The sequence below is a fragment of the Microcaecilia unicolor genome, chromosome 11 (assembly GCF_901765095.1).
Source record: "Microcaecilia unicolor chromosome 11, aMicUni1.1, whole genome shotgun sequence".
Lineage (NCBI taxonomy): Eukaryota > Metazoa > Chordata > Amphibia > Gymnophiona > Siphonopidae > Microcaecilia > Microcaecilia unicolor.
Window position 1 is genome coordinate 119,778,840 of NC_044041.1, and position 144,179 is coordinate 119,923,018.

The following is a 144,179-nucleotide window of genomic DNA, read 5'->3' on the forward strand; positions in this document are numbered from 1 at the left end:
GGGGGAAAATGTTAAAACATTGATGATAAAAGTTACTGATGGATGCATACAAGCATGATATATTATTTACAATGTCAAATGTTCGATTCAATGGCAAAGTTTACAATGTTGAGTCATCAATAAAAACGGTTAAAAATTAAAAAAAAAAACTTATTGGAAAAACCATTCAGCCCTGAGGCTTTCTTGTTAGGGAGATCATGTATAGTCCAGGGACCTTATCCAACTCAATAGGGCACAATAGAACCTCTGCCTGCACTTCAGTAAGATGAGGGAGAGTGGGCTATGTCAGCCATGGCAGGGCTATCTGAGCTATAAAATTCGGTATAATAGCGCAATAAAATGTTCCAGATAGCTGATGTGGTAGCCTAAGGCTTCCCTCAGCCTCGGAATTATCTTTAAATCAGATTTGTGGCTTTCTGAAGTCTCCTCGACGTTTTCTTATCCTGAAGTCATGATTACTAAGACGAACACACCCAATCCCCTTTTACATACTTCTGTTCTATTTTCCTCCCTCTCTCTTGGACAAAAGTTGGGGCATTTTTTTGCAGACTCTCCGAGGCCTCCATATGTTATTTGAATCTATTAACCCTTGGTGATTTTAACATACATGTACATAACCCAGCTAGTAATAGGGCCAGGCACTTTCTAGATCTTTTATCAAACTTATCATTGTGTCAATGGATTGACTTTCCAACTCACAATGTTTGCCATATAATAGATTTCATTCTTACACCACACAATTCCTCCACTTGTCCTATTTCTCTCCATTCTGTTCTTGTCTCTTGGTCTGACTATTCACTCATTAATTTCAAACTTGTCATAGTCACCCATCCTGCCCCGCAACCTACTGACACTGGACAAGATCAGATCATAAGATTGACATTGGTTACCTCTCTTCTACATCATTCCCCCTGATCTGACCACTCAATCACTCAATGAACAAACAGTAAATTGGCACGATATACTAGAAACTGGTCTCAATATGATTGCCTCCAAAATCTACCATTCATGCTCATCTTCAAAGTGCAAACCGTGGTACCATGCCCTCTCTTCAATTGCTTAAGCATCAGTTGCACAGAGCTGAACAACAATGGAAAAAAAATCAAATCACCTTTGTCTCTTTGTCAATGTAGGGAACTTCACCGCACCTATAATGCTCAATTGAAAAACACTAGAAAGAAATATATCTCTGATTGACTTAAGTCTTGCAATCCCAGTAAGGAACTCTACACCTTAAATCACAGAGCCTTAAATCCCATTGATACTAATTCAGAGAATCGATTACCCTCCACAGAATCTCTGGCTAACTTTTTTATTGACAAAATTAACAATTTAACTTGCTCTTTCCTTCCTCAACCAGCTATCGTGTTTGATACTGGAGTTTTCCCTTCATCCACACTCACTACCACATGTTCTACCTTCCAGTTATAGACAGGGCTTTCCTTGAGCAAAGTTTTATCCACTATGAAACCTACCTACTACTCACTTGATCCTATTCCCACTAGTTGGCTCAAGGGTCCTGAATTAGACACTCCCTACTTTACTATCTATAATCAATTTAAGTCTCTCATCTGGCCAGTTTCCCGACCTTTGGAAACCAACTGTTGTCTGTCATCTCTTTAAAAACACAGCCTTGACACCTAGGTCCCTTCTAATTACCATCCAGTCTCTAATCTCCCCTTTGCATCAAAAGCCTTGGAAAAAATTGTCTTCAAACAATTGACCAGTTTTTCTGGTAAAGTCTTATATCTCCATCCCCATCAATTGGGTTTCTGACAACACTTTAGTACTGAGACTGTCATAACAGGACTCCTCAGTGATATTTGTTCCTATCTTGACCAACATAAGATCATCCTAGCTGTATCCCTAGACCTCTCTGCAGCATATGTCCTAGAAGATCACATACTGCGCCTCTCATTTTTTCTGCAATGGGTATATCTGAGTCTGTTCTGTCTTGGTTTGCTTCATTTTTAACAAATCAGTCCTTTAAGGTCGTTGCTAAGACTTCCACCTCAACCAATAATCCTCTTCATTGTGGTGTTCTCCAGGGGTCTATACTCTCTCTGCTGCTATTCAATTTGTTTCTTAGCCCCCTGGCCATTCTTATTCAGTCTCTTGGCATATCAGCTTACTTTTATGCAGATGGTATTCTCATGATTTTTCCTGTTTACCCTACTCCTTATCCATCTATCACTCCCCTCCAGGCTTGCCTTGAAGTGGCCAGTTGGCTGTCATCCCACCGATTAGTATTCAACACTGACAAAACTATTGCTTGTTGGTTTTCGGGCAGTCATACCCCACCTACTACACCTATCACACTCTTTGGTTCAAGCATTACTCCAGTCTCCAGTTTCCGTTATCTTGGAATTATTTGGGACTCAACACTCTCATTTATCCCCCAAGTTTCCTAGTTGGCCAAAAGCGCATTTTTCCTTTTCTGTCAATTGCGCACTGTCCGCCACGTTTTCGACACTAATCACTTTCATGCTTTCATCAACTTGCTGTTTACTTCCCGTCTAGATTACTGCAATGTCTTATATGCTGGCCTACCCCAATCTTCAATGAAAAAACTTCAATCTCTCCAGAACATTGCTATTAAATTATTTTGCCGTGCCCGCCACTCAGTACATGTGACTTCACTACTCAAACAGTTCCATTGGTTACCGGTTGAAAAACTCATAATCTTTAAAATAGCTCTTCTCACATTTAAAGCATTCGGAACTGGCCTCCCAGATTATCTTGCACATTTGACTATACCTTATTCTCCAGCGAGGCTTCTTCAGTCTATCAATGATCACTGTCTTATCCTTCCCAGCCCCAAAAATGCTCATTACTAATCCACTAGAAATTCTGCTTTTTTCTTTCTTTCTCCCTTTATCTGAAATTCACTTCCTATTCATCTCCGCAGTGACCCCTCTTTAAAATCTTTTAAGGTAAACTTTAAAAACCTTTCAGTTTCAACAGACTTTCGATGGTGCAGGGCGAGGGCTCAGCCAGCAGAATGATTTCTGACTGTTTTACTCTCCAGACCATTCTTTCCCCTCCTCCTGGAGTGCGGCAGTGCTGGTGTTGGCGGCTGCAAATGGGCAGCTAACAGCCGCGAAGATGAGACTGCTTGGGATTCTTCAGCTGGTGGGGCCTGGGAATCCCCACCAGCCAAGGTATTTATTTTTAATGCTGCAGGGGCAGAGGCAGACGCGTGCGAGAGGGAGTAGCACGCAGAGAGGAAATGTGGGTCATGCCTACCCAGTTCACTCCCTGACCCACCCAATAACTGAGGTCTGGCTATGCTACTGCTTTCACAACAATAAAGATTAGTCCCTCCAAAATGACAAAACATCTACAGGAAAACTTTAAAAGAATTAGCATCTAAGGCAAGAACCCTAGGCCTAAAAGCTAAGAACTCTTTCCACTTCTGCGTATCTCTAGAAAAATCAAGAAAAATCTGAATTTTAGAACCCCAAAACAGTGCATTTGTATGACAAAAATATAAACAAAGAACATTTCTATCAAGCTTTGGAAATCAAGCTTTGGAAAAAGTTACCACCAAAATAGTTCATTCAGTCACCACCTCTATAGAGCTCTCGAGAAACTCAATAATTACTTGGAGAGGACTTTGGCGAGGTTGGTTTGATTTTTTTTTTTTTTTAAATATGCACTGCATGTAGCCAGAACTAATCTTGGGCTTCTGTGATCCTTGGGGAACATAAGAGTAGCCATACTGGGTCAGACTAATGGTCCATCTAGCCCAGTATCCTGCTTCCAGCAGTGGCCAATCCAAGTCACAAATACGTACTACTACTACTTACTACTACTTAACATTTCTAAAGCGCTACTAGGGTTACGCAGCGCTGTACAGTTTAACATAGAAGGATGGTCCCTGCTCAAGGAGCTTACAATCTAAAGGACAAATGTACAGTCAGTCAAATTGGGGCAGTCTAGATTTCTTGAATAGGTATAAAGGTTAGGTGCCGAAAGCAACATTGAAGAGGTGGGCTTTGAGCAAAGATTTGAAGATGGGTAGGGAGGGGGCTTAGCGTACAGGCTCAGGAAGTTTATTCCAAGCATAGGGTGAGGCAAGGCAGAAAGGGCGGAGCCCGGAGTTGGCGGTGGTGGAGAAGGGTACTGAGAGGAGGGATTTGTCCTGTGAGCGGAGGTTTCGGATGGGAATGTAAGGGGAGATGAGGGTAGAGAGGTAATGAGGGGCTGCAGACTGAGTTCATTTGTAGGTAAGAAGGAGAAGTTTGAACTGTATGTGGTATCTGATCGGGAGCCAGTGAAGTAACCTGAGGAGAGGGGTGATATGAGCATATCGGTCCAGGCGGAATATAAGATGTGCAGCAGAGTTCTGAACGGATTGAAGGGGGGATAGATGGTTAAGTGGGAGGCCAGAAAGGAGTAGGTTGCAGTAGTCAAGGCGAGAGGTAATGAGAGAGTGGATGAGAGTTCGGGTGGTGTGCTCAGAGAGGAAAGGGCGAATTTTGCTGATGTTAAAGAGAAAGAAGCGACAGGTCTTGGCTATCTGCTGGATATGCGCAGAGAAGGAGAGGGAGGAGTCGAAGATGACTCCGAGGTTACGGGCAGATGAGACGGGGAGGATGAGGGTGTTATCGACTGAGATAGAGAGTGGAGGAAGAGGAGATGTGGTTTTGGTGGAAAGACGATAAGCTCGGTCTTGGCCATGTTCAGTTTCAGGTGGCCTGAGTTGGTTGGTTGGTTGAGGGAGAGGGTTGAAGGGTGAAGAGGAGGAGGTGGCTTGGTAGTGAACTCAAGGTTGATCTTTTGCACCTTGTCGCGGAAGTAGTCAGCCAGTGATTGAGGAGAGAGTGAGGGTGGGAGCGGAGGGCACTTTGAGGAGGGAGTTAAGGGTGGCGAAGAGACGATGAGGGTTGGAGCTGAGAGAATTAGTCAATTGGGTGTAATAGTCCTGTTTGGCAAGGAATAGGGAGGACTGGAAGGAGGATAGCATGAATTTGAAATGAAGGAAATCTGAATGGGTGCGAGATTTCCTCCAGAGGCGTTCAGCAGTTCGGGCACAGGAGCGAAGGTAACGGATGCAAGGGGTCAACCAGGGCTGGGGATTAGTACGCCTTGTGGGATGGGAGATGGATGGTGCGAGGGTGTCCAGAGCATTCCATGCTACCAATCTCATGGCAAGCAGTGGCTTTCTCATGTCTGTCTCAATAGCAGACTTTGGCCTATTCCTCCAGGAACTTGTCCGAACCTTTTTAAAACCCAGATACGATAACTGCTGTTACCACATCCTCCGGCAAAGAGTTCCAGAGCTTAACTATTGAGGGGTTCTTTTACAAAGGCACACTAGAGTTTTTAGCACGCACGCTAATGATTACCACATGCTAAATGCTAGAGACACCCATAGGAATATACGGGCATCTCTAGCATTTAGTGCACGCTTATTTTTAGCGCACGCTAAATGCGCCTTTATAAGAAGACCTCTGAGTGAAAAAAATATTTCCTCCTTTTTGTTTTAAAAGTACTTCCATGTAACTTCATTGAGTGTCCCCTAATCTTTGTATTTTTGGAGAGTAAAAAATTGATTCACTTTTATCCGTTCTACACCACTCATGATTTGTAGACCTCAATCATATCTCCCCTCAGCCATCTCTTTTCCAAGCTGATGAGCCCTAACCTCCTTAGCTTTTCCTCATATGAGAGGAGTTCCATCCCATTTTTCATTTTGGTTGCTTTTCTTTGAACTTTTTCTAATTCTGCTATATCTTTTTTGAGATATGGCGACCAGAACTGAACACAATACTCAAGGTGAGGTCGCACCATGTAGTGATACAGAGGCATTAAATTATTCTTGGTCTTATTTACCATCCTTCTCCTAATAATTCCTAGCATCCTGTTTGGTTTTTTGGCCGCTGCGCACACTAGGCAGAAGATTTCAGCATCTTGTCTACAACAACACCTAGATCTTTTTCTTGGGTGCTGACCTCCAAAGTGAACCCTGGCATCAGGTAACTATGATTTGGATTGTTCTTCCCAATGTGCATCACCATGCATTTGTCTACATTAAACAGAAACTCAGGGTAGGGTTAAATGGCCATTTCTTTCAATGGAGGGTGAATAGTGGAGTGCACACAGGGATCTGTACTGAGACCTGTGCTATTTAACATATTAAGCGAGGTGATTAAATTTGCAGATAAATTTGCCCAGTCTTCCAGTTTGTAAGGAGGTTGGAGGGTCTAAGCAGGTCAGGAGGCGGTATGGGGTCAGACTACATTCCCCACAAGGCCCTGGGAGAAGGAATTGGTGGGGTAGGGCCCAAAACCCGGTAGGAACACCACGGGGTAGGGAGGGGGGAAAGGACTGGAAAGAGCAGCTGCTATGGCAGACGAGGGCCAGAAGGGGGAGCCGTGATGACAAAGCTCAATTCCCTTGGGTCAGAAATCAGTACAAGACTCCTTCCACCTGGGAGGGGGAGGAGGTCTCTAACCAACAGCCTAGCAGAGAAGCAGAGTTAATGGAGTGCTTGGAGGAAGGAGAGTCTGGAGGGCCCAGCACACCAGGTTTGGAGGAACCGGTTGACATGGACTGTAATTGTAGTCTGGGGCAGAGTTGCAGGGATTGAAGGCAGTGGGTGGTCACAGGAGTCAAGTAGCTGTGTTGTGTTGTGGGAGGTGTACTGCTATTCTGCAACCACCCAAGCGGAAAGACTTTTAAAACTGAAACCCAGGCGGTTGAACTGGGACAACCTGGATTTAAAGGGAAAGTTTTTTTTCTTGTTCCTTTGTTTTGAAACTAAATGGGATCTTAACCCCCTTGAACTGAGATTTGTGGCGGAGGGGAAATAAACTGCTTGGAACTAAAAGCTGTGTTGTCTGGAAGGACTTTGTTTGTGGACTGCTGAAGGGAGCCTACCACCCCCTGAAGGTTTGCTACTGGGATTACAGTTATTACAAGTTTTCTAAGGTCTTTCTGCAATTTCTCACAGTCTGCATGTGTTTTGACAGCTTTGACTAGTTTTGTGTCATCTGCAAATTTAATCACCTCGCTTAATATGTTAAATAGCACAGGTCTCAGTACAGATCCCTGTGTGCACTCCACTATTCACCCTCCATTGAAAGAAATGGCCATTTAACCCTACCCTGAGTTTCTGTTCAATAACCAATTCCTAATCCATAACAGAGCATTACCTCCTATTCCATGACTCTTTAATTTTCTTAGGAGTCTCTCATGAGGAACTTTGTCATAAGCTTTCTGAAAATCAAGATATACTACATCAACCGGCTCATCTTTATCGACATGTTTATTCACCAGTGATGGGTAGTAACAAAGTACTTGTATTTTGCTACAGTACTTAAGTACAATTGGCAGTACTGTAACTAGTTACATTTTTTTGCAATACATTTTACTTGTAATGAGTTACTTGTAAGGTGTACTTTTATCTTGTTGGGCAGACTGGATGGACCGTACAGGTCTTTATCTGCCATCATTTACTATGTTACCACGTTACCAGGGCCGTGCCTAGGGTCTCTGGCGCCCCCCTGCAGACTATCAGTTGGCGCCCCTACCCCCCCGTGAAAATGATCAGGCCCCCCCCCCCCCCCCCCCCGGTGAAAATGATCGCTCACCACTTGCCACACTGACAGGAATTGTCAGCAATATTCTTAGAAACAAATTGCTATACATTGCAAAATAAGATAGCAGATGTAAATTCTGAAAGTGGACATATTCCAAACGCTATTTAGACAAAAATTAAACTGAACCCCCAAGATGCCAGACTCTGCATACAATGCAACACCAAAGAAACAGAAAATGTCCCCTAGTACTGTGCAAAATATAAAGACTGCAGATGTAAATTTGAAAAAAACTAACAAGAACCAATCACCACTTTACAAATTAACAAATAGAAATAAAACAAATATAGAAAATAAAATAATACCATTTTATTGGACTAATACATTTAGCTTTCAGAGGCCAAAACATCCTTCCTCAGGTCAATACAGTATAGTGCTGTTACAGTATCCTATCCTGACCTGAGGAAGGGGGTTTTGTTCTCCGAAAGTTAGTCAAAATGTATTAAAATTAGTCCAATAAAAAGATTACCTATTATAAACATTTATTAACACAGCTACAATACTACTATATCCTAAAGCAAAAAAATAAAAGTAAATATTTTATTTACAGTTCGTTGTCTCTGGTTTCTGCTTTCCTCATCTTCTTTTCACTGTCTTCCTTCCTTCCATCCAGCATCTGCCTTTGTTCTCTCTCTGCCATCCAGTGTCTGCCCTCTCTGCTGTCCCCTTCATCCAATGTCTGCCCTCTCTCCCTGCTCCTTCCATCTACATCTGCCCTCTATCTCTGCCCCTTCCATCCACCATCTGCCCCTGTCTGCCCTCTCTCTCTCCCCCTTCCATTCACTATCTGCCCTTTCTATCGCTTCCATCCACTGTCTGCCCTTTCTCTCTGTCCGCTCAATCCACCATTTGCCCTCCCTCTCCCATCCATCTAGGGTCTGCCCTCCCTCTCACTCCCCCTTCCATCTAGGATCTGTCCCCTCTCTCTGCCCCTTTTTTTCAGCCCCCAGTTCCAGCCCCACTATCCCACCAGTCCCCAGTTTCAGCCCTAGCCCTTTTCTCCCACCAGTCTTGAGCTTTGGCCCCCAGCCACTTCTCCCTGTCCCCTTTTCAGCCCCCAGTTTCAAACCCAGCCCTTTTCTCTCACTAGTCCCGAGCTTCAGCCCCAGCCACTTCTCCCTGTCTTCTTTCAGCCCCCAGTCCCCACAGTTTCAGCTCTTGTCCCTTTTCAGCCCCCAGTCCCAGTACTAGCCCCCTTATCCCACCTACCCTCCTTTTCAGCCCCCAGTTCCAGCTCCCTTCATCCACATGCCTTGCATTAGGGCCTCCCCTTTCAGCCCCAGACCCCATCTGGGCTCCCTTCCCCATCCCCTTCTCCCATCTGGGCACCCCAACCCCTTCTCCCATCTGGGCACCCCAACCCCTTCTCCCATCTGGCCACCCCATCCCCTTCTGCCATCTGGGCTCCCCTCCCCATCCCCTTCTGTCATCTGGGCACCCCACCCCATCCCCTTCTGCCATCTGGGCTCCCCTCCCCATCCCCTTCTGTCATCTGGGCACCCCACCCCATCCCCTTCTGCCATCTGGGCTCCCCTCCCCATCTGCCATCTGGGCTCCCCTCCCCATCCCCTTCTGTCATCTGGGCACCCCATCCCATCCCCTTCTCCCATCTGGGCACCCCTCCCCATCCCCTTCTCCCATCTGGGCACCCCATCCCCTTCTCCCATCTGGGCTCCCCACCCCATCCCCTTCTGTCATCTGGGCACCCTACCCCATCCCCTTCTGCCATCTGGGCACCCCACCCCATCCCCTTCTGTCATCTGGGCCCCCCTCCCCAACCCCTTCTGCCATCTGGGCTCCCCTGATCCGACCCGACTACCAGCTCCGTCGAGATGACAGCGGGTGTGGGGGGGGGGGGGGTGCTCCGCTCCCGCTGCTCCCACCCTACCTTCTTTTAAAAAATAAATCAGTAAAGCGGCGTGGCAGGCAGCGCAGCTTCGCGTCTGCCCTGCTTGTAAAACAAGTAGATCTCCTCGTCGGGCCTTCGCTCACTGGGTCCCGCCCTCCTCTGCGGTAACTTCCTATTTCCTCGAGGGCGGGACCCAGTGAGCGAAGGCCCGACGAGGAGATCTACTTGTTTTACAAGCAGGGCAGACGCGAAGCTGCGCTGCCTGCCACGCCGCTTTACTGATTTCTTTTTTTTAAAGAAGGTAGGGTGGGAGCAGCGGGAGCGGAGCACCCCCCACCCGCTGACACCCGGGGCGGACCGCCCCCACCGTGCTCTTGGTTCCCTCAGTGTCCGCCTTCTTCTGACGTCAGAAGAAGGCGGGACACTGAGGGAACCAATGAGTGCAAGGGAAGGGAGACGTCGGCAGCGCTTTCACCGACGCTGCTGCGACTGAGGTAAAAGATTTAAAGTCCTCGGCGGCGCGGGGCGAGGGTAAGCACCGTGGTGGCGCCCTCCAGAGGTGGGCGCCCCCCTGCAGCGCTTACCCCGCTTACCGCATCGGCACGGCCCTGCACGTTACTTACTTTCTAAATTTGTACTTTTTTACTATTTTTAAAGCATTTTCCATACCTCTGCTTCTCCCCCTCTACAGGCAATATCAGACCCAGCTTGAAGCTGATTGGGCCTGAACGTCCGGTCCCAGAAACAGGTGAGCCTGCTGAGCCCTGGGATTGGAAGTCCTGGCCCAATCAAATGCAAGCCAGTGTCTGACATCACTGCCCCCCCCCCCCCCCCCCCCCCCCCCCCCCCCCCCCCCACCCCACCGAGTATGATTGGCCAAGGCAGTGTACCATCAGCCTCTCACTAGAGATTGATCCCTGTGAGCTCTGTCGGATCCCATCCACCCAAGCCTCAAACAGTTCTGATTTTATATATAATTTTATTAAATTATAAAAAGAAACCATATTTTGTACAACTAACGTTTTATAAATCACAAACAATACAGAACAAGGATCAACAAAATCCCTGTCTCCCCTCATAAATATCCCCTCCACTATCAGGAAGACTGAACACGCTAAATTACTATAGAATGCTACATAGAATATTCATGCTAACAGAATACCTCAGTCACACATACACAGAACACAAGTACCAAATACATAATAGCTGACCGAAAGCTATAAACATATATTAACCTAAAACCACAAGAAGCCACACCATAGGAATAGAAAGATATGCATTTCCTCCTGTACCGTGCAAAATATACAGATCACACATGCCAGAGATTGGTGTTATGGAAGTGCAACTAGGATAGCTGTCCCCTGGCCCGAGAAAGCCCTAGGGTCCCACCTTACCCCCTCTCCAGATCCCCTTCTCTTTGTTTAGGATATTAGCATAAAGCTGCTATTGATCTCCAATTTAAATAATTACATCCACAAAAATAATACTACACAGGGGAATAAAAAAGGAGATGAAGAGAAAAAAAAAAGAGAAGGGAGGACAAAATAAGGCCATTCAGCAATTCACAAGAGAGAGAGAAAAGCCCTGAAGTATTTTCTATTTGTTAAGTTTCAAGTGTTCCTATGGCAATGTCTCTGCTCCCATTACTCAGCTCCTGGATTTAACATGAGAGCCCGTCCCTTTTGTTAGCTAACATACCCTTGCCACAAAAATATTTCCTTGAAGCAGTGTAATTGCCGCTGTTCATTATTACTTTAGATACTGCATTCATCAGGAAACATCCCACACAAAATTATTTTATTTATCCACGTACGTCAAAAACAAAGGTTGGGGTCATTTTTTTCCCCGAAAGTTAAAGAACTGCCCGTCTTTTCTGTAGAGAGCCTAGAAACGTGAGCGAGGCAGCCAAGTGTAAATTAAGTGACTGCAGGGACAGAAGGTCAGAAAGCCGCCTACATTGCCCAATAACAATTGCACAGACCTTTAGCTCCTTCAAAACAGTCCAAAAAATAAAACAGAAGTAAACAACCCAAGACTCTACTGTAGCCTAGTTAAGCTTGTTAAGGCATCCTCTCGGCTCTGTCTCCTGGAATATAATTACTAATACTATGCAACTGGGTAAAACAGCAACTGTGAATCACTGCAGCATTTCTGTTGGTGATCTGGTACCTTAACTTTTTGTTGGTTGCTTGTGTGTATGTGGTATTTTATTTGTCTGGTCCCAGAGCATAGTATTTGTTCAACAAGATGTCCTTCCTTGCCTCCCTGTTTATTTATGTATTTATTTATTTTATTTGTTACATTTATATCCCACATTTCACCACCTATTTGTAGGCTCAATGTGGCTTACATAGTACCGGAGAGGCATTACAGACTCCGGTGTAAACAAATACAAAGTGATGTTGTGGTAAGATAAAGTTCATGTGGCACAGCCACACTAGGAAATCGTACAATGGAAGAGTTGTGTTATGTCCATTACGTTCTTTAGTTTTGTTGTGTTGCAGAGATCAGGCATTTATGTTGGATCGGTATAATAGGGGAGGCAGGAGATTTGTTTGTATTACCAAGTTGCTAATAGCAACTCTACCTTATGCAGCACTGCCTGAGCCAACAGCGATCTCCACACACCTGCTCCAGGGCCTTCTCTCTGCTGGAACCCTCCGCCTTCTAATGCAACTTCCTGTTTTCACTAAACAAGTAGTTGCATCGAAAGGCAGGACCTGACAGAGAGAAGGTCCTGGTGTAAGCCTGTGGGGATCGTTGTCGGATCAGGCAGCGCTGCATAAGATAGAGCCACTGCGGGAAGGAGGGAAGAAAGCAGGCATGGAGACGCCAGACCTGCGGAAGCGGTAACCACAACTTTTTTTTTTTTTTACCACAGGAGCAAAGCTTTTTGCTGTTCCCGTGGGGCAGTAAAAAGTTTTGCTCCCATACTGGTAGTAAACAGACCAACTTTTTTCTTTTACCGCAGATTACTGCGGTTTACCACAGCTCCCTGTCCCCATGTCATTCTCTACCTCTTACCTACCAAGAGTCCTCCAAGATAGTCCCCGCTCCTGCCTCTGCCTCCTCCTTCTCCGAATTTAACAACAGACTAGTGCGGCTGCACTGATTGTTGTGAGGAGGACTTGGAGGAAACGGTACTTATGCACCGAAGTTGTCTCATGTGCATGTTGTGTTCAGTGAAGTCCTGCTACTGCAGCCTGACAAAGTTGCCCATAACCCCTCCATTAGTGCTGCTCATATCTCTAGCTGCCAGGGCTGCAGGACCTGGTGCAGTTCCTTGGCAGAGATGAGCTGGCAGTGCTCTGCAAGTCTGCAATCAAGTCTGTAGAGAAATCCTCCCCTGAACTAAGCCCTTTCTCCCCAGGCTGATGTAGGCTCATACTGACACACAAGGCTGCCGAGATTGGGGGGGGGGGGGGGGGAAATTGCCCTGGACCCAGCCTCCAAGGGGTGCCTGTCACCAGGATCTCTCTCTCTCTCTCCTGCTCCTGGTGGGATCCGGATGATTGCATCCCGATAGGAGCAGAAGAGAGAAACCTCCGGCACCGGGGCCTCTGGTTTGGCTGGTGGGGGTCCCCAGGCCCCGCCAGCAGAAGAAGTCTTCCTCCAGTGCTGTTCTTCACTCTGCCGCATTGCCTGCCAAGCGTCTGCTTTTCCCCTCAGGTTGCACATGCTCGGTTCCTGGGGGGAGGGCAGTAGTGCCGATTCTGGGGGTGGGGGAGTGGCGGCCCTGCCCCAAGCCTGGCTCAGTCTCTCGGTGGCCTTGCTGACAACCACATGGGGCAGCAGCATCAGAGGTCACCTGAGTACTGGCTTATGCGTGTAGGGACTTCCACAAGCAGCTCAGCGAATTTTCCAGAGACTTCCATGAGTAGCCAGGATGGTAGTACTACAACTCACCCACTGCCTGCGACAGTAGCATTAGTCACTGCTACTAACTAGTAGTCACTCTAGCGTACCTAGGGTGGGGCGGTGGGGGCAGTGCGCTCAGGTGCCGGCAGCGAGGAGGTGTGTGGAGCAGGCACGAGCTGTCGGCTCTGCCGGTCCCCTGCCCCAAAACAGGACGTTGACAAGGCAAAGCCGACAGCGCATGCCTGCTCCGCATACCCCCTTACTTGGAAGAGAGGTGTATGCGCTGTCCCGGGGTGTGTGTGCTCCACCCCACCTCGGGTGCCTTATAAGTTAGGTACATCGCTGAGTAGTCACCTAGCTCTCAGTCTCTGAGTCTTTACTGTGTCTGCTCTGCACTCTGCAGCAGTACTGGGTCAGGTGTATTATTTTTTGCTACAGTAAGCTAAGCAATCAGCCAAGAGAAAGCTGACCGAATATTTGCAGATACCATTCTCTGGCTTGTCTGACCTTTTTAGGGTTGCAGAGGAGGTGGGGGAGGGGGAAGCAATGGGCATTGGTGGCTTGTCACCTTGTTCTCTGGAATAGGGTTTCCCTTTCCCATTCTCATTTCCAACCTTTGTTGCTAGTTTCTCACACGGAAGCCTATCATGGAAGTGATTAAAAGACAAAACGTTTATAAATGTAAAATTAATCTACATTTTAAAATGCTATGCATATAGCTGCTAAAACTTTTATAGTGGCAATCATTTGAAAATGTAAAACACAAAACTCTTTCCCTCCTCCACCCTCTCACAAATAAATTGAACAAGATTTAAAAAAAAAAATTTTAATTTCAATTTGTAATTTCATTTAAGTTTCTGTTCCATTGTACCCATACAGATCTAGATAGATTACAAGTTGATAGATACGTGAGTCACAGTACAGTATTGCTTGTAAACATACTAGATTCTGTGGTCCAATTTAAGAATACTTTTTACTTTGTAATAAAAAAAAGTAGTTTAAAGAGCTGTACTTTGTAACTTGAGTTTTTTTTTTTTTTGGGATAAGATTTTTTTTAATTTTACTTCACTACTTTTAAAGCCAGTACTTTTGCTTTTTACTTAAGTACTTTTAAAAAGTAACAACTCCACCTCTGTTATTCATGCCTTCAAAGAAATAAAACAAATTGGTGAGGCAAGACTTCCATTGGCTGAAACCATGCTGACTCTGTCCCATTAAAGCATGTTTTATCTATTTGTTCGGTAATTGTATTCTCTATAAAGTTTCCACTATTTTACCTTGCACAGACATCAGGCTTACCGGTCTGTAATTTCCCAGATCACCCCTGCAGCCTTTTGTAAAAATTGGCATTACATTGACCATCCTCCTATCACAAGGCAGTATTTGTATGTTTCTGCAGTTTTTGCACAGTCCTTTCTTATGCAGATGGATGAGGGCCAGAAACTTGAGGAAAACAGTTCCAAGAATTGCTTTAACTCCTGAGGCTGGTGTCCACTTAAATACAGGACTGCATTGAGTCTATTGCAAGTTTTTTTTTTAACTGCATGTAAATAAACAGGTACCCTTGTGTTAGAACTGAGTTGGTCTAACCCATTTTTTTATTGGGGTTTTTTTTTTTGTCTCTGTAGAAAGCTACACATGCCTGGAATTGTATTTTAAAGGTGATGATTTGAAGAAACTGAAACAAATCTTGTTGAAGCTGGATGATGTAATAAGCCAAACTGACATTCCAAAGACTAGCAAATCACCTGGACCAGATAGTATATACCCCAGAGTATAGAAAAAAACTAAAAAATGAAATTGCAGATCTACTATTAGTAATCTGTAACCTGCCATTAAAATCATCTATGGTGTCCTGGGGCATAGGACACGGGTCACATTTGAACGCATGATGTTTAATGTAGAGGGACAAGAGGGAGGGGGAAACAAGGAAGCCCAGCTGCTGACAAATAAAGCCTGTATAGTGGGGAAAAAATGTATACTCAATGGATGGGTATCAGACATACCTCCCTCTTATTGGGGCTGGAGGAATATGCTACACCAGCTTATGCTTTGGGAGGCTAGAGGGGCGAGATTGTCACCAAAATGACAGAGGAAATTCTTGGGAATATGGCAACCTTACCTTAACAGCATATCCAGTAGAGCTCGCAGCCAAGTTCTGAATCGATTACCGGGGAATACAATGAGGGAAGGGGATGGTTAGACACTGTTGGTCCTTTTTTTTTTTTTTGATCTGTGTTCATCAATACCTAAGTTGTTCAAATGGGTTACATGTAGCTGGTATCCAAATAATAAACGGTGGATCTTAGGGGTGGGGATTGGGTTGGGGGAAGAAGAAATGTAAAATATTGATGAAGTGAATGTTACTATGCTCTTTTGTGAATGTTCTGGTTCCACTGCTCAGTACATGGAGCTTGTTGGTTGTTTATCTTGTCGTATCATCAATAAAAAATTGTTGAAACTAAAAATCATCTATGGTATCTAAAGACTGAAGATGTCCAATGAAAAAAGGATTCCAGGGGTGATCCAGGAAACTACAGACTTGGCAATCCTGATGTGTAGATTTGCTAGTTCTTTAAGGGGCCCTTTTACAAAGTGGTGGTAAGCCCAATGCGGGTTTGCCGTACGCTAATCTGGAGCTACTACCGGCCCAACTCGGGTGCCAGTGATAGTTCCAGCCTTGACGCATGTCATTTCCTGTGCTATGGAAAATCGGCCTGTATTTTTAGTGTGGCGCTAACCTGGCGGTAATTGGGTAGCACTGCAGACTGCCAGGTTAGCTCGGGAGCCCTTACCGCCACTTCAGATAGTGGCAGTAAGTGTTCCCCATCACATGGCCACACAGTAAGAGCAATCTTACTGCATGCGTGGCCATGGCTATTTTCAGTGGGGTTTTTTAACCCGCTGTGGTAAAAAGAGCCATAGTGTATAGCAAAAATGGCCCCCATGCCTAGTGAAGGGCCCTTTTACCACAGCTTAGTAAAAGGACCCCTAAATTTTATTTGTTACTGGCTCTTTAAACTCAGAATTTTTAATATAATTTTCCAGCATTTTTATTTGTCAGATTCTGTTGTGATGGCCTCTTTTAAGTGTATTATTTATATCTGATATTCTGATTTGGACATCTTTGTTATATTTTTAAGTTCTTTATTTATGTCATTCATAATCCACTGCCCTAAGTTTCAAATTTCAAGAAATGCAATCAGAGACCAAGAAAATGTGGCAGAAAGCCACAGGCTCCATTAAAAGCAATTTCCAAGCACGCCTTGATAGGTTGTCGATTATATATTGAGCTGCATTTTAGAAAAGATGTTAAAAGCAGAACTGAGACGTCCAGGTCAGGATGTCTCAAGCTCCACTAGTATTTTAGAACAGAATCTGCTGACATAGAGTCTGTTCTAAAATATATAGAGAAATGGCAGTTTATGTGTGGCATGAACATCCATTTTAGACAAATAAACTTCTAAAATATCAACAGGTAAAGATGAGCACATAAATTATATTTGCTGGCACCATAAGGTTTATGTTTATCATATATCTGTCTAATATTACATTTATGTGCCTGATATTCAGCCGGCACTGGGTAGCATGTTCACTACCCGCTGCCAGAGTTGAACCCGGATATTCAATGCCGGGCCGTTTCCGATCTGTTATGACATAGATGTTCATTCCCCTTCTGATATTGGGAATAACTGTTCAGTTTGTAGTCCTCTTAATCAAAAAACCAGGAAGAGAACCAAAAATGTAAACAACAAAATAAAATGCGAGTTCTCAAAAATTGAACAATCAATGAAAACTTTATATGTATGCATATATAAAGGAGGAAAATGCCTCAAGAAGCCACCAGGCTTAAAGAAGCTCACGACTTAAAAGCCTCAAGAGCTGTCTTGCTTCATTATAGGCAAAAAAAACCTCCTTAAAACGAACATGTTGATTTCTTAAATGTCATCGTACTGTAACATAATATCAATCTCTTAATACTACAAAAACATTACTTAGCTGCACTCGTGTCTCTTTCTCCAAAAAGGTGGAAACAAAGACCAGGACCAACGATGGCCAGTGTTTCGATTGCTGTGTCAGGGTCAACAGGTCGAAGTAATAGTACACCGTTCGAGCATGGCTGCCTCCCATTTCAGGAATTCCAGCAAGTGAAACCCACCAGGGACTACAATTCCACTCATATATTCCTATGAGAAGTTAGTCCTGAAGGATATTGCATCGTTAGAAAACAAGAAAATGAAGATGTTTTTCAATACCACCAAGTCACAGAATGAAGCTTGCACAAGAAGATCATTCCACTGTCATCAAACAAGCAGATAAAGATGAGCTGTGGTGGTTATGAATATTACACACTACAAAGAAGAAATTTTCAGACTTGAAGATAACACTTTCTATTCCAAATTAAGAAGAGATCCCATTAAGGAGATCAAAGCAAAGACTGGTTCCCTTATCAAGATAGCTGAAGAAGGTGGATTTCTGACCAACCTTGAGAATGAATTTTTGCAAGTGAACAATCTTGTGACACCTACAATATTCATACTCCCTAAAATACATAAATCCTTGACCAATCCTCCAGGCAGAACACTTGTCCATCTTTGTTGATAAATTTTCAAGACCCAAGATTCCACAGATTGCCTCCTATATCAGAGACTCCAGAGACATTGTGAACACACTTAAAGAAATACAGGTGGTTGGTGATATACTATTGGTAACACTTGAAATAGAATCACTACTTACAAACATACCACAGGATGAAGCCATTGCCATAATCACAGAATGTACTGACCAAAGAGTGCTTCTGTCAATGCATTCCAGTAGAAATCATAGTTGAACTGGCAGCCATAGCTTTGAAAAGGAATTTCTTTTGTTTTGACGGTACCTTTTACCAACAAAAGGCACCACAATGGGAGCAACCATGGCCCCATCAGTGGCAAACCTTTATGTGGCAGCTTTTGAAGAAAAAATTTTCAAACAACCACAATGAAGTAAGCACATTTTATTATGGCAACGCTACATTGATGACATCATCATGATCTGGAAAGGAACAGAAGAGGAACTCCAAACTTTTTAAGCAACATTGAATAATTTTAATAGTAATTTTAAATTTTAGATGTCTTTTAACAAAAAATGCATTCAATTCATTCCTTGATATTAATATTATATATGAATACTATGCCATACTTTGTATTGTTACTTGAATATTTTTACTGCTGTAATTGTCTATTGCTCATGTTTGATTTATTCTAACTGTACACTGCCTTGAGTGAATTCCTTGAAAAAGGTGGTAAATAAATCCTAATAAATAAATAAATGGAACATTCCATAGTGACCTATACAGGAAACCAACAGATTATAAATGAGTACTTGGATTTTAACAGCTGTCATAATCATACTTATAAGATGAATCTTCCACACAGCCAGTTCCTGAGATGTAAACAGCTATGTTCTAAGGACTCCTTTAAAGAACAGGCTAATGAGATGACAAGAAGATTTCAGTTGAAAGGATATGCTATTGAAGCCATTGCAAAAGGATATAATAGAGCTGCAGCCGCTGACAGAGACTCACTACCGCAACCTAGAAAAAGAGAACCAAACAGCAGAGCGGTATTTGCATTACCATTCACATATCTCTCGAGAAGCATCATTAACATTCTACGGAAACATTAGCATATCATCCAAGGGATAGATCATTTTCAAAATAGAAACATTATGATTGCTCACAAAAAAAGGAAAGAAAACTTGAAAGACAGCTTAGTTCATTCAACAATCCCACAGCACACAAATTTAGGAAGCCAGAGACCTTTGGGACGGGTGTGGATCATGCTCAGTGTGCAATGTACACATTACTATTATGACTTTTGTTCATCCAGAGACTGGTGAGATTTTTGAGTTAAGAAGTTTTACCAACTGTAAAAGTTCAGGTGTCATCTACATTGCATAATGTCCATGTGGATTACTTTATATAGGGAAATCTATAAGACACTTGAATAAATGGATTGCTGAACATAAAAGAGCAATGAATAGGAAAGTGCTGGAGAAACCACTAGCGGAGCATTGTTTAGAAAACAGGGGGTGATTTGGACAAGCTTTTATTACAGATGGAATAAAGATTTACATATAAGTTTAATACAGTTAACACCACATGGTTTGAACCAAGAGCTTGATTTTGCTGTTTTTCTGTGATATTTGATGGCTTCTTCATGCAGTCTCTGTCTGGCACTGCTCACACTGTATCATAGTTTTTCCTGTTTATGGCTGTTTGGACTGACTCTCTGTTGGTTTCATCATTAATTTTTTATCACATACTATGCATTTTAGACTTACTGCTGTTTCTAATATGTTTGTAGAAGATGGCTTACCCAGATTTTTAATTGCAATTTTTTAATGTTTTAATTTTGATCTTATGGGCTGGTAGGATCCATATTTAGCTGTTTTATTTCATTTTTAGTTGTTTTCTGACCTTTGTAGAAGCTTTTAAGATGCTCTTCATGTGTTTTAAGGACTCTCTGATACTCAGATTTCTTCCATGGTCGGAATGCATTGATGACATCTTTGAAATGCATTGATATCATTGGAATGCATTATTAACCTATCCATGCATTCCACCACATTTTTTAAATATTTTTTTCTGTTTTAAGATTTTTTTGCAGTGATTTTAGTTGTTATGGATCCTAGAACATCTCAGGATGTTCATTTTACATTTTGAATTTTAATGATTTTGCACAGATGTATATACTGCTTTAAGGACATTCAAGCTGTTTTTAGTTGTTCTGCATTTCAGACACACGTTTTTACTGGTTTTGAACCAAATATTCCTTACACTAATTATATATACATGACCTCAGCATACATATAAGTTAGGATGACACGGTAAGTTGTTTTCATTGCATTCACAGCGTTTTCATGAGAGACTGATCCCAGAATCTGTTAGTATATTGAGCATTTTTAATGGATTTACATTCTTGTTAGCCTGGTGAGGCTGTTTTTATCATCTGTGGTGTTTCTGCTACCTTTTTTTTTAGTGCTTGCTATGTTTTAACAGTTACACCAGCCAGGCTGATTTTGGAATTTTACATCAGCTGGGCAAGCCTCTCCTCTCTGGTTGTTTTTACTGTTTTACCCTTGAACATTGTTTTAGCACCCAGACACTAGGTTTTAGTATGGTGCTATTGTTAAAGGAAAGGTTCTTTTGAAAGTTCCTCTTGTGCATAAAGTTTATGTATTTATTATTTTATATAAGGATTTTCTTTACTAGATACTGAATGATTTTATTTTCATTTACAGTGACCTACTGCCCCGGACACAGCCATTTGTACTGGCCTAAACATGGTCATGTCAGGCATTTTATATTGAAATTCTGGGGGCTTTTAATCTATTAATAGAGACTGTGTTTCTTACAAGGTCTGCCTTGTTGTTTTATCTTCCATATTGGATTTGGCGGACTGCCTCCCTTGCTGTTTTTTTGACTAAAAATCCAGTGGGCAAATTTTTAGCCACATAGAGAATGCACACTTTTCAGATAGCTAATTAACACAGGTGAAAGGTTCTTTACCTGTGAAAACTGATCTGTATATATTTGATGGCACATGCAAAAATTGTTAGGCCACTCAAATCATTTCTATAGCATTACTAGACCTGTACAGCGCTGTACACATTATATGCAGGTACTTTCTCTGTCCCTAGAGGGCTCACAATCTAAGTTTTTGTATCTGGGACAATGAAGGGTTAAGTGATTTGCCCAAGGTCACAAGAAGCTGCAGTGGGAATCCAACCCAGGTTGCCAGGATCAAAGCTCAGGCCATCACAATTTCTAAATCTGAAGTTAAAGGGATAGACAAGATAGGTCTTACAATGTTTATATGCTGTCACATTCGATGTCTCTATAGATTAGGGATCTGGGTGCAAGTAGGGTGAAGTTGAATGCCTTACAATATGGGCGTCATTAAGAGGGTAAAGTATTTGATATAAGATGGATCCACTATGATGTAACACCCTTTCTTAAATCTTTTGAAACATTAAAAACCCACATCCCATCTTCCCTCAAGTTCTCAACTGTGAAACCATCTTCAGCAGGGCAGCCTCCTGTGACTGTCCATCAAAGCCTACTGTTTCCTTTAATAGCATGACCTTCAGAGAGAGGTCAGATTACTGTCATCAGTCCAGTGCTGCTGAAATCTGCTCTTCAGCATGTTTACCACAAGGCTCCCTGTCAAGCAAGGCATGTGGCACCCCCCTCCCTGCACCTGTGACATTGTAGTGCATGCTGGGAAGTGTAGTCCTCATCCATCTTCCCAAAGTCTTTCGGTATGGCAAATGCTCACTCCCTGCTCCAGGAACAAATCAGAGCAGAAATTTCATGTGACATTTCAAAGCTCCAAAACCCAAATCCCTGTAAAGCGAGATCACAGAAAAAGCTTTATTAAGTATATCTAATTTTCCCTGTCCACTAAATTCCTCCTTCTAAAGCAGTGGCCTTCCCTTCCAGTCCTTGAAGGCCCCAACAGGCAGGTTTTCAGGATATGCCTAATGAATATGCATGAAAGATTTGCATACAAAGGAAGCAGCAAGCATATATGTAAATCTCTCAGGCACATTCATTAGGGATATCCTGAAAGCTGACCCATTGGTGTCCCTTGAAGACAGTGTAGAGCAACATTCTAAAGGATCCCAAAACAAGAAATATTCCGCTTATTACACCTGTATGACTTTGGCCATTTCTAAGAGGCTGTCTTATTTGTTTCTTCTGTCCATGGAACTGATGCAATGTATTGACCCTGTTGATGCATAAAGCTGTGTGTTAGAGCCACAGGTATCACAGCTTCTAAAACAAGCTTTCCACAAAACAATTACCACTGGAACGCAGTAATCAATGAGCATTAAATGATTGGCACATTAAAATCACCGCAGTAATCCATAGCTTACTGTAAAAATGTACCCGTTCCTGTCAGCGCATGAGTGGTGACTGGCTCACACACTGACAGGAAGGGGGACATGTTAAAAAAAAAAACAAACACTGGGTCTACATCCCATCCAATACCAATCCCTGGTAGTCTAGCAGCCTCCTCCTCTCCCCCTAATCCAACCTCCCTTCCCTCAATATAAAAACAAATTCTGTGGTGTCTAGTGGCACCCCCCCCCCCCCCCCCGCCCTCGAAATGACCCAGCCTCCTACAGACTTCCTGTTCCTTTATGCTTCTCTCCATACCTGAAGCCTGTCTTCTTTATTTCTCGCTCTCCTCCTCTCATTTCTTCGTAGCTGTACTCTATCCCCCACCTCCCCCTTCCTAACTCTCTGTGGATGAGCTCTCGGCTTTTTCCTCAGAATGTGTAACCCTCTATTACTCTCTCCTTCTCCAGGGTGATTTTAATCTCCCCCTTCTGATATGTTTTCCTGGTTTTTTTTCTTCCACATCAAGTTTAGGCCTTATGCAGCATGCCTCGTGCCCAATCCATATCTTAGGAAACATTCTTGACTTTATCTTTACCTCTCCCCAACTCACAGTTTCCCCTCCACACCTTCCGCTTACCATGGTCTGATCATCTTTTGCTTTGCTTCATTCTTCCCGCTGTTCATCCTCTCGTTCCTTCTCATCCCATTCCCCTCCCCTCCCCTCCTACAAGCTCAATGACAGCTCGGACACCAAGATCTACCAAGCTGTCCATCACCTTGCCCCACAATCACCTACCTCTTACTCAACACGTCCTCGAGCTTAACAACTGTTTATCCAACATTTTGGAACTACATGTCCCTCGCACCTCTTCATCCTCTGGCCATCCTGACTCCACCCCTGGTTTTCCTCAGCCCTCCATGTTTCTGTGTTCTGCTGAATGCTAATGGTGGAAAACAGTCCTGGGCTCTGATCACATGCTGTTTCGTACATACTATAAAGAATAGCATAAAGAACTTCATCTTGCAAAGAGCTCATTCTTTTCAAATAAGATTGTTCGCTCCCTCAACTGTCCCCAAGACAAGACCTTTTTCAGGACCTTGACTCTATTGCTCCCTCTTCTACCATTTCCCCTGATTATGTTCCCTCCATCTCATCCTCTCCTCCCTCCTCCTATCTACCCCTTTTTCCCGCCTTTCCTACTTTCCCTCCCATCTCTTCATCCATCCTTTCTTCTTCTGTCCCACCTTCCCCTGTTACAATTCCACCCCTTTCTCCCATCTCCCTGTCTTTCCTCCTCCTGGTCCACTTTTAACCTCCCCTTGGTCACTCTCTCTCTCTTTTGTCATTTTCTCTCTCATCCCCACTTCCTCATCTTCTGATCAGTTATCCACTTTCCTTGTTAAGCGTCTTGCAGAGCACGTTATTTCTCATCGTCTTCCTCTCCTTTCATCTAGTCTTACAGAAGGAGTTGTTTCCTTTCCTTAGAAACATGCCTTAGTCTGTCCTCTGTTGAAGTAGCCTTGCCTTGACCCCTCCCTCCCTTCCAGTTTTTTCTCTATTTTCAATCTCCTTTTTTTCCTCTAAGATCCTTAAAAAAACTTGTCCTCACTCAACTTATCAAACATATTGAAATGAACAGGCCAATGTTTTGCATCCTTATCAATCTGGCTTTTGTCACAGTCATTGCACCGAAACTCTCCTGCTCGCTCTTCATGATTATTTCCCTAGACAATCATTCCGCCATTGTTTTTATTTCTCTTGATCTCTCTTCACCCTTTGATCTCATTGACCACTCCCTTCTTCTTCCACACCTTCAATCCCTTCATATTTCAGGTTTCAAGCTATCTTTCCAATCATACCTACCAACTTACTTTCAATTGAACTTCGACTTCTCCCCTTCTCCTAAATTCAGATGTCCCACAGGGTTCTATCCTTGGCCCAATTCTCTTCACCATTTTACTTTCACTGCTTCTCACCATCATTCAAAACTACTCTTGTACCCATTTCTGCTACGCTCATAATTTCCAAATCTTGTGTCACTTCTCTGACTCCACTGCTCTTACCTCTCACATGTCTCCTCTTGACCTCAGTCTAATCTTCTTTTTCTAAACTGCAAAATATGAAGCTATTCACTATTCTTATTCTTCTAACATCTCTCTCCTGCCACTCTCTACTGATGGCCATTCCCTGCAATTTTTTTAGTGCCAGGAAAGCGTGCACAGATGCCTGAACTACCACAGGGGCACCTGAGCGCAGCCCACGGTAGTGCATTTTGGTGCATTGGAAACATGTGGTAGTGCTTATTGCCACTTAGTAAAAGGACTCCTTAGTGCCACAGTGGTTTACAATTACAATTTTATTAATAATAATAATAAAGATTTTATCATAAATTGACAAATAAAATGACGAATAAGAAAAGAAAGTACAATCACATAATATCAAACATAAAATTACGGGGAAGAAACTACAGATTAGTAGAAGTAACAATCAAACGGAAGCATCAATATATTTTTTTTAGAACTGATGTTAATCAAATCAATAAACCCACCAGCTACAGAACATTAGGAATTAGTCCCCACATTCTCTACTTTCTCCTTCACAGGTTTATTCAGTACAAAAGGATTCTAATTGTATAGGATCAAAGATACAGTTACAATTTCAACACACAATATTATTATAGACATTCAATTCCACTAAAATAAAATCTCCAACACATCAGTTAAAATACTGTTGGAATAACCAAGTTCTAAAACATTTTCGGAAAGGTAAGAAGAAACTTTGTGAAGTTGATCAGGTAAAGAGTTCCAAAGATGGGGTCCAGCACAGTACTGGGCAGACTTCTATAGTCAGTGTCCCAAAAATGGCAAAGACAGATCAGAATGGGCTGGAGTGGGCTGTGACAGTAGTGCCTTTAGTTGGGAAGACTGGTGCCAAGCAGACTTCTACTCCTCCTCCTACCGCAGTCTCACTGCTTCTCATCCTTTGAAGCTCACTCCATCCGGCTATTCTACCCATTGCCACTCAGAATGGCAGTCATTTACTGCCCCCCCTTATAAATCCCTCTCTTCCTTCCTCACCGACTTCGATGCCTGGCTTTCCATCTTTCTTGAACCCTCATCTCCGTCCCTCATTCTCGGAGACTTTAACATACACGTTGATGACCAGTCCGACCCTCACGCTTCTCAGTTCCTCCCTCTAACAGACTCCTTCAACCTCCAGCTTTGCTCCACCACCCCTACTCACCGAGACGACCATTGTCTTGACCTCGTCCTCTCCTCTTCCGGCTCTCCCTTCAATTTCCATGTTTCAGCTCTTCCTCTCTCCGATCATCATTACCTTCACACTTCTTCACCCCCCCCCCTCAGCCCCGTCCAACTTTAACCACTACCTCCAGAAATCTCCAGGCTATTAACCCTCCCACCCTATCCTCTAGTATTTCTAATCTCCTCCCCTCCATCATGTCCTCCGAGTCTGTAGACAAGGCTGTCTCCGCTTACAATGCCACTCTCTCCTCTGCTCTGGACACCCTCGCACCATTCATCTCCTGTCCCACAAAGCGTACTAATCCCCAGCCCTGGCTGACCCCTTGCATCCGTTACCTTCGCTCCTGCACCCGATCTGCTGAACGCCTCTGGAGGAAATTACGCACCCTTTCAGACTTCCTTCACTACAAATTCATGCTATCCTCCTTCCACTCCTTCCTATTCCTTGCCAAACAGGACTATTACACCCAATTGACCAATTCTCTCAGCTCCAACCCCCGTCGTCTCTTCTCCACCTTTAACTCCCTCCTCAAAGTGCCCTCCGCTCCCCCCCCCTCACTCTCTCCTCAATCACTGGCTGATTACTTTCGCGACAAGGTGCAAAAGATCAACCTTGAGTTCACTACCAAGCCATCTCTTCTTCACCCTTCAACCCTCTCCCTCAACCAACCAACCCAGGCCTTTTTCTCCTCCTTTCCTGTCATCACCGAGGAGAAAACTGCTCGCCTTCTTTCCTCCTCGAAATGCACCACCTGCTCTTCTGATCCCATCCCCACCAACTTACTTAACATCATCTCTCATACTGTCACCCCCTCCATCTGTCATATCCTCAACCTCTCTCTCTCCACTGCAACTGTTCCTGACACCTTCAAGCACGCCGTAGTCACACCTCTCCTCAAAAAAACATCACTTGACCCTACCTGTCCCTCCAACTACTGCCCCATCTCCCTCCTACCCTTCTTCTCAAAAATACTTGAGCGTGCCGTTCACAGCCGCTGCCTTGATTTTCTCTCCTCTCATGCCATCCTCGATCCACTTCAATCCGGTTTTCGCCCTCTTCACTCGACAGAAACAGCACTCTAAAGTCTGTAATGACCTGTTCCTTGCCAAATCCAGAGGCCACTACTCCATCCTCATCCTCCTTAATCTATCCGCCGCTTTTGACACTGTCAATCATGACTTACTTCTTGCCACACTGTCCTCATTTGGGTTCCAGGGCTCTGTCCTCTCCTGGTTCTCTTCCTATCTCTCCCACCGCACCTTCAGAGTTCACTCTCATGGATCTTCCTCCACCCCCATCCCCCTAGCTGTTGGTGTTCCCCAGGGATCTGTCCTTGGACCCCTTCTCTTCTCAATCTACACCTCTTCCCTGGGCTCCCTGATCTCATCTCATGGTTTCCAGTATCATCTCTATGCTGATGACACCCAGCTGTATCTCTCCACACCAGACATCACCGCAGAGACCCAGGCAAAGGTATCAGCCTGCTTATCCGACATTGCTGCCTGGATGTCCAACCGCCACCTGAAACTGAACATGTCCAAGACTGAGCTCATCGTCTTTCCACCAAAACCCACTTCTCCTCTTCCTCCACTTTCTATCTCAGTTGATAACACCCTCATCCTCCCCATCTCATCTGCCCGCAACCTCGGAGTCATCTTTGACTCCTCCCTCTCCTTCTCTGCGCATATCCAGCAGATAGCCAAGACCTGCCGCTTCTTCCTCTTTGAAACCACTTAAGATCTCCAAACTACAAATTGGGCGCAATTTAGGGGAAGCCTAAGTGGACTCCAACAGTGAGAGACACGGATTGGAACTCAAGATAAGTTTTTCATTAGTTTTTCATTTAAGAGCACGTATATATTTTTGAGCACTTTTTGAGTGTGTTCGCAACAGCACCATAAAATAGTTAATCAAGGGATGACCCAATGAAGAGATGCTATGCCACTAGGCAAGAATTTATGATGTTGCCTTTAAGTGGTATCTTCTGAGGGTTCCCAAACCCATATATATATATATGCATTTCAACTTAATATAGGGTGTTTGGGTTTTGTAATAGCCAAAGTTATAAACATCCCATAGGTAGGCTGTTTGCAGACATACAGTTCTCATCTTTGGATTTGTGAAGTGTGCTTCTTCCTCTTTAACATCAGCAAAATTCGCCCTTTCCTCTCTGAACACACCACCCGAACTCTCATCCACGCTCTCATTACCTCTCGCCTTGACTACTACAACTTACTCCTCACCGGCCTCCCACTTAGCTATCTATCCCCCCTTCAATCTGTTCAGAACTCTGCTGCACGTCTCATATTCCGCCAGAACCGATATACTCATATCACCCCTCTCCTCAGGTCACTTCACTGGGTTCCAATCAGATACCGCATTCAATTCAAGCTTCTACTTCTTACCTACAAATGCACTCAGTCTGCGGCCCTTCACTACCTTTCTACCCTCATCTCCCCTTACGTTCCCGCCCGTAACCTCCGTTCACAGGACAAATCCCTCCTCTCTGTACCCTTCTCCACCACCGTCAACTCCAGGCTTCGCTCATTCTGCCTCGCCTCACCCTATCCTTGGAACAACCTTCCTGAGCCCTTACGCCAAGCCCCCTCCCTGCCCATCTTCAAGTCTTTGCTTAAAACCCACCTCTTCAATGCTGCATTCGGCACCTAACTCTTACCGTTCAGTAAATCCAGACTGCCCCAATTTGACTGCCCCTATCGGACTGACCGTTCACTTGTGTCTTAGATTGTAAGCTCTTGGAGCAGGGACCGTCCCTCTATGTTAAATTGTACAGCGCTGCGTAACCCTAGTAGCGCTTTAGAAATGTTAAGTAGTAGTAGTAGTAAAATGGCAAAGACAGCAGGATCAAGTATACGTATTTTATTCCACTGGATAGCCCCTGGAGGTCTTTATCTGCCATCATTTACTATGTGCTACAAAGATTCCATTAAGATACTAGGGAGTCAGGAGTGTTGAGGGGCGTGTCAAGATGGCAGCACGCTTCTGATCGTGGCTGAGAGCTCTACTATTTGGTTGCTCTGTGCTTCTTTTTCCTACCTCGATATGTCGCACACCAAATGTAAGGGGTCGGTAATGGCTACTTTCTCAATGGCCAGAACCTCCTTGCCACAGCAGCAATCCACTGAGAGGTTTGCTGCCAGAACCCGTGTTCAAATTACCAGGAGGAGCCCTGAAATTGCTCTGGGAGGAGGAGACCCAGGAGACTTCACTCTGGTGGATCCTCTTCTACTTCTATCCCTCCGCCTGTCGGCGTATCTCAGGGTTCTGTTCTTGGTCCCCTCCTCTTTTCTATCTACACTTCTTCACTTGGTTCATTAATCTCATCCCATGGCTTTTCCTATCATCTCTATGGTGATGACTCCCAAATCTACCTTTCTACCCCTGATATCTCACCTTGCATCCAAACCAAAGTTTCAGCGTGCTTGTCTGACATTGCTGTCTGGATGTCGTTTCTTTCTTTACAACATCCGTAAAATCCGCCCCTTTCTTTCTGAGCACTCTACCAAAACCCTCCTCTACACCCTTGTCACCTCTCGTTTAAACTACTGCAATCTGCTTCTTGCTGGCCTCCCACTTAGTCACCTCTCTCCTCTCCAATCGGTTCAAAACTCTGCTGCCCGTCTCGTCTTCCGCCAGGGTCGCTTTACTCATACTACCCCTCTCCTCAAGTCGCTTCACTGGCTCCCTATCCATTTTCGCATCCTGTTCAAACTTCTTCTACTAACCTTATAAATGTACTCACTCTGTTGCTCCCCAGTATCTCTCCACACACGTCCTTCCCAACACCCCTTCCCGTGCACTCTGCTCCATGGATAAATCCTTCTTATCTGTTCCCTTCTCCACTACTGCCAACTCCAGACTTCGCGCCTTCTGTCTCGCTGCACCCTATGCCTGGAATAAACTTCCTGAGCCCCTACGTCTTGCTCCATCCTTTGCCACCTTTAAATCTAGACTGAAAGCCCACCTATTTAACATTGCTTTTGACTCGTAACCACTTGTAACCACTCGCCTCCACCTACCCTCCTCTCCTCCTCTCCTCCTTCCTGTACACATTAATTGATTTGCTTACTTTTTTTTTTTTGTCTATTAGATTGTAATCTCTTTGAGCAGGGACTGTCTTTCTTCTATGTTTGTGCAGCGCTGCGTATGCCTTGTAGCGCTATAGAAATGCTAAATAGTAGTAGTAGTAGTAGAGACTTGGGGCTGGATGTCACTCTTTCTCTCCCGGTTCTCAACCCGCTGCCTCTCCCGGTAGGACTCACATTCCAGCAGAGGTCTCCAGAAGTGGAAGGCGCTGAGGGCAGGCTTTTGGTTCAAGGAGCAGAGATGGTGGATCCCAATGGAGGATGAGTTCCAGTTGAGTGTTTTTTTTAGGGTGGGAGGGGGTTGGTGACCACTGGGGGAGTAAGGGGAGGTCATCCCCAATTCCCTCCGGTGGTCATCTGGTCAATTTGGGCACCTTTTTGAGGCTTGGTCGTGAAAAAAAAATGGACCAAGTAAAGTCGACCAAATGCTTGTCAGGGACGACCTTCTTTTTTCCATTATCGGCCGAGGACGCCCATCTCTTAAGCATGCCCCAGTCCTAATTTCGCTATGCCTCCGACATGCCCCTGTGAACTTTGGTTGTCCCCGTGATGGACTGCAGTTGAGGGCGCCCAAAATCGGCTTTTGATTATGCCGATTTGGGCAACCCTGAGAGAAGGACGCCCATCTCCCGATTTGTGTCGGAAGACGGGCGCCCTTCTCTTTCGAAAATGCCCCTGTAGGTGTCACTTTCGACTCACTCCTCACATTCAAACCCCAGATAGATTCTGTTATTTGTTCTTCTTTTTTTGCCCTTCATCATCTTCGTTCAGGACAGGAAAGAACACCACACTCATCCTAAAAGCAGTCAAACTCAAAGATCATCATAAGGAAAAAATAGAGGGGACATACAGTCGAGAAAGGTAATAGGGTAGCAGTGATCTTATATTTATTTAGATTTTGCTCACACCTTTTTCAGTAGTAGCTCAAGGTGAGTTACATTCAGGTACCCTGGATATTTTTCTGTCCCAGGAGGGCTCACAATCTAAGTTTGTACCTGAGGCAATGGAGGGTTAAGTGACTTGCCCAAGATCACAAGGAGCAGCAGTGGGATTTGAACTGGCCACCTCTGGATTGCAAGACCGGTGCTCTAACCACTAGGCCACTCCTCCACTCCAGTATATGGGATCTTATGCACAATTAAAAGCTTGATGAAAAAGCCAGGTTTTTATGGTGGACTTGAAATTTTAGAAAAATAATTTGGCAAAGACATTCAAGGGGAGAGAGTTCCAAAAGAAAGGAGCCGCGAAGTAGAAGGCGTGTTGTCTGGTAAATTCAAGCTGAATAGATTTGGGACTGGGAAGGACCAGCCGACGATCATTTATGGAGCAAACACAGGTAGGAGAATACAGGATAGTATTAGTTTTAGGTAATGGGGGAGACCAATCCTGAAGGCCTTGAAAAAAAGTGTCAATAGTTTGAATATTATTTGCTGCTCAATAAGGAACCAGTTATGATTATAGAGTAATGGGGAAACATAATCACATTTCTGAGCAAGACATAATAATCTAATGCTGTATTTTGTTTGGAGTTTTTTTAAATTAGCAGGAGAGCAACCTAGATATATGATATTGCAGTTGACTAAGAGGGAGAGAATAAAAGAATGAAATGCATCATAGTCAAAATATTGTCGCACTGAATGCAATTGCTGGAGAATGAAGAAGGTAAAATTATGTATCATACCTGATAATTTTCTTTCCATTAATCATAGCTGATCAATCCATAGACTGGTGGGGTTGTGTCCATCTACCAGCAGGTGGAGATAGAGAGCAATCCTTTTGCCTCCCTATATGTGGTCATGTGCTGCCGGAAACTCCTCAGTATGTCGATATCAAAGCTCCATCCGCAGGACTCAGCACTTAGAGAATTACACCCACAAAGGGACACTCTGCCCAGCTCACCACCGCCGAAACGGGGGAGGGGAATCAACCCAGCTCATCCCCACACAAGTGGGGGAGGGGAATCCGTCCAGCTCAGTGGGGGAGGGACACCACACCTGCCGATGCGGGGGGATCTGGCTTATCCTGCGACCGCAACCGCAGGAGGAGCTGGCTGACCCTAACACCGCAGAAGTGGGAGGGATATAAGGCTACCCTACTGCCGCACGAAGCGGGAGGGAGCGCCGGCAGAATTTAGGTCGCAATCCAGCCCCGTAAAATGGAGGGGAGAGGAATGCAGCAGCTCACTGTAACACAAAATCGTCTCAACTCCAGAAGAATTCAATCGAAAAAACTTGAACACGAAGATCCTCCTGAACAGGAACTGAAGACTAAACTTGAACCTGAAATGCAACCAGAATATAAACAGTACAGATATCTGGGAGGGGCTATGGATTGATCAGCTATGATTAATGGAAAGAAAATTATCAGGTATGATACATAATTTTACCTTCCATATCATCATGCTGATCAATCCATAGACTGGTGGGATGTACCGAAGCAGTACTCACCCAGGGCGGGACATAGAAATCCCTGACCGCAACACTGAAGCTCCAAACCGGGCCTCCCCCCGAGCAGCCACAGTCAAGCGGTAATGACGGGAGAAGGTATGAGCTGATGCCCAAGTTGCCGCCTTACAAATCTCTTCCAAGGAGACGGACCCGGCCTCTGCCATCGAGGCCGCCTGTGCTCTAGTGTTGTGAGCCTTCAGCTGGATAGGCGGCATCTTCCCCGCGGCCACATAAGCCGCTGCAATGGTTTCCTTGACCCATCGTGCCACTGTAGGCTTGGATGCCTGCAGACCCTTACGAGGACCTGCGAACAGCACAAACAGATGATCCGACTTCCGGAAATCATTGGTCACTTCCAAGTATCTGATGATGACTCGTCTCACATCTAGATATTTGAGAGCAGAGTACTCCTCTGGGTAGTTCTCCCTGCGAAAGGAGGGTAGGCAGAGCTGCTGATTCACATGGAAACGAGAAACAATCTTGGGCAGGAAGGAAGGCACTGTGCGAAAAGACACTCCTGCCTCAGTGAACTGCAGGAAGGGTTCCCGACATGATAGCACCTGGAGCTCGGAAACTTGTCTGGCTGAAGAGAGAGCCACCAACGTCAGGTCTTTCAGAGATGCCCTCGACAAGGGTTCAAAAGGCGGCTTCTGCAAGGCTCTTAGCACTAGATTGAGATTCCACGCAGGCACCACCGAGTGCAGAGGAGGGTGTAGGTGATTAACTCCCTTGAGAAAGCGCACCACATCTGGCTGCGAGGCCAAGGAAGCACCCTTCAGGCGACCCCTAAAGCAAGCCAGAGCCGCTACCTGGACTTTAAGGGAACTGAGCGACAGGCCCTTCTCCAGACCTTCTTGCAGGAACGCCAACACTGAAGAAATTGGAGCACTGAAGGGAGAAAGGGAGCCTGCCTCACACCACGATGCAAAGGTATGCCAAACCCTGGCGTAAGCAGTAGAAGTAGAGCACTTCCTCGCTCTTAGCATAGTGGCGATGACCTTGTCTGAGAAGCCCTTCTTTCTCAGACGCTGCCGCTCAATAGCCAGGCCGTAAGACCAAAGAGGGAGGGATCCTCCATCACCAGGGGACCCTGATGCAACAGGCCCCGCACCACTGGCAGCCGCAGAGGGCCGTCCACCGAGAGCCTGATCAAGTCCGCATACCAGGGACGTCTGGGCCAGTCCGGTCCCACCAGGATTATCCGACCCGGATGCTTTGCCACCCGGTCTAGCACCCTGCCCAACATGGGCCAGGGCGGGAACACATAGAGAAGTTCCCGTGTCAGCCACCGTTGGAGAAGAGCATCTACTCCCAGAGATCGAGGGTCCCGTCCTCTGCTGAAAAAGCGCGGCACTTGGCAATTGGCCGATGACGCTATCAGATCTATGCTCGGCTGGCCCCAGCGCTTCGTGATGTCCAAGAACGCCTGAGCCAATAGCTGCCACTCTCCGGGATCCAAGGTATGACGACTGAGAAAGTCCGCCTTAACATTCATGACTCCCGCAATATGGGCCGCCAACAGCTGTTCCAGGTTCGCTTCCGCCCACTGGCATAGTTTCATGGCCTCCTTGGCTAGAGGGGCGCTCTTGGTACCTCCCTGGCGATTGACATAGGCCACAGCTGTGGCATTGTCCGACAGGACCCGTAATGGCTTCACCGCCAGTACCAGGAGAAACTCCAAAAGCGCCAACCGAATGGCTCTGAGTTCCAGAAGATTGATAGACCACTTTGCCTCTGCAGGAGACCAGAGGCCCTGCCCTGTCCTTCCCAAGCAGTGGGCTCCCAAGCCCATCAAAGAGGCGTCCGTCATGACGACAACCCACTCTGGGGTCAAAAGAGGCATTCCTGTGGACAGCTTGTCTGGCCTCAGCCACCAGCTCAGCGCCTTGCGCACCGCTGGATCCAAGGGAAGGCGCACAGCGTAATCCTCCGACACTGGAGTCCATCGCTGCAGCAGAGAGTGCTGTAGTGGTCTCATATGGGCCCTGGCCCAGGGCACTACTTCCATCGTGGCCATCATAGAGCCCAACAGCTGCACATACAGTAGTCCCAAGCCCGAAGAGGAGAGGCTACTAGGAACTGGTCCACCTGAGCCTGAAGCTTGACAATCCGATTGTCTGGCAGGAACACTCTGCCCACTTGGGTGTCGAAACGAACTCCCAGATACTCCAGGGACTGAGTCGGGCGCAGCTGGCTTTTCTCCCAGTTGATGATCCACCCCAGGGAGCTCAAAAGAGCAATCACCCGGTCTAAAGCTCTGCCGCACTCTGCATAAGAGGGGGCTCGGATCAACCAGTCGTCCAGATAAGGATGGACTTGTACTCCTTCCTTTCGTAGGAAGGCCGCGATGACCACCATTACTTTGGAGAAGGTCCGCCCGAACGGGAGGGCTCTGAACTGGAAGTGTCGGCCCAGGACTGCAAAACGCAGAAAGCGTTGATGAGGAGGCCAGATGGGAATATGCAAGTAAGCTTCCTTGATGTCCAAGGATGCCAGGAACTCCCCTGCCTTCACTGCCGCTATAACAGAGCGGAGCGTCTCCATTTGGAAGTGTCGAACTTTCAAGGCCCGATTGACCCCTTTGAGGTCGAGGATAGGCCGCACAGAACCTCCTTTCTTTGGTACCACAAAGTAAATGGAGTAACGTCCCTTGCCAAGCTGATCTTCTGGCACCGGAACGACCGCACCCAGGCGGATCAGATTGTCCAAAGTCTGCTGCACTGCCACAGCTTTGACCGGAGACTTGCAGGGAGAGTGCACAAACCCGTCTCTTAAGGGTCGGCAGAACTCTAGCTTGTAGCCGTCTCTGATGATTTCCAGCACCCAAGTGTCTGAAGTTACCCTGGTCCACTCACCCAGAAACGACGATAGGCATCCTCCAATCTGCTCTGGGCCATGGACCAGGGCCCCGTCATTGGGTACGAGACCCTGGGGGAGGACCGGAGGAGGCACCTCCGGGACGGCGGTCTCTGCGAAAGGAATGCTGCTTGGCGGAGAAGTTCCTCTTGAAGGAAGAGGGGGCAGAGGAGCCCGACTTGCCCGGGCGATACCGACGGGCTTCCTGAAACCATCCTTTGGAGGAACCGGGGCGGGCACCACTGGCCCGAGCCCTGACCTCCGATAACCTCTTGCCCTTGTTCGTGCCAAGATCGGTCACAATCTTGTCCAGCTCGACCCCAAAGAGCAGCTTGCCTTTAAAAGGCAACTTAGCCAGGCGAGACTTGGAGGCGTGGTCAGCAGACCAATGCTTCAGCCAAAGCCAGTGCCGAGCAGAGACTGTCTGAGCCATACCCTTAGCCGAGGCTCTCAAGACATCATACAGCAAGTCTGCCAAGTAGGCCAAGCCCGATTCCAGGGCTGGCCAATCAGCCCTCAAGGAAGGATCCGAGGGGGAAGCCCGCTGCACAATAGTCAGGCACGCCCTGGCCACATAGGAGCGGCAAACTGAGGCCTGCAAACTTAAAGCAGCCGCCTCGAAGGACGACTTTAAAGCCGCCTCCAATCTTCTGTCTTGGGCGTCCTTTAGGGCCGTGCCACCTTCCACCGTCAACGCCGTTTTCTTAGTCACCGCAGTGATTAAGGAATCCACGGTAGGCCAAAGAAAGGCCTCTCGTTCGCCTTCAGGCAGAGGATAGAGGCGGGACATAGCCCTAGCCACTTTAAGGCTCGCTTCTGGGAAATCCCATTGAGCCGAAATCAAGGTGTGCATGGCTTCATGCACGTGGAAGGTTCTAGGCGGGTGTTTCGTCCCCAGCATAATGGCAGAGCCAGCAGAGGCTGAGGGAGAGACGTCCTCCGGAGAGGAAAACTTCAAAATGCTCATGGCCTGCACTAACAGGTTGGGCAAATCCTCTGAGCAAAAGATCCGAGCTGCAGAGGGGTCATCCGCTCCATCCGAGCGGGAATCCGTCTCCTCCAAGGAATCCCCAAAGGACCGTTCGGAGAACTCAGATATGCTGCCCTCATCTACATCAGAGGAGACAGAGTCCTCTAGGGCCTGGAAATCCACCCAAGGGCGTTTGCTTCCGGAGGCCTCAACCCCTTTATCAGACAGGGGAGCAGGGGCAGCGTTTTGCATAAGAAAAGCCTGATGCAGTAGCAAAATGAACTCAGGGGAGAAACCCCCCAGACTGTGCACTTCTGCAGCCTGGGCCACGGCCCTAGACGCACCCTCAACCGGCGCTCGCAAGAGCGGGGGAGAAACATGCTGCGCATCCAAAATGGCGTCCGGCGCGAAACTCCGAGAAGGAGCCGCGCAGGAAGAACGGCGCTTAACTTTTGCCGCTTTCTTGCCATCGCCCGAATCAAGGGCGACCATAGCATTAACGTCTCCCACCTCGAGGGCGGCCCAAGAAGAAGCCGTCTGAGCAGAGTGGCCAGCCAAAATGGGGGGGGGGGGGGGGGGGGGGGGGGGGGGGGGGCGAGCAGCGGGGGATGGGCGCCTATGGCGGGAAAAACCGCCGCACCAGAGGAAGAACCAGGAAACTGACAGGACTCCAAACTAACGCCCAAAAAAGGTGATTCAGGCTTTGAAACCCCCACATCCCCGCTAGACGCGCACATGCGGTCCGGGGAGCGATTCTTCGCGCCCTTGCCCTCCAACGCCATAAGCGACGTGGAGACCGATCGGGGAATCCCCTGCCCGCTACAAAAGGTGAAAATTACCTGCTCCTCGCTATAACGAACTGGTGTCCCAGTGAGCAGCTGCAATAAACGCTGATATAAACGTTGAAATAAACGCCCTTAATGGACGTCAAAATTTTTTTTTTTTAAACGGAGCCAGCGGGAGGGGGGAGAAAAGGAGGGACCTGGCACCACCAGGTTTGCACTTGCTCAAGAAGAGCCCTCAACCCCAGGTACTCAACAAAACCTAAAAATTAGGCTTAGAGACCTAGCCAGAGCTGCTGCTGTGTGTGACCACCACCTGCTGAGATAGAGAACATACTGAGGAGTTTCCGGCAGCACATGACCACATACAGGGAGGCAAAGTTTGCTCTCTATCTCCACCTGCTGGTAGATGGACACAACCCACCAGTCTATGGATTGATCAGCATGATGATATGGAAACCAGTCTTGCATAAATTAGATATCTGTGGAGAGAAAGTGAATTGTGAGTCAAGAACAATTCCTACATAGCTAAAGGAATCAACAGGAAGAATAGAAGTTCTAAAAAGATTAAAGTAGTAGTTGGTGTAGAGAGACCTCCAGTAAAACAGCAGGCCACTGTTTTTTGTTTGTTCAAAACTAATTTCTGCTCAGAGAGTCAATCTGAGACAAAGTCTAAACAGTCTTGAAGAGTAACAATGGATGGAGTGAATGTATTAGTGGGAAAAAGTAGTAGGATATCATCTGCATAGAAATTAATGAGATACCAGATGACTGAATAAGTTGAAAAGAAATGGAGACAGAACCGATCCCTGTGGGACCCCACAGGCCAAGGGGCGAGGGGGGTGGCAGTGGATAAAGTGGTAATGACTTTATAAGAGCGGTTTGAGAGAAAGGAGGAAAACCAGGCAAGAACGGTCAGTTAGGCCCGAGTGACAAGAGATAATAATAACGAGTGATTAACCAGATTAAAGGCTGCAGAAAGATCGAGTGAAACAGCAAGAACAATGTTATGTTTGTCAAGATGGAAATAAATCTCACTGAGTAATGCTGCAAGAACTGTTTCAGTACTAAAATGGGCTCTAAAACCTGATTGATTGGGGTGAAAAGCACGCAATTTTTCAATAAAAGAGGACATCTGAGTATAAACTACTTTTTCTAATACTTTGGAAAGGAAGCATAAGTTTGATACTGGCTGGTAATGGGCTGGAATTTGAGGGTCTAGTGAGGGTTGGCTGACCATCGCCAGCTAGATTAGCCCCTGATATTCAGTGCCAGGCCATATCCAGACACCAGCACTGAATATCCAGGGCTAACTGATAGGGGGCCCTGGCCACCGGAGCTTATGTGGGTCCCAGCCAATATTCAGCTGGAGACCACATAAGACAGTTATGTGGGTCCTGGCTGACATTCAGCCGGGACCCGCATGATTTTTTAAGCCCCCCCCCCCCCAATCCCCTGATGCAGTTCCCCCCTTCCCTCTCCCAGGCTGTGAGTCACAAGCACCCTCCTCCCCAGAACACCCCCCCAACCCCCTTGGGCCTACCTGATATCCGTGGTGGTCCAAGTGGGGGTGATGGAAGCAGCAGCGAAGTCCACTCACTCCTGCCTCTTACAGCTGCCTTCAGAAAATGGCTGCTGTGACCTCTCACGTATTGACAGGGGGATCATATACTGTTCACGCTGGAATTATATACACTTTCTCTACTCTCTATATCTTTTGTCACAAACATACATTCATGCTTAAATTTTACTTCTTATGTATTCTCCTTTTCATCAACTATTGTATTGTATTGTATTATATTATACTAGTAAAAAAGGCCCGTTTCTGAAAGAAATGAAAAGGGCGCTAGCAAGGTTGTCCTCTAATGCCTGCCAGCTGCCACTATCTGGCTTTCCTAAAGGAGACCCATGGGCATGAAATGCTTTCCCTAGGGGGAGTGTGTGCCAGTATGAATACCTGTTGCATTGCATGTCTGGTTGGTGGGTGACTGTAAGCATAGTACCATGCGAACGTGCATGCATGTTTGTGGGGGGGGTCCCCACTTTTCCCTAGCCCCACCACTGTGGGAGGGGGGAGCATCATTGCTCCTCGGCCACGGAACAGGACTGGAAGGCAGGGCCACGGACACTGGGGCAGTAGCAGGAACGTGTACGGAGCGATGAGGTGGTGAATAGCTGTAGAGATTGCCACCGCCTCCTCCCCTTTAACTTTTGCACAAAGTGTTTGGGCTGGGAAAGAAAAACTGTTCTAGCGGCAGTTGGGCAGGCATTGATTTCGCAGTAGTGTGGGGAGGAGTGGAGCAGGGATGCATGGGTCTCCAGCGTTGTTGGGGCAAGACAGAGCAGCGTTGTCGGGGCACCGCGCCCTCTGTTGTTGGGGTGAGACGAAGGCGGTGTGTTGTGGGAGGGGAGCGTGGAGGCGTCCACAGCTTTGGCGGGTTTAGAGTAGCCGTTTTGGGAGAGAGAGGGCGATCCGGAGCGGAGGGTCCGATGTTGGCGGTTGTCGGCATTTGTCCTGGGGCCATCGCTGCAGGGTTTGGCGTCAGCTGTTTGGGGGCGGAGCCAGAGCAGAGAGAGAAGCCCAGGAAAGCATGGGAGAAGTCAAGGGGCCTGATTGGCTGGTGTCGGGATCACGTCATAATGCGGCCAGTGACGTCTCAGTCTGATCTACGGAGCCTAGCAGACCACCTCTGAGGGAGCCACGGACCCAGGCAAGACAGAACGTTGGAGGTGAGAATTATTATATAGGACTTTTTTCTAAATAAATTGATTCCTTGTTGTTTATAGACTGCATCATTTTGTTGCTATTCTGTGAAATGTTATTTGCTACTTTTGGACTCTATCGTACACACAAAGGTTAGTCTTTTTTTGGAGAAACCCATTGAAAATCCTATATCTTGGTCATCCTGTTTCTTTTAAATTGTATTATCTACATGTATACTTTTTTATATATTATATTGATCTTATATTTATGTTTCTTATCACTGTGCTAGTTTTTTACAATACACGTGTTTTTATGTTTATATAGACTTTTGGTCTCAAAGGTTATGTTTCATACTTATATCATCAGTATTGGTTTTTAAAGTTTTATTTTCATTTAATATGTTTTATTAGTATTTACATTGTATCATTTATTTTAAGTTTTTATTTTTCTTTGTACGTTGACGTGGAGGAGTAGCCTAATGGTTAGTGCAGTGGGCTTTGATCTCAGAAACCTGGGTTCAATTCATGCTGCAGCTCCTTGTGACCTTGGGCACGTCACTTAACCCTCCATTGCCCCAGGTACAAAAACTAAGATTGTGAGCCCTCTAGGGACAGAGAAAGTACCTGCATATAATGTGTATAGCAGTGCATATATCTAGTAGCACTATAGAAATGATTAGTAGTAGTAGTAGTATATATTTATTCATTTGTATTTTGTAGACTCCTGAGGCAGACACTTAGCCAAAACATAGTGCCATGTTGAGTCATCATTTTTTAAACATAATTTATGGCATAAAGCATATTTGCTACTCTCTATGTCCCTGGTATCATTGGAAAAGTCTTGTTGATCACGCTACTCTTTTGTTTGACCTGGTACGTTCATAGTGGATCCTGTTCCGCCACCTCAGTGGTTGACTTTTATGGTACTACACAAGTACCACGAGCTGCCGTAAGAGGTCATGGCAACCATTTTCTGAAGGCAGAAGTAGGCTTTGCTCTTGCTCCCATCACCCTCACTTGGACCACCAGAGATATCAGGGGGGTCCGGTGGGGAGGTATATTCTGAGGTGAAGGGGGATTGTGACTCGCAACCTGGGGGGGGGGGGGAGAGGGATGGGAAGGAGGGGGAGCTGCATCAGGGGATCAGGGAAGGGGGGGGGGGGGGTTAAAAAAACAAAAAATAATTATGCAGGTGCCAACAATATTCAGTGCCAGGGCCCGTATAGCTAACCCAGCCAGGTTAGGACAGCTTTTGAGATGTTCTAATTTGGCTGGGTTAGTTATGCAGATCTGGCTCTCAATAACTGCTAGCTCCTCCCCAGTATCACCCCCTTGTACTGCCCCTGACCTGCCCAAATTCAACATGGGTGGTCAAAAATTATATTCAGTGGCACTGCCCAGTTTAGTGCCACTGAATATCGGCGGTTGGGCAGCCCAAAGTGATTTAAGCAGGCCAGAGCCTCTCCTATCCACTTAAATTGCTCTGAATATCAGCCGGCTGGTGTCTAGCAGCACCCCCCCCCCACCCCCTACATGAGCCCCTCTCATTGACTTAAAAAACTTGCCTGGTGTCTAGCAGTACCCTCCAACCCTGAAATTACCTCCCTCAAACCAGTGACCTAAAACATCTCTAGTATTTAGCACCACCCCTGAACATAACATAAGTACATAAGCACTGCCACACTGGGAAAAGACCAAAGGTCCATCAAGCCCAGCACTCTGTCTCTGACAGCGGCCAATCCAGGCCCCAGGAACCTGGCAAAAACCCAAAATTTAATAACGATCAATGGACTTTTCCTTCAGGAATCTGTCCAGACCCCCTTTAAACTCAGCAAGGCCAGCTGCCGTCACTACCTTCTCCGGCAATGAGTTCCAGAGTCTAACCACACGCTGAGTAAAGAAAAACATTCTCCAATTTGTTTTAAACCTACCACATTCTAATTTCATCTTGTGTCCCCTAGTTCTATTATTGTTAGAAAGCGTAAACAAACGCTTCACATCAGTGCGCTCTACCCCACTCATTATTTTGTAGACCTCTATCATATCACCCCTCAGCCGCCTTTTCTCCAGGCTAAAGAGTCCTAGCCGTCTTAACCTCTCCTCATAAGGTAGTCGTCCCATCCCTTTTATCATTTTTGTCGCCCTTCTCTGCACCTTCTCCAATTCCTTTATATCTTTTTTGAGATGAGGCGACCAGAACTAAACACAATACTCCAGGTGCGGTCACACCATGGAGTGATATAACGGCATTATAACATCCTCATGCTTGTTTTCCATCCCTTTTCTAATAATACTCAACATTCTGTTCGCCTTCTTAGCCGCCGCAGCACATTGAGCGGAAGATTTCAACGTTCTATCCACGATGACTCCCAGATCCCTTTCTCGGTCCGTAACTCCTAAAGCGGAACCTTACATGACATAGCCGTAATTCGGGTTCCTCCTTCCCACGTGCATCACTTTGCACTTGTCAACGCTGAACTTCATCTGCCATTTGGATGCCGAATCCCCCAGTCTCAAGAGGTCCTCTTGTAATCTTTCACACTCCTCCCGCGACGAGACGACCCTGGATAACTTTGTCATCTGCGAATTTAATTAACTCACTAGTTACTCCCATCTCAAGGTCATTTATAACCCTCTTCTACTGCCTTAAAAAAATTCCCTGTTGTCTAGTGACCCTCATCCCACCATCAAATATATAATTCCTAGTGTCTATTGGCACCTCCACTCCCCTCAACATGAATTCCTCCTACCAACTTTTAAAAAAATCTCTGATGTCTAGCGGTACTCCCCCAATGTAACTTCAATTCCCACTGAGTTAAAAACAAAATTCCCTGGTAAGTAAAGGCAGCCCCCACCCCTCCAACATGACCCCTCCTTTCTACTAACCTAAAACAAAATTCCTAGTGTCTAGCGGCACTCCCCTCCCATCAACTTAAAAATCTTCATTAATGTCTAGCATCTACCACCCCCCCTGATATTAACCCCCCCCCTTCCGCTGTGTGTTAGAGCTGCAGACAATGCAGGGTGGCATTTCCCCCAACATGACCCCCTTTCCCATGACAAAAAAAATTCCCTGGTGTCGTGGCACCCCCTTACCCTCCGATATGACCCTCCCTCCCACCAAATTAAACAAAATATCCCTGGGTTCTACTGACATGCACCATTCCCCTATATGACCCCACCTCCCACTGACTTAAATAATTCCCTTGTATATGGTGGCATTATCCTCATCCCCCCTGACATAACCCCCCTCACACTGACTTGAGTCTGGCAACATCCCCCAACCTGCCCCCCCCCCCCCCCCACCAATTAAAAAAAAATCCCTGATGTCTAGTGGCACCCCCTGACATGACTTTAAAAAACCCCTTGGTATCTGGTGGCACACCCCCTCCCCTGACATGACTCCCCCCTCAGTGACATAAAAGAAACATTCCCTGGTATTGGAAACCCCCAATCCCTGACAAGACCCCCCTCCCCACAACTTAAAAAAGGTTCTCTGGTGTCTAGTGACATACCCCACTCCCTGACATGATCCCCTCCCAATAACTTAAAAAAAAATTCCATAATGACTAGTGGCACACCCCACGCCAACCCTGACATGACCCCCTCCCACTGACTTCAAGAAACCTCTAGTGTTTAGTGGCAGTCCTCATCACTTTGCATGACCCCCCTGACATGACCCTACTTCCCATGACTTAATAGCACTCCCTGACATAACCCCTCCCCCCCCCCCAAGTTTTCCTGGAGCTACAACGCTTCAGTGCAGTGGCGTAGCCAGACCTGACATTTTGGGTGGGCCCAGAGCTAATATGGGTGGGCACTATGTATATAAAGGTGTGAGTAGTTTTGGGGGGGATCCCAAATAATTTTTAATAAACAGTCTGCCCAACAGCTGTCCTACAGCAACATAAACCACATACATATTCGGAACCTATGTTGCAAACCTTAAAACCACCAGTTCTCAAATACCAATAACATCACCTTTAAAAGGCAATAGCAATACGTGTCCCATTGGAAAAGCCAGACTGATATAGATCCCCACAAACACCACATGCCAGCAGAATCTCTTACCTTGGTCACATACAGAACACAGATCAACCATCATTAATTGCAGAATAAAGGACCAAAAATTTGAATTTGTCCTGTAGCCCAGCATCAGCCATACCCTTCCCTTCCCTTCCCCATCACTTCATCCTTGTAGCCCACCATTGGCCCTACCCCCCATCCATCCTTATAGCCCTATCAGCCATACTCTTCCCTTCCTACCCTCCCATCTCTCCCTGTAGCCCAGCATCAGCCCTACCCTTCCCTTTATACCCCCCATCTCTCCCTGTAGCCCAGCATCAGTCCTACCTTCCTTTTATACCCTCCGCCCAATCAGGAATCTGCCCTACCCTTCCCTATCCCCCCACTTCTCCCAGTAGCCTTAATCCCACCTGCCCCAGGCATGGCCCCATTCTCCCTCCTGCCCCCTTCTCAGACCCCAGACCCCTTCTCCCATCTGAGTCTCTCCCCTCCCCTCCCAGACCCCGTCCCCTTCTCCCATCTGAGTCTGTCCCCTCCCCTCCCCTCCTAGACCCCATTCCCGTCCCTTTCAACCATCTGAGCCCCTCCTCTCCTCTCCCCACCCCACCCTGACCCCTTCTTCCCTCCCCGACTCAGTCCCCACCTGCCTACCAGCTCCATCGACGGGGAGAGATGACCCTTTTCTGCCACCGACACCCAGCCTTAAAAAAGAAAACGGAAGAAGCGCCTCGCGTCTGACCTGCTCTGCGCTGCTAAGGCAAACAAATTGCCTTGTCGCATCGGCCCTTCAATCACTGTGTCCCGCCCTCTGATGTAACTTCCTATTTCCGTGAGGGTGGGACACAGTGATTGAAGGGCCGACGTGACGAGGCGATTTGTTTGCCTTAGCAGCGCAGAGCAGGTCAGATGCGAGGCGCTTCTTCCGTTTTCTTTTTTAAGGCTGGGTGTCGGGTGGCTGAAGAGGGTCATCTCTCCCCGTCGACGGAGCTGGTAGGCAGGTGGGGACTGCGACGCCAGTGGGGCGGGGCGGACGTTGGTTGGGCGGGCCTGGAGGGAAAGTGGCTGGGCCTGGGCCCATCCAGGCCCGCCCGTGGCTACGCCCCTGCTTCAGTGCAATACAAGTGTCTCTGTCTAGTACAGTACACTAAAAGGCACTTCAATCAAATAAATATAGGACCATATTTCACCAACATATGCTACAGGTTTGTTGACCTCTGAAGCAGGCTTACATGCAAAAGACGGCCAAGTTGGGTCCTTGATGTGTTTATTTTGCGACTATATTAAAGGACCTATACATCAAGCATTGGACATCCTCGTTTTCTTTGCCTCACTTCTTTGTTCTTGTTATAACCCCCCCCCCCCAACTTAAAAATGTTACCTGGTGACTAGCAGCACCATGCAACACAACCCCCCCCATCCATACCACCATCACTACCAACTTAGAAACAATCCCTGGTGCCTTGTGACCCACCATCCCTCCTACCCCCAAACATGACCCCTTTCTCATTTACTTAACTCCCTGGTGTCTAGTGGCTCCCCCATCCCTGATATCAACCCCCTCAGACTGACTTTAAAAAATCCCTGGTGTGTTGCAGCACCCCCTGACATAACCCCTCTACTTAAAAATGTTCCCTGGTATCTAGCAACACTTCTTTTCTTTGACGTAAGCACTCCCAGGAATGCCTGGTCTCATGCAACTAAAAATCCAGTGGGCAAAGTTTTATCCATGTAGAGAATGGGCAATTTTCAGACAGCTGATTGACATAGGTGAAAGGCTTTTGGCTGATTTCTATGTATTTGGTGGCATATGCAGAATTTAGAAACATAAATGAAGGTAGATAAATATCATATATGGCCTATCAATACCATCTACTCTCCCTTTCACTCCCTTACAGATCCTAAATTGTCAGGCCATTGCAGTTTCTGAACCTGAAGTTAAAGGGATAGATGAGACGACGGGCCTTACACAGCCTATCTGCTGTCACATTCAATGTCTCTAGGTGAGGGATCTGGGTGTAAGTAGGGTGAAGTTGAATACAGGGATGGTCTTAAGAAGGGGTAGCCACACAGCTGTTAACAGCACCATGCTTAACTGAGTCAGCTTTGCAACTGGTGGCTGACCAAAAGTTAATTTTCCATCTCTTTCTCTCTCCCCCTCTCTCTTGGTAATCCTGCTCCTCTGCACTGACACTATACACCTCCCATTGCACTGCTAGCCAACCCTTACATTTCATTTGAAATTTTAAGTCCCAGGCAGGTGGGGGGAGAGGGGAACAAACTGATCCGCAAAGGGTTCCAGCCCTGAGTGAACACCTTATAATGTGGGTGTCATTAAGAGGGAAAGGAGTGTTTGACATAAACCAGATTCACTATGATGTAACACCTTATCTTAAAAATCCACATCCCATCTTTCCTCAGGTTCTCAGCTCTAAAACCACTTTCCCCATCTTCAGCAGGGCAGCCTCCTGTGACTGTCCATCAAAGCCTACTGTTTCCTTTAATAGTATGACCTTCAGAGAGAGGTCAAATTACTGTCACCAGTCCTGCTGAAATCTGCTCTTCAGCATGTTTACCACAAGGCTCCCTATCAAGTAAGGCATGTGCCTGTTCAACTCCCCCTTTCCTACTCCTGTGACACTGTAGTGCATGCTGGGAAGAGTAGTTCTCTTCCATCTTCACAATGTCTGTAGGTGTGGCAAATGCTCACTCCATCAGAGCAGAGATGTAATGTGCCATTTCTAAAGCACTAAAACCCAAATCCCTGTGAAGTGAGATCACAGAAAAAGTTTTAAGTATATTTAAAGCTTTAAGTATATTTAAGTAATTTTCCATATCCACTAAATTTCTCCTTCTAAAGCAGTGGTCTTCTCTTCTAGGCCTCAAAAGCCCCAACGGAGCAGGTTTTCAGGATATCCCTAATGAATGTGTATGACATTGCAGAATCTTTATTACAAACTACACGATATATATTAAAATCTTATAAAAATATAAAATCTTATGCATATAGTGCTGTTGCCCACACCTCATAAACTTATATTGCTACTAGACATATAATATCAAAATACCCTTTACAATAAACCAATAATAGCCCGCAACCCTTCCGCTCAACACTCTGTTATTGGTTTATTGTAAAGGGTATTTTGATATTATATGTCTAGTAGCAATATAAGTTTATGAGGTGTGGGCAACAGCACTATATGCATAAGATTTTATATTTTTATAAAATGTTAATATATATTGTGTAGTTTGTAATACAGATTCTGCAATAAGTCAAAGTTGTGGTAGTAAATTGTGTAAAATACATATAAAACTATATTGAAATTGATTTACCCATGTTTTGTATTAATGAATATGTATGATAAATTTGCATACAATGGAAGCAGAAGGCATGCAAGGCTCTCATGCATATTCATTATTACTCAACTATTACGAGTTAAATTTCTTAATTATCGGTCAATTCCAATTACCTCCCACTCTATTATGACCTAAACAGCATTTATCAAAATTAATACTTAATATTAAAACAACTTACTTTATTCAAATCAAACATAAACATTAATAAATTTATAACACAATAACAATACACAAGTTGTGTTCTGTATTAATACTTATGATACTCAATGTAGTTCTTCAAACTTTCAAAAAGTCAGATGATTTATTTTCATTCCAAACGACGAAATGTATACTTTTCCATCTTATAGTTCACAAATGAGTATCAGTCACTTGTCCATCAATAAACAGAGAACAACATCCAAAAAAAGGGGTAAGTATCTGAGGATACCGTGAATTTCTTCACTTCCCCCTTTTTTTGGATTTTGTTCTCTGTTTATTGATGGACAAGTGACTGATACTCATTTGTGAACTATAAGATGGAAAAGTATACATTTCGTCGTTTGGAATGAAAATAAATCATCTGACTTTTTGAAAGTTTGAAGAACTACATTGAGTATCATAAGTATTAATACAGAACACAACTTGTGTATTGTTATTGTGTTATAAATTTATTAATGTTTATGTTTGATTTGAATAAAGTAAGTTGTTTTAATATTAAGTATTAATTTTGATAAATGCTGTTTAGGTCATAATAGAGTGGGATGCATATTCATTAGGGATATCCTGAAAGCTGACCCATTGGCAGCCCTCAAAAATGAAGTGAAAGCTTCAATGAAGACCAATGTTCTAAAGGATCCCAGAGCTGGATATTTTCTACCTATGTCACCTGTATGATATTGGTTAATAATTTCTAGAGTGTCTTATCTGTTTGTACTGTCCATGGAACTAACCCACTGCTTTGAAACTGTTATTCCATGTTCTCACCAAGTCCTTACCCCTCCTCAGTGCTGGTTAATTTATCCCTGGATCATTCTGCTTTTACCTACAGTTCTTTGTGTGTTCTCACATCATCCACGTATTTTTCCCATAGTTAGTGGCATGAGAGAAGATGTGGAGAATGGATTGTCAATTCACACACCCACACACACTATTAAAAGGTTAAAACTTTCTTTTGTGAAGAAAACAAATCACTGATACCACCAATTGGAGAATTTTATTTCAGGGCCTGGAGCAAGGCCGCCCCTCTGACGCCCCCCCCCCCCCCACTGATGGCCTCCCCCCGCCGATGCCCTCACCCCCCTGTCGCTGCTGCAGTCCCCAGTCTCACCTACCTGCCTTCGGCTCTGTCTGCCACCAGGCCCCCTACATTAAAATCGGCAGAGCCTCAGCTCCGTTTGGTAAGGCAGATCGCCTCCCTTCGGGCCTTCCCTCACTGTGTCCCGCCCTTGTCTGATGTAACTTCCGGTTTCCGCGAGGGCGGGACACAGGGAGGGCACGAAGGGAGGCAATCTGCCTTTCCAAACGGAGCTGAGGCGCTGCCGATTTTAATGCAGGGGGACGGAGCCGAGGGCAGGTAGGTGACACCAGGGACTGTAGCGCCGGCGGCCTGACCCTGGCACGGGGAATTTTGTCCTCCCTGCCCCCCCCTCTCGGCAGCCCTGTTTTATTTGTGACATTTATTTATTTGTGACATTTATATCCCACATTATCCCAAACAAGTTTGAGTTCAATGTGGCTTACAATAAACAGTATAGGATACATAACAAAGAATAATGCATAAGAAAGTAATTTGTTGTAAGAATCCAATTTTACAATACAATATCATAAACATACCGGGATAACTATGGATGTTTAACATTTAGAAAATCTATTATGAATGAGAAATTGTACATGAAGCAAAGAAAAAGTTAATGGTAAATAGAGTAATAACCAATTCAGGTAATATTTAATTGTTTGAGACATGGTCATTCTTTGTGAGGGTTTGTTTGAATAGGTACTATTTGAGGATTTTGCGGAATCTGGTATATTCCTGTATATTTCTTATTTTGGGTGGTAAGGAGTTCCACCATTTGGTTCCAAGGTAAGTGAAGTCTGCAGAGTGAACAGTTTTGTAGATTACTTTTTTGCAATTTGGGAGGTGTAGTCTGAAATAGTTTCTTGCCTCATATTTAGTGTTTCTTTGAGGTAAGTTTATTAATGGTACCATATAGTCTGGAACTGTGCCATTTAGTATTTAAAAGATAAAGGTACATAATTTGAAGGTGATTCTCGCTTTGATGGGAAGCCAGTGTAATTTGATTAATAAAGATTTGTTTAGTATATAGACGTTTTTATGGTCTGAATTCAGAATCATAAGAACATAAGCGTCGCTATACTGGGGCAGACCGAAGGTTCATCAAGCCCAGTATCCTGTTTCCAACAGAGGTCAATCCAGGTCACAAGTACCTGGCAAGATCCCAAAACAGTACATTTTACACTGCTTATCCTAGAGAAAAGTAGTGGATTTTCCCAAGTCAATCTTAATAATGGCTTATGGACTTTTTTTTTAGGAAGATAGCCAAACCTTTTTTAAACCCCACAAAGCTAACTGCTGTTACCATATTCTCTGGCAATGAATTCCAGAGTTTAATTATACATCGAGTGAAGAAACATTTTCTCTGATTTGTTTTAAATTTACTACTTTGTAGCTTCATTGAACTCCAAAGTATATTGGGAATGCTCGTTTGGATTCCAAGGGGCTAGAGTTTGGAATAAGATTCTGGTTGAAAAATGTGTTATTATACCTTATCTTTCCTCCTGTAAGGCATTGAAAACTCATCTATTTTTAAATCAATGATTTAGATCTGCTGGTTTTGAGGTTTTATTACAGTTTATTGCTGTATTGTATGGATAATCTTTGTAAATTCCTTCTAATTGGAAGTCTCTTAATACTATAATCCACCTTGCACTAGTGGAATAGAAACAACCAAATAGAATAGAATAAAGGAACCTTTTTAAAATGACAGATTTTCAATCAAAAAAATTCTCCTTCTCAGATTTGCTGTAAAAGTTTCCTGCTCAGATTGCAGAATTTACTCCCATGCTCAGGGCCGGTGTTAGGGAGGGGCAAACAGGGCAGCTGTCCTGGGCCCCGCATCTTCAGGGGGCCCCATGGTCCAGGCACCTCTTCCCCTTCTCCCCACCACAGTCCATCTCCTCCTCCCTTCCCAGTCTTCTTTAAAAATGTATTTCCCTTCTCAGAGGGGCCCTGGCGCAGCAGCCATTCTCACAAGCTGCCTGCTGCTGCCCCGAAGCGTTCACTGACAACCAAAATCCACCTCCCTTTGATGCAATTTCCTGTTTCCACTTGGGCAGATTGTAGCAGAAAGGGATAGCCTTGGGATAGCTGGAGGCAGCTTGTGAGGATGGCTGCCGCACTGGGGCCCCTCTGAGAAGGAAAATAAAAATTTTAAAGAAGACCACAAGGTGAGGGGAAGGGAGGGAGACGGACTGTGGTGGGGAGAAGGGGAAGAGATTCCCAGACCGTGTAGTAGCAATGCAGGTGGGGAGATGGGGGGGGGAGGGGATCAGGAATCAGGAGCTCCCTCCTTAATTTGTGCCCTGGGCCCCACCATGTCTAAAACTGCTCCTGTCCATGCTGCTGCAGGAAACTAGGGGCTGTGACAGTATGGAAGGAATTCAATCCTTTATAATCCCAAAGCCAAGGGACTGAGGAGGATGTGCAGGAGGAAGGCAAACTGAATGATTCATATTAGGGCAAGGGTGCAGGTTAAAAGTTAAGAACATAATGTAGTGCTATACTGGTTCAGACCAAAGGTCCATTGAACCCAGCACCCTGTCTCTGACAGAAGCCAATCTAGATTACTAGGACATGACTGACAGATCCCAAAGAATAGATACATCCCTTGTTACTCCCAGGAATGAGTTCTGGCTTTCTCAAGTCTACCTGACTTATAATTTCATATGAAATTTCCCAACCCCTTTTAAACTCAGCAGTGATAGATGTCTTGATCACATCTTCCAGCAGCAAATTCCACAGCTTGATTGAGTTTGGGATTTCATTACACTCCTTTCCAAATCTGAGCTCAAAGCAAGTTATAATTTAAGCACATTTGGTAAGACCCTTCCCATGAGGGCTTGCAGTCTAAGTTCTTCCTGAGCTAACCAAAGGAAGAGGCTGCAGAACACATTTTTGTTTGGGGGAGGCAGGGGAGGCCAACAAGTTAATATCTGCTCCTGTCTCTGCGTTTGCTGATGCTGTATGGGGGAGAAGGAGAAATTATGTCTTACCTAATAATTTTTCTTTCCTTTAGTTCTACCAGATCAGTCCAGAACCTGTGGGTTAAACCCGCCCACCAGCAGATGGAGACAGAGAAGAAGTACTGAAAGCTCTGCCCTATAAAGGCACCGTACAGCCTTAGATCGTCAGTATTTTCATTGACATTCCTGTTCTTAGTTCCACCCAACTGTAATATTCATCCATTACCTTTACCAAGGAAGGTACTGCCCAGCTCTACTGACACCCAGTTCTCCAACTGGGTTAGGAGCTGCCTTAAGAATCATCAGACAGGTTAGAGGTATTGTCAAATGAAAGCTTCTTGAACTGTACAAGTGATAAGAACTAGGACAGTATTTCATAAATTAAAGGAAGACCATTAATATCCAATTAGGTTGGGTCTCTGGACTAGTCTGGTAGGACTAAAGGGAAAAAATTATCCTGTAAGATATAATTTATACTTCCTTAGTATCCATACCAGACTAGTCCAGAACTTGTGGGATGTAGCCAAGCAGTCCCTAAGAAGGGTAGGAACTTGACAACTAACTCAGAAATAAGCTGTGGCCTTGAATGCTTTCTCCCCTGGTGTTTGTATACAATATGTGACTGATAATGTTCTGCAAAGACCATTCTAGAGACCTTGTGTAAGGTCAAACCTACAAAGAAACTGCAGTGTTTGGAGAATGCAATCCCAACACTCCAAGAAACTGTATAATGACATGAAATAAGCAATGAAAACAATTCTTATAGAAGCTGCCACAATTCATCTGGATTCCAAAAAGGGCCCCACATATGAGATTCAAAGCATACTTCTAGGAGCTTAAATGGGACCTAATTGAACAAGCAAAAAGACAGGTGTCATCATTCACTATTCTTTTCTCTGAGGCAGAAGATAAGTGAGAAATTTATTGAAGGAATATTGTGCCTGTGGAACAGGAAAACTGCCTTTAAACAGCGAAGGAAAGGACCCTGTCCAAACAGGCCTGTGATGAGAAAAAAAGTAGCTAGAATGTGAGCAAATATAAGGAAAACTTCTGCAAGGGGTATTCGTAACAGCAACAACTAATGAGAAACCCAACTCCTCAAGTTCTAAATTATGAAGACACTAATTCTAAAGAACTCCTGACTTGATTCTTCATTAGTAGCACAATATTGGCCTATATCTAACCTCAGTATCATATCTAAAGTTGTAGAAGAAGTAGTATTTGAACAACTTCTATTGTACGTCGACAGACTATCAGTATAACATCCTCATCAAACAGGGTTCAGTCACTTCACTAAACAGCGATCTTCAATTCTTGATAAAGGGAACATTTCACTTTTGGTTTTACTTGACCTTTCAGCAGCATTTGACTTGGTGGATCACCCTCTTCTGTTCCACTTGCAGGGTATTGTTTTGATCAGAAACACTTTGGCTTGGCTCTTTTCTAACAGGTAGAAAATTTTATGTCATTTCATCCAGTAATACTTCTAGGGATTTTGCACTTCAATGTGGTGTTCCTCAAAGCTGGATGCTATCTCCTTCATTATTTAACATTTTCATAAGTCCACTGGCAAATCTTTTACAGGACCAAAATATTTATTTCTTTTTTTATGCCCCCATTCTCTTTCCAACTTCCCCTTTCCTTCTAGATTTGACCTTCAAATGTATACCTGATCTTGATTTGTCCTTGCCATTTTCAGGGCACAGACCGTAGAAGTCTGCCCGGCATGGTACTTGTTCTAAAACTTCAGCAGTTTTCATCGAAGCCCCTGAAAAGCTCCACTCCAACCCAGTGGCATAGCTGCGTGGGGGTACGGGGGTCTGGGTCCCCCCAAATTTCATCCAGGCCCCTGTTTTTGCTGGTGGGGGTCCCCAACCCCTGCCAGATGAAGCCTTGTTCAGCGCCGGTCTCTGCCGCTGCTGCATTCCTTGCCCTGCTCTCTCTTCCTCTTCACGTCCTGCACGCCTCTCTAAGTGAAACTGAACATGTTCAGTTTCACTTAAAGGAGAGTGCAGGACGTGAGAAAGAGAGAGCAGGGCAGGGAATGTGGCGGTGCTGGACAAGGCTTCAGGTGATGGGGGTTGGGGGACCCCTGCCAGCAAAGGTATTTGCTGCTGTGGGGTGCGGCAGGGCAGTGGGGTGGCAGACTAAAATGTGCCCCCCCACCTCGGGCACTGGCCCCCTCCCACCGCGATCTGGCTATGCCCCTGCTCTAACCTATCCAAATCTATTCAGCTACGATCAGGGCACAGACCGTAGAAGTCTGCCCAGCACTGGCTTTGCTTCCTAATTACCGGTGTTGCCACCTAATCTCAGCTAAGTTCCTTCTAAACAGGATTCCTTTGTGTTTCTCCCACGCATTTTTTAATTCCATTACCATTTTCATCTCCATCACCTCCCGCAGGAGTGCATTGCAGGTATCTACCACCCTCTCAGTGAAAAAATACTTCATGACATTATTCCTGAGTTGGCCCCCCCTTCAACCTCAGTTCATGAACTCTAGTTCTATGACCTTCCTGTCTCTGGAAAAGGTTTGTTTGCAGATTAATACCTTTCAAATATTTGAATGTCTGTATCATATTACCCCTGTTTCTCCTTTCCTTCAGGGTATACATGCTCAGGTAATCAAGTCTCTCCTCGTACGTCTTGCTACGCAAACACAATATCATTTTCGTCATTTTTCTTTGAACTGCTTCCAGTCTCTTTACATCCTTAGCCAGATATGGCCTCCAAAACTGAACACAATACTCCAAGTTGGGCCTCACCAATGACTTGTACAGGGGCATCAACACATCCTTTCTTCTGTTACTTATACCCCTTCTCTATGCAGCCTAGCATCCTTCTGGACGTAGCCACTGCCTTGTCACATTATTTTCTCACCTTGAGATCCTCAGACACCCTCACCCCAGGGTTCCTCTCCTGAGCTGAGCTTACCAATCTCTTCCCTCCTATCTGGTACATCTCTTTTGGATTTCTGCACCCCAAGTGCATCACTCTGCCCTTCTTGGCATTAAATTTTAACTCACCAAATCACAAGTACAGAATTATAATGCTAAACCAAATTAAATCTCACACTAACACACTCATACCACATATGCATTAAATATGACGTAATTGTGAAAAGTACACAGTTCACTCATGCAGTCACCATTAAAATGAGACTGACTGAAAGAGAACCATCAACACACTAATCAAGTTCTCCCATGTATATATACTTAGCAAAGAGCAATAACAATGACCACCTTAATAAACATATGTCAACTAATAACTCTAAGCATTCTCTGCCCTAATGCATCTATTAACCCTATAAAGATACATAAAATAACCATGGGACCCTAGAAAACACTTTACGTATCTCAATGTCCAGTAGTCTGAATGATGCATATAGATGACTCTATGAAGATTTTGAACCAACGATGTGAGTCCAACTTCAAAGCTGTAAAGAACCCCACAGTTCAGTCCCAAAGATCCGAATGCATCCATGTGTAATAACAAATCAAAAGAATGCCAAATCATTTTACTTCTTCATTTCCTCAACTTAGTCCTGAGTTTCACATGAACATCTTCAGGAGGAAATAAATACATCCTACAAAATACACAATAAAGATAAATACTGTTCACAGTCACTCAAATCATACACACATGCTCAAATCTCACACAATGTACATCAATATTAACTACAAATAACAGAAACAGCTGCTCACCATTGGGTACTTCAATCATCCATGCATCAACAGAGGCTCAAAAATACGACAAACACCGCCAAACGTTTGTACTCCCATCCAGAGCGACTGACATCATCACGACCAACCAATTAAAACCATCTAACAATCTAAACTACCCATACAAGCCAACCCACAGCTTCCTACTTACTCCTATAGGTCCTATTCAACCTCCTGGTTCATATCCCTAGGAAATACTGTATCCCACCTAAAAATAAATTGCTGTTCTTAACGAATCAGTATCTGTGAAATGTTGCTCCCATACTCAAGAAACATCTTGTTGGGCAGACTGAATGGACCGACTGTTCAGGTCTTTATCTACCGTCATTTACTATGTTACTATCCAGCTTATAATCGAAAGTGATCGCCGGCCATCTTCCGACATAAATTGGGAGATGGCTGGCGATTTCTTAAAAGCGGCGAAATCGGTATAATCGAAAGCGGCATTTTTGACAGCATCACCGCTTTCCCGTCGCTTCGCCGGCGAAAGTTCAAGGGGGCGTGTCGGTAGATTAGTGAAGGCAGGACATGGGCGGGCATGGGCGTGGCTACCAGATGGCCGGCTTTCACCGATAATGGAAAAAAAACGTCATTAAGCAGTATTTTTCCGGCTTTACTTGGTCCTTTTATTTTCACGACCAAGCCTCAAAAAGTTGCCCCAACTGACCAGATGACCACTGGAGGGAATGGGGGATGACCTCCCCATACTCCCCCAGTGGTCACCAATCCCCTTCCAAACTAAAAAAATAAAACTAAAAACCTTTTTTCCAGCCTGTATGCCAGCCTCAAATGCCGTACCCACCTCCATGACAGCAAAATGTGTTGTATCCTCCGACAGCCTTTCTCTGGTTGCGATGTGGCTCTGGGGTGAGTGTGACACCTTTTCTGTTAGGTGCCCTGCAGAGAGTCACATTAGCAATGCATTGTGGTGGGTGTAGGGTACTGGGCTCTACTCCCATGGTGCTTTTCCCCCCTGCTAACTGGGTCAGAGTGTGCCCTGTTTTGTTTCCTGTTGTAGTCCATGCAGTAGTGGCCATTTTTGTAAGCCAGTTTTAGTTCCCTTTCCTGTGTTACCCACGTTAGAGAACGTAGTTCTTACCTTGAATGGTGCTGAAAGAGGGCATTGTACACCATTGTGCCAGCTCTGACCTACTGCTAATCTTAGTACCAGGGGACTCTTTGCCAGTGGGGCACAACCTCTGATCTGCAGTTAACTGTGAGTAAACGTGGTTATTTCAAGAAAGGACTTTTCCAGAGAGATTAGTCTTCAGGTGTGAACTGGTGTGCCAAGGTTATAAGGCAGCAATAAGTCCTAGAGGCTGTATGCAGGTCCCTGGAGCAATTTTAGTGGGTGCAGTACATTTGTGGGTAGTGGGTTTGGGGGGCTCAGCTCCCAAAGTAAGGGAGCTATGCACGTGGTGGGAGCTTTTCTGAAGTCCACCGCAGTGACCCCTAGGGTAGGGCTGGTTGGTGTCCTGGCATGTCAGGGGGGCCAGTGCACTAAAAATGCTGGCTCCTCCCACGGCCAAATGCTTTGAATTTGGCTGGGGTTTGAGATGGCCGACATAACTTTCCATTATCGCTGAAAAACAAACCTGGCCATCTCAAACCCGGTGAACTCCACGGCATTTGGCCGAGCTAAACCGTATTATTGAAAAAAAGATGGCCGGCCATCTTTTTCGATAATACGGTTCCGGCCAGCTGTAGCACTGCCGCCAACATAGATCGCCGGCGATCTATTTGGCCAGTGACGTTCGATTAAGCCCCTCTATGTAACATTTGTAAAAGTACAACAAACTGCAAATCTTCAAACCCATGACTATAATTCATCCAATGAGCAATGAGAGGAGCTTCCTGTTTACATGTACGAATATTACTTAAATGTTCTCCAATGTGTTGTTTAACACTGCGGCGTGTCTACCCAATGTAATATAATCCACATGGACGCAGAATGCAATAGATAACACACTTACTATTGCAATCAGTCTTACTCTTCAGATGAAATCTATTTAGATTTGGATGTGTGACATAAGAGTATTTCAAGGCATATTGGCAATAACTGCAGCAACCACATTTATGGTGCCCTCCCATCGCATCCATATGTGGTGACTTATTCGCCAGCATCTTCCTCATATTCCTACTTCTTGCATATACAAATTTAGGGAGTTCACACAACTGTGGATGGACAATAAGAACATGCCAATATTTTTGTATGATGGAACGCACACTGGATGCACAGGATGAGTTAGGTATTACATAACAACCAACTCTGCTATTGCGTTCAATAATTTTAATTTTTCACCAGAAATATGAGCCTGTGACAAAAAAATGATTAACCATTATCAAAGCCTGAGGAATGTTTGTATATAATGCTTGAACATTAAGAGTAACCAAAATGATATGAACTGACTGGCGAATACATATACCTTGCAAAATTTGAATAAAGTGAGAGGAGTCCTGTGCATAAGAGGCACCAAATGTTTTAAATAAAAATCAATATTCTGTGACAATGTTACAAAACTGAACCCCGGCCTGACACAATAGGACGTCCCAGGGGTCTTGTTATAGATTTATGTATCTTGTAAGGGGTCTGGGGATGGGATGGCAGTTATTCAAAAATGTATATTCTTTATATGAAATGGTCCCCTCAAAATTGGCCCAAGATAACAAATCGTCAACCATGTGTTGGAGAGCTACTATAGGATCAATTGTCAAACATTAATAAAATTGAACATCATTAAGCTGATTATATGCTTCTTCCAAATATTGTTGGTGATCCATTACAACTATGGCCCCGCCCTTGTCAGCTGTTTTTATTACAAGGGAGGAGTCAAAAACCAGATGCTGAAGAACCAAATATTGTTCCTTAGATAGATTATACTGAGCTCTAGTTCCCTGTTGCTCCATACGAGAGAGGTACCGCTGAACCAACTGTTCAAATGTTGCCACTGAAACATCAAGGGACCCCTACCCAGAGTAGAAAGTTCCCCATCATTGATGGGGGATGATCCCCCATCAATGATGGGGATTCAGAAAAAAATACTTTCAATTTAAGCATTCTAAATAATCGGAACAAATTTCAACGAGTCTAATAGGCAACATATTTAATAGATGGAACAGAAGACATACTATAACTTAATACAGACTGCTCCATAGAAGATAACAGTCTAGATGAAATATTAATTAAATTGCTGACTGACCCTTCAATTGTCTCTTGGGCTTTGTCCCCTTGGTGGACACTTGACCCATACTCCATGCGATGCCGCTGTTAATTGATGGAGACGCAAAAAAAGACTCAGATATGGTTTGATATTCAGATGTTACCTTATCGTTATCTTTATTTAAATCTACTTGATCACCTCCCATTGTTACATCATCCCCAAACGAATCACTAAAGGACAATTTGAATTGTACTTTCTTATTCACTTGTGAACCATTATGACTTTTACGCGCTCTGCAGGTCTTGTCCATCCAAGTATACACATACCCTCTTGTAAAATCCATTTCATCGTGATGAAACTTAGATCTCTTTAAACTGAATTGTTCCCTTCCATATTGGTCCATTGATTTAATGTGGTTAGCCTACAACTTATCAAAGTTTAGATGCCTCTTCGCTAGATTTAAGAACCAACCTTTTCTCCTTTAATTCTTGACTTTGTTCCTGTATAATGGTCTGGAGGTCAACTATGGTATGGCGCATCAAATCAAGGGAACACTGAGATATAACTCTATTCCATTTTTCCACATAATCAGTGATACTCAAGAATTGCGGCTTTTAAAGAGTAGGAGACCCCTGGGAACACGTTGTACATGACAGTATTCTACAAGTGCTGCAGATTGCAATTCAGAATGTATCAACGCCTTATTTTTGCATTTCAGGCCAATCCAGGAGACCATTTGTGCCAGAGAACCATCAAAAAGTCTAATGCTGGACATTGATGAAGAAATCCTTTATTCGGACAAACTGAACTTTGAGTAGCAGACATAACTTCCCAAATGTTTCAAACAATCAAAATACAAAGAAAACCCTCAACAGAACAACTGTACCATTCCAAATTCACCAAATCACAAATACAGAATTACAATGCTAAACCAAATTAAACCTCACACTAATACACTCATACCACATAGACATTAAATATGAAGAAATTGTGAAAAGTGCTCAGTTCACTTACACAGTCACCATTAAAATAGTAACATAGTAACATAGTAGATGACGGCAGAAAAAGACCTGCATGGTCCATCCAGTCTGCCCAAGACAAACTCATATATGTATACCTTACCTTGAATTGAATTTGTACCTGTCCTTTTCAGGGCACAGACCATATAAGTCTGCCCAGCAGTATTTCCCGCCTCCCAACCACCAGTCCCGCCTCCCATCACCGGCTCTGGTACGGACCGTATAAGTCTGCCCTCCCCTATCCTCGCTTCCCAACCACCACCCCCTCTTCCCCCCACCTGCTCCGCCACCCAATTTCAGCTAAGTTTCTGAGGATCCATTCCTTCTGCAGAGGATTCCTCTATGCATATCCCATGCATGTTTGAACTCCGTTACCGTTTTCATCTCCACCACCTCCCGCTGGAGTGCATTCCAAGCGTTCACCACCCTCTCCGTGAAAAAATACTTCCTGACATCTTTCCTGAGTCTGCCCTCCTTCAATCTCATTTCATGTCCTCTCGTTCTACCGCCTTCCCATCTCCGGAAAAGATTCATTTGCGGATTAATACCTTTCAAATATTTGAACGTCTGTATCATATCACCCCTGTTCCTCCTTTCCTCCAGGGTGTACATGTTCAGGTCAGCAAGCCTCTCTTCATATGTCTTGGAACGTAAATCCCATACCATCCTCGTAGCTTTTCTTTGCACCGCTTCCATTTTTTTAACATCCTTCGCAAGATACGGCCTCCAAAACTGAACACAATACTCCAGGTGGGGCCTCACCAATGTCTTATACAGGGGCATTAAAACCTCCTTTCTTCTGCTGGTCACTCCTCTCTCTATACAGCCTAGCAATCTTCTAGCTAAGGCCACCGCCTTGTCGCACTGTTTCGTCGCCTTCAGGTCCTCAGATACTATCACCCCAAGATCCCTCTCCCCGTCCGTGCCTATCAGACTCTCCCCGCCTAACACATACGTCTCCCTTGGATTTCTACTTCCTAAGTGCATCACTTTGCATTTCTTCGCATTGAATTTTAATTGCCAAACGTTAGACCATTCTTCTAGCTTCTTCAGATCTTTTTTCATGTTTTCCACTCCCTCCGGGGTGTCCACTCTGTTGGAAATCTTGGTGTCATCCGCAAAAAGGCAAACTTTACTTTGTAACCCTTCGGCTATGTCACTCACAAATATATTGAACAGAATCGGCCCCAGCACCGATCCCTGAGGCACACCACTACTCACCTTTCCCTCCTCCGAGCGAACTCCATTTACCACCACCCTCTGGCGTCTGTCCGTCAACCAGTTCCTAATCCAGTTCACCACAGGCTGTCTAGTTTATTTAAGAGCCTCCTGTGGGGAACCGTGTCAAAAGCCTTGCTGAAATCTAAGTAGATGACGTCCATAGCACGTCCTTGATTTAATTCTCCTGTCACCCAGTCAAAGAATTCAATGAGATTCGTTTGGCACGATTTCCCTTTGGTGAAACCATGTTGTCTCGGATCTTGCAACTTATTGGCTTCCAGGAAATTCACTATCCTTTCCTTCAGCATGGCTTCCATTACTTTTCCAATAACCGAAGTGAGGCTTACCGGCCTGTAGTTTCCAGCTTCTTCCCTATCCCCACTTTTGTGAAAAGGGACCACTTCCGCCGTTCTCCAATCCCTCGGAACCTCTCCCGTCTCCAAGGATTTATTAAACAAGTCTTTAAGAGGACCTGCCAGACCTCTCTGAGCTCCCTCAGTATTCTGGGGTGGATCCCGTCCGGCCCCATGGCTTTGTCCACCTTTAGCTTTCCAAGTTGTTGATACACACTCTCTTCTGTGAATGGCGCTCTATCCACCTCATTCTCAGGTGTACTTTTGCCAGTCCCTCTCGGTCCTTCCCCAGGGTTTTCTTCAGTGAAAACAGAACAAAAGTATCTATTTAGCAAATTGGCTTTTTCTTCATCATTTTCTACATAGCGTTTTGTTGTATCTTTTAGTCTCACAATTCCCTTTATAGTCTTTCTCCTTTCACTAATATACCTGAAGAAGTTTTTGTCTCCCCTCCTTACATTTCTAGCCATTTGTTCTTCCGCTTGCGCCTTTGCCAGACGTACCTCTCTCTTGGCTTCTTTCAGTTTCATCCGGTAGTCCTCCCCGTGTTCCTCCTCTTGAGATTTTCTATATTTCTGGAACGCTAACTCTTTAATCTTTATTTTCTCAGCCACTTGCTTTGAGAACCATATCGGTTTCCTTTTTCTCTTGCTTTTATTTTATTTACTCTCCTTACATAAAGGTCTGTGGCCCTGTTTATTACTTCTTTTAGCCTGGACCACTGTCCTTCCACTTCTCGTATGTCCTCCCAGCCCATCAGCTCCTTCCTCAGGTATTCTTCCATTTTGTTAAAGTCAGCTCGCTTGAAATCCAGGACTTTGAGTTTAGAGTGGCCACCATCCACATGAGCCGTTACATCAAAACAAACCGTTTGATGGTCACTGTTTCCTAGGTGTGCAGCCACTCGGACATTTGACACACTATCCCCATTTGTGAGCACCAGATGCAACGTGGCTCCCTCCCTCGTGGGTTCGTTCACCATTTGTCTGAGCAGAGCACTTTGGAAAGCATCCACAATCTCTCTACTTCTTTCCGATTTTGCAGACGGAACCTTCCAATCTACATCCGGCAGATTAAAATCTCCCAACAACAGCACCTCTCTTTTCTTCCCCAACTTTTGAATATCAGCGATCAGATCTTTATCCAGTTCCTCCAATTGTGCCGGGGGTCTGTAGACAACACCCACGTGGACCAAGGTTTTATCCTCTCTTGTTAAGGTGATCCATATCGCTTCTTCCTTTCCCCACTTCCCTGTCATTTCAGTTGCTGCGATATCATTTCTCACATAAGTCCCAATGGGTCAGCTTAAGTGCTTAAGTGCTGCTATCAAGGGAATTCTCTAGTTGAATGGACCAAAATGGTAGTGTCTGATCCAGCACTTTACAATTTATTATACTTTTTAAAAACTGCCCTAGATATTAATAACTTTCCTTTTAAATAAATCTAGATATTGCCAATAATTATAGCAGTGTCAGCTATGTAAAAATGCCCCTCCCCTCTATCAGAGTTTGGCAGGAACAGAAAGAAAGACAGAAAGAGAGGTTTCCCAGTGCTAATTAAATTGATTAAGCAACAAGCCTTAAAAATTTTAGACAATATCAGGTAGGTTTCTCACCTAACGCCAGTCAATTTGAGAAGAAGTATGAGACTGACTGAAATTAGACTGACTGAAGAAGAACCATCATTGTAAGTTCTCCCATGTATATGCACTTAGCAATGAGCAATGACAATAACCACCCTAATAAACACGTCAACTAATAACTAACTCTAATAATTCTCTGCCCTAATGCATCTATTAACAGTAGTATATGTCTATAACATTCGTCAAATTTAACATGTGCCACATCCACTTCCTTTTTCCAGCCAATCAGAAGCAATGATACACCCAAGCTGTGTCTACTCCTGCCCAGAGCCCCACTTTGGGCTCAGGCCCACCCAGTAGCAGCACACCTATGATGTGACTGGCAGGGATCCCAAGCCCCACCAGCTGAAAACTCACCTGCAGTGAGATGCAACTGATACATACTGCTTACTCTGGCCCCACAGCCTTCCCTCTGATGTATTCCCATCTATGCGGAAACAGGAAGATGCATCAGAGGGAAGGCTTTGGGGTCAACATGAGCAATGTGTATTAGTTGCTGCTCGCTGCCGGTGAAAATCTGCTATTTAAAAGGTATGCAGGAGAGGGGGGGGGGGGGGGATGTTTGATAGACCATATGGCATGCAGGCGAGAGAGGGAGAGACCAAATCACTTGTGGACAAGGCAGAGTTCTTCTGCCCACCCATATTAGACTAAGGCCCACCCAAAATTGGGTGTCTGGCTTCGCCCCTGCTCCTGCCCCTTTGATGACATCACTGCCCAAACCACGCCTACTCCCTACCCGGCAGAATGATGTCTCCGGATATGTTTTGACTCCACCCAAATCCTGACACTTTTGTATAACCATGCCCTTGCCCCACCTTATTTGCACAGCCCCTCCCCAAACACCACTCCTCCTCAAATTGTCCCACCCCCAAATCCCTTCTCAAATAGTCCCACGCCCAAATCCCACCCCTTTTGGTGATGTCACAGGAAGTGATGTCATAGCCAGCCCCTTTTCAAGATGGCGGCCACCACCGTGTGCATCATGTCACTTCCTACTACTAGCCGCCATTTTGGATGGGGTCACATGACAGGAAGTGATGTCAAATAAACCCTGACACTGCCCCCTATCGCCTTGCAATGGACGTTTTTTCTGAATGCTGCAAAAAAAAAAAAAAGTCTGTCTGCTTTTAAGAAGGACAGGCTTTCCTCTTTGCTTTAAAGACAAAATGCAAAGCTGTTTGTTTTGCCATTCTCTGTGTGAGATCATTCTATAGCTTCCATCCCACGACCCCTCCCCTTAAGCTGAGTCATCTGTTTTTTAGTTTAAGAATGGCAGAGTGACCCCCCCTCCTCTTCCCCCTAGCTAGCAACAAAACTTACAGGGAGAATCACAGCTCAGGCTTAAGACAGATGAACTTAAAAAGTTACACACAAGCAAAGGTGAAATGGCAGAATAAATGCTTTTCTGTTTTGCCCCTTTCTTGCCAGTTTGAAAGGAAACAATCTCACTCTCTGCATCCTCCATAGACCCCCATCTTTTTCTCTGTCTGTAGTCTCCTCCCCATTTCCCCTAGCAAACCCGTTTATTATACAGTCACATGAATCTCAGCTCTGCACCTTCCAAAAAGCAGGCTCTGTCCCTCTGGTTTCTCACAGTTTTTTTTTTTCAGCAAAAGCAAACTAAATACACATGGAATCCCAGCTCTGAGCTGTGGGTCTGGTTTCTCTTAGCTTTTTAGCAATCCATTCACACACAGACAGAAACCCCTGAGCTGTGCTCACTGCTTTTTTCAAGAAATGGTAACAGAGCTGTTTTATGCTTCTTTTTTTTATAAGACCACAATCCCCAGAACTAGTGTGAAGGCTGCTTTTCAGAGCTAGAGAAAAAAGTTACAGATAAGCAAAACTTATGCCCTTTCCCCTAGTGCCCCCTCCCTACTCCCCTTATACGTCTCCCCACCCACCCTATAGCGCTAGTGTTGAAACGAGCGCCACCCTATGAAGTCATGTACTAAAAACTCCTAAGCAGAGTTTACTACGATCCTGAGGAGTTCGGACATTTAGGGGGCATTACGCCTCTTCTCAGAGCCTCTAGAAAACATAATAAATCTCTCAATAGAATACAGGTTGATGAATGGTTCAAGGAGCAAGATGCTTATACTTTACACCGACCTGCTTGCATTCATTTTCAAAGAAACAAAACCATAGTTTCAGAGGTGGATGCTCAGTGACAAGCAGTCCTGGTGGATCTGTCAGCTCTGTCTTCTTTTAACCACAGCTAACGATTACATACATACTAACGATTCTTGACATCTTATTGAAACTGTGTGTCTAAAAACAAAAATCTGTCATGAAGTGGCTGAAGCCTTTAAAAAAATATTTAGTTTAGGCCACATGCCTAAAAAAATACAAACAGATAAGGGTAAATAGTTTTTAAATAAACCTTTACAAACGTTACTGAAAAGAAAAGGAATCTGTCATTTTGTGACTAACAACGATGTAAAAGCAGCCATGGAAGAGAGGTATAACCGTATACTAAAGTCTAAAATGTGGTAGTTCTTCACCTCACGCAACACTTTTTGCTATGTATTTTAGGCCATGCTAAGTAGCTATAATCGGAGTTTTCACAGAACCATAAGGGGTAGACCTATCAACGTGAGGCCTCTAAATTCTCTGTGGGTCTGGAAAACGATCTTTAGAGGGAATGAGAAACTAGAAACGACCGTGAAACATTTTGCAAAAGGTGATCACGTAAGACTGTCAAAAACAAAAGGAATTTTCAAGAGGGGTATGAACAGACATAGACCGATGAGGTATTTATAGTTACGGCTGTGTTAATCAGAGGGCAAAAGCCTGTTTATAAAATAAAGGATTATGACGGAGAAACCGTAAAAGGTTCTTTTTACCTCGAAGAACTATTAAAAATCAGCCCTAAAGCTGACAGGGTCTACCATATTGAAAAAGTTTTAGATGTAAAAGGAAGGGGTCGGAACAAAAAATGTCTAGTGAAATGGAGAGGGTGGCCTGAGAAAAGTTACATGTTGGCCAGCGAGGTACAAGACATCTAAGGGGTGCGCACGAGAACCAACATGGACAACAAAGGGTTCTACATTACAGTCCCTAGCAATGCCTCTGCAACCACATTCCTGCAAAACACCGGTTCTAATTGTACAGTATGCTTAGCAAGACCTCTGAATCTACAAGGCCCTTGGGAAGTGGGTTTGGTAGAAATACAATACCTACACATGTGGGACAACGTTGCAAAAGACCAATTTTACGTCTTGATGGTGTATGGCTTACCGGATGAAACATTTGTAGTATGATGAGGTTATTACCTGAGCGTGGAAAATTTAACGGAGAGTATAAACAATGACATCGCAGTTTGCTACGATAAGCAACCCCTGTTAACCATCAGGAGAAATACAAGAGCACTGGCGCTCATCCAACCAGACAAAGAAATAGTAATCATTTTAGGGTTAGAACCTAATGGTTTTACTAGCAGTGCGAGCTTGCCCGCTGATATCACAGCTGGTTTTAACACCTTGTACCTCTATATAGATATCGTGGAGAATCAGTAAGTTGTGAATCATTTTGTACCACTGTTGCGTACCAGTTAAAGGGAAAAGTAACAAGTTTGTCACCTTCACATATAATAAATCACATTATGTCCCTGTGAACAAGAATCACATCGATACTATTGCCTTTGAAATAAAGATGGATCAGAACAGGCACATCTTATTTTGCTATGGGAAAGTGATCCTTAAGCTTTGCTTGCGACCTCGGAAAGCAAATGTTTTTTAATATGGTAGCAATTAAAACTTACGGTGACCCGGCAGTGTACAGAGATTATTATGTAGCCCAGGCCAGACATGGGCTCCCAGGCTTTTATGGATCACCCATTATGTATGGCGTGGTGATCGTAAGTGTTTCATAGTCTTTTTAGAAAAGCGCTACCATTACTGAGAAGGGGCTTTGAGATTGATAAACCGCACATGAAAAATGCTGCTAAAAACATAGCCAAAGATGTGATGGGTCACATTATCAGGGCCGTTCTGAATAACATGAACAACAACACCAAGCAGACCAGATCAAGACTAGTGGTCATGCGAAAAGCCCTTAAAAGAAAGAGAGGAGGGCAGACGCTTTTAGAAGGACCACCCAAGCCCCTTAAAGGAAAGAAGCCTAAGCACAAGGCTAAGAAAAGAGTCGATGCTAAAGAGCCAGAAGATATATTTTGAGAAAAAAATCATGGCTGTTGTACACGATGGTTCGGAAGAATGCGTTAAATTAGAACTGGACCTCTTTCAATTGTCACCTGTCACGGTCGTCATCGTTGATGTCCGTGCCTTGCTCGTCTGTGCCCTGTTCCTCCTTCTAAACCTTCTAAAATTACCTGCAGTCCCAGTCAGTGACCTGTGGCATCACTTTAAAGTGGTGGAGGTCAAGCTGGTGATGTCATCATCACTGAGCATTTCTTAAGCTGGCTTCTGAGAGAGCTCAGTGTTCTGGTAATTATCTTTGATTAGCCCAGGCCTACCTGGGGCCCTGCTAGTTCCAACTTCTATTTCTTTGCGAGGCCGTGGCCTGTAGCTTTGCCTACAGCTTTCTCCTTATGCTGTGTTCCAGTGAAGCCTGTTTTCAAGCCGGGTAGTCCTGAGGAGTAAAAGCTCTGCCTACAGCTTTCATCTAATGCTGTGTTCCTGTGAAGCCTGCTTTCAAGCTTGGTAGTCCAGAGGAGTAAAAGCTCTGCCTACAGCTTTCACCTTTGCTTGGGTCCAGTGAAGCCTGCTGCCAAGCCTGTGAGTCCAGAGCCTCCCGTGCCTCAGCTGAGATTCCAGTCACCCACTGTGAGTCCTTGGTCGCTGTATGCTATGCTTGGGACTGTGTGGGCTGGATGACGGGCAGTACTGCAGGTGCAGCGGCTAAGGCCATGTCTCTAGGCATCTCTGGATGAGGGAGCGGTGCTTGGAGCGCAGAGCGGTCAGCATGGGCTGTTGCTGGCCCTTGGGTGCTGTGCAGGGCCATTGAGTCTTCTGCCTTGGGAGCATCGGCTCAGGTTTGGCTTCTTCACCTTGCTTGCCTTGGGAGTGTCAGCTCAGGCTTTGTTGCTTTTTATTGCCTGCCTTGGAAGCATTCCACTCAGGCACCTCAGTGACCCGCTCTGGCCTCTACCTGCGGTGCAGGTCCTCAAGAGACTCTTTCTTTTCCTTTTGTTTTGCTTCTGCTCCACTCTGGTTTTTAGGGAGCTTGTCACTGTTGTTCAGCGGCTCATCTGAGTGTACTGACAGACTGAACCCTTTCCTTAACCACTAGCGATATTACCTCTTTCAGCCAGGTATTGCCTGTTTGTCTTTGTCCCGCTAGGGCGGGCCCTTTGCCTAATCTATTGTGTTCTACTGTATGCCATATGTTTGCATTGCTTTGCTAGTATTGAGATATGCAGCTAGACTGATTGTTTGATTTACCTATACAGCTAGGCTGTTCTACTTTACCTTTACTGTATACTTTATGCTTTGCATTGTTTCCGCTAGTAGTGAGATGAGCAGCTAGGCTGCTTATGTTTGATTTCCCTATACAGCTAGGCTGTTCTACTTTACCTTGTTCTATGTTATGTTAGCCTCGCTTCAGCTAGGTTACACTGTATAGCAAGGCTGCCTGCTTTCCTTTCTGTGCCGTTTGGCTACCCTTTTTGCCTTGAGTTTTTGCTACTAATAAAGCTGCTTCAGTTCATCTCAACTTGTGGTCCAGTCCAGTTCTTGGGACTACTCTTAGTTCTGAGGGGGACTCAGATTACCCAGAGGTGGTTCGGTGATTCTCAAGCAGCCACCTCTAGGCCAAGGCTCTCAAACGTCATATCACCCACACAAACCAGCACTGAAAAAAGCACTTACATGGAAATATTGCCTTTATCAGCCTTGTTGGAAACTGCACTGCTTGACTTTTACATAGCCGGTCAAGGTGAAGATTATTTGAATTTGAACAATACGTTGTTGTATCTGACTTGTAAGATCGTGAAAGAAGATGGAATGGATATCACAGGGGCGGCCAAAGTGGCACTAGTAAATTATCCGATAGCCTCCCTCTTCAGCCAGCTGGACATCACGATCGGAGACAGGCTCATCATAGAACTGCTTCTCAATTATGGCGAAGGACCCCTCAAAATGCAGTTTACAAGCAGTCTGTTTTATAAAGCCAGGAGCCATGAGTTGACAGACCCCGGCAGTCACAATGCTGGTTTCAACAAAAAGGCTTACTTTACAGCTGGTAGCCAGAAGGTAGAATTACTGGGCCATTTACACTGAAATCTGTTTTTCCAAGAAAAACATCTGGTCAACAGGGTAGATGTTAAGATAAAACTGACAAGAAGTAAAGGTGCCTTCTGTTTAATGAGCGGGGATGCCGATGAACACTACAAAGTACATATCTTGTCCGCATCGTTGTTCATATAGAGAGTAAAAGTGTCACCGGGAATAAGATTGGGTCACGCTGAAGCGCTGCTGAAGTCCAATGTCAAGTATGCTGTTGATCGCGTGGGGCTGAAGGTATTTAGCATACCCACCAGAGTGCGCGTTACCAACCAGGAAAACCTCTTTCTGGGCCAGCTGCCTAAACTCATTGTCCTGGGGTTTGTGGATGATGCCTACAGCGGGTCCTACGGTGAAAATCCTTTTAATTTTCAACAATACAATATCAACTTTGCCGCTCTATATGTGGACAGCAAACAAGTGCCAGGAAACCCTCTTCAACCAGACTTTGAACACGGTCATTGCAAGAGAGAATACATGTGGCTGATACAAGCAACTGGTAAGCATATGAAAGATAGCGCTTTAATGATCGACTGTACAGAGTTTTACAGACGTTATACTTTGCTGGCATTTGATCTGTCACCTGACCAAAACTGGTAATCTGTGCGCAGAAATCCGTTTTGTGAATGCTCTGCCCCGTACCGTAAACACGATCATCTACAGGGTGTTTGACAATGTAATAGAAGTTAACCAGTGAAGAAACGCCCTGTTTGACTAAATATTGACTACAAATGCACTCGATCTGCAGCCCCTCCTTACCTCTCTACCCTCATCTCCCCTTACGTCCCTACCCGTAACCTCCGCTCTAAAGACAAATCCCTCCTTTCAGTACCCTTCTCCACCACCGCCAACTCTAGGCTCCGCCCTCTCTGCCTCGCCTCACCCCATGCTTGGAACAAACTCCCTGAGCCCATACGCCAGGCCCCCTCCCTACCAATCTTCAAATCATTGCTCAAAGCCCACCTCTTCAATGTCGCTTTTGGCACCTAATCACAACACCTCTATTCAGGAAAACTAGACTAACCCAACTTGACATTTCGTCCTTTAGATTGTAAGCTCTTCTGAGCAGGGACCGTCCTTAGTTATTAATTTGTACAGCTTCGTAACCCTAGTAGCGCTCTAGAAATGTTAAGTAGTACTAGTAGTAGTAGTAGTAGTACCCAGTGATTGGTTACTTGAGCAGCGTTTGTGGTAAATACCCACCCACATGACCTGCCTGGAGAGTACTGGTTAGCCATCTACCTGTCTCAGAACGGCGTTGGTGAGTTTTTTTATTCTTACGAACACCTCCCTGATAGTTTATTGTTTCCTAGCAGTAATATGGACTTTGTACAGAAACACTGTGAAACTATTGTGTACCACAACAGACAGTTACAACACCCACTATCGATTACCTGTGGTCACCGCTGTGTGGTCTTCTTACACCACCATTGTAAAGACTTGTCTTTTGAAGATGTTTTATAATTATATTCTGAGGACCCTCTAAAAAATTATGAAATGGTGTTACAGTTTGTGAAAAAGAACAAGCAAAGAAAGCACTGTGTGTGTAGATCTTTTCAAAGTCTATTTTGTAACCTACAGAGATGTGTTTCCTACAAAGAGTGCCATACGGCTTCTAAATAAAACTCAGTAAGAAGAAATCACGTTTCTCATGTCATGTGTCTGTGCATGAAGTATTCTTTATTACAACTGCACATATTACATATTTAACCACTGTCATCTGTTCAATGCGAATGGTTTCTTTTAGGAGAGACTAACGTATTTCAAATTTTTTTTTTTTTTTTTAAGGGAGGGCGCTTCTTGGTGTTTCACAGGGGTGGTGAATTTCACAGAAACCTCAGAGGGGTTTCTTTGAGAAGTTCAAGAAAATGCCTCTTGTTCACATTGCTAACTACCCTTAAGGGTATATTGAGTTCAGCCATGGAACTCATGAACTCCTCCCAACCTCTGGGTTTCCTTTGTTGGAAAAGAGGGTGTGTCTGCAAAGCCCTGCAAACTAGGTCAAGCAATTTAGAACCACTGATGGGGTACCCCTTGTATACAAAGGTCCCATTAGAACCCCAGGTCACCACATCCTTGTTCTTGGGTAGCTTATCAAGCAGCACTTTGGCATTTTTTCTATAATGCTCACCAATTCCTTTTAACACTTCCTGAAGTACAGGGTCAGGAGGTCCATTGTTATCTTGTGACGCCTCCGTCTGTTTAGGACTATGTTTGGGGAGATACAGGTTTATGTTTTCTCTTTCCCTTTTGCCCTGTCTGACAAATGACAGGTAGCACTGTAATATGGCTGAATAACATTTGGCCTTTTCATAGTCGGTTAGTCTGGAACTTTGAAGACTATCACTCGTTTCTTCATCGAGCCTTTGAACGGCATCTGTTTTAATATTTTCATGGGGTGCTGGTGGACCTCTTATTGATCACGTTGCTGACTAGGAACCAAGTACATCTTTTCAGTGTACTGCATTACCGATAAGGCTTGTGATCAGTGGTAAGAGGATAAAACCCCCAGACTGTGTCGCCAGTTTCTTCTTCTTCTTTGTTTTAAGAGGTATCCTTTTGTCCCTGAGACTCTTTATTGCATGCCTATGTCTTTTCAGGATGCTAATCTGGTGCTGTGATAATGGTATGTTACCTTTCTGAGTGTTTAGGGCTATCTCCGCTATAGCCGCTATTAAGTCATCCGAAGTGATACCGAGGATGACCTTTCTCTGGCAGGGCAAAGCCTAAACTAAAAATGTTAAAAGCTCCAGGTTCCTCTTCAGACAGCTAGACATGTTGTTGTCTGTGAGAGCGCAATTACAAGGTGTGGAAAAAGAAGCGGCTTGTCACTTCTTTTTCTAGGTGCCCACTGTTTTCTCACCGAATACTACCATCAATGCTGGGGGAAAGGTGTCCGTCCTCAATCTGTAAGCCTTGTGCGTCAATGTGTTCAAATCCACAAAGAGACAGCTGTATGGTTTTCTGGTAGCATCTTCGAAGGCTTCAAGGAAGAAACACATCTTGCCCGGATACATTTGTTTATCTCTCGGATTCTTTTTTTTTTTTTTATTTTATTAAGCTTTTTTAACAAACATAAATCACAATTATGCATGATAATACACAAATCAGAAATTATTGCAGTAAAAGTAGATTTTATAAATCAAGTTACAACTGAGATATCGACCACAAGTTGAGGAAATTAATCCAAGATGTAAGATTACATACTAATAATCTAAAGGAAATATTTAAACAAATAAATTTTTTTAACGATGCACCCGTCCCGGGTGTTTCCTCCTAGTTCGATAAACAGTGAACATATGGGACTATACCTTTACATTTACCTCCTCCCTACTTACTAAAAATTCCTCCAGTTGTTTGGGGTCAAAGAATTGGAACTGTTTAGACTGAAATACAATTCTACATACACAAGGAAATTTCAACAGGAAACATCTCTTGGATTCTTAAACAACACCATATATTTTGTATTTAGGGTGATGTTCTGCCTTGACAAAAAATGTTTTGGATAACATATATAATACTTCAATTTCTGTGGTGTGTATATTTGGTAAAGGCTTTTTCAATCTCATCATTTTTACAACCGGTCTCCATAAAACCATCAACGATGACCAGATTTACTTTATGGGGCGGAAACAATAGGTCATCATTAAACATCACCAGCAGTGAATCCATAAAATGTATAAATGGATACTGGTTTGACAGTTCTTCATATATAGGTCGTCAACAGGTGTATCACCATACAATTTGATTTGGTTTCACACTGAACGTATGATCGGCGTATTCTAACAATTTTTTAAGAAAGAAACTTTTACCACTATTGGAGGGCCCCCCTATGATGCACGAGAATGGATAGTGCAAGTAAGCGTCAAACTCTTCAGTAGCTGTGGAGGGGCATAATCGAACGCAAACGCCCATGTGTAAGAACGTCCATCTCCGAGAACAGGTCCGTGAAGGGGTGGGCCAAATCGTATTTTCAAAAAAGATGGACGTTTATCTTTAGTTTCGAACATACGGTTTGTGCCAGGCAAATGCATTGGATGTGGGCGTTTTTGAGATGTGGGCGTTTGTTTGAGCTGGGCGTTTTCGTTTTTTCAGCGATCATCGAAACCGAAGCGTCCCAGCTCAGAAATGACCAAATCCAAGGCTTTAGGTCATGGGAGGGGCCAGGATTCGTAGTGCACTGGTCCCCCTCACAAGCCAGGACACCAACCGGGCACCCTAGGGGGCACTTTTAAAAAATAGGAAAAAACAAATTATCTCCCAGGTGCATAGCTCCTTTACCTTGGATGCTGAGACCCCCAAATCCCCCCCCCAAAACCCACTCCCCACAACTCAACTGTTGGAATGTAATTGTATTTTACATGCATTGCCTGTCACCTATTATTTCTCTGTGATTACTCTGTGACCTCTGATGTGAATTACTTAGAGAGGTCACACAGCTATGCAACTTCCTGTGGGTTCAGACACAGCACATGCAGCACATGGAGCACATGGAGCTCATGATCTCTCCTAACCTGAGAGGATCTATGGTGGTGTGAGCATCCATTACCATCTAAGCACATGGAAGGAGCTGATAAGACAAATGTATAGTAATATGTAAATATAAGCCTGTCTGATTATAATCTAACTACAAACTGTGAGTAAACAGATGTTTTGTTACTTCAACTTTAAAGTGACTCAGCAGTGAATTATTCTGGGGTGAATGAGAGAGAGATGAAGAAAGAAATTAACATTTCTAAAGCTGAAGCTGTGTGTACTAAAATCTGCTAATTATTTACTACAAATAATCCAACAAAAGGGTTATGGGCCCAGGGCTCAGGAATTGAAAAAGAAGAGAAATATTACCAGGCAGAAAAAAAGGCCACATTTTTCTCTTAAGTTTTGAAAGATTCAGTCTGTCTCTCTCTCCCCCCACACAGCAGACAGAAGGCTAAGAAAATGGCTGAGGGAAGAAATTCACCATTGTTCTATTCTCTCAAGGTGCCTAAATTAACTGAATTTAATTATCGGCAGTGGGAACTAAGATTCATATGTCTCCTTCGAGCAAAAAGATTAGATATATGCTTAGACCAAGACAGAACAGCTGAAAATATGGCTGAATGGGACAATGCAAACTATTATGTGAAGTGCATGCTTTTGGAAGCTCTCTCAGAGAAACAAGCCATATTAGTGGAGGGAAAAGATACACCAAAGGACATTTTATATAAACTGAGAACTATGTATGCAACTACATATGCAAAGCAGCAACCAATTTGGCTGGCAGAGTTGAATGAAACTAAATTAAGGGATAAAAGTAAATGTAATGATCACATTATGCATCTTATGTCTTCATTTCAAAAGCTAGAACTTTCTGGAATTCCCATGTGTGATGCATTGAAAAGAGCATTTCTTTTTACCTCACTATCAAAGAAGTTTGATGTTTTTAGGTCTGTAAATGAGGCCATTGAAGGGCAATCTTTTGAACAGGCAACATCAAAACTAAGGCAGGAATGCATAATAAATGATTCTGAGGAGATGTGTTCTCAAAGTCAGTCAGAGAGAAATGAAACAAATTTCTTGGCAAAGAACAGAGGAAGGCGGAGCTATGGGAAAACTCCACCCAAGGGCAAGCTGATTTGCTACTCATGTGGAAAGGAGGGACATGTATCTAAATGGTGTAAGGAAACACAAAACACTCCCTCTAGCTCACCTAAGCCAATGGAACTAAAGAATTTTCAAACCAGGAAATGTATGAAGGACAAAGATAAACACAAGGGCTTTCTAATGGCAGAAAAATCTTTGACTATGGTAAATAATAATTCAAATGAAAGTACTTGGATTTTGGATTCGGGGAGCACATGCCATTTAACCAATTGTAAGGATTTCTTTCAGGAAATGTGTCCAGAGGAAGGTATTCTTAAAACTGCAAACGCAGGGACTGCTAAGATCCAAGCAAAAGGTATTGGATTCTTAAAATGCAAAGTGTCTAATGAAGTTAAAGAAATTCCTGTAAATGATGTCTTGTATATTCCCCAAGCAGTTTGCAATATGCTTAGTGTATCTACATTAGATAAGAAGGGTTTTGTGATTCATTTTGAAAACAGTAAGTGCACAATCTCTAAAAATGATGAAGTGTATGCTGAAGCTTTTATGCATAATGATGTTTATAAACTGAGCATTTCAGGTGAAGCCTCACATATGGTGCAAGTAAGGAAGAATGATGGTAAATGTAGTCTGGAAATCTGGCACCGCCGCCTGGGACATCGTGATTTTAAGGTGATCCAGGATCTTTACAGTAAGCAACTGGCCACCGGCATTCAGATAAGTGCAGATACTGGTAAAATTGAGAAATGCATAGACTGTGTTACTCAAAAAGGTGTGAGACCCTCATTTCCTGCATACACAGGAAATAGGAGTAATAAAGTGCTGGACTTAATACACAGTGACTTATGTGGACCGTTTAATATCCCATCATTGGGAAATAACAGATTTGTGCTAATATTCTTGGATGATTTCTCTAGATATTGTGTGGCCTATTTGCTGAAAGAGAAAAGTCAAGTCACAGACATGCTGAAGAAATACGTAGCCATGGTGAGCAATAAATTTGAAAGAAAACCAAAGGTTCTTCAGACCGACAATGGTGGTGAGTTCACTTCACAAAGCATGCGCACATTTCTAGAACAAGAAGGCATTCAGCATATCACAACAGTAGCTTATACACCAGAGCAAAATTCTGTTGCAGAGAGAAATTTAGGTGACTTGTGGAAATGACCAGATGTATGCTGTCAGATAGCAATCTCCCTAAAAGACTATGGGGGGAAGCCATTCTCACAGCAGTGTACCTACAAAACAGAATGCCAACTAAAGGCGCTGAGCGCACACCACATGAGACATGGCATGGTAGGAAGCCAAACCTGTCACACATAAGAACATTTGGAAGTACAGCATATGCTCATGAACCAAAGCAAAGAAGGCATAAGCTGGATTCCACAACAGAAAGGGGCATTTTAGTTGGCTATGCTCCAGGACACAAAGGATATAGAATTTTGAATCTGAAAACTGGCATTGTTGGCATAAGACATGTTACATATTTTGATGAAAACAAAAGGGTTGATAAAGGCTGGATTATCCCAGATGAGCCTTATCATCCAGAATATGAAACTAGAACCATAATAGACATGCCAGTGTATATAAATGCCATACCAAGGCAGATGTCTGAAAGCAACTCATCTGTATCTAACGAGGAACAGGCAGAGGAAGCAGACACAGAAAGGATCATTGAAGAAGACAGTACAGTTGGAGAAGGGGAATCAATTGGAGAAGGACTCTCAGATTTAGAGGATGCGGAAAGGTCAGACCAACCTGTTGTCAGACGCTCATCCAGGGAAAACAAAGGTGTTCCACCCCCAAGACTGTCTTACCTAACAAAGTCAGCAGAAGCTCAAGAGCCCTTAACATGGGATGAGATTGAGAAAATGCCAGCAGAAGAAGCTGCTGAATGGCATAAAGCTGCACAGGAAGAAATTGATGCATTGGATAAAAATAATACTTGGATTCTTACAAAATTACCTCCTGGCAAGAAAGCTATAGGATGCAAATGGGTATTCAAGTTAAAAAGGAATGCACAAGGAAAAGTGGAAAGGTATAAAGCCAGATTAGTCGCAAAGGGATATCTTCAAAAATATGGAGAAGATTTTGATGAAGTGTTTGCACCTGTAGTGAAACACACGACAATCAGAACACTTCTGAGCATTGCAGTCTCAAAAGGCATGCAAGTCAACCACATTGATGTGAAAACAGCGTTTCTTCACGGAGATATAACTGAAGACTTGTACATGGAACAGCCAACAGGTTTCATAAATACAAAACAAAGACAGCTAGTGTGTAAATTAAACAAAGGTCTTTATGGATTAAGGCAAAGTGCAAAATGTTGGAATGATAAATTGCATGAAATATTGACAAATTTAGGATTTAAGCAAGGTGAAGCAGATAAATGCTTGTACACTAGGTGCACAAATGGACAATATGCATACATTTTAGCTTTTGTTGATGATCTGCTCATTGCAAGCGAAAGTGAGCAAGAGTACAAGGGCATTGTAAAGTGTTTAAACCAGAATGTTGAGATAAAAGAACTTGGTAATGTGTCATACTATCTTGGTATAGAAATTGAGAAACAAAATGATGGTTCTTATCTTCTAAGCCAGAAGCAGAAAATAAATGAGCTTATTGAAAGTTTAGGTATGCAAGATGCCCAAGTTGTAAGCACTCCCATGATCACTGATTTTCTGAAGGATGAAACAGTAAGAGAACCTTTACCAGATAACATCCAATATAGATCAGCCATAGGTAAGCTTTTATATCTAGCTACCACATACAGGGCTGATATAGCAAATGCAGTAGGAATTTTGAGCAGAAGGGTCAGCTCACCTACCAAATCAGATTGGACTGCAGTTAAAAGGATGGTAAGGTATTTAAAGGGTACCATTGATTGTAAATTAAAGATTTCAGCCAATAGTAATCCAAAACTAATATGTTACTGTGATTCAGATTGGGCAGGGGATCATTCTGATTATAAATCCACAAGTGGATATGTGTTTATGTATGGAAATGTACAAATTTCATGGGCCAGTCATAAACAAAGTATTGTGAGTTTGTCTTCTACAGAAGCTGAATATGTGGCCGTATCGGAAGCGTGCAGAGAACTGATGTGGATTGAAAAACTTTTGCTGGATTTTGGTATAGCTGAAAAGAGACCAATCCAGATAATGGAAGATAATCAGAGCTGCATCCGACTGTCACAGAATGACAAGGTTCAGTCACGCACCAAGCACATCGCAACGAAATACCACAACGTGCGAGAGTTGGCGAAAGAAGGGGTCATCAGTCTACACTATTGTCACACCAGTGAGATGACAGCTGACATCATGACCAAACCGTTACCCAGAGAACGTTTTGTAAATCTGCGTATAAAGCTTGGACTTTGTATGAATAAATAATTGCATGACAGTTATGCATGAGAAGGGGTTTGTTGGAATGTAATTGTATTTTACATGCATTGCCTGTCACCTATTATTTCTCTGTGATTACTCTGTGACCTCTGATGTGAATTACTTAGAGAGGTCACACAGCTATGCAACTTCCTGTGGGTTCAGACACAGCACATGCAGCACATGGAGCACATGGAGCTCATGATCTCTCCTAACCTGAGAGGATCTATGGTGGTGTGAGCATCCATTACCATCTAAGCACATGGAAGGAGCTGATAAGACAAATGTATAGTAATATGTAAATATAAGCCTGTCTGATTATAATCTAACTACAAACTGTGAGTAAACAGATGTTTTGTTACTTCAACTTTAAAGTGACTCAGCAGTGAATTATTCTGGGGTGAATGAGAGAGAGATGAAGAAAGAAATTAACATTTCTAAAGCTGAAGCTGTGTGTACTAAAATCTGCTAATTATTTACTACAAATAATCCAACATCAACACCATTACCATACCACCTAATGGTGAAGGGGGGCACCTACATGTGGGTACAGTGGGGTTTTTTTTTTGGGGGGGGGTTAGAGGGCTCCTATTTACCACCACAAGTGGTACAGGTAGGGGGGGATGGGCCTGGGTCCACCTGCCTGAAGTGCACTGCATTACCCACTAAAACTGCTCCAGGGACAGGACTTGTTGCTGCTGTATAACCTTGGCACAGCAGTTCACACCGTAAGACTAATCTCGCTGAAAACGGCCTTTATTTCAATAACCGCGTTTACTCACAGTTAACTGCAGATCAGAGGTTGTGCCCCACTGGCAACGAGTCTCCCTGGTACTAAGATTAGCAGTAGCTCAGAGCTGGCCTTCTTTCAGCATCATTCAAGGTAAGAACTAAGTTCTGTAACATGGCTAACACACAAAAGGGATCTAAAACGGACTTACAAAAATGGCCACTACCTCGTGGACTACCGGAAACAAAACAGGGCACACTCTGTCCCAGTAAGCAGAGGGAATAGCACCATGGGAGAACAGCCTACCAACTACCAACATCGTGAGACTGTAACACAAGCTAGTGAAATCACGGAGCCCAATACCCTACACCCACCACAATGCAATGCTGATGTGACCCTGCAGTGCACCCGAGAGCCACATCTGACCCAGGGAAAGGCTGTGAGAGGATCGAACACATTCTGCTGTCATGGAGGTGGGTACAGAATTTGAGGGTGGCATAGAGGCTGGGAAATAAGGTTTTTGCAAGTGGGTTCTTTTTGGTGGGAGGGGGTTAGTGATCACTGGGGGAGTCAGGGGAGGTGATTTCCGATTCCCTCTGGTGGTCATCTGGTCATTTAGGGCACTTTTTTGGGACCTGTTCGTGAGAAAAAAGGGTAAAAAAAAAGTGTCCTAAATTCTCGCTAAAAACGCCTTTCTTTTTTCCATTATCGTCCGAGCGTGCCCATCTCGGCTCAGCCGATAACCACACCCCAGTCCCGCCTTCACCACGCCTCCGACACGCCCCCGTCAACTTTATTCGTTCCCGTGACGGAGTGCAGTTGAAGATGACCAAAATCAGCTTTCGATTATACCGATTTGGCCGCCCAGGGGAAACGGACGCCCATCTCCTGAACATGGGCGTTTTTCTCCTTTCGAAAATAAGCAGGATAGTGAGAATGCAAATTCCTGACCACCTCAGGATGGTAGTAAATTCTGCTTAGGATTTTTTTGTACTGACTTCATAGCGAAGTGCTCATTTCAACACTAACACTATAGGGTGGGTGGGGAGCCAAATAACGGGAGCGGGGAGGGGGAAAAGTTTCACTTATCTGTTAATTTTTTCTCTAGCTCTGTAGAGGAGTGTGGTAGCTGTGTTAGTCCACTCTTAAGGTTATCAATAGAAATTAAACAAAATAAAACATGGAAAAGAAAATAAGATGATACCTTTTTTATTGGACATAACTTAATTTATGTCCAATAAAAAAAGGTATCATCTTATTTTCTTTTCCATGTTTTATTTTGTTTGATTTCTATTGATTCTCTAGCTCTGAAAAGCACTGCAGCCTTCACACTAGTTCTGGGTATTGTGGTCTTAATAAAAGCATAAAACAGCTCTGTTACCATCTCTTGAAAAAAGCAGTGAGCACAGCTCAGGGACTTCTGCCTGTGTGTGAATGGATTGCTAAAAAGCTGAGAGAAACAAGCCCAGAGCTCAAAGCTGGGATTCCATGTGTATTTAGTTTGCTTTTGCTGAAAAAAAGCTGTGATAAACCAGGGAGCCTGCTTTTGGAAGGTGCAGAGCTGAGATTCATGTGACTGCATGATAAACGGGTTTGCTAGGGGAAATGGGGAGGAAACTACAGACAGAGAAAAAGGTGTGGGTCTATGGGGGATGCTGAAAGTGAAAGAGTGAGATATTTTTCCTTTCAAACTGCAGAAAAAGGGGCAAAATAGAAAAGCTTTTATTCTGCCATTCTACCTTTGTTTGTGTGTAACTTTTTAAGTTCATCTGTCTTAAGCCTGAGCTTTGATTTTCCCTGCAAGTTTGTTGCTAGCTAGGGAGGGGAGGGAAGGGGAGGAACAGGGGAGGGGGGGGGGGGGGGTTGCTCTGCAATTCTTAAAATAAAAAGCAGACAATCCAGTTTAAGGGGAGGGGTCATGGAGTGGAGGCTACAGAATGATCTTACACAGAGAATGTCAAAACAAACAGGTTTGACTTTTGTTATTAAAGCAAAAAGAAAAGCCTGTCCTTAAAAGTAGACAGACCTTTTTTTTTTTTGCAGCAGCAGTTTTCAGAAAAAAACATCCATTGTAGTTTCTCTTGAAAAAGCAGGGTGGCCTTGTACAGCAGACTGAAAAATAGATGACCCAGCTTAAAAAGGTATCTTTTTTTTTTTTTTAAACAAATGCCTACTTTCTTTCCTGTGAGAAAAAACTGAAGAAACAGCTTTTAAATCTTTTGAAATAAAAAATTATAAGAAAAAGAAAAATGTCTATTTTCTTTCCTGTGAGAAAAAAAGGTTAAGGAGCGCATGTGCGAGTAAATTCCGCTGAGGTGGTAAGAGGCAGTGTCAGGGTTTATTTGATATCACTTCCTGTCACATGACCCTCCATCCAAGGTGGCGGCTAGTAGTGTAAACAGGAAGTGACATGATGCAAATGGTAGTGGTCGCCATCTTGAAAAAAGGGCATAGCTATGACATCACTTCCTGTAATATCACCAAAAGGGGTGGAGTTTGGGGTGGGACTATGCAGTAAGAGGTGGGGTATGGGAAGAGGCTATGCAAATAAGGTGGGGTAAGGAGCATGGTTATGCAAAAAGGGCATGGTTTGAGCTGGGTTAAGACGTCATATCCGGTGACATCATCCCTGGGGGTGGGGAGTTGGCACGGCTTGGGCATGTCCTCACTTCTGATTGGCTGGAAACCGGAAGTGGGCATGGCAGCTGTCAAATTTGACAAATGCTATGGACATATACTACTATTAACCCCATAAAGATACATGAAATAACCATACAGAGAGAAATACTTTGTTACACTATTCTGGTTTTCATCCAAGAACTTGGAGAAATAAGATTCATGTGGAACAATTTTTGCACATGAAGCGATTGTGCACTTCTACTTCTCAGTTTAAATCTCAAGCAGTGCATATATACAATAGGTTCATTCAGTGGGGCTATCCAGCGGCTATTGTCATAAAGGTATATAAAAGAGCACTGTACACACACCGGAATTGGTTATTGAATCCGCAAAGGCAAACGGCGGACAACTCAATGGTATGTGTGATACCTTATTCATCCTGTGCATCCAGTGTAGCATGCTTGGTGATGTTTGTCGTTTTTTCAGCCTCTGGTGACGCGTGGATGATTAAAGTACTCAATGGTGAGCAGCTGTTTCTATTATTTATAGTTAATATTGATGTACATTGTATGAGATGTGAGTATGTGTGTAGAGTTTGGGTGATTGTGAATAGTATTTATCTTTATTGTGTATTTTGTAGGATATATTTATTTCCACCTAAAGAAGCACATATGAAACTCAGGACTGAGCTGAGGAAATGAAGGAGTAAAACAGCTTGGCATTCTTTTGATTTGTTATTACATATGGATGCATTTGGATCTTTGGGACTGAACTGTGGGGTTCTTTGCAGCTTTGAAGTTGGACTCACAATGTTGGTTCAAGATCTTCACAGAGTTATCTACCTGCATAATTCGCACTACTGGACATTGAGATAAGTAAAGTTTTTTTTCTAGGATCCTAAAGTTATTTCATATACAGTATCTTTATAGGGTTAACAGATGCATTAGGGCAGAGAAATATTAGAGTTATTAGTTGACATATGTTTTATTAGGGTGGTTATTGTCTTTGCTCTGTGCTAAGTGCATATACATGGGAGAACTTGATAAGTGCGATGATGATTCTCCCTCAGTCTGTCTCATTTTAATGGTGACTGCATGAGTGAACTGTGCACTTTTCACAATTACTTCATATTTAATGTGTGGTATGAGTGTGTTAGTGTGAGATTTAATTTGGTTTAGCATTATATGTGATTTGGTGAATTTGGAGTGGTACACTTGTTGAGGGTTCCTTGTATTTTCATTCAGATTAAATTTTAACTGCCAGACCTTTGACCATTCTTCTAATTTTTGGAGATCTCTTTTCATGGTTTCCCTCTGGTGTATCCACTCTGTTGGCTATCTTTGTGTCATCAGCAAAAAGGCAAACGTTTCCTTGTAATCCTTCAGCATGTCTCTCACAAATATATTAAATACAATCGCCCCCAGCACCAACCTTGAGGCACTCCACTGCTCACCTTCCTTTCCTCTGAGCAGATTCCATTTACCACCACCCTCTGCCGCCTATCAGTCAACCAGTTTCCAATCCAGTTCACCACTTTGGATCCCAAGTTCAGCCCTCTCAGCTGATTCATGAGCATTCAGCATTCTTTTATTTGGCACCAAGTTTATGCAGTGACCTCCCCCCCCCCTAATATTAGATCTGAGCTGTCTTTACCAAAATGTAAGACTTCATTCAAAACTTATTATTTTCAGCTGGCATTTAACCTGCCTGTTAATTAATTACCACAAAATGCTGTTTGGTCAGTTTTTTAGAGGAGTAGCCAAATCATTTTCTGTTTTTAATTTTAATTTTATTTGATCCATTTAATTATATAATTATGTATGTTGTTGGATGCATGTGACAGCTCTTTTCTGTCAAATCTGGAGTTCTTTTCTATCCATATTTTACTTTATTTTACTCAGAATTGTTAATATTGTACATCGCTTTGATATTTTATTAGCTAAAGCAGTATATCAAATCCTGAAATAATCATAAACATAATGAGATGTCAATAAGATGTCTCTAGATGCCATTAATTATAATTAGGAAGGGACTGGAACAGGAAGAACTCCAAACTTAAATGACCCTCAAGTCCTCTCTCAAGACCATTAAGAACTAAAGGAATCTGGGAATTCTTGCAGTCTAGGGGAGATGATGCAGAGCCAGTAGAACAGCCTTCAGCTCCAAACAGTTGATTGCCCCAGAGGTATGCTGTCGTGTCCAGGCTCTCTATGCTGTTTACTACTACTATTTAGCATTTCTATAGCGCTACAAGGCATACGCAGCGCTGCACAAACATAGAAGAAAGACAGTCCCTGCTCAAAGAGCTTACAATCTAATAGACAAAAAATAAATAAAGTAGGCAAATCAAATCAATTAATGTGAACGGGAAGGAAGAGAGGAGGGTAGGTGGAGGCGAGTGGTTACAAGTGGTTACGAGTCAAAAGCAATGTTAAAGAGGTGGGCTTTCAGTCTAGATTTAAAGGTGGCCAAGGATGGGGCAAGACGTAGGGGCTCAGGAAGTTTATTCCAGGCGTAGGGTGCAGCGAGACAGAAGGTGCGAAGTCTGGAGTTGGCAGTAGTGGAGAAGGGAACAGATAAGAAGGATTTATCCATGGAGCGGAGTGCACGGGAAGGGGTGTAGGGAAGGACGAGTGTGGAGAGATACTGGGGAGCACCAGAGTGAATACATTTATAGGTTAGTAGAAGAAGTTTGAACAGGATGCGAAAACGGATAGGGAGCCAGTGAAGGGTCTTGAGGAGAGGGGTAGTATGAGTAAAGCGACCCTGGCGGAAGATGAGACGGGCAGCAGAGTTTTGAACCGACTGGAGAGTGGAGAGGTGACTAAGTGGGAGGCCAGCAAGAAGCAGATTGCAGTAGTCTAAACGAGAGGTGACAAGGGTGTGGATGAGGGTTTTGGTACAGTGCTCGGAAAGAAAGGGGCGGATTTTACGGATGTTGTAAAGAAAGAAATGACAGGTTTTGGCGGTCTGCTGGATATGAGCAGAGAAGGAGAGAGAAGAGTCAAAGATGACCCCAAGGTTTCGAGCTGAGGAGACAGGGAGAATGAGAGAGCCATCAACAGAAATAGAAAACGGGGGAAGCGGGGAGGTGGGTTTGGGGGGGAAAATGAGAAGCTCGGTTTTGGTCATATTTAATTTCAGGTGGCGTTGAGACATCCAGGCAGCAATGTCAGACAAGCACGCTGAAACTTTGGTTTGGATGCAAGGTGAGATATCAGGGGTAGAAAGGTAGATTTGGGAGTCATCAGCATACAGATGGTAGGAAAAGCCGTGGGATGAGATTAATGAACCAAGGGAAGAAGTGTAGATAGAAAAGAGGAGGGGACCAAGAACAGAACCCTGAGGTACGCCGACAGGCAGAGGGATAGACGTAGAAGAGGATCCACCAGAGTGAACACTAAAGGTGCGGAGGGAGAGGTAGGAAGAGAACCAGGAAAGGACAGAGCCCTGGAATCCAAGTGAGGACAGGGTATCGAGAAGTATGCTGTGATCGACAGTGTCAAAAGCAGCGGAAAGATCAAGAAGAATGAGGATGGAATATTGACCTCTGGATTTAGCCAGTAATAGGTCATTGGAGACTTTAGTAAGCGCAGTTTCGGTTGAGTGGAGAGGGCGAAAACCAGATTGTAGTGGGTCAAGAATAGCATGTGAGGAGAGAAAATCAAGGCAGCGGCGGTGAACAGCACGCTCAAGTAATTTGGAGAGAAAAGGAAGGAGGGAGATGGGTCGGTAATTAGAGGGACAAGTAGGGTCAAGTGAAGGCTTCTTAAGGAGAGGTGTGACCACAGCATGTTTAAAGGCAGCAGGGACAGTCGCAGTGGAAAGTGAGAGGTTGAGAATGTGACAGATAAAAGGAATAAGAGTAGGAGAGATGGCATTAAGAAGGTGGGTGGGAATGGGATCAGAGGAACAGGTGGTACATTTTGAGGAAGAAAGGAGAAGTGTAGTTTCCTCAATAGTAACTTCAGGAAAGGAGGAAAGGGAATGAGGGGAAGAAGAGAGAGGGGAACGGACTAGTGGAGGGAGAGGTGGTGAGGTAGAGAAAGCAAGGTTTATCTTTTGAACCTTTTTGTGAAAGAATTCAGCAAGGGTCTGAAGAGATAATGAAGGGGGAGTTGGGGGAGGGGGCACCTTGAGGAGAGAGTTCAATGTGGTGAAGAGAAGTCGAGGATTAGAGCCAAGGGAGTTGGTCAGTTGGATATAATAATCCTGTTTGGCACGTAAAAGAGCAGATTGGAAGGAGGTCAGCATGAACTTAAAGTGTAAGAAATCAGCAAGGGCCCGAGATTTCCGCCAGTGGCGTTCGGCGGAGCGGGTACAGGAACGTAGGTAGCGGATATTAGAAGTCAGCCAAGGTTGGGGTTTTGTACGCCTTACAGGGCAGGTCATCAAAGGTGCAAGAGTGTCTAAGGCAGAGGATAGAGTATTGTTGTAAGAAGAAACAGCCTCGTTGACAGACGTGGATGGTGCCACAGTAGAGAGGAGGTTTGAAACATGGGAGGATAGAGATGAAGGGTCAATATCGTGAAGATTCCTAGATAAATTAGATAGGATAGGACGGGACTGGGAGGGAGGAGATTTAAGTGTGAAAGTTATAAGATGGTGATCAGAGGAGGGATGATCAGAGGCAAGGAAACTAGAAGGTGAACAGTTGGAGGAGAAAATGAGATCAAGACAGTGACCATTTTGATGAGTGGGGGAGGTGGAGCATAGTTGGAGATTAAAGGACGACGTTAAAGCGAGTAACTTGGAAATATAAGAGTTGGAAGGATCATTAGCAGGAATATTAAAGTCACCAAGGATGAGAGAGGGAGAGGAAGGATCATGGAAGAAGGCAAGCCAGGCGTCAAAGTCACTGAGAAAGGATGAAAGGGACTTATCAGGGGGACGATAAATGACCGCTATTCAAAGAGGCAGAGGAGAGAAAAGGCGGATAGAGTGGACTTCAAAGGAGGAAAAACAGTGAGATTGAGGTGGAAGAAGGGGTTGAAATCTGGAGGAGGGAGAGAGAAGTAGTCCAACACCGCCCCCACGGCCAGCAGGGCGAGGAGTATGTGAAAATAGATAACCGCCATGGCACAGGGCTGCGACTGAAGCAGAGTCATCAGGGCAGAGCCAGGTTTCTGTTATGGCGAGCAGATGGAGGTGACGCGAGATAAAGAGGTCCTGGATATAGGGGAGTTTGTTACAGATAGAGCGGGCATTCCATAGGGCGCAAGAGAAGGGCAGAGAAGAGGAGGGGAGTAGAGGAATAGAGATGAGGTTAGAGAGGTCACGGTGAGATCTGTAGAGTTTGGATAATAGTTGGTGAGGAGGGCCAGGATTGGGATTGATGTCACCAGCTGAGAGTAAGAGAAGGAGTAAAAGAGAGCGGAGGAGAGTAGGAGAGGTGTGGCCACGAAGGCGTCGAAGGCGAGAGGTATTTAGGTGGAATGGGGAAGGCAAAATGGAGGGAAGAAAGAGACGGAGATTAAAAGCCAAGAGGGAGGAAGAGGGTAGGAGAGAAGGTGAGGTGATGAAGTCAATGGATGGGAAGTGAGTTCCTGTAGCGGAGAGAGGAAGGGGGTGAGGGAAAAGATTAGGAAGGGACAGAGCTAGGAAGAGAATGTGAATAGGGGCCATAAACGATTAAGGTACTTTAGCAACTGGAAAAAGATTAGATAGAAAGAGACAGTGGTTTACTTGAGACAGTGGGCTCCCCAGCTCTGCAGACCCACATTCATGGTTACCATCAGCCAGATAAAGGCCTAAAGGAATCCTTGCAGCCAATTGCATATCTGGAGCCACCAGCACATTTTGGCTCTTGCTTGAGATATCTACTGCAGCCGACATTCCTGTGGAACATAGACGGGGTACAGCTTCCTGTTGTACCTTGACTGGTGTTAGTTCCTTGAAAGCATGCGTTTGTTTTTTGTTTATTTGTTTTTGAGACCATGATTCCATTGGTTTATTCCTCTGCCATACCTCGTTTATGATGAATGACAGCTTTCTCCTTTAGGCCTAGACCAGGCAGTATGTTTTCAGGACAGCTGTTTCTGATATTTGAGGCATCCAAATCAATGCCTGGACCTCCATTTGTTATTCTTCCTTGGAGAAAAGGCTAGAAGGCCAGAATGAGTGGTGGCATCCCTAGCCACATAAAGTGGAAGTATTCCATTGTTTGTGATGCTGGAATGCACAGTTCAGAACCTAGCCTCTTCGGCAACCTTGAGTTCTAGGTTACATCATTTCAAGATCTAATGATCTCTTGTCCTTCTGCAGATCAAGAAACATCTTGACAATAGCAGGTGAACTCTAGTGCTGCTGCATCTTCTCCTTGATAGAACCCACTGAACTCCATTGAACAGCCAAGTGGAAGGAGGAAGGAAAATATGTTATGAATGGTATTGGAACAACATCCAGAGGCACCGAGCACTAACTGGGTCACCCTTAACTTCATCCAAAAGAAAACCAGCGTTAGCTGAACATAACCATGAGTACTTCTAGCCCCCAGGAGGTAACAAGGTGAAATATAAGAATTACTACTACTACTAATAGCATTTATATAGCGCTACCAGATGCACGCAGCGCTGAACACTTGACATAGAGAGACAGTCCCTGCTCAAAGAGCTTACAATCTAGGTAAAACAGACAGACAAGACATTACAGGCAAGGGAATTACAGGGTAGAGAGGAACAGGGAGGAGGAGAGCAAATGAGTAGCGGTTAGGAGCCAAAGGCAGTAGTGAAAAGGTGAGCTTTCAGCATAGATTTAAAAACAGGTAAAGAAGGAGCTAGACGTATGGGTTCTGGAAGACAGTTCCAGGCATAAGGTGCCGCAAGACAAAAGGAACGAAGTCTGGAGTTAGCGGTGGAGGAGAAGGGGGACAACAAGAGAGATTTGTTCAGAGAGCAGAGTTCACGGGGAGGAATGTAAGGAGAGATGAGAGAGGAGAGGAAATGAGGGGTCATAGAGTGGATGCATTTAAAGGTCAGCAAGAGGAGTTTGAACTGTATACGGAAGTGGACAGGGAGCCAATTAAGTGACTTGAGAAGTGGGCTAGTGTGGGCATGACGATTCTGGCAGAAAATAAGTCGAGCTGCAGAATTCTGAACAGATTGGAGAGGAGAAAGATGATTGAGTGGAAGACCAGTGAGAAGTAAATTGCAATAGTCTAGGCGAGAAGTAACAAGGGTGTGAATAAGGGTTTTGGTGGCGTGTTCAGAAAGGAAGGGGCAAATTTTGCTAATGCTGAAGATAAAAAAGCGACAGGTTTTGGCGATTTGTTGAATATGAGCAGAATTCTAGGAACCCATCTCCGAGCCAGAGGTCAATGTATTGGCAGACATGCTGGAGCGACTCCTGAAATACTCTTGGTTTCTGGCACTGGATTTACAGCTCACAGAATTCAAAGTTCTGAAGCATGGCATGCAACATAGCATCTTTGGAGGAAAACTGGCATAAAGAGATTATAAATGCCTGTGTGAAAGGACAAGAACATGAAAACTGTAAGTGATCTATAAGACATCCAAGACCTTCTGGACTGAAATAATTTAGATCCAGAGCTCTAGAGGGATGGAATCAAGAGAAGAAAGAAAGATGAAAAGTTATGCAGGAGAATCAACATGGTTTCAAGTAAACTGAGGTCCCAGGACTAAACTTACTAAACTTATGGACAAAGTCCTAGAATATCATCTTGCTAATCGGCATGCCTGCTCCTCATTTTGTAGGCAACAAGAGGACTTGAGCAAAACTCTTGTGCTTCTTTTCTTTTTTTAACTGAACACCTGGTAAGGCACCCCTGCTCAACTGGGATAAGCTCTCCAATTAACTCAGGAACATCCATTACCAACCAGTTAAAAAGCTGCATTTAGGAGTGGAGGAGTAGCCTAGTGGTTAGTGCAGTGGACTTTGATCCTGGGGAACTGAGTTTGATTCCCACTGCAGCTCCTTGTGACTCTGGGCAAGTCACTTAACCCTCCATTGCCCCTGGTACAAAATAAGTACCTGAATATATGTAAACTGCTTTGAATGTAGTTGCAAAAACCTCAGAAAGGCGGTATATCAAGTCCCATTTCCCTATCATCTGCTGGAGACAGAGAAATACTGAGGAGCTACCCTACATGGTAGAGCTTTCACCACTTCTCTGTCTCCATCTGCGGGTTCTGGACTGATCTGGTAAGGATGTTAAGGAAGCTGGTTTGGCCATGGCCCATCCCAATGAGGGATGCCTTGCCCAAGATCTCAAGCAGCATCAGTAGGAGAAGCAGGATGTGAACTCTGGCTTTCCTGGTTCTCAGGCTTACTCAGCTAAGCACTAGGCTACTCCTCCACTCAATTGTGTGTTGAATACAATACAAAACAATGCAATATAATGGACATTTATATCCCAGTTCTCTCAGTAAGAGTTCTGTGCAGTTAACAGGTAAAGAAGCTAATATACCCAGGAATTTACAAACTATCACACATACATTTTCTAATTCATGTATTATTGACAAATTTCCTGAACAGATAAGTTTTTAACAATCTTCTGAACAGCTTTTGATTTGATATTTTTCTAAGACTGGTTAGTAAAGAATTCTATCAATAAGCAGATTGATAAGAAAATAGACCAGAAAAAATTGTCTTATATTTGATAGTTCTCAGATCTGGGGAGTACAATGAAGAATATCTTCTTAGAGCCTTATATTTCTTGGACCTGTGACCTGTGAAATGGAGCATCTTCTTGTTGGACATACAGCTTGAAAGAGTAAACAACTATTCCCTATTAATATGTTTCATGCTATTCATGATTTTATAAAAAACTTGAAAAGGGGTAGACCTGTTAGTCTGGTGTAACAAAATTGACAGAGATAGGTAGAACCAAGTTTTAAAACCATGATTGTTTAGACATTTATCATTTAATTTAATTCACTGACATTTATATCCTATATTATCCCAAGCAAGCTCGAGTTCAAAGTGGCTTACATCCATTAATACACCAATAAAAAGATGAATAAGAATGCTCATTTACATACAAGAAATATGAATGGAGAATTTATCTGTGCAGTCTGGAGAGCTCTAATCTGTTCAACCTTACCTCATAAGGCAGCTTTTCCACCCTATTTATTGATTTTGTTGCACAATACAGGATGTAAACTGAGAAGAATAAGATACAGTTAGACACAGCTACTTCCATGAATGAGAATTTCAAAGTATTACAAGGAATGATGGAGACATATTGTATAAACAATGAATGACTCCCCAAGAAGCTCTTCAGGGTTGACTTACAAGAAAGAGATGCAGGTGGAATCAGGAAAAGATGACCACTTTGGACCTCCAAGGAAGCCAGAAGAGGTGCTGCTATCTAATCTGCCACAGAAGGATGGTAAATAATTCATGAGGGCAGGACAGATGAACTGACTTTAACTGAACAGAAGGTTCGATACAGAAAGCTACCGTGGATAGAAGCACAGTTAATGAGTGGTCTAGGCGGTTGTTATTGGCTGCATAATGCCAAAAAGGGTTCAGTGCTGAAGTTAATTCACATGGAAAACATCAGTGCACAGCATAGTAAAATGTAGGGTAAGGAGGCTATTATATAATCCATAGCAATGCAGAGAAGTTTTAAAATATGTGTGCTGATGTCTATCAGAAATGTATGCCAGGTCAGAGAGCTCTCCAACATGAACCCCCTGCCCTGACATAGCTTTCTGGATTGGCCTCAACATCCCTGGTAATCTAGCAGCCTCCTTCCCCTCCCTCTTTTCTCCCCCCCAAGACTCTCCCTTTCACCAATTTAGAAAAAAATCCCTTATGTCTAGTAGCATCCTCTTTTACACAAACTTAAAAATATCCCAAGCTGTCTACTAGGTTCCCCCCACCCCGACATTACCCCTCTCCCACAGATTTCAAAAAAATTCTCAGCTGTCATGTCTATGAGGATCCCGGGGCCACCAGACCCCTTCCCCTTCCCTCTCTACCATACCTTGAACAAGCAAAAATGATACTCCTGCCTCTGTGCTGCCATCTTGGAAAATGGTGGTCCCTGATCCTACATAGCACCAGTGGTGTAGCCAAGGGTGGGTCCAGGCCCACCCACTTCGGACTTAGGCCCACCCAGTAGCAGCACACCTATGATGTGGCTGGCAGGGATCCCCGAGCCCCACCAGCTGAAAACTCCCAACAAGTGTCCCAGTCCCTCCTGCATACCTTGTAAATAACAGATCTTCGCTTGCAGAGAGCAGAGACTGATACATACTGCTCGCACCGGCCCCAAAGCCTTCTCTGTGATGTATTCCTGTCTATACAGAAACAGGAAGTTGTATCAGAGGGAAGGCTGTGGGGCCAATATTCAGTGTGTATTAGTTACTGTTCGCTGCCGGTAAAAATCTGCTATTTAAAAGGTATGCAGGGGAGGGGGAAGTTTGCGAGATCATATGGCATGCAGGCAAGAGAGGGAGAGACCAAATCACTTGTGGAACAGGGCGGAGTTCTTCTGCCCACCCATCTTGGGTACAGGCCCACCCAAAATTGGGTGTCTGGCTACGTCCCTGCATAGCGCATCCTCCTGAGATGCATCCAGTGGGCTCAGTCTGCTAAATCAGGGAATTTTCCCCTTATTTGATAGTCTTGATTAGCTGATCCCACACAGTGTGTCCCAGAATGGACTGTGCAGGGTCAGGACTGGAATTATTATTTTCCAAGTTGGTGGTTCTGATGAAGGAGTGAGTAGGCACTCCTCCTCTTGGCTTTTCAATGTATGCAGGAGGGGGCTGCTGGGGGAGGGGAGTGGGGACTTTGGGAAATCCAGGGATGCCAATAGATTTCAAAGATTTTTTTTTTAAGTCAGTAAAGGAGGAGGAGTTGGAAGGTGGGAGTGGGGTGCCTCTGGACACCAGGGAGCTTAAGTCGAAGGGAAAGGGATGCTGAGACCCCAGGGATTTTCTTTTTTAAAGTTTGATGCCAGGAGGAGTCATGTCGGGGGAGGGGGGGTGTGTGTGTGGGGGTGTGTGTGTGGGGGGGTGCTGCTAGACAACCAGGGCTTTTAAGTCGGTGGAGGGTAGTGGTTAATGTCAGGGGTGGGGTGGGGCTGGATTGCCGCTAGACACCAGGGAGGTTTTTTTTTTTAAGTGGGTGGGAGGTCATAAGATTTTTTTTTTTTTTTTTTTTAAATCAGAGGGGTTCATGGCAGGAGAGGGTCGCTAGATTATCAGGAATGTTCCAATCAGTGTGAAATGTCCTGCCAATTTATTTGAATAGTGGGCTGCCATTGGTGTGGGCGCCGTGAGGCCTGGCCTGCCCTATCGGACGTCCGTCGTGCTGGTGTTGAAGTACCAAGAGAAAGGGGCGGCTACCGGACTCAGCCGGCCGCTGATTGGCAAAGGATGCGTGGGCGTGTCCAGCTGTTTTAGGGGAATGTTGGGGAGCGCCTCCGGCTGTCGGGCGATTGGTCTGCAGTGCGTGGGCGTGTCCAATACCTCCCAGTGATTGGCCAGCGGAGGTGGCAGGGGCGTGTATCCCACGCTGGATTCTCCCGCGTCCCCCCTAGAGAACTGCCAGTGCTGCCGCCCTAGTTGCTGTGTGCTTGGCCTCTTGAGTCTCCCCCTCCTCCCGGCCCCAGCACCGCTACCGCCAACAGCATGTCTCGACCGCTGACGGACCAGGAGAAGCGGAAGCAGATCAGTGTGCGCGGCCTGGCCGGTGTGGAGAATGTCACCGACCTAAAGAAGAACTTCAACCGCCACCTGCACTTCACTCTGGTCAAGGACCGTAATGTGGCCACTCCCCGTGATTACTACTTCGCTCTAGCGCACACTGTCCGCGACCACCTGGTGGGCAGATGGATCCGTACCCAGCAGCACTACTACGAGAAGGACCCCAAGGTCAGTGGGGGGCGGGGATTTTGGGTGGGGGGCATCTGCAGGTCTGCATCTAGCAGCGATGCTATGAAAAGGAGCTCGAGATCTGGAAGGTACGATTCTGGGGAGCGAGGGGGGAGGGACCCGGGAGATAAACAACCTGAGAGAAATGACAGGTCGAGGATTCTGAAAAGAAAGCGATATTGATGGGAAGGGAAGTTGGCTCCCATACTCCTTGCAGCACTCTCCAGCATAGGTGATTTGTATATTAAACACAGCATAGGTGATTTGTATATTAAACACAGCACAATTGTCTGTCCCCGAACAACATGAAGGAGGTTGCTTTATACTGGGGGTGCTCAGCACCCACAGAGCTAGTACATATGTTCCCCAGTATTCTTTGAGGATTCTACACTCCCTGCAGTGATCCCCAGTACTTAAAGCCCTATGTGAGCGTCCCGCATTCCATTTTACTAAACTCTGGTAAGACAGCACTGTGTGAGGGTCCCACACTCCCCACAATACAATCCGAATGATATAAGCAGATTTCTCGAGTTGCCCACCAGCAAGGCCTAGGAGTACATAACATCACAGCGCCAGTGTCACTCGCTGAAACATCCCCATTTTTATTTTGATTGTTTTCTCGCCTTTCCTCCTATCAAAAGGTGAGAAAAAAAATATATATATTTTGCATGTGCTGCTGTCGTGTTTACATAATAAGGCTACAAACGAGAATCAGAACGTGCAGGAGAAACTGGGGGGGGGGGGGGGGTGGAGGTAATTAGCATTGGTGAGGGAAAGATGAGCACAGAATGTGACAAGGGGCCTCAAGTGAAAGAAAAGGAGTGGGTGTAGATAGAGAGAGTAGCAGTGTGTCGAGCTGCTCAGGTTCTCGTTGGAGGTGGAAGAAAGATGTAGTACTGTTAATAGTACTGACGGAAGGCTAGGGGGAGCCGACCCTCCAGGGTTAATTTTTCAGCCTGGGAGTCCACTTGCTTACATGATTTTTGAAACTATCAGTCTTTTTTTGTTAGAGGAATCAATTTCCTGCATCTTCAGACTGTGCTGTGTGTGAGAAAATTATGGGCCCTAGAGGTCTGCACACTGAGCTTGATGCATGGTTAAGAAAGGCTTGTATATGTATTTTGGGTACGTTGAAAACCTGAACGGCTGTATGACCCACAGGGACTGGAGTGCACTGACTGTTTTCTGTGGGAAGCTGCCCTGCCTGTTGTCCGCATTGCATGACATCACCTGGCAGCTTCAGATACTGTGATAGAAATCCAAGGAAGGGGGATCTCAAGACAGGCATGCAGTGCATTGACATAGTGGTGGTGGTAGGTTATGTAGCGGTGCTGCAGGACAGGAGTGAGGTGCATCAGCAGAGGTGTGTGTTTTTGGGAGAAGGGGGCTATCAATCCTGGAAGAGCAACGGATGTTGCAGAGCAGGATAGTCTCTAATATAGCCCCGTTTAATGCTTTGCAGTTATTGCAGATCTTGCTTTCTGAAGATACTGACATCTGATCCGACTGTTGAGATGAGAGAACAGATTCCTGAATTTATCCATCTCATTCTTGTGCCAGTAGATGGCAGATCAGCCATGCAGGGTTGCGTCAGGCAGCTCCCTCTTGTTGGCCCTGCTCCTGTTTGGAGCTGGGTTATAAATAGCACATGGCTTCTGAACATGGAATGCTGGGAGACTGATGGCGCTGCAGGGAGAAACCATCCTGCTCAAACCTAGGAGGTGAATGATGAAACTTCTTGCTGAGGCAGGGCTGGAAAACAAAAGGGAGGCATAATATTTGTGTGTTTGTGTGTGTGCATGGGGGGGGGGGGGGGGGGGTAAGGGTGTGTAGATGCACAGTATATATTAACTGTGTAAAGAAGAAGCTATAAAGCTATAGCATGACATCCAGAAATTACCTAAGCAGATGTTACTATATCTTCTGATTCCTTCTGTCACACACTACAGGAAATAAAGACTATCCTCAGGCATTTCTAACCCTCTGTCTCAATAACTTGTGTTGTAGGGAATAAAGACCATTTTCTTCCACGCTGTGTGGTACAGCTGTGGTTATAAACTGGATTATTCTGCTGGGCTATGACAGGTCCAGCTTTCACAGGTTTTTTGCTCAGGCCAGCTCTTCCGCACCACCCACAGCAACACAGGAGTTGTGTAAATTTAGCTCTGGTGACATTTTTGATGACCTCTGCCATTTTACTTTGGGTGGCTTGCTCGGTGGGGGCAGGAGAGGGTCCTTCTGCGATACCGAATACGTCTGCAGCTGCCTGGCCAAGACAGAGAAGGATGCTGGAAATAGCACTGCCAAGCCTTAGAAAGGTCAACTGGATGACCAGAGGGCATTCCAAGCAAAAGGGCCAAGGGCAAGAGAATAATTTTTGGTTGGATTTCTAACTGTGAAAAAGCTGCTTTTACCCTTGGTTATAAGCTCTCAGGGGCAAGGGAGCAGCAGTCATGGCTATAAGCTAGGTAGCAGGCTATCTGTAGGGCACCATCTGGCCTCCTCATATGGATGAGAAATTCCGTTCTATTTTGTATGGCACTAACTGTACCCTAAAAGGTTAGACACTCCAGTGCCTGTTGATGTGGTCAGGCAGGGATGTCAATATCTTTGGCATTTGCAAGTGTATGGGAAGGTCTTGTGTGTGTGTGTGGGGGGGGGGGGGGGCACAGGGAATGCAAAAATGAGCCACACATGGCAGATAAGGGGTGCTGGGGGATCTCTCTGTAGCTGCTGGTCTTCGGTGATGACTTGGGACAGGCTGACCCAGTCCTGGATTTATCCCGTGCTGTGCACAATGATGTAATTTAGACTGCTTTTCCTGGAGGAAAGAAGGAGCAAAACCAGGACTGGGTTAGCCTCTTGCAGCTGACCTGGAGCCAGTTTGTGGCACACCGACTGCTTAGCCCAGTGGTCTCCAAACCCGGTCCTTGAGGGCTGCAATCCTTCAGGTTTTCAGAATTTCCACAATGAATGTGCATAGGCTTGGAGACCTCTGAGGGTTCATAGGATAAAGGTGAAGAGGGGAGTAATCTAAGGAAATATTTATTTTCAGAAAGGGTGGTGGATGTTGAAATGCCCTCCCAGCAGAATATCTGAATTCATGAAAGCATGTAACAAACAGGGCCGCCAAGGGGGGGGGGGGGGGGGGGGGGGGGGGGGGGCAAAATTCTCCGGGCCTGGCGCCAGCAAGCATTGCATTAGCTCGGTATCGTGTTAATGCAATCATCTGGGTCCTGACTCCGGCATGGATAGGAGCAGGAGAGGACAGACTGTGGGAGCCCCCTCAGAAAGGTAAGGAGGTGGGCGGGAGCAATGCTTCGAATTGGGGCAGTTCAAGTTGGGGGGGGGCTTGCAGCGGTCTGGTTCTGCCCCGGGCCTGGCTATTTCTCTCGGCAGCCCTGGTAACAAACACAGGGGCACAGCCATAGGTGGGCCCATGCACTTTGGGTTCAGGCCCACCAGCAGCTGTGAACTTTCACTGTACCTGGTGTTGATCTCCAAGTCATGACAACAAGAATTCCCAAGGCCCCAAAAACTCCCCTCAGTCAAACTTGGTAGTGTTCTGAGTTGGCCCTGTGCATGCTTTGCTTATGTGCAAATAACGAGTACATAAGTAATGCCACACTGGGAAAAGACCAAAGGTCCATCGAGCCCAGCATCCTGTCCACGACAGCGGCCAATCCAGGCCAAGGGCATCTGGCAAGCTTCCCAAACGTACAAACATTCTATACATGTTATTCCTGGAATTGTGGATTTTTCCCAAACCCATTTAGTAGTGGCTTATGGACTTGTCCTTTAGGAAACCGTCCAACCCCTTTTTAAACTCTGCTAAGTGAACCGCCTTCACCACGTTCTCTGGCAATGAATTCCAGAGTTTAATTATGCGTTGGGTGAAGAAACATTTTCTCCGATTTGTTTTAAATTTACTACACTGTAGTTTCATTGCATGCCCCCTAGTCCTAGTATTTTTGGAAAGCGTGAACAGATGCTTCACATCCACCTGTTCCACTCCACTCATTATTTTATATACCTCTATCATGTCTCCCTTCAGCCTTCTCTTTTCCAAGCTGACAAGCCCTAGCCTCCTTAGTCTTTCTTCATAGGGAAGTCGTCCCATCCCTGCTATCATTTTAGTCACCCTTCGCTGCACCTTTTCCAATTCTACTATATCTTTCCTGAGATGCGTCGACCAGAATTGAACACAATACTCAAGGTGCGGTCGCACCATGGAGTGATACAACGGCATTATAACATCCTCACACCTGTTTTCCATACCTTTCCTAATGATACCCAACATTCTATTCGCTTTCCTAGCCGCAGCAGCACACTGAGCAGAAGGTTTCAGTGTATTATCGACGACGACACCCAGATCCCTTTCTTGGTCTGTAACACTTAACGTGGAACCTTGCATGACGTAGCTATAATTCGGGTTCTTTTTTCCCACATGCATCACCTTGCACTTGCTCACATTAAACGTCATCTGCCATTTAGCCGCCCAGTCTCCCAGTCTCGTAAGGTCCTCTTGTAATTTTTCACAATCCTGTCGCAAGTTAACGACTTTGAATAACTTTTTGTCATCAGCAAATTTAATTACCTTGCTAGTTACTCCCATCTCTAAATCATTTATAAATATGTTAAAAAGCAGCGGTCCTAGCACAGACCCCTGAGGAACCCAGTTAACTACCCTTCTCCATTGTGAATACTGCCCATTTAACCCCACTCTCTCTTTCCTATCCTTCAACCAGTTTTTAATCCACAATTTGACATTTTCCTCCTATCCCATGACCCTCCAATTTCCTCTGTAGCCTTTCATGAGGTACCTTGTCAAACGCCTTTTGAAAATCCAGATACACAATATCAACCGGCTCCCCTTTGTCCACATGTTTGTTTACGCCTTCAAAGAACTGAAGTAAATTGGTCAGGCAAGATTTCCCCACACAAAAGCCGTTCTGACTTGGTCTCAGTAACCCATGTCCTTGGATGTGCTCTGTAATTTTGTTTTTGATAATAGTCTCTACCATTTACCCCGGCACTGATGTCAGACTCACCGGTCTATAATTTCCCGGATCTCCCCTGGAACCTTTTTTAAAAATCGGTGTTACATTGGCCACCCTCCAATCTTTCGGTACCACGCTCGATTTTAAGGATAAATTACATATCACTAACAGTAGCTCCGCAAGCTCATTTTTCAGGGTGCCAGCATTGGTGACTCGGGAGTGCTGCTGTTGAATGCCAAAATTGGTTGAGACTTGAAGGGAATTTTGGGTTTTTCTTGATGTCTTCAGCTGGAAGGATATTTATTTTAAGTTGAGCTGGAGAGGAGGGGGCTGGAGGAAATGCGTACTGCCCCATCAGTTTGCTTTTTTTTTTTTTTTTTACAGTAAATTTTTATTGGTGAATAAGAAAAAGAGCAATCAAAATAAATTTGTCCATTTTCAATGCAAGACAACAAAACACCAAAGAAATAGTCAATGGACCTAGCATACAACACATTTTAACATAGTATCCCTCCCCACCCTCACCCATTCCCCCCCTCCCCTCCCTTCAAAAATCTTGCAGTAATTGATCTAGGTGAGACCATTCATCTGCCAAGGGATTGAACCGACCCACTCGACGATCCATTAATTTCTCTAATTCTCCCATCAACTTTAACTTCAAGCTCCAACTAAATAGTGTAGGGCCATTATCCTTCTTCCAGTGGACGGCTATTACAGACTGCTGCGGCAAAACAAAGGCGTTTAAGCCTATGCTGCCATTTCCGACCTCTTCGATTGCCCAGCCCAAGCAAGCACCACTTTGGATCAGTTTGCTTTTTATGTGCATCCAAAATGTTGTCACTGGTTAAGAGGCTCTCTGAGGGAGAGGAATGGATTGTATTTATTTTTTTTATTTATTAGGATTTATTTACCGCCTTTCTGAAGGAATTCACTCAAGGCGGTATACAGTAAGAGTAAATCAAACATGAGCAATAGACAATTACAGCAGTAAAAATATTCAAATAACAATACAAAGTATGGCATAATATACTACTTACAATGTCATCACAGTACATAATAGAACATTTTAATAGACAGTGTAGGATATAAACAAAGAAGGAACATATAGATAGGCAAGAGGAGTTAGAAAATAAGGGGACTAATTTAAAGAAAGTTGCACATGTAGTTAGAGAAATGGTTCAGTGAAGGTCCACCGAGGCAGGGGAATGCTGAGATCCCACAACAAAATAGCAGAAAAACAAAAGGAGTGGGAAACAGATCAGGCTTCAAAAGGTGGAGTCGGCACTTGGCCGGTTAAGTGCCGATATTAGCACTTAACCACCAGATCAATTGCATAAATGGGACCGCATAAAAGGCGGTCCTGTCTTTATGTAGTAACCCATAGCTGGTTAAATGCTGAATATCAGACTTGCGTTAGCCGGCTCTTCAAAATCGGATATTTGGTGCCGAAACCTGGACAGTGCCTGACATTGACTATCTGGGAAGAATGTTGAGTGCCACTGGGTGAATATCAGCACCTCTGTTTTTATGAATTATATCTTCAGACTGATGGTCTTGTTGTCTTAACTCAAAGCTGCCTCTCTTGGTTTTCTCCGTGTCCTGATTGGTCTGCCTTGAATAGATTGTATACTCCAGAAACTAGAGGCTGGTCATTAGCACATTATTGAAAGAATTACCCTCCCTATGTAGATAGAAAGATGCACATAAATAACTAGAAAACCAGGATATACGTGTTATATGTGCATATTTTAAAATAATTTTTATTGCATTTAACCATAACAAGAAGAAAATATATGACAAGTAGCCAAAATTGGTCCTTACAGAGTCCAGCTGTTCTCTATTCGAAAGTGGCGACAAATTACACAGGGAATCAAATAAATTTTACAAATGAGAATACGCCAAACCTAGCACCCCCCATCCCCCCCCCCCCCGAAAGACATAATTATAAATGTTTAAAATGGACAAGCCATTGTGGGTGAGCATGCTTTCCTTGTTTTATTTTGACCTGTTTCTTTTATTCTCTCAAAATTAATTGTAACTGTGTCACTTCTGATTTGGCAATAGCCTATCAGTGCATTGTAAGCCACTTTGAGCCTGCTAAACTGTGGGATAAACGTGGGGTATAAATGTGCAAATAAATAAAATAAAATAAATAATGAAAGCACAAACACAGTCAACCAGTCACTATGATTCAGAGAGCAAGGATGTTAAGCATTAAGGATACAACTGCATGCTATTGGTGTCAAAGAAGTCCAGAATGGCATCCAAACATTGATGAGCCTACACCCAGCTGGAGAATCCATGTCAATAACCTCACAGTGTTCCAATGCAGCTTGTGTTATCATTAAAACCCGCCAGTGAGATAATAAAGGAGAGTCAGGAAGCAGCCAACGTTGGAGAAGCATTTAGTTCCCATTAAAACAGAGCAATAAACAAAACCAGTATATCCTTTAAGAATAGGACATGCCATATCCAGAGCCTTAAGTGCTCCGTATTTTTCTGTCCCTGGTGGGTAGTGACGGGTGGATTGTGCAGCTCCTGGACTAGTTTCTGAAGCAGCTGCTGACCCAGTTGGAGAACTGGGCATCAGTTGAGCAGAGGGGTATCTCACTGATGTTTCAAGCTCCAAAACAAAACAAAAAACAGAAAAAAGAGAACATATAACAAATTAAATTTGATCTGGAGAAGGAATGACACTTGGAGGAGTCGGGGTTCTTCTTCTCCTCCCTTGTTCCTCATTGTTTCCTTTCTACCCTTGAAAGAGGTTTAAGTAATTGAAAGGGAAGTTGCTTCCTCACCTCAAGACATCAGAAGAACTCTGCAGTGTTTATTGCAGGCTACACTAGTAGTTAGTGAAAACAGGATGCTCCTATACCACAAGGAGAGAGGAAGGGATGCTTTCTTCAGCTAGCCCTGAGAGAGCTTGGGTTAGAGGCTGAGCTTCTTTCAGAGCACTAGGCTGAAGCACCAGTTTCACCTACTGGTTTGACCAACGTGTGTGAGGTAATTTTTAGGGCATGCTTCAAGATGCAGGCCTCTGGAGAAGGGGGTAACTCAGAGGAGTCTGAGTCATGTTTCCCACCCCCACTCCTCCCCCTCATTCTGGTTTCTTTTTTTTTTTTCAGCTGGAGTTTCTACTATTTAAATCTAAAGCCAGCCCAAGCCAAGAGCCTTGAGCAAATCTGTATTTTTCAGTGTGCGGTTGCAGGTGAGGTCTTACCCACCAGCACCTTGGGAGCAGGGATTTTATTTTCTGCCGAGTTTGTGAGGACTTTTTCAAGTCTTTTAGTGCTCTGAAGGAGCTCAGAATAATAGTGTTCCCTTTCCACTTTCAACTCTAGATTACCCAATATAAGTTGTTGGTGAGGCCCCACCTGGAGTATTATATTCAGTTCTGGAGGCCGTACCTTGCTAAGGATGTAAAAAAAATGGAAGCGGTGCAAAGAAAAGCTACGAGAATGGTATGGGATTTGCGTTACAAGACGTATGAGGAGAGACTTGCGGACCTGAACATGTATACCCTGGAGGAAAAGAGAAACAGGGGTGATATGATACAGACGTTCAAATATTTGAAAGGTATTAATCCGCAAATGAACCTTTTCTGGAGATGGGAGGGCGGTAGAACGAGAGGACATGATATGAGAGTGAAGGGGGGCAGACTCAAGAAAAATGTCAGGAAGTATTTTTTCACGGAGAGAGTGGTGGATACTTGGAATGCCCTCCCGCGGGAGGTGTTGGAGATGAAAACGGTAGCGGAATTCAAGCATGCGTGGGATAAACACAAAGGAGTCCTGTGCAGAAGGAATGGATCCTCAGAAGCTTAGCCGCTGGTGTTTGGGTGGTGGGGCTAGTTCTGGGCAAGACTTCTACGGTCTGTGTCCTGAAAATGGCAGATACAAATCAAGGTAAGGTATACACAAGAAGTAGCACATATGAGTTTATCTTGTTGGGCAGACTAGATGGACCGTGCAGGTCTTTTTCTGCCGTCATCTACTATGTTACTATTTAACTCTAGATTACCCAGTGGCATAGCAAGCAGAGGTTTTGAGCACCACTGAATGTTTTTTTTGGTCAAGATTTGCAGTCTGCACAGTCTCTAGTACCTGGAGTTAGATCCCTCCCTGAGGAGTGTGTTCACCCAGTGTTCATAAGGATTGGTTCCTTCACTAGTCTTACTGTTAGGGAGAGTACAACTTCTTTCGGTTAATACCTGTACTCTAGTAGTTTTGGCTCAGTATTATGTTTGAGATGTCCTCCTTGAATCTCCCATTTGGATATTTATTAAATACTAGCCTGTTTACTGGGATGCTCTATATCAGGCTCAGGTAGCACAAGGAGCTTGATTTCGGTCTATAGTATCCTGGTCCTTCAACTATCTGGAGCCTTCCACAGTTTGACTACTGCTGCAGGCCTTTGACCTTCCTCTTCAAGAAAGAGCACTGAGGGCATTTTCTTCCCAAGAGCTTACTGCAGTGTTTAAATCAACAGTTAAGGAGGTAAAAATCATTTTCTTTCATCTGCAGTGCTTATTGCCAGATTACAAAATATTCCAACAGAATGTTTCAGCACACACATTCTTGATCCAAGGAGTGTCTCCTGTCTTTTGCAGTCTTTGAACTCATAACAGTAGGTTGAGACTGTCCATTTTAGACCCATGGTAACAAAGGCCAACAGCAAGGTTCTGCACTTTTCTGCTTTGGAAATAGACTAGTTCTGAAAGTCAGGAAACATTTCTGCAACCCTGGCCACATGGAAAACTGTAGTGTGTATTCTGTATTCGGGTCACCTCCAGTGTAAGGTTGAGTGCTTCAGAGGTTCACATATCTCTCTGCCACAGTTTATGGCACCAAAGTCGACTTATCCGTCTTAAGACATTTCTACATCTCAGATTTTCCAGTCAGAGATTCTGCCACAAGAAATCTCTCCATTTTTCTGTTATGGCTTGGCTGTTCAGCGTACTTGAGTTTGATGAATATTGACAAGTGGTATGCAGAGAAGGTAGTTTTCCCCCACCTTTCTTCTGTTTGCATCCTGAGTTGACCATCCAAGAACCTGTGGGTTCTCAACAGAAGGAGACAGAGACCAAGGACTTGTGAAATCCGCCCTATAAGGGTACCATGCAGCCATAGGTCTTCAGTATTTGTCTAGAAGATAGTGATGGGCAGACCATGCTGTTCTGGGTTATTTGGAGGACAGCTCCCATGTCAGTTGGAGAACCAGTATTCCAGGGGTAGAGAAATTTGGCAGAAGTCAAGGGAATAATTCTGAGGAATCTTGAGTCTCCCCCCCCCCCCACCCCACTGCTCCTTAGAGGTATTTGCCTTTCCCAAATATTTTTCATTTTTTGAAAACACAGAACTTGGGGGTGGTTGTTAGTAGCTCAGCAGTTGCAGTCAAGGGAGCTTGAGCAGGCAGCTGCTTCTGTCCCACAGGGAACAGCACTGGGCTAAATTTTGCCAATAGATGGAATGTCTGAAGAGAAGGGCAGTTATTCCTTTGAGAGCTAAGCATTGCTTCTGTCGTAGGAGCTGGTAGAGTGATTCTACTACTACTACTACTATTTATCATTTCTATAGCGCTGTACACTCTTGCCGGAGCAGCTCTTCAGATTGCTAGGAGGGTCCAGCAGGAGGCAAACAAGGTATTTTGACTTAGTGAGGAGACCTTTACCATATATTTTCAGGGCTCATTAGACACGATTGTGGGCAGAGTGTCTCCAGGTGAGAGTACCAGTGCTCAGGCTGAAGAAATGTTGGAGATTCAGTGATGTCAACTGAAAATATTGGCAGCCTCTAATGATTTGACAGTTTTCCTGGGAGCAGGGACTTCATTTTTTCCGGAATTTATTATGCTACTCTTTCTTTTGAGCCACAGAGATATACTGTGAGTTAGTTTACAGTGGGATTATCTGAGGGTGCTCTTTAAAGAACATTAATGTTTGAAGGTAGATATTTTCCTGGTTTTGATGAGAGTCAGACTCTTTCTTTTGAAGCAGTCTTAGAGGGCTTACAGTGAGGAAATGCTTCTTTCACCTTTGGAATCCGAAAGACCTTCCACTTCAAAACGAAGATATCTGCAGACAGTAGAAGATTTGAAGGCTCAGTCTGGAGTTTTTGATTGCTATTTCAGACAATCGTGGGTCTTTTGGAATTAGGACACCATCCTTGCCAGAACAGACGGAAGAAGGGGAGCACCCTGCAGTGGAGGGAGATGACCCGATGGTTGTTTCTTTTCAGAAAGGATGAGTTTCCACAAGCTCAGAATATCCCAGAGTCAGGAGATCCCATCCTGGTGGGAACTAGAACATTCTCCAAAGCATTTCCAGTTCACCAAGCCTTTCAGACTCTAGCCCTTCAGATTATAAAAGCAGAGTGGGGATACTCCTTAGTTGTGTCTAAGAGTGAGCAAAGCCATGGCCAAACTGTATCCATTGCTTCCTTAGGAAAAGCTAAATCAGTCTAAGGTGGATACCTTGGTAACAGCAGTTACCAAGAATACTACTATTCCAATGGTTTGACTCTCTAAGATATGGAAGTCTTGCTTAAACTCAGTTGTGAATCTCTGGGCAGTAAGGTATGGCTCAGGGAGATAATGTGGAGGAGTGTGCAGACACTGCCCAGCTGGAAAACAGTTTAGCTTATGTCAGATGTCCTCTACAACCCAGTCAGGACTTCAGCAAGAAGTTTGACTGTAGCAGCCTGTTCTAGATGTCAGCAGACCAACTATGAAGCCATAGAAGTCATTGCTTCCAGGACGCAGACTTCCTTCAGAGGCAAGCTATTTTTTTTTGGTGAAGATCTAGATAAGCTTGTCAAGGGTTTGGGAGACCCTAAACACCAAAGATTGCCCAAAGACAAACCCAAGTCATCTTCCAGGCAGGCTTCTTCAAGGTCAGGGTTTCCTGATGCTTACAGACCTGGGAGGTCAGGATCTTTTCTCTGTTCTAGATTTCAGCAACATAAGCCTCCATTTTGAGGGGACAAAAGAGCTAATCAAGGACCTTGTGTCTCATGAGCCTCCCAGACTGGGGTGATGGTCTGTGAGCTCATTCCTCAAATGAGCAAATAAGTGGATGGTTGTCACTGTTTTGAGAGGATTGGGCCTAAATCGCATCAGACCGGTAGATTCTGGATGTGATAAAGTGAGGTTACAAGCTGGAGCTTTCCTGTCCCTTTGCATATTCTATTCTATTTTTGGGCCTTTCGCGTTCTAGACAAAGTAGCTGTTGTACAGGCCACTCTTCAGAATCTCAACGACCTTCGGGCAGTGGCACTAGTCCTGCAGTAAGAATATGAAGAAGGGAGCAGAAGTTATTCATCTACTTTATCATCCTGAAGAAAGAAGGGCATTTCTTCCAATATTGGATCTCAGAGGGGTCAATTGCGCCTCAAGGGCCATGCACTTCAGAATGGAAACCTTAAAATCTGTGATTATGGCCATTTGACTGGGAGAGTTCTTAGCTTCTTAGATCTCAAGGAGGCTTATATGCTTATCTTATTCCAGTTTGGCCGCATCAGAGATGTTTAATGTTTGCAATTTTTGGAAACTATTTTCAGTTTTGAATGTTGCCATTTGGCCTGTGATAGCGCCTAGGACTTTCCAAGGCGATGGTTGTAGTGGCAGCTTGTTTTTTTTGTTGTTGCAGGTTTTTTTTTTTTTTTTGGCAACAGGGAATCCAGAGTTCATCCTTGTTTGGATTACTGGCTCATTCTTCTCAGCACACAGGAGGAAAGTGAAGAAGTGACAGTCAAAGTGCTGTGACTTTTACAGCTCCTAGACTGTATAATCAAACTCAGCAAGAGCAATGTTGTTCTCTGTCAGGATCTAGAGTATTCGAGAACAAGGTTCAATGCCAAGTTGGGAATGATCTTCCTCTGAAGCTCAGGTTTTGGAAGCTTCAGTCTCAGATCAACTTGCTTCTGAGTCAAAATGCTGCTTGAACATGGGACTACATGGAAGTCCTGGGGTCAAGGGTGGTCACTTTAGATCTGGGTTCAGTGCTTTGAGCTTGCTCCCTTCATTTCCAGGGTTATGACCTTTGCTTGCCTTGGGTGTCAAGCAAGAAACAGCATGAAGTGGTGACTGACTTATTTTATTTATTTAAAACATGCTATTTGCAGTTCTAGATGGGGTACAAAAATACATGCATAAATAAACATTTTATGTTTAAATCTTTTTATTAAACAAAATACATTCATGTACTGTAGTCATATTACAACTCAAGGTATTACCGCATGTTAACTTCTGATAACTACTACTGTCAACGTATTGTCTGATTATTTCTTTTAACAACTTTTAACAACTTTTATTACCCCAGCAATCCCTGTCCCTCCCCCCTCCCTGCTATCCCTTCTCTTCTCACCCCTCCCTCCCACCCTCCCTCCTCTACTCCTCAGTTTAGTGGCTTCCTAGGCATTGCAGGGTCTACCCAAAGTCTCACATATCTAATTAGCAATTAAGTAGTCTCCTCCTGGCTGCTGGCTGCAGAGTGTCCCAAAAGTTACTCCAAATACTTGTCAGGTGTTTACCCGCTTCTGTGTCAAAGTCTTGTACTCCACGCCTTTCTAGTTTCAACATCTCTATCATCTGTACCCTCCATTGGGCCAAAGTTGGTCTTGCACTCTCTCTCCAGTTTGTCAGTAGTACTCTTTTCCCCTGCAACATCATTCTTTGTAAAAATCCCTTCAAGCCCGCAACTCGGCGGCCCACGTTTTTAAAGTCCTCGAATAAGAGCAAGGGTTGTACAGGCACTGCACAATTCCAATACTTCTCAGTAGCTCCTATCACCGCTCTCCAGAAGCTCTGCACCTGCGGACATGTCCAAAACATATGGCTCAATGTAGCTGGATCTTGGCCACATTTCAAACATGCCCCTGAGGCTCCGAACTTTGCCTTGTATGCTCGGTCAGGCGCCACATAAAGTCTCAGTGCAAACCTGTACTGCAACTCCCAATCACGGGGGAACGTGGCACTTTTCCGTATACTATTCAAGAATCCTGTAAACAGCGTCTCTGTCACTTCCTCTTTAAGGTCTGTCGTCCACTTTTTTGCATAGCCTCTGTAGTCTATGTCCTCTGTTGAGTCCAGGAGGTTTCTGTGAAAGAATCTCAATGGCACCACATTCTGCGCTCCCAAAGTCAGTGCCGAGCTGATAACCTCCTGCACGTCCTCGCATAGGTTCATCCAGCCCAATGAGTGTATATAATGTCTCACTTGCATATATGCAAGGGGGTCGATTCTCTGTAGCCCAAACTCTCGCCGCAGTTCTGCCAGACTCTTAAGTTGTCCTTCCTCATCCAGTATCTGATAAAGATATAAAATCCCTCGCGAGTGCCATTCCTCAAATGTTCTAGAAGAGGTTCCCACCGGGAAATCCGGATTATGTTTTAGTGGCAGGAAGGGCGTCGCTGCCGGCGAGAATCTGTGTCGCCTACACAGCCATCTCCATGCTTCCCGCGCTGAGTTGACGAATGGATTTTTCCTGATCTCCAGCTGCGGCCTCCTCCCCGTGGTGTGCAGCAGCCATCCCAGGTGTTCCCTGGGAGACAGTAATGTCTCTATTGCAGTTGGCGTGAAGTGTTGCGTGCCAGCCAGCCAGTCCCTGATGTGTCTTAGTATGCAGGACACTCCTAAGTACCTTACATTCAACAACCCCATTCCCCCATGGGCCCTGGGCTTCTGCAGCACCGATATTGGCAATCTGGGACGCCTTCCCCTCCACAGGAATTCCTGGATCTGTTTATTGAGCTTCCTCTCCTCCCTCCTCCGCATGAACAGTGGCAACATTTGAAATAGATAAAGCCACTTAGGCGCTATCAACATGTTAACCAACGCTATTCGACCCATTAACGAAATGGGGCAGGCGCCCCAGAGTTGCAGAAGCCGTCGGGTTTCCATCAGCATTGGAATTACATTTAGCTTGTACAGTGTAGCCAGGTCCCCTGACACCCGGACTCCTAGATATTTAATATTTCCTTCTGCCCATTCCAGTGGAAATCCCCCTTTCCAACTGTCCCTTATTCTTTTCCCCAATGGCAGCCCCTGCGATTTTGTGAGGTTAAGTTTAAAGCCTGACAGGTTCCCATATGTCTGCAGCACCTCTAATAAACAATTCAGTGATGAGTGGCCTTCATCCAACAGCAGCAATAGATCGTCTGCATAGGCAAGAATTTTTGTTACTGTCCCTTGGATTTTTATTCCCTACTACTACTACTACTACTATTTAGCATTTCTATAGCGCTACAAGGCATACGCAGCGCTGTACAAACATAGAAGAAAGACAGTCCCTGCTCAAAGAGCTTACAATCTAATAGACAAAAAATAAATAAAGTAAGCAAATCAAATCAATTAATGTGAACGGGAAGGAAGAGAGGAGGGTAGGTGGAGGCGAGTGGTTACAAGTGGTTACGAGTCAAAAGCAATGTTAAAGAGGTGGGTTTTCAGTCTAGATTTAAAGGTGGCCAAGGATGGGGCAAGACGTAGGGGCTCAGGAAGTTTATTCCAGGCGTAGGGTGCAGCGAGACAGAAGGCGCGAAGTCTGGAGTTGGCAGTACTGGAGAAGGGAACAGATAAGAAGGATTTATCCATGGAGCGGAGTGCACGGGAAGGGGTGTAGGGAAGGACGAGTGTGGAGAGATACTGGGGAGCAGCAGAGTGAGTACATTTATAGGTTAGTAGAAGAAGTTTGAACAGGATGCGAAAACGGATAGGGAGCCAGTGAAGGGTCTTGAGGAGAGGGGTAGTATGAGTAAAGCGACCCTGGCGGAAGATGAGACGGGCAGCAGAGTTTTGAACCGACTGGAGAGGGGAGAGGTGACTAAGTGGGAGGCCAGCAAGAAGCAGATTGCAGTAGTCTAAACGAGAGGTGACAAGGGTGTGGATGAGGGTTTTGGTAGAGTGCTCGGAAAGAAAGGGTTCCAATGGTTCCAATGAGAGCACAAACAGGAGAGGGGACAGAGGGCAGCCCTGCCGAGTCCCACACTTTATGTCTATCTCACGAGTCCTAACCCCATTAATTATGAGCATTGCCTTTGGTGATGAATATAACGTTCTTATGGCCTGCAAAAACCACCCCGTTATTCCTACCCACTGCAAAGTTTCGAACATGAAGGGCCAGAGCACCCTATCAAAGGCGCGCTCTGCGTCCAGGCTGGCTATAAGACCACCCTCCCCTTCTACCGTTGCATGAATCACGGTCGCTAGTAGTTTACGCACATTAAGCACTGACTGCCGCCCTCTGACAAAGCCCACCTGACTATCATGGATCAGCCTGGGCAGCAAGGGAGCCAATCTGTCTGCTAATAATCGTGACAAGATTTTTAGGTCTACATTAATCAGTGATATCGGCCTGTACGACCCAGGGTTCATCAAATCTCTCCCTCCCTTCGGTATCAGACTGATTAAAGTTGTGTTCGCCTGTGGGGGTAGGGTCTCTTGTTCTATCACTTCGGTGTAATATCCCCATAACAGTCCTATCAACTGATTCCCCAATAATTTATAAAATTCACCCGAATAGCCATCTGGCCCAGGCGCCGAGTATAGTTTTAATGCCTTGATAGCCTTCTGGATTTCCTTAGCAGTTATCGGTTCGTTGAGCCCTGCTGTCTCTTCCGCAGTGAGTTGTGGTATCCCCGAGTTTCTCAAATAGGTTCTTATTGCCTCTGAATTCCCCTCCCCCCTTTGGTATAGTGCTGCGAAATGACTCCAGAATGTTTCAGCTATTTCTTCAGTTCTAGTCTTCACCTGCCCCATGTTATTTTTAATTGCCACAATAAAGTGGGATCCTCGAGCCCCTTTCACCATCCTTGCCAAGCGCCCCCCTGCTATGTCTCCATATTTATACATCTTGTATTTTCTGTATATTAGGGAGCGAGTCGTTCGTTCATGCAACAACTCTTTCAGAGCTGCTCGTGCCACCAACAGCGTTTCATAGTTCCCTGTAGTGGGTGACTTTACATGTCGCCGCTTTGCTTCTCTAAGCTGACGTTCTCTGTCTATGATGCCTTTTGCAATGCGGCGATTACGCTGACTGACATATGCAATTATGTGGCCCCGTATGACTGCCTTTGCCGCTGCCCAGAAGAGCACTGGGTCCTCTGTGTGCTGCGCATTGAATGTACAGTAGTCCTCCCACTTTGCAAGCAAATACTTCTTAAAGTCTGCCGAATGATAGAGATAAGCTGGGAACCTCCAGTTCCCCTGGGCTCTATAGTATGGCTGCGCTTCAAAATCCACCCAAATCATTGCATGGTCTGAGGGACCCTCCGACCCTATTTTTGCCCCTTGCACTTGACTAAAGAGTTCCTGCGAGAGGAGAATATAATCTAATCTAGAGTGGGTCCTATGGGCCCTTGAGGTGTGTGTGTAGTCCCTCTCTTCCAGATTCATCAGCCGCCACGCATCTACCAGCCCCGCTAACCTACAGAAAGATTCCAGCAATGAGGGGCCCGAAGAAGTCCCTTTGTGGCTAGACCCAGAGCGATCCATTTCCAGATCAAAGACCTGATTCATGTCTCCTGCTACTATTATGGGCAGTTCTGGGTACTGCTGACATTTGGCCAGCAACTGCGAGTAAAAAGCCTTATTGGGTCCTGTTGGTGCATAGACAGCTATCAAGAGCCGGTCCTTACCTTGTAACTTGAGTTTAACCCCCACATATTCCCCTTCTGTATCTTTAAACAACGGTGTTACTTGGCAAGCTAGGGCTTTATGGATTAAAATAGCCACCCCTCCCTTTCTACCTTTTGCTGGGGAACAGTGTACCTCTCCTACCCATTGCCTTTTCAGTTTTTCACTTTCCTCTTGTGAGAGCCTGGTCTCCTGAACACAAGCTATTTGGGCCCCCTGTCGTTTCAGGGCATCTAAAATCTTAGTTCTCTTTATTGGGGACGTAATCCCGCAAACATTCCAGGAGACCACCCTTACCTCTCCTCTCTGCTTCTTAACCAGGAGTTATACTTTGTTTCTCTGCCAGTTCTCTCATTATGTTGCCCCAGGGGCGCCCAGCCTCCCCCCCAGTGCTTTGCTGTGCCCAGCTATCCAGCTCACCTAGTTCCCCCCCTACGTTCTGACTTTGACTTCCCTGCCTTGTGTTCACTTCATATAAGGTGCCACGTTGTTTTGAGATTCTGCTCCCTATTTCTTCCCATCTACTCCCCCTTTCCCCCCCTCCCCCCTCCCCTCCCTGCCCCTCCCTGTTCAACTGTAGTTCTGGGTCCATATTTCTACAGACCTAGAGTCACTTCAATGCCAGTGGCCCCCCCACCTCTATAACTTTTCCAAGGTGCCCAGATTTCACCCCTTACTGGTACAAGGTATTTCAACCCTCAGTGTGCTGAAAAAATAACATTTTTACATTTTCTTTATCATACCTATGCACAGGAACTTCATTTAGCGTTGTTACTAGCTTGAACATGATTTGCAGTATTCTCTATCTCATTTATAAACGCTGAGGCCCCTGCCACGTCCTCAAAAGACCTCCATCGGCCCTCGTGCTTGATCTTGAGGATAGCTGGGTAAATCAGCATGAATTGAATGCGGGCCTCATGTAGTTTCTTGCACAACGGGGTAAAGTTTCTCCTCCTTCCCTGCAACTGTGCCGAATAGTCCTGAAATATTCTGATTGTGTGTCCTTCGTATTGAGTAGAATCCCTTTTCATCCGGTATCCCTGCAAGATTTCCACTTTGTGCAAGTAATTATGTACTTTTAAGATGACTGCTCTCGGAGCCTGTCTCCCTTCTTGTTTCCTGCCCACGCGATGGATCCGCTCTAGACAAAGCGGGCCCGCGTGATCCGAGAGCGCAAATTCTTCTTTTAGCCATTTTTCTATTTTAGTGCACAGTACACCGTCTCCCACTGATTCGGGGACGCCGATGATTCTGAGGTTTGCTCTCCTTGACCTATTCTCTAGGTCGTCTAAGGCCGACGCCATTTTGTCAATCTTTTCCAGCGCTCGCTCCAGTTTTTGAGTTGCCGGTGCCCCTGCATCCTCTAGCGCCGAGACCCTGCTTTCCAGCTCCGTCGCTCTTTGCACCGTCTCTCCCAGCAGCGTCTCCATGTTTGCTAGCCGCCCCTCCAGCCGCTCCCATCTCGGCTCCAGTGCCTTCTCCACCGCCGCTGTAAGTTGCGATAGTTGCTCCAATGAGAACACGGGGTTTTCCGGCGCTTGTTTTGTTTCTGCTGCGCTTTCCGCGCTTTTGGCCTTCTCCTTATCCTTTTTTTTGTCCTCTGCTCGCCATTACTTTTCCCGATGTTTCTATAAATTTGTCCATCTGCTATGCGCTGCCTTCGCTGCGTGTTCTTTTGTCTCCCGTCCTGTTTTCGCTTGATTTGAGGTGTTAACGATGAATTAGGAGGTGTTGGGGCCTAAGAGAGCCTGAGAACACGTCTCACTCCCTCTACAGCATCACGTGACTCCCTAAATAAACATTTTAAAGCACACAATCTATTCTCTGGTGTGAATCTGCAAGCCTGCAACTGGCTAATAGTCATGGGAGCCCATTGTGATAACCAAGTGGCACAGGGCCCGTGGTTTCAGGTGGAGGCATGTTGATATAACAACCACATGGAGTTCGGATGGCACGCCAGTCCTTTTACCAAAAAGTGTGAGGCAAGGCAGTGAGAGTGTTCTCAGACAATGCAACAGTGGTAGTCTGTATCAAAATTGTGGCCGTACCCAGGAAAGCAAGCTTTTTAATGGTATGGGTAGAACACGACCGGAATCTTTCAGCATTTCATATAGACAGAGTACCAGACTCTATGTGGGTATTCTCAGTAGGCACTCTCTCGGTTCAGGACAGTGGGTTCTATCTCCCGAGGCACTTACTCTTATGACAAAAGCTGGTGGAGCATCCTGCTACTGGATCTCATAGCATCGAAAGCTAATGCTGAGCCCACTTTATAGCCTGGCTGCTGAATCAGCTCCTCTGTCTGAAGAGCTCAACTCAACATTAGAATCAGAAACAGTGTATGGCTGCATCCTAGTAGCTCCGGATTGGCCCAGAAGGCCTTGGTTTGCAGACCTCATAAATCTCAGGATAGATCAACTGCTACTCCTTCTCCAGAAGAGGGTCTTTCTACATCAAAGGCTGGTGATTATGGAAGATCTGACTCCTGTCTGTCTTTGGCTTGACTCTTGAGAGGCCAGTTTTAAGATGCAAGGGATATTCGGAGGAGGTGATTGCCACCTTACTCCAAGCCATAGAGCAAAAGAAGGTGCCTGCACACAATAACTGTAAACTGCTTTGATTGTACCACAGAAAGGCAGTATATCAAATCTCATTCCATTCCACTTCCATAGCATATTTGAGGGTCTGACAGCTATTCGTATCATGGCATTCTGAGTGTGATACTCCCTTTCCTGTTTTCAGACCTTACATTTTTAGCCTTTCGTTATGGAAGCCTTCATCCAGGTTGCTGGGTTCCTTAAAATTCCAGGTAGCAGTATTTTGTCTTTGAGGATGTGCGGAGCATCTGGATGTTGTTTGGCCCCTCAGGGTTTGTTGCAAATTTGTCCCCTGGTGCCTGTTCCTGTTCAGAGTGGAGTTTGACTTTGGTACTTAGTACCTTAGGGCTCCTGCATTTTGAGCCCCTGAGAGTTGCCTGGAAAGACCTCAACCTTAAAAGTGGTTTTCTTGCTAGCTTTTTCTTCTGCTCACAGAACATCTGAATTGCAGGCTTTACCTTGCAGATATCATTTCTTTCATTTCACAGAAGTAGGAATGCCAGTCAGTATGGTTCTCTCTTTTTTTCTCTCTTTCATAAGATAGTATCTTATTTCCAGGTGAATCAAGTCTCTGTCCTTCCTTGTAGACTGTGTGAGAGAGAGAAAGACACTGACTGTGAGAGAGTGTGTGTGTGCCAGAGATACCTCCCCCTCCCTCTGTGGTCTCAGGACCCCCTCACCCCCCTGTGGTCTCAGGACTCTCTGCCTCTCCCCCCCTCTACGTGGTTGGCAGCACCGTGGGAGTGTGTGTGTGTGACAGAGATTGAGACTGGGTGCGAGTGTGTGTGTGAGAGAGAGAGTGTGTGTGTGATTGTCCTCTCTCCCCTGCCCCCCTCCAGCCACCCAGCGATTCTCATCTCCCCTGCCCCCCCTCCAGCCACCCAGCTATTCCCCTGGTCCGCCCTCCAGCCACCCAGCGATTCTGCTCTTGTTAAGGATGTAAAAAGAATTGAAGCGGTGCAAAGAAAAGCTACGAGAATGGTATGGGATTTGCGTTACAAGACGTATGAGGAGAGACTTGTTGAACTAAACATGTATACTCTGGAGGAAAGGAGAAACAGGGGTGATATGATACAGACGTTCAAATATTTGAAAGGTATTAATCCGCAAACGAACCTTTTCCGGAGATGGGAAGGTGGTAGAACGAGAGGACATGAAATGAGATTGAAGGGGGCAGACTCAAGAAAAATGTCAGGAAATATTTTTTCACGGAGAGAGTGGTGGATGCTTGGAATGCGCTCCCGCGGGAGGTGGTGGAAATGAAAACGGTAACGGAATTCAAACATGCATGGGATAAGCATAAAGGAGTCCTGTGCCGAAGGAATGGATCCTCAGGAGCTTAGTCAAGATCGGGAGGCAGGGCTGGTGGTTGGGAGGCGGGGATAGTGCTGGGCAGACTTATACGGTCTGTGCCAGAGCCGGTGGTTGGGAGGCGGGGATAGTGCTGGGCAGACTTGTATGGTCTGTGCCAGAGCTGGTGGTTGGGAGGCAGGGCTGGTGGTTGGGAGGTGAGGATAGTGCTGGGCAGACTTATACGGTCTGTGCCAGAGCCGGTGGTTGGGAGGAGGGGCAGGTGGCTGGGAGGCGGGGATAGTGCTGGGCAGACATATACGGTCTGTGCCCTGAAGAGCACAGGTACAAATCAAAGTAGGGTATACACAAAAAGCAGCAAATATGAGTTATCTTGTTGGGCAGACTGGATGGACCGTGCAGGTCTTTTTCTGCCGTCATCTACTATGTTACTATGTTACATCAATTTGTCAAGTTTTATAGATAAAGATATGTTTTGTTATTTGTACAAGACAGATGAAGGAAAAAAACACCTTGTCTCCATTGCTTTATCATCTGAAATGCTGAAGACCTATGGCTGCATGTGCCCTTATAGGGCATAGCTCACTGGTCTGTCTCCATCTGTTGGTTGATGGGCACAACCCATAGGTTTTGGACTAGTCTGATAGGACTAAAGGAAAGAAAGAAAAGTCAGATAAGACATAATTTCTCCTTTTTTCAGGTCAGAATCCAAGTAGATATAGCTTGGGAGTCTTCAAGTTGCAACTTTGTCATGCTTTCAAGGCTGCCTGCAAGGTTCTAGAGCATGCCATCTATATGTAGTGTGCCTTCTGTAAGGTGGGATGCTATACATCCTGTGTTTGTCCTGTCCTGAGTGATTTCACTGCATAAGGCAATGGAGGAGTAGCCTAGTGGTTAGTGCAGCGGACTCTGATCCTGGGGAACTGGGTTCGATTCCCACTGCAGCTCCTTGTCACTCTGGGCAAGTCACTTAACCTTCCATTGTCCCAGGTACAAATAAGTACCTGTATATAATATGGAAACCACTTTGAATGTAGTTGGAAAAACCACAGAAAAGGCGGTATATAAGTCCCATTCCCTTCCCCCCTTTCCCTTTCTTTAACTCCCTTTAAGGAGCGTCTTGGAAGAATCTTACCCATTATATAGTGTGGTGTTGTGCAAGGGTGTTTCACCACTCCAACAACAGCAAAAGCACAAATCCAACTCCCAATCTGGTCCAGGTTTTCAGCTTTCAAACAGCTCGCAAAACTCATACAATCAAAAAAAAATAAAGATTCCTCCAAATCTGAGTAGAAAGTGTAATAAAGTTCCACAGTCCTAGGACCAGGAATATAGCCTCTGAAGAGGGGTAAAACTCAGCCATTTTATCCTTTTCCCCGCCCCTTAAGTGTTTCACAAATCTTCCTTGAGGTGGCAAATCAAAGAAAACAGGTCCTTGCTTAACAAAGCTCTGAGTCACAACTATATAGTTGTGCCAGCAGCCCACCACTCACTTGTCAGGATTTTCATTCTGGTACCTGGTAGCCCTGCTAGATTGTTTGAATTTCAGTTAAGTTGAAACTCACTCTGTTGTGACCTCCCTCCATCGACTCCTCAGGGTATAGCTCCCATTCCTCAACTACTTCCATGCTTTCCTCCAGCTGCTCAGGAGTAGTTCAGCTAGCCTGTCTTTCTTCCTCCCTGAAGGCTTTTTTTCTACTCCCTTACATCCTTTCTTTGGCTCTAATGCATACTGCTTGGTAATCCAGGGAAACTGAACCTTCTCTGTGCTCCTCCCCTTGCCTGCAGACTGGTGCTTGTTTTGGGGGGAATTGCTGTGTGCTGCAAACATTCTCCTCCTAGGGCCAGGCCAGATCTTGCTTATTCTCCTGGGTTCCAGTCTGATCCTGAGACAACCAGGAGTGTCTTTTCCCCAGGAAATGCTTTGTCCTCTGAGATTCCCCCTCTCCCTCCTGACTACTACAATAGCTATTCTGGTTTGTATCTCCTAAGAGAATTTTGAGCTATAATTTTTAACATGCGTAGATCTTTTCTCCAGTTTGCAGAAACAAGACTGTACAATAGAATTATTGAATGATTGCTGCAAAGGTGGTGTCCTCATTTCAGATAGATAAGATCTTTACTTTTTGCTCAATGTCCATTATATACTTTAGAAGTACAGTGAAGTGACCAACCAATTTCTAAGGTTGGACAGATTGATGTTTCTTTTCAGTTTTCAGATAAAGCGAGCCAACTTCAAAAATTGTCATTACTTGGTAGCTGAGGTAATGTTTGTTAGCATATATATTTTGATTTCAAGAGGAAGTGACCTAAGGTTTGAAAACTTTCTACCAGAGGTGTTTCGACCTTATGGTTGGAATAGTTTGTGGTACTTCCTATTCGCAGCTGCATACTGGTGATATAGTAAATTTCTTGTACAGTCGCAAAACATTGTCGGCTCCAGGTAAGAGCATGATAGTATACTGCATTTCGGACTGAAATTATTCAGGCAGAGATTTCTGGAGTTCCACCTATCTTAGAAACTGCTTTGATATATCCCACAGGTTCTAGACTGGTCTGGTGAGGACACTAAAGAAGGAGAAATTAGGTCATACCTGCTAATTGTTTTTGTAGTCCTACCAGACGGTCCAGAGGCCCTCCCTAATAGATTTCCAGTTGTTGAACAATTTTAGTATACTTTTAATATAGCTTTTTTTCACCCTTTTATCAAGAAATTTTCTCTTTAGGCTCAACATTCAGATTTCTTTAGCAGTTTAACCCTCAAATTTTTTTTTTATTGGTAATATATTATGAGTATTTGTACAACTGAAGCAAAATGGGAAACGTTTGGTCCCTTGCTTGTCATTCAAAATACTGAGCATCTAACACTGCTGGAACCCACAGGTTCTGGACTTGTGTGGTGAGATTAAAGGAAGGAAAATTAGCAGATAAGACCTAATATCTCCATAAGTTACATTTATATCTCTGGAAGGGGTTTCATAAAATTGATAGCTACCCAAGCTCATGGAAAGATTGTGCCTGCTTTTACTGTGTGCAGGAATTGCTGGGGTTGTAGCTTGATCAGAGGTGGAGTTGCAATGTATAGGCAGGCATATTTTATAAAAATACACAGATGCATGTGTACACTTTGGAGCATGTGTAAATGTATGTGTGGGCGTTTATATGCTCTTGGGGTTAGATCTGGGTGCATTTTTGAATTCTCACATAGATGGCATGTTATAAAATTACCCCCCTCCCCATGCCTGTTTAGTGCTATGTACATGTGTTATGTGATATACAAATAATAAAATCAGCTTGTAGCCATCTTCTCTGACCTTGGTGGAAGAATTGGATTTGGACCAGAAAGGGTGGGAGAGAGCAAGGAAACTGGTTATAGGAAGGGAAGCAGGGTCATCACCACAGCAGGCCTTACCTTGTCTTTTTCTTTGCAGCGTATATATTATCTGTCCCTGGAGTTTTACATGGGGCGCACCCTGCAGAACACCATGGTGAACTTGGCTCTGGAGAACGCATGTGATGAGGCTACATACCAGGTATGAGCGGGCAGAGACAACAGCACAAGGTGCCAAAAGGATGTAATTGTGTGTGGTAATTATATCCAAACAGTAAGGGGATCTACAATGAAAAGCATGAAAATATCTAGATTGTTAAGAGGAAAAGGCCTCGAGAAGCCCCCAGCAAAAACACAGCTGTTAGGGGCTGGACTTATTCATCATTGGCCCAAAACCTCTACATCTACTTTAAATGTTATTCTTTCTTTTTTGTTTTTTTATTTCATCTCACTTGAAAATTGAAAACACCGGATTGTACTTATCTTTATCCGGTGTTGTATCATGCAGATTCTAAAACGTCGGCCACAACCAACGATGGCCACCGTTTCTTGGACCTGCTTCAGAGTCTGTGGTCTGCGTGTTACCTCCGCTTCGATACTCATTCGAAGCGGAGGTAACACGCGGACCACAGACCCTGAAGCAGGTCCACGAAACGGCGGCCATCGTTGGTTGTGGCCGACGTGTTAGAAGAATCCGCACGATACAACACCGGATAAAGATAAGTACAATCCGGTGTTTTCAATTTTCAAGTGAGATGAAATAAAAAAACAAAAAAGAAAAAAGAAAGAATAACATTTAAAGTAGATGTAGAGGTTTTGGGCCAATGATGAAGAAGTCCAGCCCCTAACAGCTGTGTTTTTGCTGGGGGCTTCTCGAGGCCTTTTCCTCTTAACAATCTAGATATTTTCATGCTTTTCATTGTAGATCCCCTTACTGTTTGGATATAGTTTCATATTTTATTAAGAGGGTGATCACCTCCTGTTGAGACCTATATATTGTGTGTGGTAATCCCATTGGGGGTGGGGGAGTAAGTTAAAAACCCACGTTTTATCTGGAAAGCTTGCTCTGCTGGGAGATTCAGGTGAAGGACCTGGGGTGGGGAATGGGGTGGGTGGGCCAGATTTCTTTCTGCCTTCCACTCCACCACTTTCCTTATGAAAACAAAAGCACGGTTGGAGCAGTGCTTAAAGTGCATTAATTTACAAGTTGAGTTTGGTATTTTAAGCATCATGTTTGGGAGGAGGTCGCTTGTTTTTTGTTATGTTGGAGGTAGCATGGTGCTACCATCCTTTACCCCTGGGTAGGGGAGATGAGGCTTTGTGGATTTCCCTGGCCATTTGTCTTCTCCTTCCATCCTTGCCTCATGGCTCCTCACAGTTTTTTTTTGTTTGTGTGCTTTAAACCTCTTATCTCTCTCCACCCCCTCCCCCAAAACAGCTTGGCCTGGACATGGAAGATCTTGAGGAGATTGAGGAAGATGCTGGACTGGGGAACGGGGGCTTGGGGCGCCTGGCAGGTGAGAGAGGAAGAACCACCTGTGCTGTCTTTCCTATTTCCTGTTATTTGGACAGGGTTTGGGTTTGTTGCACTCCTGCAAAGCTGCCAAGTTCCGAGGGGGGGGGGGGGAAGACATTTTAAACTTGTATCTCAAAGCAGCATGCTATTTATAGTCCCTTGACTGGTCCTAACTTCCAGTTTGTCAGGGGGAGGGAGACTGTAAAACTGAGCCCAGCTGAACCTGTCTCTGACATTAGAGAACATGGATTCCCAAAAACAGTCGGATTTTCAGAATTTCCGTAACTAATGTGCATGAGAGATATCTTCACACACTGCCTCTGTTGTGCAGAAATGTACCTGAAACACATTCGTTGCTGAAGTCCTGCAAGTTGGACTGGTTTGGTGGCTTTGAGGACCGCATGCAAGGGCCTCTGACAACATGGCCATCTGGAGTGTGACAGGGCCTTATGGTGCCATGCTAGAGATCACTGCAGAGATGTAGAATGCTTTTTTTAACAGCTGCTTGTTACTCTGTATCTGTGCTTTTGTTGTGAGATTCCTTCATCTCTTCTAAAGCTGCTGCTCCTACTAACCATGAAGGGAAGCCTGGGCAAGAGTAGCTCTTACAGTGCTTTGTAGAAGTCTTCACACCCTTATAGAGAATGATACAGGGACAAAGTTTGTCCCCATCCCCGCCCCGTCCCCGCGGGTTCTGTCTCCGTCCCCACCCCGCCCCCACAGGTTCTGTCCCCATCCCTTCCCCATTCCTGTGTTCTCTGTCCTCATCTGTAGAAGCCTCAAACAATTATGTTTTATATTTAAATCTTTTTATTAAAGTATAAAAAGGAACAATATACTGTGCAACTGTTGTGTATAAATTACAAATAAAAAACAATAACAATGAGCAGCTATAATAAGCCCTCCCACCATCACCACCCTCTACCCTTCCATCCCCAACAATAGTTGATTTCTACTACCCCAAGCAATCCTAATCCACCCTGTTAAAATGTCCAGGGGTACAAAATGCAACTCATTCTGTATGCCCTAGAGGGAAGAAATATGCCCTATGAAGCACTGTTATGATTTTTTAATCTGTGGATGAATAAGAAGTCATAAACAATCTCAGGATTCAGTCTAGCTCTCCTGTGTTCCACAGTCCTTCCTGCAATAGAAGATGTCTTCTTAGAAGATGTGCTGGTAGCAGGATGTACAGGAGGATCCCCTATGCAAATTTTGCCAGTTGTGGTCAGCATGATTTCTAAAAAATCAAAATATCGTTGTCTGCATCACTCAAACATAAATAACAGGCTTCGAAGTAGAAAATGGCACGGGGACAAAGATTGTCCCCTTCCCTGCAAGTTCTGTCCCTGTCCCCATCCCCGCGGTTACTGCTGGTCCCCGTCCCTGTGTCATTCTCTACCCTTGTATAAATTAGTGGCGTAGCTACGTGGGGCCTGAGGGGGCCTGGGCCCCTGTAGATTTCCTCCTGGACCCCCCTCCCGACGACCCTCTCGACCCCCCACCCCCCGCGAACCCTCCCCGGCCGTCGCCTACCTTCGGTTTTGTTGGCGGGGGACCTCAATCCCCGCCAGGTGACGTTTAGATTGTAAGCTCTTTGAGCAGGGACTGTCTCTCTTTGTTAAATTGTACAGCGCTGCGTAACCCTAGTAGCGCTCTAGAAATGTTAAGTAGTAGTAAGTAGTAGTCCTCTTCGTCCTGCAGTCAAAAAAGTCTTCGTTCTGTTGCATGCTGATAGGACATCAGACTCAGAGAACAGAACGTGCAGGACGTCAGCATGCAACAGAACGAAGACTTTTTTGACTGCAGGACGAAAAGGACGTCAGCTGGCGGGGATTGGGGTCCCCCGCCAGCAAAACCGAAGGTAGGCGGGGGAGGGTTCGCGGGATGGGGGATCGAGAGGGCAGGAGGTTGTGAAAAGTGGCGGCGGGTTGGCAATGGGGGGGGTCGGCAATGGCAGGGGGGGGGGGTCGGTGGGCTAAAATTTGCCCCCTCACCTCGGGCTCTGGACCCCCCTCCCACCGAAGTCTGGCTACGCCCCTGGTATAAATCCATTAACCAAATTCCTAATATGAAAAATGTACAACATATTCCACACGGCAGAGTGAAAGAACAAATTATAGAAGTATTCAAGAACAAGAAATCAAAAAAGTCTAATTTGTAGAAGTCTGTGTATTGAATTGTCTGTATTTTCGACAGGAAAACGTGTACAAGGATGTTACTATGTTACTATGTGTGAAGGTTCTTACAAGCTAGGGTTTCCCTCATGGTTTTTTCTTTTTCTTTAAGTTCTAAGATAAAGATGGTAATGTTTTCATGCTGAGATACAAGAGCTGGTTCCCCAGTTTTGTTTTGTTTTTTTGGGGGGAGGGGGGATGTGCTCCTCTTCTAATGCAGTATGGGGGTTAACCTCCACCCCTCCCCCTCCTGCTGCTCTTTCTAACAGGGTCGTCGCATGATTGATGTGTGCAAGGTGCTGTTCATGTAGCTGGGCTTTGTTGCTTTGCGTTGGTCAGGCTGCACTCGCAGACAACATGGGGGTGGGAGACTCAAGAGAGGGAGAGAGAGACACTGCAGGTAAGAGTTATGGAGGCCGGGCATGGTCACGGTGTTGGGATCAGGGATGGGTTGCAACTCACAGATGTCAACCAAGTCACTGGGGTGAGGGAGTGTCCCTTTTCTCCCTGTCTGACACATGCATGGCTTCGTAACCCCTTGTGGCATTTTTCTGCTTCCTTCACCTTTCCCTTCCCTGGTATCCTGTAATCTGCTTTCCTCTTCTCAGCCTGCTTCCTGGACTCCATGGCCACCCTCGGCCTAGCTGCCTATGGCTATGGCATTCGTTATGAGTTTGGCATCTTTAACCAGAAGATCTGCAATGGCTGGCAGGTGAGTTTCTTGTGGGTGGGTGTTTCGTCATGGTCTCTTGGCATGCACTTCTGTCAGGTGGCAGAATGTAGTGTTGCTGTGGGCAGGGAAGGGAGAGTAATAAGGGCAGATCTTACTGGGAGCTGTAAGGGAAGAGCAGGTAACTTTTTTCGGTGTAGTGCTGGCCAGGAGGATGGGGGTGATATCTTGCTCCCATTCTGTGAGATAAGTGATGGAGGCATTTTTAGTAAAGTGCCTGAATTGGGGTGGGGGGTGGGGGTTTGTTGACCCCTGAAGCACTCTGATAGAGTATTCTGTTAATGACCTCCAGACTTGGGTCATGGGAAGATTTATAATTCGGGGGGGGGGGGGGGGGGGCTAGAGAACATACTGCTTTCTTCAAGACCAGGATTCCTTTTTGTGGTCGTCCCCCACCACCACCACCACCAATGCCTCCTTCTTTTTCATTCTCTCACACAGGTGGAGGAAGCAGATGACTGGCTCCGATATGGCAACCCCTGGGAAAAGGCCCGGCCTGAGTACATGCTGCCTGTTCATTTCTATGGCCATGTGCAACAAACTAGCGAGGGAGCCAAGTGGGTTGACACACAGGTAAGGAGGTGAGATGAGGATTGAGTCTGCGCAACTACTGCTCCTCCTCCTCGTGGTCACCGTAGCCTCTAGATCGTGCTGCTAGAACAGGAATATCCCTCTCTTAGAAGTAAGATGTCCCCCAGAGGTCAGATATCAGCTTGGTCTGGTTCTCTGGGTGCCTTCCTTTTGGTCCCAAATTCACTTCTTAGGGACAGGAGGGTTTGTAGCACAATAATACAACACACAAAGGTGGATTGGCAAAATATATTTTATCTATAAATAGGCTTAGGGCAGAAAGGTAATACAGCACTGCTTCGGCACAGCTGACTGAATGAATATCTGTTCTGAGCAGGGGGCTGTGTGCATGGAATGGATGCAGGTGGGAGGGGGTGTGTGGATGTGTGTGTGAGAATGTATGCTGCTGTCTCTTTGACCCTCTCTGGGGGTTTAAATACTGAATTCTTTTCCCACACACTGGCCTATGATTTGGTTTGCTTTGATCCTACAGTGGGGGAAATAAGTATTTGATCCCTTGCTGAATTTGTAAGTTTGCCCACTGACAAAGACATGAGCAGCCCATAATTGAAGGGTAGGTTATTGGTAACAGTGAGAGATAGCACATCACAAATTAAATCCGGAAAATCACATTGTGGAAAGTATATGAATTTATTTGCATTCTGCAGAGGGAAATAAGTATTTGATCCCCCACCAACCAGTAAGAGATCTGGCCCCTACAGACCAGGTAGATGCTCCAAATCAACTCGTTACCTGCATGACAGACAGCTGTCGGCAATGGTCACCTGTATGAAAGACACCTGTCCACAGACTCAGTGAATCAGTCAGACTCTAACCTCTACAAAATGGCCAAGAGCAAGGAGCTGTCTAAGGATGTCAGGGACAAGATCATACACCTGCACAAGGCTGGAATGGGCTACAAAACCATCAGTAAGACGCTGGGCGAGAAGGAGACAACTGTTGGTGCCATAGTAAGAAAATGGAAGAAGTACAAAATGACTGTCAATCGACAAAGATCTGGGGCTCCACGCAAAATCTCACCTCGTGGGGTATCCTTGATCATGAGGAAGGTTAGAAATCAGCCTACAACTACAAGGGGGGAACTTGTCAATGATCTCAAGGCAGCTGGGACCACTGTCACCACGAAAACCATTGGTAACACATTACGACATAACGGATTGCAATCCTGCAGTGCCCGCAAGGTCCCCCTGCTCCGGAAGGCACATGTGACGGCCCGTCTGAAGTTTGCCAGTGAACACCTGGATGATGCCGAGAGTGATTGGGAGAAGGTGCTGTGGTCAGATGAGACAAAAATTGAGCTCTTTGGCATGAACTCAACTCGCCGTGTTTGGAGGAAGAGAAATGCTGCCTATGACCCAAAGAACACCGTCCCCACTGTCAAGCATGGAGGTGGAAATGTTATGTTTTGGGGGTGTTTCTCTGCTAAGGGCACAGGACTACTTCACCGCATCAATGGGAGAATGGATGGGCCATGTACCGTACAATTCTGAGTGACAACCTCCTTCCCTCCACCAGGGCCTTAAAAATGGGTCGTGGCTGGGTCTTCCAGCACGACAATGACCCAAAACATACAGCCAAGGCAACAAAGGAGTGGCTCAGGAAGAAGCACATTAGGGTCATGGAGTGGCCTAGCCAGTCACCAGACCTTAATCCCATTGAAAACTTATGGAGGGAGCTGAAGCTGCGAGTTGCCAAGCGACAGCCCAGAACTCTTAATGATTTAGAGATGATCTGCAAAGAGGAGTGGACCAAAATTCCTCCTGACATGTGTGCAAACCTCATCATCAACTACAGAAGACGTCTGACCGCTGTGCTTGCCAACAAGGGTTTTGCCACCAAGTATTAGGTCTTGTTTGCCAGAGGGATCAAATACTTATTTCCCTCTGCAGAATGCAAATAAATTCATATACTTTCCACAATGTGATTTTCCGGATTTAATTTGTGATGTGCTATCTCTCACTGTTACCAATAACCTACCCTTCAATTATGGGCTGCTCATGTCTTTGTCAGTGGGCAAACTTACAAAATCAGCAAGGGATCAAATACTTATTTCCCCCACTGTATGTCTCCTGATTCACTAAGGGGAAAGGAAAGGGGAATATGACTTGATATACTGCCTTTCTACTACTACTACTACTACTACTACTACTACTATTTAGCATTTCTATAGCGCTACAAGGCATACGCAGCGCTGCACAAACATAGAAGAAAGACAGTCCCTGCTCAAAAAGCTTACAATCTAATAGACAAAAAATAAATAAATTAAGCAAATCAAGTCAATTAATGTGAACGGGAAGGAAGAGAGGAGGGTAGGTGGAGGCGAGTGGTTACAAGTGGTTACGAGTCAAAAGCAATGTTAAAGAGGTGGGCTTTCAGTCTAGATTTAAAGGTGGCCAAGGATGGGGCAAGACGTAGGGGCTCAGGAAGTTTATTCCAGGCGTAGTACTGTGGTTTTTGAACTACATTCAAAGCGGTTTACATAATACGTACAGGTACTTATTTGTACCTGGGGCAATGGAGGGTTAAGTGACTTGCCCAGAGTCACAAGGAGCTGCAGTGGGAATCGAACCCAGTTCCCCAGGATCAAAGTCGCTGTACTAAACACTAGGCTACTCCTAGTATGAATTCCTGTGAACTAGCGCAGTTTATGGAGACAGTGGTTTTATTTCTGTTGTTTTCCTGTGCAGATTCTGATGTTTTATTGCTTGGTGGTGTTACGAGACATCCTTTCTTTCCCAGGGATCAGACTGGGGGGGGGGGGGGGGGGGGGGCGATGTCAGAGCTGCTTTCCAGAGACCCTTAGGTTGATACAGAGTAGGCCCTGAAGCCTCAGACTTAGGGCCTTGCACAGCATAAGGTAATGTGGACACCCTCCTTGTTGTTTTGCTATCTGCCCATCTGCAATCTCCTTTCTTCTTCCCATAGGTAGTCCTTGCTCTGCCATATGACACTCCAGTGCCCGGCTACAGGAATAACACTGTGAACACCATGAGGCTGTGGTCTGCCAAAGCCCCCAATGAGTTCAATCTGAAGGACTGTGAGTGAAGAAGATAGAAATGTTGTTGGTTCTTCATTGAAGGGGGAATGGTGGGAGCTGCTGAGAAAGCTAGTGTGCTGCATGAGATTGAAAGTGGATGGGTGGAGGGGTAGGACTAGGCACAATCGGAGGAGACGGTGATCGATCTTTGTGCAGAGCTAGACAGAAAACAGGATTATATGGGACCAGATTGGGGTGGGGAAGCTAAATGGTGGCAGTTTCTAACAGTTGTTTCTCTCTACTGACAGTTAATGTCGGCGGTTACATACAGGCTGTGTTGGACAGAAATCTGGCTGAGAATATTTCCCGTGTCCTGTATCCCAATGACAATGTAAGTACCGCAACACAGGTTAGGCTGGAGGGCAAAAGTCAGTAGTGTCAGACCCTTGCCCCTCTGCGTTGAAACTGACATTGTCGCTCTTTTACAGGGGAGTGGAGAGGTGGAGGAGGGATAACATCTTGTCAGCATGGAATGCTTGGATGGGAGGGGAGGTTTGCAATAATCCTCTTTTTATAATTAATCCTTCGGCCTCACTTTGTTCTTATGCTGTGTGTGTTTGGGGGAAGGGGTAGATGTATGGAAGGCTAAAATGGAATGGCAGTGCAGGGCGAGTGGGAAATGGGGTAGGAACTGGGGATGAGAGAAATAGAAAGTGGTTTACTCAGTTTTCTCCCCCCCCCCCCCCCCCCCCCCCCGACTGCATTTTTCAGTTCTTTGAGGGAAAAGAACTACGTCTGAAGCAGGAGTACTTTGTGGTGGCTGCCACACTTCAGGATATTATTCGGCGTTTCAAGTCCTCCAAATTTGGCTGCCGGGACCCTGTGCGCACCTCATTCGATGCCTTCCCAGAAAAGGTAAACTTTTGTGGACAGGATGGGGGTGGGGGGCCTCCCCTGGGGCTGCCACTAATCCATAGACCTTCTACTATCTGTTCTCTCTCCCCCTTGGCAGGTGGCAATCCAGCTGAATGACACCCATCCTTCTCTGGCCATCCCAGAGCTTATGCGGATCCTTGTGGACATTGAGAGACTGGACTGGAACAAGGTAAAAGAGGGAGACAGCTTCCCCAAGCTGGATGTTTGTTTCTCTGGGAAGGTGTGTGTGTGTGTTGGGGGGGGGGGGGGTTCCACTGAGAATTTGTAGCCAAAATTGTAATAGGAGGTTGGGGGGGGTGGGGGCAGGGGGGTGGTGTCATCTTAACTTCAAGTGTCTTTGTACTTTTGTGGTGAACTTGAGATTGTTCCTACTTGGTGATGGCAACCTTGCAGACGTGTCCCTCCCAGGGGTATCATACAACATGACAAAAGACAAAGACCATCCAGCCTTTCCTATGCCTTAGGGATCCTCTGTGCCTGTCGCATATTCTCTTAAATTCATATTAAAGGGTGACCAAATGACTGAAACCGAATCAGCAGCCGAAATTTGCCATGGTTTCGGCAGAAACCGAAAAAGGCCACTCCACCCTAGCAGAAAGAGCAGGTCCTCCTGGGCCCCACCCCTGGCAGAGAGAACACGTCCCCAGCTGAGGGTTACTCCTGTTCATGTTGGTTCCAATCTTAAAATGGCTACTGGGACCTCCGCAGCAGTCTTGGCAGCCATTTTGACTGAGGAGCCAGTGGGGGGCAGGAGTGACTGGGAATTGTTCCTGCCCGAAAGAGTCCACTAGACCACAAGGGCATTTAAAGGTAGGCCTAGGAAGGGCCTTCAGGTGGTGAGAGGGTAGAGGTGGTGTTGTGGCTGGCTCAACCCATTGGGACCCACTCTGATGGGGCTTGGGGGGGGGGGGGGGGGGGAGTTCGGTTTCAGCTGAAGGGTGACCAGACCTGGATGTTGGGCAGGTTTTGGTGCTGAAATCAAAATTTAGTTGGCTTCTAATTCAGATACAGTCCTTGACTGCACCACCTCCCCTGGGAAGCTATGCCACGCAACCACCACCCTTTCCATAAAGATATATTTCCTTAGATCATTCCCGAATCTAGCCCCATTTCTCTTTCATCCTATGGCTCCTCATTCTAGAGCTTCTGGATTGAAGAGGCCCACCTTCTGTGTACTTACACCACGAAGGTATTTAAATGTCTTTTATTATACCTTCCATAACATTTCAGATGTTTGAGTCTGACCCTGTTTGCTTTGATGAAGATTCTACAGGCCCTCATGTCTTCCCTTCCAGATACTAGCACTGGATCTGAATCCATGCTGGGGAGAGGAAGAGGAGTGTTGATAAATCTCATGGATTTGGGATTTAGGTTTAATGTTCTTGTTCTGCTGTCTCCACAGGCTTGGGATGTCACAGTTAAGACATGTGCCTACACCAATCACACAGTACTGCCCGAGGCATTGGAGCGCTGGCCTGTTCACTTGCTGGAGAACCTGCTCCCCCGACACCTGCAGATTATCTATGAGATCAATCAGCGCCACATGGATGTGAGTGGGGTTGGGAGGGGGAGCTAGGGCTTACATGGTGAAGACGGGGCAAATTGTACCAGAGATAGTGGAAAAGAGGTGAGAAGGCCAGGGTTGGGGATAAGGCAGATGACAGTCTGGAGAGAGCTGGGGGTACTCGTGTTTTGTTGGTGGAGGGAGTTGTGGTCAAGTGTAGGAGTGCTGGGGTTGGGTCAGGAAGGGGAAGAGCTTGACATGAAGGTTAGGCAGAGATGAATAGAGCCAGGAATTGGATTGATGTATGAAAGTGAATGATAAGTTAGTAATGGACTGGAGATAGGCCTTGAGGGTTAGCACACTAGTGGAGAGAGAGGACCACCACAGTCTGCTTACCTTGCTGCATGCCCTTTCCTCTCAGAGAGTGGCTGCCATGTATCCAGGGGATTTTGACCGCATGCGTCGGATGTCAATAGTGGAAGAGGGAGACATGAAACGTATTAACATGGCTCACCTTTGTATCGTGGGTTCACATGCTGTCAACGGTGTTGCCTGGATTCACTCTGAGATCCTCAAGAAGAGCGTGTGAGTGATCCTTGTCTTTCCCCTTTTCTCTTCAGTGTGTGTCATGCACTTCTCTCGTCCTGCTGCAGGTAGCACTCTGCCCCTCCCTACCTATACTGTCTCTTCCCTACCCGTGCTCCGTTTTGGCACTGATATTGCTCTTCTCTCTCTCTTTTATGTAATCATCTTCTCCCTGTAGGTTCAAAGATTTCTATGAGCTGGAACCCCACAAGTTCCAGAATAAGACAAATGGAATCACCCCCCGGCGCTGGCTGCTGCTTTGCAACCCTGGACTGGCTGAGGTCATTGCTGAGGTAGGCAAACACCAGTCTCTTTGTGACTCTTCATGAGACTTTGGTGGCTTTTTCTCCCCAATATTTCTTCCCGCTGTTGGGTCATGCTTTGGGTGTGTTGGGGGTACTGCCGCAGGAAGGTGCAGCTCATGGAGAGGAATGAGGAAGGGGCTGGAGGGGGTTTGTTATTATGATATATTTTATTAATTCCTTTTTTTACCTGTACACTAGAGAATTGGAGAGGATTATATTATCAACATGGACCATCTGAAGAAACTTTTGGCCTTTGTAGATGACGAAGCCTTTATCCGGGATGTTGCCAAAGTCAAACAGGTGGGAATCAGGTTTTTGGGATAGGTTGTGGGGTGGGATGACCTGAGGATTTGTATCTGATAAGATGGTGGGGGCTTTGATGTCCATTTATCTGAGGTTATTTTTTTCTCTCCCCACCCCCCCCACCACAGGAGAACAAGTTAAAGTTTGCTGTGTATCTGGAGAACGAATACAAGGTAAAGATCAATCCCAACTCGATGTTTGACGTACAGGTGAAGAGGATTCATGAATACAAGAGGCAGCTGCTGAACTGCTTGCACGTGATCACACTGTACAACCGTGAGTGATTATTTTTTTTTTTGGGGGGGGGGGGAGGAGAGGGATTATGAAGAAGAGGAGGGCTGCTTTTTCACATTATCACTCCATAACCTAATTGAAAGGGAGAGAAATGGTTGTGGAGATCCCCTCTCTTCCTCCCCTCCCTCTCCAACACTCTATATACGTAAATGTCAAAGGAGAAGAAGGAATCTCTTCCTTTGTCCGTTATGTGTCCAGAGCATAAATTGCCATACTGGGTTAGACCAAAGATCCATCAAGCCCAGTGGCTGATCCTGGTCATAAATACCTGGTAAGATTCCATGCTACCCTCCCCCAGGGATAAGATACCATTGGGAGAAAATGCTTCTTAATAATTTGTGGACCTTTCCTCCAGGAACTTTCAAACCTTTTATAAACCCTGCTATGCTGACTGCTTTTACCACATCTTCAGGCAATGAATTCTAGAGCTAACTTGTATGTTTAGTTTATTGGTTTATATTCTTCCTAATTACCTAGGTGGATACCAAAAATTCATGTATATAATCATAAAAATCACATTCAAAATTAAAACATAATACAAAGCAAAAACAACAAGATGCAGTAACTATAACATGCTCATCAAATATCAACCTGTACTTCTTAAAAGCTCTTGAAATGGACTATATGTACAATGAAGATATTTTCTCTAATTTGTTTTAGATGTATTGCTTAGTAACTTCATGGCATGTTCTTCAGTCTTTTTATTTTTTACTTATAGATTTTCATTATTACAAATCAAGCAAACAAAACTTCCATTACATAGCTTCCCACTATTCCAGAACCTGTGGGATAATTGTATCCATCAACCAGCAGGTGGAGATAGAGAACTGAAAGCTGAGCTGAGGCATATCTCTCTTGGCATCCAGTCCATCTCCTCTGTATTTTCTGTCTCCAGCAGGTGGATGAACACACTTTTCAGGCTCTGGTTCCAAGTGATTTGGTTCTGGTCCAGTTGGCCAACTGGTCTCCAGTTGAGCTTTGTGGGTGGCTTGAGTCTGAAGAGTCATACCTGGAGGTCTTCAGATCCCTGTCTCCTCTGGTGCCCTGCAAATTTACTTCTTACCTCCCTTCACTTCTCCCCTGTTTCTTGTGGAGCTCTCCTTTTTCAACACAACCACTTTAAAAAAAATAAAAGAAGGAAAGAGGTTTACTGGAGAGTGTGGGACAGAGTATTGGTCATGATTCTGTCTCATCTGGGGTAAGACTTGTGGAGACTGTGAGCTTGGGGGAAGCAGCTGGCAATGGTAAGTCCAACTAAAGTTTGACTTCAGAACCGCTTGGAAGGTTGCAAGTTCTCTGTGCAGAGGAGGGATCCTTACTCGCCGCTTGGGACACATTGTGCTGCGCTGGAGACAATTGGGCTGAATGGCAACTCCTGCGGAGGCAGTTAAGTGGTGTTCCTGGTGTGGGACCCACTGGCTGGTGGTGGGGCGTTGCAGTGTGTGCAAGCTAGGAATCTTGTGGGACGCAGTGGAAATGGTCAGTGGCATCACATCTCTGGAGTTGGCACAGTATCTGAATATGCTGGTGCGCAGTTTGAGGCAGGAGAGTGCGGGAACAGGCGCCCTTTTATTGGAGCCAACTGGCAGTGAGGAGCAGCCTTTGGCTGATCACGGGCGGAGCACAGCTGCCATTTTACAGCCTCAGGGCCAGACAGAACATTGAACTGCATCAGGATCTTTGTTTTCTCCGGAGTTTATATTGCTCTTACACCAAGCCCATTTGCTGAAGCAAGGTCTTAAGAACATAAGAATAACCACACTGGGCCACACCACTGGTCCATCTAGCCCAGTATCCTGTTTTCAACAGTGGCCAATTCAGGTCGCAAGTACCTGGCAGAAACCCAAATAGTGGCAACATTCCATGCTACCAATCCCAGGGCAAAGCAGTAGCTTCCCACATGTCTGACTCAATAGCAGACTATGGACGTTTCATCCAGGAACTTGTCCAAACCTTTTTTAAACTCAGACTAACCACTGTTACTAATCTTCCAGTAAAGAGTTCCAGAGCTTAACTATTCTTTGAGTGAAAACATATTTTTTCCTATTTGTTTTAAAAGTATTTCCATGTAATTTCATTGAGTGTCCCCTAGTCTTTGTACTGTATGAAAGAGTGAAAAAGTCGATTTTACCTCTACTTGATCTACACCACTCAATCATATCTCTGTTTTATTTGATAATCTGGGGAACCAGCCTAAACAATATTACCCCAATCTTTTCCAAGCTAAAGAGCCCTAACCTCTTTAGCATTTCCTCCCCTTTTTTGATTGCTCTTCTTCGAACATTTTCTAATTCTGCTATATCTTTTTTGAGATATGGTGACCAGAATTGAATGCAATACTCAAGATGAGGTCACACCATGGAGCAATACAGAGGCATTATAAGTATTCTTGGTCTTATTTACCATTCCTTTCCTAATAATTCCTGCACACTGGGCAGAAGATTTCAGCATATTGTCCAAGATGAGACCTAAATCTTGTTCTTGGGTGCTGACTCCCAAGATGGACCCTAACATTTGGATTGTTCTTTCCAATGTGCATCACTTTGCATTAGTCCATATTCAGGGCTTAATTTGTGCCGGAATGGGGTGGAACGGCATTCTGGCACTTTTTCCCCCACAAAGTGACATCAGCCCTCATGGTTCCGCCCCCACTTGTTTTCTTTAAGCTAGCCAAGAAGATTTAATAACCTCTTTGAAGCTAGCGGCCAGCACCTTTTTCCTAGGGCTTGGAATCAGCAGGTGGCTGGAAGTTATATGATTCATAACGTCCAACTGCCTGTTGATTGACTTGTGGTTGCCACGCACTGCTTCAACACTAGACCACCTGGGAGATTTTTCCACCACTTCTACATTAACACTGAAGAAGTTTCTGGTATTGTCCCTCAGTTGCAGAGGCTCTGGAGGCGGGATTGCCAAAGTTGTGCCCCATACATTGCCTCCTTGCTTAGCCAGCAGCTTCCATTCCTCTCCCTATGGGGACCCCTCCCCCCCACACTGCCCTTCCCGACAGTAGCTGTGATGGTGTAGGTACGGCGGGCAACAGCGATCCCCAGTTGCTGCTGCCCGGGTCGGCTCTGTGACCTCTCTAATGATAGTCTCACGACTATCATTTTGAATCTGGAGCTAGCAGCAGCAGTTGGGGATCACTTCTGCCTGCTGTGCACTAGACCACCAGGACTGGTATAAGGTAGCCCTGGGGGGGAGGGTGTCCTCTAGAGGGGGGGGGGGGGGGGGGGGGCTTGCGGAGGAGGATGACGACTTGAGAAGCAGTATTGGTTAGCTCTGATGGTGTTGGTATGGGGGGCAGCAGCTATCCCAGTCGCTGTTGCCCGGGTCGGCTCTGCAACCTCAGTAGTTCATGGCTGTCATTTTGAACCTGGAGCTAGCCTCAGCAGCAGCGATTGGGGATTACTGCTGCCTGCTCTACCCTAGATCACCAGGACTGCTGTCAGGTAGCTCTGGGTGGGGGTGGGGGGCCCTTGATGGGGGGGCTTGCGGGGGAGGACTGGAGAAGCAGTATCAGGTAGGGGAGGAGCAACATGGGGGAGGGAGGAGGAGGACTTAGGGAAGCCGTGTCTGGGGAGGGCTGGAGAATCGATATTGGGTAGGAGGGAAAAAATAGAGAAGCTACATCTGGCAGGGAGGAGGGCTGGAAATGCAGCAGCATTGGAGGGGGAGGGGAAGGTTAGAGAAGCAGGATGTGTGGAGGGGGAGGAGGACTAGAGAAGCAGCATGGGGGGAGGGGGAGCTGGAGACTATATAGCAGGGTGATGATGGAGGGGATAAGAGAGATGGGGGCAATAGTAGAGATAGAAACAGGGCACAGGGCAATACTGGATGGCAGAGAGAGACACACACACACACACACACACAGAGGCAATGCTGTATTGGGGGGCAGAGATAGGCAATATTCAATTGGGAGAGAGAGAGGCAGGCAGGCAGGCAATGATGCATTGGAGGGACAGGGGGATAGAGATAGGAAGGGGAAGAGAGACAGGCATAGCCTCAACACCGGATGGGGAGAAGAGAAACAGGGACAGTACTGGATGAGGAGAATAGAGATGGGGCAGTGCTGAATGGGGGATATAGAGAGAAATGGGCAATGCTGCATGGGAGTGGGGAGAGATAAAGACAGGTAATGTTGGATGGAAGGAGAGAGATATAAGGGCAATGCTGGATGGTGCGGGGAGAAGAGAGATGGGGTAGTGCTGCATGCCAGGGTGAGAGAGACAGGCAGGGGTACATAAGTACATAAGTATTGCCATGCTGGGAAAGACCAAAGGTCCATCAAGCCCAGCATCCTGTTTCCAACAGTGGCCAATACAGATCACAAATACCTGGCAAGATCCCAAAAAGTACAAAACATTTTATACTGCTTATCCAGAAATAGTGGATTTTCCCCAAGTCCATTTAATAATGGTCTATGGATTTTTCCTTTAGGAAGCCGTCCAAACCTTTTTTAAACTCCGCTAAGCTAGCTGCCTTTGCTACATTCTCTGGCAACGAATTCCAGAGTTTAATTACACGTTGAGTGAAGAAAAATTTTCTCCAATTCGTTTTAAATTTACTACATTGTAGCTTCATTGCACGCCCCCTATTCCTAGTATTTTTGGAAAATGTAAACAGACACTTCATATCTACCTGTTCAACTCCACTCATCATTTTATAGACCTCTATCATATCTCCCCTCAGCCGCCTTTTCTCCAAGCTGAAGAGCCCTAGCCGCTTTAGCCTGTCCTCATAGGTAAGTCGTCCCATCCCCTTTATCATTTTCGTCACCCTTCTCTGCACCTTTTCTAATTCCACTATATCTTTTTTTGATATGCGGCGACCAGAATTGAACACAATATTCAAGGTGCGGGTCCCACCATGGAGCGATACAAAAGCATTATAACATCCTCATTTTTGTTTTCCATTCCTTTCCTTATAATACCTAACGTTCTATTTGCTTTCTTAGCTGCAGCAGCACACTGAGCAGACGGTTTCAACGTATCATCAACGACGATACCTAGATCCCTTTTTTGGTCCGTGACTCCTAATGTGAAATCTTGCATGACGTAGCTATAATTTGGGTTCCTCTTTCCCACATGCATCACTTTGCACTTGCTCACATTAAACGTCATCTGCCATTTAGACGCCCTGTCTCCCAGTCTCGTAAGGTCCTCTTGTAATTTTTCACAATCCTCCCGCAATTTAACGACTTTGAATAACATAGTAACATAGTAGATGACGACAGAAAAAGACCTGCATGGTCCACCCAGTCTGCCCAATAAGATAAACTCACATGTGTCATTTTTTTGTGTATACCTTACCTTGATTTGTACCTGTCTTTTTCAGGGCACAGACCGTATAAGTCTGCCTAGCACTATCCCCACCTTCCAACCACCAGCCCTGCCTCCCACCGCTGGCTAAGCTTCTGGGGATCCCTTCCTTCTGAGGAGGATTCCTTTATGCTTATCCCACGCATGTTTGAATTCCGTTACCGTTTTCATTTCTACCACCTCCCGATGACACTTTGTGTCATCAGCAAATTTAATTACCTCACTAGTTACTCCCATCTCTAGGTCATTTATAAATATGTTAAAAAGCAACAGTCCCAGCACAGACCCCTGGAGAACCCCACTAACTACCCTTCTCCTTTGAGAATACTGACCATTTAACCCTACTCTCTGTTTTCTATCTTTTACCCAGTTTTTAATCCACAATAGAACACTACCTCCTATCCCATGACTCTCCAATTTCCTCTAGAGTCTTTCATGTGGTACTTTGTCAAACGCCTTCTGAAAATCCAGATACACAATATCAACCGGCTCAATTTTTTGACTAGCTTTCATAAGTCAAAACATCCTTCCTCAGGTCGGGATAGGAAACTGCTTTCCCTCACCATCCAGTAGAATGGTATTGCCTTTTTTTCTGTTTGTTTTATTTGTTAATTTTTAGTGTAGTGAATAAAGTTTTTTTTAGTTTTTGAAATTTACATCTGTTGTCTGTATATTTTCCACAGTACAGGAGAAAAAGTATCACATTAAGCCCATTATTCAAAATGATTTAGACAGCCAGGAGAATCTCCTGGCCAATTAAATCTTCTGTCTGGGGTAGCCAGGCCTTTTCAGTAGTACTTAACCAGATAGTGCTGCTAAATTGCCTGGTTAGTGCTCAAGTGGAAACTGGATATTTTGGGGATGTTCTGGGGGCAGAGACAGCACTTAGCCAGTTAAGTGCTGATATTCAGAACTTAATTGGTTAAGATAGGCCTGCATGAAATATAGTCCTATCTTTATGTGGTTCTTCATAACTGGTTAAGTGCTGAATATCACACTTAACCAGTTATGTTTTAGCTGGCTCCCTATATCCAGAAATTCAGTGCTGGATCCCGGACATGGCCCAGCAATGAATTTCTGGGTTTAATGGCGGCAGAGGTCAGCAAAACACTGATTATCACCAGCTGAATATCTGGCCCATTGTTTCTCTGGCACTGTATTGTAGACAAGAGTCTGGTTTCTTGGGGATTAAGTTTAATTTTTCTACATGAAGTCCAAGAAGAAAGAAGAAGTAGAGAGTGTGACACAAGCTTCAACACATTGAGTGTCTGTGACAATTCATTTATTGCACCAAACAGAGACTACTACTACTACTACTACTATTTAGCATTTCTATAGCGCTACAAGGCATACGCAGCGCTGCACAAACATAGAAGAAAGACAGTCCCTGCTCAAAGAGCTTACAATCTAATAGACAAAAAATAAATAAAGTAAGCAAATCAAATCAATTAATGTGAACGGGAAGGAAGAGAGGAGGGTAGGTGGAGGCGAGTGGTTACAAGTGGTTACGAGTCAAAAGCAATGTTGAAGATCCTTCTGTTACACTAAATGTCTATTTTCTACTATATTTCTATTACTCATGATGTATTGTAAGCCACATTCAGCCTGCAAAGAGGTGGGAAAATGTGGGATACAAATGCAATAAATAAATAAAAGAACTACAATACTGGAATTGCTGTTGAAGCCCATTCCAGTCTATCTGTCTTGTCATTTGCGCGACACAGGCCGTAAAAGTCTGCCCAGCACCGTCCCGGCACAGGGCTGTGTTTCAGTGGTGAGAACCGCCTGCCTCGGGTCAAAAATACAATATCTGTTGCTGAATGAATTGGAAATCAATGGAGCCCGAAGGGAAATATGTTGAATACACAGATTTCAAATCTGTGCAAAAAACGCCTTGGCGCGTGAATTTAAGTGAAATGATTGGAGACCCTTCCTATCAATACTTCTTCTAATCAGAAGGGACAGCAGTACTGATTGGATGCAATGGTGGTGGTTGTGACTGTGGTATCAAATGTATAAATGTTGAGGAAAACGTTGATTTGTCCAAGATTTTGTTCATAGTGTTGCAAATTTGTTCTTCTATTGGTGATATTATTTAAAATTATTTTTATTAAATATATGAATTTTCCAGGTACTGGGTGTATACATTCCAGTTTCATTTTTATCAAGTTGTGTAACCTTGAATAGTTTTGTGTCATCTGCAAATTTAATCACCTCACTTGTTCCAGTTTCCAGATCATTTATTAATATGTTGACTAGCACCAGTCCCAGTACAGATACACGCAGCTCTCCACTATTCACCCTCCTCCATTGAGAGAAGTGACCATTTAACCTTACCCTCTGTTTTCTGTCCAGTAACCAATTCCTAATCCACAGGAGGACATTGCCTCCTATCCCATGATTTTTAATTTTCTCAGGAGCCTTTCAAGAGGAATTTTGTCAAAAGCTTTCTGAAAATCTAGATACACTACATCAAACAGCTCACCTTTATCAACATGTTTATTCATGCCTTCAAAGAAATGAAACAAATTAGTGAGGCAATACTTCTCTTGGCTGAAACCATGCTGACTCTGTCCCATTAAACCATGTTTATCTATGTGTTTCGTAATTTTATTCTTTATAATAGTTTCCATTATTTTACCTGGCACTGATGTCAGGCTTATTGGACTGTAATTTCCTTGATCACCCCCGGAGCTCTTTTTAAAAATCGGCGTCACATCGGCCACCCTCCAATCTTCAGATACTACAGACAATTTTAATGACAGGTTACAGATTACTAAAAGCAGATCAGCAATTTCATGTTTGAGTTCTTTCAGTACTCTTGGATGCATGACATCTGGTCCAGGTGATTTACTACTCTTTAATTTGTCAATTTGGCTTAGTTTGTCTTCCAGGTTCACAGAGATTTCTTTCAGTTCCTCCGCATCATCACCCTTGAAAACTTTTCCCATTAGAGGTAGATCTCTTACATCTTCAGTAAAGACCGAAGCAAAGAATTCATTCAGTTTCTCCACTATGGCCTTGTCCTCCCTGAGTGCCCTTTTTTCTCCTTCATGATCTAACAGTCCCACGGATCCCCTCACAGGCTTTCTGTTTCTGATGTACCTGAAAAAGTTCTTGTAAGAAAACAAGAAGGCAACCAGTCTACAATATCCACCATGGAACAGAAGAAAAGAGCAGACCTTATTGGAGAAAAACAGTCGTTAATGGGTTGTTTCAACGCTCCCAGGGCTTACAAATGAGTGCCCGACATGGCAATGTTTTGCCAGAAGTACAGGCTGCATCAGGGGCAATAGAAACTAGCTGGTGTTAACCTACAAACTTCACCAATGCTGATTTAATGTGTGTCTTCCTGGGTTCGTTTGAAACAACCCATTAAAGACGGGTTTTTTCCTCCTGAAAAAGTTGCTACTTGAGGGTTTTTTTTGCCTCTGGATCAAGTTACTCTTCATATTATTTTTTAGTCTTCTTTATCAGTGCTTTACATATAACTTTGCCAGTGCTTATGTTGCTTCTTATTTTCTTCATTTGGTTCCTTTTTCCATTCTTTTATGGTTATTCTTTTGGCTCTGTAAGCCTCTTTCATTTCACCTTTTAACCATGCTAGCTGTCATTTTCTCTTCTTTCCACCATTGTAAATGTGTGGCATGCATCTGGTCTGGGCTTCCAAGATGGTATTTTTAAACAATGCCATGTCGATCCTTTTAGCTTCTTTGTAACTATTTTCCTCATTTTGTTGTAGTCGCCCTTTCGAAAATTAAGTGATGCTACAGTAGATTTCCTTAGTGACTTCACTCCAGATATCAGCTCCACACCAAACCATGCTCTCCTGGGCGACTGTCGGCTCCCCACCCCTATTTTAGTTTAAAAGCTGCTCTATCTCCTTTTTAAAATTTAGCACCAGCAGCCTGGTTCCATCCCGGTTAAGTAGGAGTCTGTCCTTTCAGAATAGGCTCCCTCTTTTCCAGAATGTTGCCCAGTTCCTAATAAATCTAAATTCCTCATCCCTGCACCATAGTCTGAACCACGCATTTAGACTTTGGAGCTCTGCCTGCCTCTTGGGCCCTGCTCATGGAACGGGGAGCATTTTTTAAAATGCTACCCTGGAGGATCTGGACTTCCTAACTAAGAACCTCCCTCCCACATTTTTCTCTGTTATTTGTACCCACACATACCAAGACTGGTCTGCCACTTTTATACCAGGCAGGCGAGTAACCAGGTGATCCTGATGCCCATCCACCCAGGTATTTCCATAGCTACTGATCGAATCACCAACTACAACAGCTGTCCTAACCCTTCCCATCTGGGCAGAAGTTCTTGGAGACATATCCTTGGTGCGAGAGGATATTGCATCCCCTGGAGGGCAGGTCCTTGCTACAGGAGTACTTCCTACTTCACCAGGGTGGTTGCCACATGGTGCTTCAGTATCTCGCCTCGCTGCCCCTCTGGCTCTTAAGAGATCTCGTTTAGACATCCAGGATTGGGCAGATGAGGCTATGTCTGCTTCTCTCTCCTTATCTGATGTGGCCTCGGTCTATTCAGAGGAGCCATTGTTGAAGGAGCCATTAGAGGAGGGAGAGAATCCGAAAGTACGAGGTTGTTTCATAAAGAGGAGCGCAGTACTCTTTTTATTTCTGAGGCACTGGCAGTGCTTTCCATTGAGGAGCCTTGTGCTTCAGTCAGGAGTTCCATCTTCGTCAATCATGAGGGGGTTTAGTTTTTCTAGGGCCTTCCCATTGCATCCAGACATTCAGGACCTGATTACAGCAGAATGGGTCTCACTGGACTTGGGGCTGAGAATGAGCAGAGCCATGGCTCTCCTCTACCTGTTAGTTGTGGAGGAGAGAGATAAATTGCAGCTTCCTGTGGTGGGCTTCCCGGATCATGGTGGTGACTAATAACCACCTTGCCAGTGGAAGGGGAGCATTGCCCTAAAAGACCTACAGGATAGGAAGGCAGAAGGCTCGCTGAATCAAGCCTTTCAAGAGGCCTCTTTGAGCCTTCAAGCATCAGTGTGCAGCTCGTCTGTGTCAAGATCATGCCTGAATGGTGTCAGCAGTTGGCAATACAAGACAGGCGCCATAACGCCCCGTAGGAAACGGGGTTGACCTACTTGGCAGATGCTATTTAAAAGATATTACGACCAGCAGTATGTCTTTGACTATCATGGCATGTCGACAAGTCTGGTTGTGGCATCGTGCAGCGGATGCAGCATCAATCATGTCTAGTTAAACTGCTCTTTTGGGGCAGGTGGTTATTTGGAGTAACCTGGTGAAAGAATTGGGGGAAACTAAGCCACAGTGGCTGCCAGAGGGATAAACAGCCTCTGGTCATTCGTCTTCAGGGGGCTCTTGATTTTGAGACAGCAGATGGTACTGGCCTGGTCGTCAGTGATATGGGTAGAAGTCCCACTTTCAGGCACTCCTATCTTCCTTTCATGTGGACAGGAAGTCCTCTCAGTCAGCTTACGGCACCCAGTACCTCCTGAGCTTCGCAATGATGTGAGGCTGGTCCACTCTTCTCTTCCTCCGGTGGGAGGATGTCTTCAGGAATTTCGGGAGGACTGGGCCAAAATCATGTCAGACCAGTGGGTTCTGGATATTAGAATAGAAGGTTACAAGTTGAAGTTCTCCCACCTGGTTGCTCCTCTCTTCTTGTAGTCTCCTTGTCGAAAGGGAAATAAGGCAGTCGAGGTTTAGGCCATCGTAGATTCCTTGTTGGCGCTCCAGGCCTTTGTTCAGTTCCCCAGACCGAACAAGGACAAGGCAGATACTCTGTCTACTTGATTGTCCTAAAGAAGGAAGGCACTTTTTGTCCGGTCTTAGATCTTAAAGGTTTAAACCACTGCCTCCAAAAGTTCCGCCTTCTCATGAAGACACTAAGAGCAGTCATAGCCTTGGTTCAAGTGGGAAAATTTCTCACCGCCCTCAGTCTCAAGGAGGCATACTTGCATATACCCATATAGCCGTATCAGATGTTTCTGTGTTTTTTGGTGCTGGGCTTTCACTTCGGGTTCAAGGTTATGCCTTTTGTCTTGCCACAGCTCCAAGAACGTTTGCCAAGGTTATGGTTATGATGGCAGCTTTCTTTCGGTATCAGAGAATCGGAGTTATCTGTATTTCAGTGACTGGCTCATTCGTGCACCCTATTCGAACAACATGGCAACAGATAAAATTGTCCATCTTCTATAGTCATCGGGTTGGGTGATTAATTTCAAGAAGAGCAGACTAACTCAATCATAGACGCTGGAGTATCTGGGCATTCTAGTCGACACAGCACAGGAGAGGATCTTCCTCACAGAGCGCAGGAGTTTGAAGCTGGTTTAACAGATTTATCTTCTCCTTAGTCAAGGCAGGCCCAGGGACTACATCCAGGTTCTGGAGTCAATGGCAGCGGCAATGGAAGGGGTTCCATGGGCAAGGGCTTGTATGTGGCCATTACAGGAATCTCTTCTCAGTCGTTGGTCTCCGGTGTCACTGGTTGCCAGATGGAGTAAACAGGGTGGTTGTTGCCCAGGACTTTGACCGTCGGAGCTCCCTTTTTGACAACAGATGCCAGCAAGTTGGGTTGGGGAGCTCATTATAAGTTCCATGTGCCATAGTGGTCAATAAATCGCTTGGAGCTCAGGGCAGTGCGGAATGCCTTATGTGACTTCGCTCTCTTTCTGGCAGGGGCCCTGGTCCAAGTTTGCTCCAACAATATGATGGTGGTGGTTTATATCAACAAGCAAGATGGGACCCGCAGCCATCTGTTGGCTGTGGAGGTGGGCTCCCTCATGAGTTGGGCAGAGAAAGGTCTTCTCCGCTTGTTGGCAGCTCATATCGCTGGGTCCTTGAATAAAGAGGCAGACTTTCTCAGCAGGCACTCCTTGGATCTGGGAGAATGGGAACTATCCAGCCATGGGTTTCAGCTGACAGTGGATTGATGGGGTTGTCTGCTTCTGGACTTGATGGTGACCAAAAGGAATGTCAAAGCACCCAAGTTCTTTAGCCATCGGAAAGAACTGGGATCGATGGGAATCGATGCTTTACTGCAGCCCTGGCTGGAGATACATTTACTGTATGCCTTCCTTCCTTGGCCCGTGGTAGGCCATATGTCGAAAGGATTGCATTGACCGGGGTTATTAATTCTCATAACCCCAAATTGGCCACTGAGGCCATGGTATGTGGACCTGATTTTACTGCTGGATGGGGATCCTCTCCGTCATCTGCAGGTACACGGCCTACTGAAGCAAGGTGCGGTGCTCATGGAGGATCTGCACCCCTTGGGTCTTAAGGCTTGGCCATTGAAAGGACTCGGTTGAGACGAAAAGGTTATTTTGATTCGGTCAATGCTATCTTGCTTCAGGCTCAGAAGTGCTCTACATCCATGGTGTATGTGAGGGAGTGGAGGACGTTTGAGGGCTGGTGTTTTGAGCATGGATTTTCTCTCTTCTCAGATTGCGCACATCATAGCATTTCTCTGGGCAGATCTTCAGAAAGGATTGGAGTTGGGTTCTCTAAAAGTTCAGGTTGCAGCTTTGGCCTGTTTCAGGGGCCAACTACAGAAGACGTGTTGTGCAACTCACCCAGATATTCGATTCTTGTGGGGAGCAGGCTACTTGCAGCCTCCCTTTCATACACTGTGTCTAGAGTGGAACCTTAATTTAGTCTTTCTGGTTCTTCAGACACCTCATTTTGCGCTATTCTGGGAGGCCTCCTTGAAAGATGTTATGCTAAAGACTGCATTCTTGGTGGCTGCTGCATCGGCATGTAGGTTTTTGGAGCTTCAGGTTTTCTTGTTGGGATTTCTTTCCTTGCTTTTCAGAGGCAGGGGTCTCTCTGTGCACGGTTCCTTCTTTTCTTCCAACAGTGGAAATTAAGTGAAATCGACATTTCACCTCTATCAATCTGTGGAGCTTCTGTCCTTTTGCAGAGAGGAAGAAGAGGTTCCATATTCTTCCTTGAATCTCATCGATGTGCGTTGAGTTCTCCATTAGATATCTGGAAGTCACAAATGAGTTTCGCAAATTGGACAGATCGTGCTTTTTGGTAGATTGCTTAAGGATACTATTGCATCTGCTTATTTGTTTGCAGAGAAGCAGGCTCCAGGCCTTGTGGGCTCATTCTATGATGTGTACAGCGACATCCTGGGCAGAAACTACCTTACTATCTCTGGCAGATATTTGCAAGGTGGTGACGTTTGATGCTGCATACCTTTTGCCAAGTACTACAGGGTGGACATTATGGTGCCAGTTTTGGGGCTTCGGTCCTCAGGGCGGTGGTGGTGGCACCAGGATCCCACTCACTCCACATCCTACAGGTTCTGGAATAGTGGGAAGCTATGTAATAGAAGGAGAAATGAGGTCTTACCTAATCATTTCTTTTCATTAGACTTTCCTACTATTCCAGAGGCCCACCTGAGGTTTCTGAGATGTTTAGTCGGTGTGAAATAATGGGTCAAAAAACGACAGTCACTTTGCATAGTGCTTCTTGCATATCTCTTGTTCTCTACAAGTTGTTCAGAGATGAGAGAGATCTAGTCATATTTGCTCATCTGGTTAGTGTTAGGTTAATGAGTTGTTAAGGTTGTGTTTATTCTGAGTTTCTTCTTATTGCTTGTCTACGTAAATACTGATGAGCTGGACTGGACGCCAAGAAAGATGGCTAAACTTGGTTTTCAGTTCTCTATCTCCACCTGCTGGTTGATGGACACAATTTTCTTTCCATTAGTCCTTCCCACTGTTCCAGAACCTGTGGGATAATTATCAGGTAAGACCTAATTTCTCTTTGTACAACAAAACATATCAGGGAGCAAAAGCTGTTCAGTTTCTCCTCAAGTCCTCGCATTTGGAGATCCAATATCATGGAGAAAAATAAGGGGGAAAAAAATTAAGGAAACAGAAACCTCCATGTACTATTTATTTATTTATTTATTTTAAACATCTATATAGCACCTATAACTAGGTGGTTTCCATAAAAACATTCATAATAGACAAATCAAAAATATACACAATGCACATTTAAAAATAAACAGTATTAACTCATCATTATTCCAAACAATAAAGCCCCCCCAAATGCTGTCACAAACAATTGTGTCTCCAGAAGTTTTTTAAACTGTGCAAAACTATCACAGTGACAAAGCTGGCCAGGTAGTGCATTCCATAAGGAAATTCCAGCTGGAACAAAGGCTAAAGCCCATATATCCGTATGGTATAACCTCACTACTTCTATCAGTGGAAAGCCACAATACAGTTGTGTGGAGGAGTAGCCTAATGGTTAGTGCAGTGGGTTTTGATCCTTGCAACCTGGATTCAATTCCCACTGCAGCAGCTCCTTGTGACCTTGGGCAAGTCACTTAACTCTCCATTGCCCCAGGTACAAAAAACTTAGATTGTGACCTCCCTAGGGCCAGAGAAAGTACCCATATATAATGTGTACAGCGCTGTGTACTTGTAGTAGCACTATAGTAGTAGTAGTAGCAGTCTCTGACCTCCGTGCACATCTTTGGTTGATAAACAGTCAAAACTTTTTTCAAATAGAATGGCGCATCAGCAAATAGTTTGGTATATAATCATCAGTACCTTAAATTGTATTCTTTGCAACACAGGTAGCCAATG

General features: G+C 45.0%; 1 protein-coding gene and 1 long non-coding RNA gene across 4 annotated transcripts in view; one reads left to right on the forward strand and one right to left on the reverse strand.

The window, feature by feature from the left end:
• Positions 1–18,429: 18,429 nt before the first annotated feature.
• On the reverse strand, positions 18,430–90,842 carry LOC115480803. 2 transcript variants are annotated; one of them, XR_003943866.1, is made up of 4 exons: positions 90,804–90,842; positions 89,883–89,963; positions 89,692–89,750; positions 18,430–18,886 (listed from the first exon to the last, which is right to left on the reverse strand). It is a non-coding gene; the product is annotated as an uncharacterized LOC115480803 (long non-coding RNA). The 2 variants fall into 2 exon arrangements; XR_003943867.1 differs by lacking the exon at positions 90,804–90,842 and adding an exon at positions 90,580–90,605.
• A 1,296-nt stretch (positions 90,843–92,138) lies between these two features.
• Positions 92,139–144,179, forward strand: part of PYGM (glycogen phosphorylase, muscle associated) — a 58,902-nt gene continuing 6,861 nt past the window's right edge. For both annotated transcript variants that reach the window (XM_030217487.1, XM_030217488.1), the window contains exons 1-14: positions 92,139–92,476; positions 117,443–117,544; positions 118,781–118,859; positions 121,644–121,747; positions 122,207–122,338; positions 125,282–125,393; positions 125,642–125,724; positions 126,105–126,248; positions 126,346–126,438; positions 127,672–127,818; positions 128,195–128,358; positions 128,537–128,651; positions 128,862–128,963; positions 129,095–129,242. In XM_030217487.1, coding sequence (XP_030073347.1) covers positions 92,234–92,476; positions 117,443–117,544; positions 118,781–118,859; positions 121,644–121,747; positions 122,207–122,338; positions 125,282–125,393; positions 125,642–125,724; positions 126,105–126,248; positions 126,346–126,438; positions 127,672–127,818; positions 128,195–128,358; positions 128,537–128,651; positions 128,862–128,963; positions 129,095–129,242 — 1,768 coding nt within the window. In that variant the 5' untranslated portion in view covers positions 92,139–92,233. The remainder of the gene's footprint in view (positions 92,477–117,442; positions 117,545–118,780; positions 118,860–121,643; positions 121,748–122,206; positions 122,339–125,281; positions 125,394–125,641; positions 125,725–126,104; positions 126,249–126,345; positions 126,439–127,671; positions 127,819–128,194; positions 128,359–128,536; positions 128,652–128,861; positions 128,964–129,094; positions 129,243–144,179) is intronic.